Raw genomic sequence first — 144,179 nt, 5'->3', positions numbered from 1 at the left:
AACCGATAGTGGAATCTTTAATTGCATATTGGTTGGTAATAGGCAGAGATGGTGGGCTGTCTCTCTACCTCAAAAAGTGAACATCTGACTTTGCCGGGGTTCTTACTTGAGACAGATTGTTTGGTCTGTGCCCTTTCATATTTGATTTGCACCAGTTTTTGAAGTAATGTGATTGGAGTGATTTATAAATACCATAGAGCAACCCATAAATAATTTGAAACATGTTTGAATTTAGAGATTTTCTGAGCCATTCCACATTTCTATTAATATATGTAACCAAGAAGGACACAGTTGGTAAATGCTACTATTTATCCTAATTTTTAATGTTTTCTGCAATATTTGGTTATATAGTTAAGTAATAGTACCATTTGAGGGACTGAAGATTAGCTCAGTGTTTAAAGAGGACTCTTTTTCTCTTTCAGAAGATCTGAGGTTGTTTCCCAGCACTCAAGATAGTTTGTAACAACCAACAACTCTAGTTCCAGGTTGTCTGACATCCTCACAGGAGCCAGACACAAATATGGTCCATATCCATATACGTAGGCAAAACAGATATACATATAAAATAAATAAATCTAAAAAAAATTAAAAATAGTATTGTTCCGGAAGAAAAAATTACTTAACGTTTTGAATTAAAAGTTCAAATTTCTTAGACTGTAATTGTATTTTTCATGGATTCAGTTTTAACTCCAAAGAAATGAAAATATGTTATCCAGCTCAAGCACCTAAAGAGAATTGGGAAAAAAGAAAAGCATACACAAAATGTAAGTAGAGGGAAACTTTATAGTTGAATGTCACAAAGCAGTAGAATTCTGAGCTTAATCCAGCTCCTATCCCTATCTGTACTCCACATTGGCTGTCAAGTGTTAAAAATAGTTGTTATTTGTGTTTACCAGCAATGTATTCATGAAGCCTGTTTCAAAGAAATGTCCTTGAGCTTCACCTTCAGTGAGCTTATTCTGATATGCAATAAATTGTACTAACTTGAGATAAAATTATATTCATTGGTGGAATTGTCCTGTGTACACTCATGTAGAAGAAGATTTGAAATAGTCCTAAAATTTAATGAATAAATTGTCTCTAAAAAGAAAACAGTTAATGCCTCCCTAAGTGTGTTGGTAACTCCTTGCTTTTTACTAATGTGCCAACTTTAAAATCTAAACTTTGACATGTGAAATTAAATCGTAAAGAACAGCCTTAAAACTTCCATTTCACATTTGTAGCAGAAGACCATGGACAAATATATTCACTTTGGGAAGGAGAAGTCACATGAATTCCTGATCAAAACATTAAAATGTACCACTTATTGAATGTGGTAGTTAAATTTTTAATACATATGATATTTACATATTTAGTATCTTCTTAATCCATTTTTTAAAACATTGAGATGCTGTGGGAAAATATCAAACAGAGGACCAAGTAATGAAAATGGAGTTGTATACCTGGTCAGAATTTATACTTTCTAAAATGTACTTATTGTCACCTTATTCCAGGGTGAAACTTTTATAAAAAAAAAAAAAAGTTTATTTAATTTATATCCTGGCCGCAGTTTCCTCTCCCTCCTCTCCTCCCAGTCCCTCTTCTCCATGTTCCTACCCTCAAATCCACTTCCACTCTGCTTCTGCTTAGGGAAGGGCAGGACTCCCATGAGTATCAACAAAACATGGTGTATCAAGTTGCAGTAAGACTAAGTACTTCCTGATGTATTAAGGCTGGGCAAGGGTCCCATCAGAGACAGCCTCTGTTCCCACTGTTAAAAGTCCCTCAAGAGGAACTGACTACACAACTGTAACATATATGCAGAGGGCCTAGGTCAGTCCCATGCAGGCTTCTTGATTGTTGGTTCAGTCTCTGTGAGCCCCTGTGAGACCAGGTTATTTGACCCTGTGAGTTATCTTGTGATGTCCTTGACCCCTCTGGCTCCTTCAGTCCTCTCTTCCCCTCTTCTACAGCCAAGACTCTTAAAATAATGAGTACATAACCTGAACTGTCCATCTCCTGTGGCCAGATTGGTGCCTAACTCAATTGTTATAGTTAAGCTTGAGAATCTTGAGAATCACCATGGAAACAGATTTCTGGGCATGTCTGTGAAGGAGATTCTTCTACACTGTGTTGTTTGAGGTGGGAAGATCTCTGGCTAGTCCTATCTGCAAGGCTGGGGTCTTGGACTGAATAAAACAGAAAGGGAGCTGAGTGTCAACACTCATCATTCTGATTTCTGGCGGCAAGATGCACTGTAATGAGCTGCCTCTCCCTCCTGCAACTTTGTCTCCCAACTGTGACAGACTATACCTTCCAACTGGGCCAGATAATCCCATCATCTCACAAAATATCTGTTTGTATTGGATATTTTATCACAGTACCAAGAAGAGTAACCAATCCATGCAGCCATTTTTTTTTAAAATGCCAAATATTTCACAGAGGTGATTTGTTTTATTTTTTCCGAAGAATCATAAAAATTTTATCTGAATTTGCATGAAATGAAAAGGGGCCAGATATGGTCAGGTGGCTTATTACAATTTTCAAACTTAGTCACTGTCAAGGATAGTACTTTGTGCTAGGTGTCTCTGGATGTTAAATTAATGATCTCACCACTTTTGCCATTTTGTATACAAGTTATTATAACGTTAATGTGAAACTAGTTAATTACAAGCTCAGGAAGTATGAGAACACTTTTAATCAATTTCATTATTTTGTTTACGCATTTGTTATTCATAATTCATTAAAAAATTTGATTACTGCAGTTCCTTTGGGCATTGGAAACTTCAAGGAAGACCCAAAACACCCTTGCCTTAATAAAAGTAGATTCTAGTTAGGAAAACTGTTAGTATCCTGACAAAATTAAAAATATAATAGAAATTATTAATAAGTTCTCTAAAATTGTCATATATATGCACACACACACACACTCTCACACACATATGGGTTGTGGGTATGTGTAGTAAAATGTATAGAGATAGGATAAAATTTACAGTGTGGTCAAGAAAGACCACACTTTTTTAGTGGAAGTAACACTGGAGTTTGATAACTGAACAGTTCACCAGCAAGAAGTCTAGAGTTCGCTGGGGAGTTTTGGCACATGCCTTTAATCCCAGCACTTGGGAGGCAGAGCCAGGCAGATCTCTGTAAGTTGAAGGCCAGCCTGGTCTACAGAGGGAGATCCAGGACAGGCACCAAAACTACACAGAGAAACCCTGTCTCAAAAAACAAAAAACAAAATGTCTGGACTTCACTTTTGTTGAAATTCAGTTGGGTTAATTCAAATTCATAATTTCTATTTCCCACAATGTTCCTCAGCTGCAAATGTGTCAATATGCTGCTAGTATTTTTCTTTCTAGTAACAAACATTGCTTTTTGGTAAAAATACTATTTTTGAAGACATAATTAGCTGCCGTAATATGATAACTTCAAATAGAATCATTTTCGCTTGCTTGTTCCTCTCTGACTGTGAGGCCCACGTTTGCATAGTTAGTCCTGAGTCCTGATAAAGAAGTGACACAACAGTGCAAGCAAAATGACCTTATTTAGCTGCAATGGCATATTAATTCTAACATGATGGTTGGTTTCTTTCTTCCTTAGTATGTCCAGCAAAAGAACACCTCTAACAAGACAAGCAATAGGAGTGTAACTAGGATATTTGATAATTATTTAGATATTGTCATGCTTTTCCGCAGTTGAATAATTGTCAGTACTTGTGTAAACCAATTTTTCCTAGTGATGTTTGCATGGAGATAAAGTAAAAAGAATTCAGCATATTTTAAAAAAGATTTCCTTTATTTATGGTCTGTTCACTTTACTAAAGTAAAACCGAATTACACTTTTGTAATGCTTCCTGAGAGCATACAAAAGCATCTAGTAAATACGCTAGGTATAGACTTGTTTAGAAACGTGTCCAATACTGGAAAAATGTATAATAGTCTTCATTTTGAGGACAAGTTATCCAAAGCCTATTCCAACTCAGAGAAATCATTGTGAATTGTAATTATACATTGTTTGAATGTATGCAAGCTATGATTACAATAATATTTATATTCTTCTTAAGCAGAAAGCATAGAACAACTTTTCTTTTGCTTCCTAATTGAAGTGATATAATCTCTACGGGCTGGAATAGAGCCATCTGCTCTCTTTTCTTCCTTTAATTATTTTGTGTCGGGTTTGACAAGGTGTTATTGAAGATTTATTACAAAGTATTTCGCCTTATGAGAATTTAGGCCTGAGCATCTGAACATGGCCAAGCCCTGTGGCTTGTGTACACGGTTTTGAAAGTAATAGAATTTCTCAAGCGAAGCTTAACATCTGTAAAAGAGAGAAAACCTGACAGTGCCTTATGAAGTGTTGGCCTCTTTGCTGAAAGCAAGATTTGGTAATCAGAACTCCTCTTTTGTTATTTTGTCTGAACAATCATTACGCCACACTGAAATTCCTGTCTCCAGCTATCCAGCCCCTTTTTCTCTGATCTTTCTCATGAGGTCTATTGTGGAGACTGTCCAGGAAGTAGATACTTCTTGCTTTCCCCTTGTGTTGTTTCTTTAAAATGGTGGTAAGTAATGATGCCTTTCCCCAGAGAGTGTTCAAAGAATCAAAATGACATCAGTAGCTAGGCATGTAACTTCAGTTAACTTACCACTGTTTTTTTTTGTTGTTGTTCTGGTCATTTATGAGAGATCTTCCCTGCTATCTCCTAAGTATCTCCCTCCACAGCACACTCACAGGTGGGAGTGAGGAAAAAGCCTTTAGGTATCTTGATAACCATGAATCTAAAACATTAACTTCATATTCAAGTTACACCCCCAAGTTTTATATCTCCAGGCCTTTTAAGAAAAAAATTTGTAAAATACATGGTCAAAAGCACTATTGAATCAGACACAATCCATTTCAATTCTGTAGGTGTGTTGTTGTTGCAGTTAAAGTGAAGTACTTTTGCTCTTTTTTTTTTTAAAAAACTACCTTTTTCTTTCAATCATGAAAAGTTATAAATATTCTTAATGTTTAAATCTATTGATATCAATATATTCTAGTAAGTTGAAGATTGCAATATGTTTCAAACATGATTAATAGTCACTGAAATTTCTATTATCCTGTTTGATATAATTATATATAAGTAACCATAGTATTTAAAACATGATCAATACTAGAATCATCCTTCTATAATAAAATATTAAATTATATACGTATGCATATATAGATATATGGGTATCTAGACATTTATAGCTAGATTTAGATATGAGTTTGTTATTACATGAAAGCTACAAGCTTCCTTTTAATTGCTCAATATCTTAATTTATTTGTGCCGCTATAACAAAGTTATGACTAAGTAATTTATAAGCAATATAAATATATGTACTGCAGGTTTGGAGGTTGAATTCCAAGAACAATGTTTTGTCCCACTGAGTATCTAGTAAGGGATGATTTGCTTCCAGGACCACATCTTACTGCATGTTCCTGATGGGACATGAGGTGGCAAATTCATCCCCTCATGTCCTTTTAAGAGATTAAAAACTAGACTGATAGCTCAGTAAGAGTTAATACACACACACACACACACACACAAACACATACACACACTTTGGCTAAAAGATGTAAGTGAATTTGATTAGTATGCTGTTTGAATAATCATTTTAAATGCATTTAAATTTGGATGTTTCAACAGCAAATATAAAGAAATATCAACAAATTGTAATCTTTCTGCATTAATTATAAATACTGGGTGACCTTCATTCAGTGATAAATAACTGAAATGACCTCAATTTTTATATGAATATATCAATCAATAAATTAACTGAGGTTGTACATAAATCATAAGTAAATTAGTTCTCTTGCCCTCATAATAATTGGGTTTTAATATTTTTTTTAAACATGGTTTTTTCTGTGTAGCTCTTGCTGTCCTGAAACTCACTATGAGAACAAGGCTGGCCTGGAATCCAGAGAACTGCCTGCCTCTGCCTCCCAAGTGCTGGGATTAAAGATGTGCACCACTACTGCCCAGTTTGTTTTAATACTTTCAAGATGTGAGTTCATGAATGTAAATATTTTCTAAAAGACAGAGGATAAGGATATAATTTCTAATCACTGATTAGAATTTGTAAAGATTATGCACTTAATCATCAATTAGAATTTACATACTTTTGTATATATCCTAAATGGAAATATAAAACCATCATTAAACTACCAGTGGTAGTATAAGGTGATAAATTAATGTTAGAAAACAATTTGATATAATTACTATTTTTTCTTTACTCACAAAGCATTCATTAGTCTTGTCAAGATTTATAGGCTCATTTAATTCTGTATTTCCTCATGGTAGACATTTACCTGGTGTGTTCATGACCAATGAAAAGACACTGAAACTGAATGAACACTTCCATCCATTGAGAAATGACTTATTATTTTTAGGAATGATGTGCAAAACTAATTATAGTGAAACTGCCTGATGGTATACTATGAATTTTCCATGACAAGGGAAGACAAATGTATCAATGTCCATAATAGAGGTGTGAAAATAGAAAGCATGTATACGCAATAAAGGACATTTCCTCCTTCTGGTACTGTATGTCTAATGTTCAATGTTGATATCATGACTTCTTGCACAGCCTGTGTTGAGCTAAGAATGAAAATTAACTAAGTACAGATCATTAACTGCTGTGAAGCTGATTCTACCTGCTTAAAATTCCACAAAGATTTCCATGATCAAAGAAAATTGTGGACTTGAAAGTGCAACAAAGTCATTGGCTTCCTAACTTCAGAATGATTTAAGTATTAAGTAAAAAGTATTTGCTGAATTTTAAGTATCCACTAAGTAGCGATCATATATATACTGTTTCACAACCATTTGGTTATGATATTTTGTCTTTACAGAGATTACTTATACCTTAGGAACCATGTGTTGTGAATTGACATGGAGAAAGATAAACATTTCATTCTAGTCTATTCTGTCCCATTTCCTAAGAAGGCACAGTTATTAGACAACTTACAAACCTTTGTGATGCAGTATTTGAAAGTATTGTGTGGTGGCAGAAGGAACAGAGAAGCTGTTATGTTATGTTTGAATGCACATCCTAGGATTTCATATGCTGCAAATTTAATCCAAGATGGAGATGTAGCCTATTAGAAGGTTTTCTTTTGTGCTTTCTCTGCATTTGTTAAGGGACTCTAGTAGTAATCACTCAAGTTCAATTCTGCCTTGTGTCCCACAATGTCACAGCAAGGAAACCATAGCCACCTCCCAGCGCCATGATCATAGTTTCCTAGGAAACAAAACTGAGAGCAAATGGATGCTGTTTATTGTGTAGATCCCAATTTTCTGGACGCTTTCATAGCAATACAAAAAGGCACTGTTAGAAGCAACATGAAGTCATAGTTGAAGTGTATTTTCATTGACAAATATTATAAAAATGACTCTCAAAGTATGTTTTTCTTCTTTGACCTCTTCAGATGATATCAAATATATCCATGAGCCCTAAAAATTAGTCTTATATTCTTTGGATTCATTAGCTGGATTATATTTTCTTTGTATTCAAGGCAAAGAATGTTTCCTATAAATGTAGAAATGTGTCTCTCTCAAGATTATCTACAAACACCGTGAGATCCACAGCCTATTTTGCTGATTTAGATTCCTGTACTCCATAAAAGGACACGACTAAGATGTGAGAAAAGTCAGGTGAATGTCCTGAATGGAATTGAATTAAAATTAATTTCACACCCCATATGAAACTAAGTTGAAGTGCGAAAATGGTAGAAAAATAGCCCATAGTGTTATTATTGCCTTATGGGATTTTAGAATTCTCAAAGTTGATTCTCACAGCAAACTGCCTCCATGATTTTAGCAAGGCTCTGAATATAGATGCAGATGTAGACCATTGTTATTTCATTTTTATATAATGATATGGAATGGGAAATGTTCAACGTGCAAGGGAACAACTTATAAAGTGAGAGAGCTTAAATAGATGGATGTTATGAGCAGATTGCTAATATAACACTATTGGGTTTTTCTATAATCATTTTCTCTAGTCACAACTTTTTTTCTGGTGATATCAAGAAGATTATACTATGCACACATGGGTCTTCTCTCAAGTGAAATTTTGAATCAGCCATTCACATTTATGTAAAACATGGTAGCATGTGTTGCTTGACTTGGAGTATGATGTTTCTATTCCACTTGCTTAGATTTGAGTAGAGAGCTGTGTCAGCTGCACACATATGGACGATTAAGGTCCTTGAATGCTCCACATCACCAAACAAAACAATGAATAGTGCTCATGATCCCAACAGCATTCAGTATTGCATTTCTCTCATTTAGTCATACATCTATTCAAAAGAATTTATTATTTCCAAAGTTGTTTTTGTTTTCCTTTTGTTTTTACATGTGTATATGTAAATAAGTACATATAATTCATATGTATATATGACATGATCGAGAATAGATCTCATATATATATATACATACATACATATATGTAATTATGCTTTATTTAAACTGATTATATTCCAAAGATTACGAGTGTTTGTATCTGAATGAAAAGAAATGAAAATTTTAAAATAAGGTTACTTACCAATAATTATCCACAAATGTTGCAAAGATTGTTATTACTATGGGTAATATTTGGGAGATGGTGTCAGGCTATTTATTATTAGGCTACCAACATATTCTGTATTAAAGGCATATATTTAGAATAATTCAGAGGTGCACAGAATCAGTGACTCTTAGGAATAATTAGGAAATTGATCATAGCTAAACAACCAACCTTTTCTATCAGAGGTATTTTGGTACCAATCTGAAGAGCATAATGGCATCACATTATTGGTTTTGATTTTTGTTTTTTTGTTTTTTTGTTTTTTCCTTTTTTTGGTTTTTTGAGACAAGGTTTCTCTGTAGCTTTGGAGCCTGTCCTGGAACTCACTTTGGAGACTACGCTGGCCTTGAACTCACAGAGATCCGCCTAGCTCTGCCTCCCGAGTGCTGGGATTAAAGGCGTGTGCCACCGCTGCCCACCTCATTATTGTTTTAATATGCAATTCCTTGATTACTATTGTAGGTAAATCTTTATTTTATGTATTTATTGGCTATTTGTAATTCATTGTCTGTTAGAAATCTGTTTGTATTCCTTTTCTTATCCTGTAAGAGAAACTGTGGGCAAACTAAAGAATTGTATAAAATGCATCAAGCATTGCACTTTTGAGTTAAGAATATGATTTTTCTTAGATTACTTTCATATTAAAGATTTCTATACTTACCACTCTATGGATTTTTAATTTTATTTCATTATTTATTTCTTTGTTTATTTGTTTGTTAGTGTGTGTGTGTGTGTGTGTGTGTGTGTGTGTTCTGTAGGTGTTCAGATACTTGTGAAAGCACAAAGAGGGTGCTGGATTTGATGTAGCTGGAGTTCCAGGCTGTGGAGAGTTAGTCATTGTCAGTTCAGGGAACCAAAGGAGCTAAATGCACTAAAGTACTGTGTGGTAGGTATATAATATGTAAAGTTTATTCTTGTTATTGAACAATCACATTAAAATTATAATGAAATGTGTAATATTAAAAATGAAGTATAATTCAAAACATGAATAATTGCATGTCTCCACTAACTTTTTTTATATGTGCTAGAGAGTTAGCATATAATACCACATTAAATATGGCAGCAAATACCCAACTGAAATATTTCACAAGTAGGTGCCCTTCCAAAGTATATCGGTGTAATTTCAGGCAAAGTCTATAGATTCGCCAATGTAATTTGTCTATAAAAAGATTGTTTGTGGTTCTGATAATCTTAAAAGCTCCCCTATTTAGTACATGGAAGCTGTGCTTTGATCAAATTTTAAAAAAAGCTATTTTTTTAACCTCAAGTTCTTCAAGGTATAGCTCAAACCACAGCATGGAGGGTAAAGGGGAGGTAGAGGAAGGGAAACATGGCTTAGATAATAAAGATTCTGAAGTAATTCCTTTTAATAGCATGGAGTCATGCTTTAGGGCACAGCCCTTGACATCAAGATGATCTGTTTTCCAGACAAATTCCTAGTATTTATTAGTTATATTAGCTTGACAATGCAAATGACTTGATATTATTCCATATTCCAAGACATTTTTCTGAACAATGAGATAATGTATGTGAAGTAGCTGACCTAGGGCTTAGCATAAAGCATCCTTTAGTGCTCTGTAGGGTCCATACCAGTCCCTCTTCCTGTCTCTAACAGAAGCCTAAGTTTTACACAAGCTGGGCCAATTACCCTCCCTCTCGCAAGTCAATTTTTAAGATACAGAGAAATAAAATGAAAGAAATTTGAAAGAATCACATAAAAGTCAGGGTATAGATCTGATTATGTGGTTTTAGGAGGTGGGCATGTTTCTTTTCCACTTAGTTGTTCAAGTGTGTATGTCCAGAAGTTGTGTGAAGAAATGACTAGTGTTTTTTTCTAGGAAAGTTAGCTTGAGTAAGCTGTAATGGAAATTAAAAAAAAAAAAAACCCCAAAACAAAAAACAAACAAACAAACAAACAACAGTAGAAGACAAGCAGTATTCCAGTTGTTGTATGAAAGTTCAACAACCTCTTCATTTTTACAAGTTACACAGGAAAGAACATTTTCATAAATATGTCATAGTCTTTCTCTCTCTCCATATATATACACACACATACTTGTGTGTGCGTGCATATGTGTGTGTGTGTGAGTGTGTGTGTGTGTGTGTGTGTGTGTGTGTGTGTGTGTGAATCTGAGTGCTGAGAAGTGAATGAGTTCTTATACTGTAGTGAAATACTTTTATCAATGCCCTACCAGTACCAAGGAAAATCTCAGAAGAAGAGAAGGGAAGAATGGAAGAGCTGAAGAATGGGGTGGGGGGGGGATGCTGTGAAATTCTGTCTTCTGGACATACTATAGCTGTTAAACTCATAGATTCATGCCAACTATGGTTACCCAAACAACACCTACACAAAATCAAGCCAGCCAAAATTCCTCCGTAGTTGGGAGATATGATCTCTGAGCCCTAAACTCCTTAACATGGAGTTACTGGCAGTTGATAACTTCTGGAGAAGATAATATCATTCTGTATTGAAAATATGGCCGATAGTAGGTTTCCCATGCTCCAGCAAATGGCCCCACATACACACACAAATAGTACTGGTGCCTCCCTTATTAGTTACCTAGTACCTAGTAGTCAGTCCTGAAATTTTATGAAACATACAAGTAATATTGTAGGAAATAAGAACATGTTATTTATATATTTAGGTGTGTGTAAGTGTGTGTGTATGAGAAGAGAGAGAGAGAGAGAGAGAGAGAGAGAGAGAGAGAGATATTAATAAAAAAAAGAGTCTATGAATTTGAAAGAAACCAAACCCTTCAAAGGTAAGGGAGAAATGATGTAATCCTTTTTTTTTTTTTTCTTCTTTGGAGCTGAGGACCAAACCCAGGGCCTTGCACTTGCTAGGCAAGCACTCTACCACTGAGCTAAATCCCAATCCAGTAATCCTATTTTTTTATATTAAAATATTTTAAAAGTTAAAAAGAAGAAAACATGACCTTAAGAGAGGAATGTTGGGAAGATGCTTACAAAATTAATGTGGGGAAATGAGGGATGCTCAGGAATTGATCTCATTGCTTACATGTATGTAAATTTAAATAATAAAATAATATATGAAAAAATAAAAATGAAAAATATAGATTATATCGTTTAACATATTGAGCACTATACATACTGCAATATAAAACTATTGAATGAGGGGGTAGAGGGAGAGAGAGAGACAGAGACAGAGACAGAGAGAGACAGAGAGAGAGAAAGCCCCCAAATCCTAATACCATCACACTGTGGGTTCGGGTTTCAGTAGATTTATTTCAAGGGGACATAAGAATTTGGGCTGTAACATTCCATCCCTTGCCTGCTAAGAGCCATGTCTATCTCATTTGTAAAATATATGCATTGCATACCAATAATCTCAGAAGGCTTGCCTCATCTAGCATCAATTCTAAAATCCCTTGATAGGGGGTGACTTAAATTAGACACCATCTGACACAGGTACACAGGTATGATTCACACTTGTAAAAGGTCCCCTCCAGATAGAAACTTGTGAAAGCAAGTAACTTATGAGCTTCCAAAATCCTAGGGGCATGCACTATGATTTATCTCTAAAACCAACACCATGAACAGAGAAAACAGTATCCTTGAATTGGCTAGAACCACAAGAAATTAAAGAATGTTGTTTTGAGTATAGCCTGGAGCTATTGCAGAACCTTTCCTTATTCTGAGCCACAGCTCAAGAAGAGTACAGTCTTGGATCTCTCAACAAACATAGCAGATTAAGACACCAAAAGCAAATACATTGCCTGTTACACCAAAAGACCTCATGAATGAAAGAGGGGCCAGAAGCAGCAATTTATCCTCCATCTTCCAGAGGATCTTCACATTCAGTATTTCACCAGACCTCTTGAAATGTCACTGGTCTTATGATAACTGGGGGAGGTGGCGCTCAAATTACTCAAGGTCAGAGAGTCTGAGCTAGCTTTACCCAACAAGGCTGCATAATGGGATGAATTGGCCACAGGCGTGGTTACCAGGTATTTTCAAAGGTTTACACTTGGCGATACATTGTGCTTTGATCTTTTGCCTCTCCCTTTGACATCTTTTAGTCCTTTGTAATAAACCTCAGGGTGATTGGGTATTGACCCAGGGCACTCCAGAAGCCATCCTGTATCTCTGTCTCTCTTATTGTCTCTTTCTATCATTTCGTAATTTTTCTCTCCTCCTCTGCAAAAACCCTTGGATAGGTCAGAGCAGGACTCTAGCAGACTTCCACAGAGAACCCTAAAATTCTGTCTTATTTATCCCCACTTTCTGGCATGCTGCCACCTGACAAATTTGTAGAATAGTTGTAACTGTCTGGTAACTAGATCCAGTAAGTGTAACCTTTTCCATATAATGAACATCATAGCAACCTGGAGAGAGAGGAGATGAACTAAGTTACAACATGAGGCTGGGGTCGGGGATGTTGATGTACCTTTAAGGGCTATAATTATCCCTGTCTCAAAATGGGTCTGTGCATATGATTTCTAAAAATCTCAAACCTGAGAATACAGGAGATGATTTTCTCCTTCAGGACACACAGAGAAATGCTCATGTTATTTATCTAGCACCGAATCTGGGAATTCAAACCCCTGAGCTCATCCCCTTCACCACTTTAATGATGACAGTGGGAACATGGAGCCTATTTCCTTACCATTTTTACTTTTTCCCATATTTTCAGTATCCTAGAGAGTCACTTTACTACTTCCCTATAACAAGTGACCAGTTAAGTATAACTGTCTGTACTTATTAATATTAAATTATGACTTTCAGGTTCTTTTGGTCCAATGTTCCCAGTTATGTGATAATGATTGCTTCTATAGATGAGGTCAGGGAGAGCTATACTGAAGTATTTTTCATAATTAACAATGTATTTACCTCCAGTCATATGTAATCAAATGAACTGAGAGAATGAAGGAGGTCTATTCAGTTCCTGATATAGTCAAGCCTTAAAAAAACAAAACATAAGACTTCAAAAAAAGTAGATGCAATCACTATACTTGAGTACTTTACATGTAAGACAGGAAGATGACAACTTCCATTGATATATTAACTATGTCTTACAAATATTTAAGCATATTTAAGTTTCTCATATCTGCATTTATATGGACACATACGTAGAATCATACAAATATACATTTCTTTTATCAGAGAAAAGATTTTTTTAGTAGTTAAAAACTTTTAAAATTTTTTGATATTACTTTCTTTTTAAATAAACATAATTTCTTTATTGAATCTTTGGGAATTTCATATCATGAACCCTAATTCTGCTCACCTCCCACTCTGTCCATATCATTCCCTTTCCCCTGCTGTGGCATCAGAAATTAAAAAAAAAAAAATCAAACCAAACCAAACCCAAACAAGCAAACACAAAGAGAAAAACAAATAAAAAACCAAAAGAAAAACAAAACAAAACAAAACAAAACAACAACAAAACCCTCTTCACTCCTCCATCTTTCACACCTCTCCAACACCTCTTCTCCCATCCTGGTAGCATTGGGAGCCATGATGTGTCACACAGTATACACTTTTGTCCAACCAGCTTTACTTGCAAATGTTCTGTTTCAAGGTCTCTGGTTTCTTTTGGTTCACTATCATTACTGGATCCTTGCCAAAACTCCTCTTGGACATCCTGCAGCTGCTCCAAGTCATGAAAATCCAGCAGACCAGACCCTTCACAAACTCCAGCAGTTCCTAGATGGGGTAGAAGTTAGAGTGGGTCAATCCCCCACCAGGCTGCAGGCCTGGCTGGTAGTTGAGCTGGGCAGTCCAGGCCACTGGGGCCACCCGCCCCCACCCTCAGGCGAGGGGTGGAGCCAACTCCCCTATGCCCATGCCAATATGGTCAGCTCTCCCCAACCTGTGGTGAGGGGTGGGGTACAGCTTTCCTATGACGGTCAGGGCCAGCTCTCTTGCTATAGCGTCCTACAAGAGGTAGGACCAGCTATTCCAGGGTCAGTGAAGGGCAGGGCTGGCTCAGCATGGCCTTCGGATTCCATCATGAATCGTTTCCATGGCCCTATGAGGTAACCCCGGCCACAGACATCAACACAGACCCCAGTTGCAGCAAGACCATGGATCTAGACATGCCTCTCGGCAGAGGCTGGATCCCAGACAACATCCAGGCTCTGGGTAGAAGCACAGGCCACTCAGATCAGGATGGCTCAGGTGGTGGTATGGCTTAGGGACATGAACAAAGCCACAAGTTTCAACCTTGACCTTCAGTGTAACCTTTGTTGGCAACAGAAACTAGTGCTGTGGTGGGACTAGGTTGATACTACTTAAAGGTTGTATAGACTGAATGTTTTTAGTCCAGATGAAAAGTCATTTGCTCCAGGGTTCTCTAAATGTTTACTTTTTCCCTACAGTTGGATACGAGTGGGGTATGGGGGTGGGGGGCAGACAGATACATACAGGAAATTCAATTTTATCTGCCAGGCATTGAAGGAGTCCCACTATAGGAAAATTTTAACTTATATGGAGAACTTGGCCTCATTCTACACGTGGAGCATAAGATTATGGAAGATTGAGGATAGCTGTTAGCTCCTAACATGTTTAATGTGTGGTCTCCTATAGCATGAATCTTAAAAGGTTCGTATTAATAAAATCAAACCTGATGCCAGGTGTTGGAGTGAAAGCTGAAAGATCAGAAAAGCAGAACAAGCCACAGCCACCTCACCTCACCAGTTCCTCAGCTGATCCTGTTTCCTCAGACTGGAAGCCTCTCAGTCCTCATCCATAATGAATCTCAGCTGAACTGTTGCTCAAAAGCCTAAAAGCTTAACCATGTTCTAGTTCCTGGTCCTCATGCCTTAAATACCTTTCTGCCTCCTGCCATTACTTCCTAGGATTAAAGGCGAGAGTCACCTTGCTTGGCTGTTTCCTGTGTGGCCTTGAACTCACAAAGATCAAGGCAGATCTCTGCCTCTGAATGCTAGGATTAAAGGTGTGTGCTATCACTGCCTAATTTCTATGTTTAATTTTGTGGCTGTTCTCTTCTCTGACCCCAGATAAGTTTATTAGAGTGCACAATATTTCAGAAAACACAATACCACCACAGTCTCCTGCAAGTAATTCACTATTTCCAGATTTCAAAATTGTTTCTTAATACATTGAAGTTATGGAAGAGAATTTTCTGTTACCAGAATGGTAATTCATTTAAATATGGTGATATATATTTAATAATTTATATTATTAAATTATGGTAAAATGGTTCTGAAATTGGCGTGTCAGGTAAATTATAGGAGTGCTTGTACTGTCCTTGACAATGTCAAAATTTGTGTCAGCTTTTCATGTACATTTGGAATCTGTGAGAGTAAAATTAAAGTAACCCTAATAATGTTAAAGGTATTTAGGCTTACTGGCCATTTGTAAAGACAGTAGATGTAGGGGGGTGTTACTACCTACTGGTTGTATTTTACAATTCTGAATTGCCACCAAAACAGGAGCTAAGAATCCATTATATATTATAACAATTCTTTGATGTTTACACACACACACACACACACACACACACACACACACACATATATATGTGTGTGTGTGTGTGTGTGTGTGTGTGTATGAATATATACACATATATATATGTATATACAGATATGTATGTATTTTCTTTTTAGAGCTCTGCATATAATTTATATATTCTGCAACTACAAAAATCAAATTAAAAGTTTTAAAGGGTATATGTTTACAACAAGATTCAAATGTGTAATATAAACATGTATACACAATAAACTAATTACACAAGATCTATGTAAATATGTTATTAGAACAATACAACTAGGAGTCCTTACTGCTTTCTAAGGGCTAGTTATGTACTCCACATGTTTAAAGTATTATTTCCCTACCCCCTCTTCCCTTCCAAAGTGAAGACTTGATCAGATAGTTCCCAAAGTCAATTTTGGATGTAAAATTATATTCAACATTTTTTCAATGAATTCTCAACTATACATTGATTGAAATTTATGAAGGTATAAAAATTCTTAAAGTACCAAATTCCATGGGCAAACTCTAGAAATTTCAAAAAGTGGTACTTGTCATTATAATCAATATTAAAATCTCATAATCATTCATAAAAATTTATTAAGGTCAAGAAATATTTCACCTTAAATCTTAAAATGTGTACAAAGAAATTTGATAACTAAACAGTATAATAATAAACATGGTCAGGCTATGAGAGGAAAACTATAGTTTATACATAACTGTGCTTCCCAGCATCTAGTTGGTGGTGTGATGTGGCAGGAATCTTAAAAGATCTTATTAATAAAATCAAACCCTGAGGCCAGTTATTGGGGTGGATGCTGGAAGATCAGAGAACCAGAATAAGCCACAGCTATCTCACCTTGCTAGTTCCTCAGCTGATCCTGTTTCCTCAGGCTGGAAGCTTCTGAGTCCTCATCCCAATGGCTCTCAGCTGAACTGCTGCTCCAGAGCCTGAATGCTAACCAACCAAATGCTTAACTAACTACATGCTTTTCTCACTACATGCTTGCTTTTCTCCTCTCAGCTGAACTGTGTTACTCCAAAGCCTGAATGCTTAACCAGCCAAATGCTTAACTAACTAAATGTTTAACTCCAATTGCTCTAGTTTCTGGTCCTCACGCCTTACATACCTTTCTCTTTCTGCTGTCACTGCCTGGGATTAAAGGCTGGATTTCTGGGATTAAAGGCGTGGGTTACCATGCTTAGCTTTTTCTAAAGTGGCTTTGAACTCAGAGACCCACCTGGCTCTGCCTCCCAAGTGCTGGGATTAAAGGCGTGCACCACCATCACCCAACTTCTGTTATGGCTTACTCTTCTCAATTTCTAGCCACCATTTTTGGCTTTGTTCTAGTGGCTGTCTGTTCTCTGATCCCAGATATGTTTATTTTGGGGAACACACAATATTTCAGGGAACACAATACCCACCACAGTGTGACACTGTGTTGTTCACTGGATGAATCAATAAATGAATGATTTGGTAAAATGAGTTAATAGTATATTGTGACATGTAACTATCTGGAGAATTAAATTCTAAAATAATTTTTTGAGTTTACTTGAGCACAAAAGGGTCAACTTCATCACTTGGTGAAGTTTGATAATACTATAAATCTAAGCACTAACCTCAAATGAATATTTATGATAGTAATTGCCCTTGGTTTTTTAAATGAAACTTTGGACCCAAATATGATACACGAGGTCACTTGGATTTCATGTGTTCCTGTGATGGCTAATGTTCATTGTCAGTTTGACTAAGATTGGGATCTTATCTTCTAGGGGACACATTTTTATATATGAGGGATTTTGCAAGGAGATTTTACTAAGAATTGAAGCCTCACCCTGAGTATGGGTGGCACAGTGTGGACTGGAGCCTCAGAGTAAGGGGAAAGAGGAAGAAGGAATTGAACCGGCCATCAGTTTCCATCTTAACTGTGGATTCATTGCAACTAGCCATCGCATTTTCCCATCACCCTGCATTCTCTACCATGATGGACTGCATTCCTCTGAACTTTGAGCTAAAATAAATGCTTCCTGGGCCCCAAGATATTATTCAGTAGTTAAGAATACATGCTGTCATTACAGAGGACCTAAATTTGTTTCCTGCACCCACAAGGTGCCTAAAATCATCTGTAACTACAGTCCCAGGGGAAGGGACTTCTTCTAGACCCCACCAACACATGCACACACAAGGTGCCTTTAAATCCATGTTGGCACTCATACATACACATAAAATGAAAACCAAACAAACCAAAACCAAAGCCTACCACTTCCCTCTTCAGTCTATTTTCGTCAGTATTTCATTAGAGAGATAAGTAAAGAGGACAGTCATCTTATGTAACAACACATAAATTACATAATATTTTGCATTGTCATTTCAGCCTAACCCACGGGAAGATTCTTTAGTGTGCAAGTACTATATGAAACCCAAGGAATGGGGCATAAAATAAATAGTAGGATTTGTATGTAAAATGCTCAGTCAGGTAACTTTTACACCATGTTCCAAATAGTGCTAGTCAAAATTTCTTCCATCATGAAATGTGTGACCAAGTGGGGGCAGGGAGACAAAACACAAGCAATTGTGCAACTATGCAAACAAAATCATTTTTGTTTCAAATAATAGAAATTTTAAGATGGAACTGGAAATGTAGCTTCAGTGGTAGAACACTTTCTAAACAAAGTCTAGCTCTGAGCTTACTTATGAACCTAAGAAACCATATTTCTTTTCCTTTTCTCCCTTTATTTTATAATTTAATTTTACATTTCAGCCATGGATTCCCCTGTCCTCCCCCCTCTCCCCTGCCTTCCCCCAGCCCTCCCTCCCATTCCCATCTCCTCCAGGGCAAAGACTCCCCTGGGGATTCAGCTCAACCTGGTAGGTTCAGTCCAGGCAGGTCCAGTCCCCTCCTCCCAGGATGAGCAAAGTGTCCCTGCATAGGCCCCAGTTTCCAAACAGCCAGCTCATGCACTAAGGACAGGTCCAGGTCCCACTGCCTGGATGCCTCCCAAATAGTTTAAGCTAATCAACTGTCTCACTTATCCAGAGGGCCTGATCCAGTTGGGGGCTCCTCAGCTATTGGTTCATTGTTCATGTGTTTCCACTAGTTTGGCTATTTGTCCCTGTGATTTTTCCAATCACGGTCTCAACAATTCTCACTCATACAATCCCTCCTCTTTCTCGACAATTGGACTCCTGGAGCTCCACCTGGGGCCTGGCCATATTTCTTAATGTGGAGACTTAACTAAATTCATTAGTCAGGGAAGCAAATGTGTTTAAGATGGCATCTGCAAAGTAAGTAGGAAATAAATAGCGAGGAGAAGAACATTATTATGCAGAGACAACAACATGTGTAAAAGCTCAAGGGCTGGGAAATAAAAATGTGCTCTGCATTCTGTGAAGCACCAGTGTGCTTTGAGTACAGACAGCACTTCTGAAAGTAGCCACGGAGGAGGTTAGACTATACCCTGCTTGCTTAGGTTAGACCACACCTTGCTTGCTTAAGTTCCCAGACCTCACAGTATTATCACATGCACTTAAACAAACCCTTTCCCTGCCTCTAACCTACAAATGGGAACATGCACAGCCTGGAGCTTCTGTGTTTTGAATTAATTAATTAATTTGTATGCTTCGATCATTATTTTGAGGCTTTTCATCTTCTAAGTACTTATTGCTATAAATTTTCCTCTAAAATCTATTTTAACTTTGCAACATGAATATTGATATGCTTTGTTTACATTTCATTTTATGTGAAATGCCTCTGACTTTAAACTCTGCACCATGATATTTGGAAGGACTTTGCTCGGTATTCAAATATTTTGGATTTTTTTTTTTTATTGAGGGTAGATTACTCAGTGAATTCTGATATAGTAATCTTATGCGTTTTTGAAATTTACTGATTCTTATTTTATGAATCGCTTAAAGGAATGCATGGTTTGCACTCTATTCTTCAGTTACAGAGTGTAATCTAGAAAAGTCAATGTGTGTGTGTGTCTGTATGTACGTATGTCTGTCTGTTTCCGTATTACTATGCCTTCCTCTCCATCAGACTTGTGCCACTCACTTTGAAGCCTGACACATTTCCTCCCACAAAGTCACACTTATTTCAAAAAGGTCACAAGTCCTAATTCTCTTGATCCAGTCTCTCTCCTTGGTGACTAAGCATTCAAATACACGAGCCTATGGGGGCCTTTCTCACTCACGTACCCCACTGTGATGCTCCTAATATTCATAGGTACTTTCATGCATCATTTAGCTACTATGTATGTTTGTTGCATTATAGTCCTCTTATATTCAGTATTTTCTTTTTAAATACCTTTATTTTTCATATATGAATCATCTGCTTCCATGTATGTCTGTGGACCACATGGCAGCCTGGTGCCCATAGAGACCAGAGAAGTGTGTGAATTGCACTGAAACTAGAGTTACAGATAGTTGTGAGCCACCATGTGGGCACTGGGAATCTCAGGAGGAACAATGGTGCTCTTAGCCACTGAGGCACCTGTTAAGCACTGTATTCAGTATTTTCTGGTTGTTTTGCCTTTATTCAATTATTTTTAGATTAGATTTTAATTTAATGACATTTAGACATATCTTTCTTATATCTTTTGTTGTAGTGTTTAAGGAGGAGAATTTTCATCTCTGTCTTGTCAAAGTCTATTTACAGACATGCTGTTATCTCTTCAAAGGATATGCAGGAAATGTGTCACACTATAATTTTATTTAACTCAATGTCTGAGCTTCTTTGTGATGCAGTTGCTTGCATGTATTTTATGTGCAGATCTGTTATAAACTACAATATACACTGCAATGTTTTTGTTTGTATTGCAGGGTTGGAATATTTTTTATTGTAAAAACATAGTAAACTGAGTTTTAGGGAAATTCTGATAAAATACGTTTTCTGTTATGTTTTGTGTTTCTAGAATTACTCTTTATGGATCTGTGTTTTTATCTGGCAGTTCTCTCAGCATGAGGTCTTTGTTTGTTTCTTTGTTTTGTTTTGTTTTTGTCTTTTGAGACAGGGTTTCTCTGTGTAGCTTTGCGCCTTTCCTGGATCTCTCTTTGGAGACCAGGCTGGCCTCAAACTCACAGAGATCCGCCTGCCTCTGCCTCCTGAGTGCTGGGATTAAAAGTGTGTGCCACCACTGCCCAGCTCAGCATGAGGTCTTTAGCATTAGTTTTAGTTCAGCTATACTGGCGATAAGGTCTCCCAGTTTTCACTTCTCTAAAAAAAAAAAAAGTTCTTATCTTTCTTTAATTTATGAGCGGTTTCACCAAATTTTATTTGTGTATCCCATTTTAGTCATTTAAGCATGTCATTGCTGTCTCTTGGCACAATTAAAAAAATCCTTTATTTTTTTGGGGAATGTCATACATCTATGTATACAATGGAATATAATCATATCTACTTCTATTTCCACATTCCAAATCCCCTTATGGCCCTCTCAAAGCCTCCCCCAATTCACATCTTTTTATGTTGTGGTGATGCATGTAGTCTAGTTAGTTCCACACTTTGTGCTCAACATCCCTTCCTGAAGTACTATGGACACTGCATAGTTGCCGGGGGAGGAAGATCATTCTTTTTTGAGTTTGTAGTTACTGGTAGGTTTGCAAGACTCCAGTGGGGAGCTGCAGTCATTTTGATATGTCACTCATCATCATATCAGACCTGTAATGTCATGGTTAGCATTCCATATTTTATATGTGTGACTACGAAGAATTTTTCATTATGTTTCCACTGTTTTCATGATTTTTCCACTGCTTGGAACCGCTGTGTTTTGTGAATCCATATGTTAATATTTCTGGCTAGTTTGGGGGAATTTGCAGCCACTATTGCCTTCAATATGTGTCTACCTAATTTCCTCTGCTCCATCCACAGTACTTCATAGGAAGCTTGCTATTCACTCACCATTCCTGGAACACTTACACTCTTATTTGTAGCATTTTTTCTAGTGTTTCTATAAAGTACATTTCCCAGTGATCTTGTTTCATCCTCTTTAGTGTTTCTCAATCACTTCCTCTGTTATCCCTGACCCCCATTGTCTATCTGCTGCTATATATATTTCTCTTTCCACGCACTGGAAAGTTTAGTTACAGATATTCTCTTTTATCCTCTTCAAACAATTTCCCCTTTCTGCTGGGATTCTATGCCATTCATTCATTTGTCCATATAAACATTATGACCATCATTTTTATTAAGTCTTTGAATTACTTTTTATGGTTGAGTGGAGGTTATTATCTGCTAATTGCACAATTTAAGGCATCTCACATTTATCTACTTCTACAAACACAAATTGCAATTGCTGTGTCTTAATGTTCTGTACTGTGTACAGCTTATGATTTTACCATGTATCAGATGTCTTACATAACGTGTGAAAAAGATTCTGGTATGTAGTGTTTCTCTGAAGAATGATGGTTTTTGATGTAATAAGTGTTAAATTATTGACCAGTCACCATAAGCTAGTGGAGAATACACTCTGCACCATTTTCAAGTGGGTCGGTGTCAGTTTTTTTATTACCCTCATGACAAATCAGTACTTCATTAGAACACAGAAAGGCCATGGGCCTGGAATTTGAGTGAACTGTGAGGTGCTCATGGAGAACCTTCATTTGACGGGGTTCAGTTGCCAGACTGCATGTCAGAAAATGGTAGCTGGTATGGATGCTACTTCTTCAGTCTTTCAGTTTGCATTCTCTGGGCTCTTTAACGCCCTTAACTTCTCACACAGAAGCAAACATTGAGGGGAAGTTTCCCTTGGCATGTGAAATATTATCTTTCTGTTGTTACATTCTGATTTCCTTGTCAATGTGTGCTTTTGTGTGAGTCCTCTGAGACCTATCAACGAGATTCTACTGTATCTAGCCATCCTGAACTTCTGGGGCTGAGGAGTTTTCTTCAATATGGGACTACAAATAAGGAAATCCTAGGAAAATAGAGAACAGGTGATAATTTTTTTAAGTTTGCAGGAGAAAAGCCACAATCTTAGGCCTAATTCAATTCTGTTTGCATTCTGCTTGAATTCTGCCTTAATTTCTTTATATATATATTTTGTGGAGCTGAGGACTGAACCCAGGGCCTTGCGCTTGCTAGACAAGTGCTCTGCCACTGAGCTAAATCCCCAACCAATTTCTTTATATTTTCATACCATTTTAGACCGTTTCTAATATTTCCCAAATAGTTACAAATATTTTCCAAATAAGGATCATCTGCTGAGTTACTGCCAGAACTAAAATCTACATTTTCATTTCTCATGAGATACTATACAATCCAACTTTTAATTTTGAAATTTCTGTACTTATTTAATTATTCTCTCTTTCTCCTCCCCCCCTCTCTCTCTGGTGTGTGTGTGTGTGTGTGTGTGTGTGTGTGTGTGTGTGTGTGTTCACATGCACATGTATGTGCCATAGTACACTTGTGGTAGTCAAAAGACAGCTAGCTTTTGGGAAAGTATAACTTTCAATACTCAGTTATTTTCATCCCCCTCATCAGGTCACCTTTCTGGAGGTTCCTGCCATTACACAGCTTGCTCCAGGCTCTCTGTCCCCACAAGTTCCTGGGCAATTCTTTTGCATTTGTCTTATTTCCTCTTATAAATGCCTGGACTACAGAAGGGCACCACTGCATCTGGCTTTTGAAGTTGGGCTCCAGGGAGCAGCCTCAGATCATCAGGCTTGTACCACGAGTACCTTTTCCTACAGATGGATTCCACTGACTCACAATATTGAATCTCATAACTTGCTTATGGAGATAGTAGTGACCACAACAGTAAAACTATTACCACTGCTTCAAATTAAGAATAAAATTGAGCAGGTTGGTGGTGCCACACACCTTTGATCCCAGCACTTAGGAGGCAGAGGCAGGCAAATCTCTATGAGTTTGAAGCCAACCTGGTCTACAAAGTGTGTTCCAGGATAGCCAGGGCTACACAGAGAAACCCTGTCTTGAAAAAATAAAACAAACAACAAACAAAATTAATAAAATTTGACTAATGACAGCAGCCATAATCAATAAATACTCTAATTTAGTTGCAATTCTTTATGGGTAAGAGGATGTGAGTGGTAATTTTCTTTATTCTTCTTTCTATAATTTTCAAAGTTTAATATAATTTTATCTGCATGTATGTATATACATATACTTATGATTTACAATAAAATAAGCTTCATTTTATTAATATAAATAGGTAAGATGATTACCAAATAATTTATTAAATAATGTATTTTATAAGTATAGAGAATAAAATATGTGTTGTGGAATATTACTCTAACTATGTAAAGGTGTGTTACATTTGTTTCACCTTGTCTGTCTAAGGCACCTGATTGGTGTAATAAAGAACTGAATGGTCAATAGCTAGGCAGTAGAGGGAGAGGCAGGGCTGGCATGCAGAGAGAGTAAGTAGGAGAAGGAATCTAGTCTTGAGAGAGAAAAAGAGAATGAGGGAAAAAGGGAGACACCTGGGGACAGACAGCCAGGCAGCTGCAAGACAGACAGACATGGAAGAAGCAGGAGAAGTTAGAACATACACAATGAAAGGAAGGTAAAATGCCCCGAGGCAAAACATAGATGAAGAGAAAAAGGTTAAATTAAGTTATAAGATCTAGTGGGTCAAGTGGACCAAGAAAGCCTGCTACAAATGTGAAAATATTAGAAAACATATCAAAATATTTAATTCGGGGACTACTCACCAAATAAGAAAATCCATAGAGGCCTACTAATCATAAATAGCACAATACAAATTGTACTTGGACACTAAAAATAACTAAATTTCCCATGTGGATTCTCTTTACATGGGAAAAAGGATCGTTATTGAAGTAGGTTATAGTTTGTGGAGATTATTATAATTGTGCTGAAGGAATTGTGTATGAAAATTTGTGAATGATAACAATCATTTCTGTGGCTTTCATTATGTGAGTGACTAATTGAATTTACCTGAGAAAGTACTTTGGAAGTGTGGCATAGGAGAGAAGACAGATTCTTCCCACACAGACCTTAACATCATCTAGAAAAAAATTGCTGGTTAGTGGGCTAACACTAAACATTTGGTTTGGCCACTTAGAATATTCCACAAATTTGTCTTACTTCAATTTCTTCTAGCAATTCTGACTTGAATTAAGTGACAGGTGTATTTCTATAGTCACTCCAGTGGGAATGGTTTCTAATATCTTAGTGATCCATAACCAGTTTGTCTATTTCATTTATGTCCTTTGCTTATTTTTTGGGGTAGGCATTTAAAAATATGTTTGTAGGCTCTATTCTATAAAACTATGGTCAGATTAGGTATAGTTACTAACAACATGTAATTATAGACTGCCTAGGCTCTTTTAAATTAAAATTGTGGCTTTGAGGAGGAACCCTTGGCTTCCTGCGATAGTTAGAAGTGGGGACCATTTTAGCAAAAAGGTACTTAAACTTGCCCTGTCTTCATTGAAATCACAGTGGAAAGAAATCTATTGACCTCATGTGAATGCTGTTATTGTTTTAACTGGATTTTGTCCACATGCCATGAAATAATTATGCTTAAGGGTAGTATCATGCAGGTTTCATGGAAGTATCTGCCAGATGGCATCTCTTGGACCTATGTCATTGGCAGAAGCCAACATTATTTTTTTTTTCTGCTTTTCTAAGGTGTAATTTTGAGGGTAATGATGGAACTGGGATCCTGTTATCTTATGTTCAATTTCCATCCCCTGAACTTCCTGCTCAAATGTCATTTGTATAGGATGATCTTTATCGAATAGGATTTGGTTTAGAGATGGTGCACTGGCACTTTCCTTGAAGAATTATGGCAATTATCTTACCTGTACTTTTTAGTCAGCATTTTCCATATGAGATGCTAACTCTACAGGAAATGTGAAACACTTGACACTTTTCTTTTCCAGGATATGAGGGTAGGGACTTCCTGTGTGGATTAACTAAGTTGGAATAAGAGAGTTCCAGTGTCCTCACAGTTCATTTGGTCAAGAAAGAAACACTAGTTAATACAAGATTATTCCAAAACACCTTAAAATAAAATGAAGGAAACAAAGGTCAGAGAACACAGAAGAAATGGAGTGTCTCAGAACTACTAAATCGCCCACTGTTTTTGCTCACTGGTACATATAGGCATAAGCAAATCAGGGAGGTATTTTGTGATCTCTACTCAAGCAGCTGTCTCCAGGCAGCTGTGTTGGTCAGCATTCCAACAGATAGATGGCAGACAAGGGAGGACTAAGGTCCTGAGAAAAACGGGACTTTCCCCATGCCTTGTTCTATCAGTGTTTTCTGCTTTCATTCAATTTAAATCCACCAAACCTTTCTCCCAGGATAGTTCACTGGGCACAGCTACTCCTTTCTTACTGCCTGTTGCCCCTCCCCCAATGATGCCATCACGGTTTAAAATTACATGATTTTAAGATAAGATTTGTTCTCAAATCTGGCAAAAACAAACCCTCTGTCTAGTAATTCTGTTTCTGGACATACTGATGCATTTCTTTTTTAACTCCCCATGAATGGAAATCCTAGCATGTTGGTACAGGAAAGGGTTAAAAACTGCTGGCAAGAAATCACGCATGTGCTAATTCTTGCTGCAGCCTCAGATCTCTTCCACTTTGACCTCAGAGTTACACTGCAGGAGTTAATCACCAAGAGCCTCTAGTGATTTTTTTTTCCTATTTCTTTTAAATAACCACACAACAGAACCACACAAACAGAGCACAGCCCCATTTAAAAAGAAAGAAAGAAATGAAAAGAGAGCAAATACATAAACAAAACTAAAAGGAAAGACCCCTGGCAGTTCATGTGAGTGCTCAGGGCATGAATGTAAGCGCCTTTCTGTGTCTCTCCTTTGCCTCCGTATGCATCTCTGGGTGTACCATCCCCCCCCCCCCCCCCGCCTCAATTATATTATCCTCCCAGACTTGGAAGCTGCTGCCTGAGCTAACGCTTTGATGGGATCTGCAAGCGTTTGTACTGATCTTTATTTCGGCCCCCTGAATATTAATTTTCGAAGCTGGTAGCAATACATCTCCTGAGTGACGGGACCTACTAGAGGCAGGTGGGGGGAGCCAGCATCAAATCATCAGCATAATAATAATACAAAGGGGAGGGATTCTTCTGCAACCCAGAGGCGAGAGGGAAAAAAAAAAAAAGCGATGAGTTCGCCAAATACATGGAGCATTGGAAGCCTAGTCTACTCTCCGGTATTTTCACAGAAAATGACGCTGTGGATTCTGCTCCTGCTATCGCTCTACCCGGGGTAAGATGGGTCGTTTTCAGCGTCCTTTGGCTCTAGAGAGAGGTGGGGGAGAGATAGGGTTGTGGAAGAAGGGAGACCACCCAGATCTGAGACACTCTTTTGGGATTTCGGCTTTATAATTTAGGGAAGAGTGAATATATGGGGTGGGAGAAAGATGGATGAGAGAGGAAGGACATATTGGCTTATTTGTTAATGAACTGGGTTTTATTTGTTTATGTTTTGTTTCAGAGCGCTAAAGCTCACCTTATAGACTCTGTGTTCTGGGAATAGCATTTGAATTTGCTGCAATCTGATATGAAGTGGGCTGTGCTCGCACACGCCGGCATTTGAGGCCATATTGAAGACATTTGGGTGGGGGTCTGGAGGAGAAAATTACAAATGGGGTCCTGACAAACACCAGCGTGGTCTGTGTGAAGGAGTATTGGGGGCGGGGGCCGCGCTGTTTCTATTATACACTATAGTCTTTGGTCCTGTACCTGAGCATTCAGTCAGCCAGGTTTTCTATCCAGCCCCATTGACCCGGCAGCTGAATCCCAGATGGGCAAAAGCGATTCAGCACCAAGGACAGCGGTCCAGCTGAGGGCCCTGTGGAAAGAGGCTTGTCAAACCTCTTCCAGTTATCTCTAAATCTACAAAGGACAGGCATGTAGTCAGAAGGCCAGTGGGCCAAGGGAAAGCACAGAAGGAGCCTGGGGACCTCACACTGGTTATTGCTACTCCCACCATCAGATGGGAGAGGGGATACTGCACATAAGGTAGTGAATATAGTTCAATGAATGTTTAGGGAGTACATCTGGAACAGAATTGCCCTGGCTGCAGTCTTGAAAACATGCTCAACCAAGTGAATGCAATGCCAAAATCGTGAAGCATGCACTAGTGCTTTACAGTCTTCCTGCACAAATAAAGGGGAGGGAGGACCTGTAAAATTCCTGAGCATGACTGCTCCCTGAAATGTGTTTCATCCAGATTATTCAGAACTTCTTTGAACTAAGCCTGTGAGAGTAGAATCCCTCCACCAAGCACAGTGTCCCATGCTTCTATCCATGGAAGTAGTTCTCACCACATTATGGTTTCCAACCAGAACCAACGGCAGGCAAGAAGTCCACTCTTGTCATAACAGGTTCGTCTTTGTTTCCAATTTGAAACAAAACATTGTAAGAATTACATCTGTCCCCCACCTCCAATAAAGACATAAATCTATGGAAGATATCAAGACACTACTCCAAAGTTTTCTTGGAAGTTGATGTAGTAGTTGTAATAGAGTTAAACTGAAGGGTTTGACAGTTTAACTACAATAAACATTGAATAAATATAGTTTCATTAAAAACCACAAGCTGAAGAAGTGTCCCAGAAGAGGAGAGGAACACTTGCTGGAAAGAGTATCATATGTCACATATCATAGAATAGAACCATTAGAGTATTTTTCTATTAAAAATCATCACACACTTTCCTATTACACATTTTATGTAAGTTTGTGAAATTTGTTTTTGGGAATCAGAGTACTTATAAATAGGGCATTTCTTCCTTGTATTTCTACAAACCATGAAACCTGTGGAATAAATCTAGACCAGACATGGGGGAAATATATCTTTCCTTCTTATTCCCATTCATTTTACTAAAGAATTTTCAAATAACTGCTTGAGTATATTCTTATGTATCTAGCCTCAAAATCACTGTATGTTACTTCAAAATATTATTTTATTTTTGTTTATGATATGGTAGTATTTAAGATTTATGTATTGTGAAAATGCTCTAATAGATATTTTTGTGCGTGTGTCTTCACAGTAATGATATAGTGAGTAGCCATTGCAGTTTGGTGCAGTGGATGTGATCAGAGTTTCATTTGCTGCAGTTCAGTAGATGATCTATCTAAATGGCTGAGTATGGGTGGAGGAAAAGAGAAGATTTGATCTCTAAAGCTGGTGTGAAAGTGGGGGGTACAATAAGTCTCTTGAAAAAATGGAATCCTAAGATTTTATGTTGTAAGCAATAATAGAAAGAGAAATGTACTGAACATTGTAAGATTTTAATGGACTTTTTTTTAATCTGTTAAACTCCAAATAAGCTTTTCTTCCTATTAAATGACTAAACTCACCCAATTATCTCCACATAAAAGCAAAGTAAATAATAAAACAAGACACTAGAGTAAGCCTGTTGAAAGCTTATAGCTCTCCTTTGAGTAAGAATTTCACAAACTTGGAATTTGCTTCACTCCCATGTATCTTGTTGACAACTTGTGAGAATCACTTGGGGTCTTACTAAAATGGAAATTCCTAAACCACACTCTGGATGACTCTGAGTCATGAGGCCTGAGTGAAGTCTGAGAATGTTGATTTTAACAAGTTCTCAGAGTTCCTTTAAGAAAAATAGGCCTGTTGTCTGTCTATTTAAAAAGGTTTATTTATCACCCCAGTTAATAGTCATAAATATTTTGCTTCTTACAATTTTATTCACCTTAGCACAGAAAATCAATTCCTTATCCATAAGCTTTCTTACTATATATCAATCAAGTATGCCTATAAATCAAAATTGAAAACTGTAAATGATGTTACTATATTTATAACATGTGTAAAAGTTCTTGAAATATTTTAATATATGTATCTGCATAGATATCTGTTTACATATTCTATCTACCACAACTATGCATATTGGCAAGTGTGTTTTAAAACAAATTTTAAAATTTGTTTTAAATTCATTCTGTTACAGAGTTTGAAAAGTAGTAAAATTTTAATGCACAGGAGAAATAATTGGATATAGCAGAAAATTGCTGTACAAAAAGAGACATTTTATTTTGATTAGAATAAGTTATCTAATACTATATTAGACTGACAGATAATTATTTTCAAAGTATTAGACTGAGTAGAAACATATTAGATTGAATTTTTGATAATCAATTTCATTTTTTCATTAAAATAACAGTTTTAATATTTTTACTTTATATATTTTAGAGATTATAATTTAATTAAATATTTCTCACTTCTCACCATTCCTTCTAAACCATCCCATATACTCCTCCTTGCTCTATGTCAAATTTATGGCCTCTTTTTCAATTAATTATTGTTAAATATATATATATATATATATATATATATATATATATGTGTGTGTGTGTGTGTGTGTGTGTGTGTGTGTGTGTATACAAATATTTATTGAGTACCATTTTAATGCTTACATTTATTTTCTCTTCTTAGCTATTGATGGATAAAAAATGTTTCAGATAAAATATTAAGAGCTTTGAAAAATGTTTAATGCCATAATTATATTTTATGCTGTCTTTTACTTTTGTGGACCACAACCATAACCATAAAAGAAATACTCTGATTTTTCAATATAACTGACTTGTTGACAGAGTTAATCTCCATGGGCAAGCTTGTTTCTCTATATCTTTACAAATGCTTTACCTTGTTTTCTCTGGAAGACTAGTTTGTTTTTCATAAGCACACACACAATTGCTTTGGTTGTCAATATAGGATTCCAGTTAGTCTGCCTTGAATACCTACCTGAATAGGTAAAATAAGAGGCTATAAATATGATTCAGAATTTCCAAGAATCCTTTTCCTACCACACTGTAAACCAAACACCTGGACAGCAGGCTAGGATTTCAAAGCCGTTTCCTGTTTTGTTGTTAATGTTTTACTTTGTGTCACTCAGGCTGGGCTACAGGTAAAGCTGTAGGCTGTGCTCCATGCCAATTTAAAAATTAAGTTTTTGTTTAAATAATTAACTACACAAATGCCTTTCTGATATCCTAGATTCATTTTGAATTTAATCTAAAATAATTAATTCACAAAAATTTGATTTACTGGTAAAACTTATTTAGATATTTTATAATTTCCACTCAAATTGGAAGGAAGTCAAGACTGATGTCCCCATCATTCCTGTGGTTCATATTGTGCTACCAATCCCATGGTTTCTTGTTGATGATAGCATCTTACTCAGTTTGTCAAGCATGGATGTTTAGAGTTTTAAGTACAATGTAAGTATCTCACAAGTAATCTTGTCAACATACCATACTTACAAGAACAGAGGATAAGTAAGTTGGAACCAATAATGCCACAGGTAATTAGTGATTGATTTAAAATAAAATCAGCTATGTTATGTGTGCACACATGCTTATGCACTTACTATGTACATGCTATATGTTTACTTAACATTAAGCATACATATCTTGCTATATGCATCCACAAAGATTCTCATATTGTTACTTTTTTTTTTTTTGGTCTTTCGAGACAGAGTTTCTCTGTGTAGCTTTGCGCTTTTCCTGGAACTCACTTGGTAGACATGGCTGGCCTTGAACTCACAGAAATCCACCTGGCTCTGCCTCCTGAGTGCTGGGATTAAAGGTATGTGCCACCACTGCCTGGCCCTAAAATATGTGTAGCCCAGGCTGGCCTTGAACTCGTGATCCTCCTGCCTCTGCCTCCTTCAGCAAATCCTACTGGCGTGTGCCACCACAACCAGCCATATTGTTACTTTTTATCTGTTGTCCTTGGGTAAAGCACTTAGTCTGCCTGTAATTTTATTTCTAGTCTGTTAACCCTGGGTGATAATGACTGTTTCACCAACCCACAGAAGATTAGATATAGTTGGCACACATATATGTAGTTCACTCTATCTACATATATGACAGCAGTAGATTTGAAAGTATGTGTATTTATTTCTATTTTTGAAGATGTTTTATTTTCCTCCAATTCTTCACAAAATGCATCATACTGGGGGGTTGTCTCTAGAACATGGACATGCTAAGCACTCACATCCCAGTCAGATGGTTCCTTTTCTTGATATCAACCTGAAATAAACAAACAATAACAACAAAATCATGGAATACCCATCCAAATTGAAATCCTGACTGTTCTGACACCTATACTGGTTGAATTTTCAGACTGTTTAATTAAGAACTTTTAATCAGTCTTCTGTGATCAATTTGGTAAAATTGTTTTTGAAAAATCACAAGCACATGCCATTTCAATAAAGCCCAATTGTACTATATCAGGTATGACATAGTCTGGAAAAGATTAGCTCCAAATGCCTCTTGGATAAATTATAGTATTTAATCTAAATTTTTCTGAGGATTCCTTGAGATCTTAGTATTTACCAATTATTTCACCATTAAAAGCTATCACATTGTACTCTCTGGACAGATGTGCTTAGACACATCTTGTTATTCACTGGTTTTATACATTTAAGGACATACAAATGCAATGGTTTAAACCCCAAGTTAGAGATGTATTGGGAAAAATACATTTTCCTTATGGTCATGTACGTCCAAGAAAGGGATAGCTTACTTTGCAATTCTTTGACTACACAGGAACTACTACTATGGCACATCACCAGTGTTTAAAAAGTCTTTGTCCTCCATCAAGCAAATTCAGAAAAATTTGCTCAGTACTATTTTTTGGTTTTCTCATAAAATTCTTAGAAAAGTGGATGATGAAAGATGATATTGAATTAATAACACTGAATATTAAAGCAGAAATAACCTCATTTCATCAATATCTAGAAACTTAAATATTCAAATGTGTAGATATTAAAGGATGATTTTTTAAAATCACTCCTGTCATACTAAAGCTTACTTGAGAAGCTATGCGATCTCCTAAAATCAAAGCGCTGGTGTTTTTATTTCTGGAGGAAAAATAAGTTTCCATTTCTAGGAATTGATTATAGTTTTTAGTTTTTACTATCATGCTTATATTGGTGTTCTTATACCCTTGATATGCTTGTTAGTTATATGACAAAGATATCACTTTTTCTTTCAAAGAACTTTCATAACTGAGAAACAAGGAGATTAAGGGATATATCTAGGAATTCTTAAATATCAGCTTCAGGGAAGACCCATATTCCTTCTGTTTCATTCCTAGTATACACAACACACTGTATAAGTATAGCCATGTAAAAACAATTCTTAGTGTTGGAAAACACACAGGTTGTTTTGAAATGCAAGAGGCCTCTTCACATTGCATTCCTGGAGGGTTGTTCCTTGTTCATTTTCACCATGTACTGGAGATTGAATGTCCTTTAAAAGAAAATGAAAAAGCCTCTTTTAAGTTTCATATTAGTGGCATAGGGTAAAAATAAAACTTAATTCCAAATCATATTAATCCTTGTAGCATTATATTACAAGAGCATAAATATGGTAATAATTCTATATTATTATAAGATCACTGTACAGCTGTGCACAGATAAAGTACCATGTAAATGGTAAATATGTAGCACTGACATTACACTCTCCACCCATTCATAAAGAAAACTGTAAGAACAGAAAATAACCTAGCAGTTGGCAAAACAAGGGATGTTTTTTAAAAGCAAAGATCCTTTATAGTAATTGAAACCCTGCTATGAATACAAGTTCAGCTACAGAAACAAGTCCATGCAGTAGGGCATATAGAAAGTAAATTCTGTAATTTAGTCAGGCAATTTTATGATAAAATGTCTCAAATAAACTAAATATACTATGTCAAATTTCAATGTATATATTTGTTGTAGGAAAAATTAATGATTGATGGTCTTTTTGTACTGTTGGTAGTTATCAGTCTTTTTCATAAGTTGACTTGGGAAATGTACTTAAAATGCATAGTGAACACTCTTCACACAAAATTTAGTATAAATGAGTCAGGACTAGTGGTGCATGCCTTTAATCCCAGCATTCAGAGGGCAGAAGCAGGAGGAACTCCTAGAGTTCTAGGCCAGCCTGGTCTACATAGTGAATTTCAGGACAGCCCAGGCTAAACAGAGAGACACTATCTCAAAAACAAAAGCAAAAAGAATTATAAATAAGTAAAACATTTTCTTAATTTAAAAAGGACAGTATTTGAGTTAGATTTGCTGTAGTGTCGGAGTATGCAATTACAAAGCAGCAGAGGCCACCAGTTTTGTTCTCATAGAGTTCTCAATATAACACATGTGGAGACAGGTTATGAACAGAAAGGTATACAAATAATTATTAAACTTTACCCAGATAAATGTTGTACATGAGAGCCACATGATGCTGCAAGAGAGCAGGGCGGAGTTCTAGTGGTGTGAAAGCACAGGACAGAGAACCCGAGATTCACAAACATCTGAAATTCCTCTATGAATATCTAGTGGCGCAGTTTTAGTATTTGATGTTATTTTCTTTTTTTGTTCTTCACAGTTTTAAGTCTAATTCTGTGGGGATGTTTCATATGTATAAACAAATTATAAGTTAATGATATTTATTTTTGAAGAAGTATACATTTTTGGGAATGTCCCAATCCTATTTTTCTCTCAGTATTTAGAAAATAACTATTTAAAAGACACACACACACAAAATACAAAGGACAGTGATAAAAGCCACACACTGTGCTCTATGGCATTGACTTTGCAAACACTAAATTTGCAGAATTTTATCCTACTAATGTGTTTTTGCTCCCACAACTTTCTACATTATATATATATGTATGTATTTGGTGAGCACTCTCCAAACAAAATTTGGTATAAATGAGTCAGGCAGGTGTAGTACTGTTAATATATTATACTAATTATATATGTATATAATTATATATGTACAACATAATATAATATACTGTAATATAAAACAAGGTCCTATGATTCATACTTGGCAGTGGATATATTTTTTTCTTTCTTAAATTTTTTATTCATTTTACATACCAAGCACAGATATTCCTTCATACCTCATCCCAATCACCCCTCTGTCTTCCCCCCTCCGCAGCCCACCCCTCATCACCCCCTCCTAAAGGAGTTAAGTTTTCCTATGGGGGACAGCTAAGGCTGGTATATTCAGTTGATGCAGGACCACGACCCTCCCAGGGTGAGCAAGGTGTCCGACCCTAGGTAATGGGATCCTGAATGCCAGCTCATGCACCAGTTTTAGATCCTGTTCACACTGCCAGGGGTCTGTCAAACAGACCCAACTACACATCTCTGTCCTGTATTCAGGGGTTCTAGTCTGGTACCATAGCCGTTGTTCTAATGTTTCTGAGTTCCTATGAGCTTGGTTCCGTTATCTCTGTATTTTTCCCCATCATGATCTTGACCTCCCCACACCCTTGCTCATATAATCCCTCTTTCCTCTCTTCCACTGGACTCTCAGAGCTCTGCCTAGGGCTTGGTTGTGGATCTGCTTCCATCAGATATTGTATGAAGGCTCTATGATGACAGTTAAGGTATTCACCAATCTGCTTACCAGGGTAGGCCAGTTCAGGCACCCTCACCTCCATTGTTAGTAGTCTTGTGGGGTCACCCTTGTAGATTCCTCGGAATTTCCCTAGCACCAAGTTTCTCCCTTACCCCATAATGTCTCCCTCTATCAAGTTATCTCTTTCCTTGCACTCTCCTAGCTCGACCATCCCATTCCCTCATGTTCTCACCCCCATCTCTTCCCTTCTATTGCCCAGCCCCCACCCCCAGTTTAATATTAAACAAGATCTTATGGTTATACACTTGGTAGTGGATATATTTTTAACTATGATCTCCTCTTGATACATCTTTGAGCACTTGTTAATTCAATATAAATGGTCAAATACAGTCATAAAAGATGCCATGGACATCTGTATTCTACAAATAACTCTAGAAATATTGAAGCAAGATCATTTGGATACATCAGAACCAAAACTACATGGATGGAGGCATTCAGATTTTAAATGTAAAAGAAAGTGTGTCATATAACAGTACACATAAGGAGCTTTTAGTTCTTCTGTAGGTTTTTATTTTATTTTATTTTAGCATTTTAAAATATTTTGGTAAAAGTGATGCTAGTAGTTATATTAATAAATTAACTGCCTTATAACTCATTTTCTTTAACTTTCCCTCTCTAACAATTAAGAAAATAATTGCTATACTACAAGGGTGGACTAATTTATAGTGGGCAGACATATCCACAAAAATGCAAATTTAAGATTTTGTCTCTTTATTTGACAAATGATATGGAAAAGCTTTAAAAATTATTCCTTTTGACTTTCTATCTATCTCAGGAAAGATATTTCTAATCAAGCTATCTCCCCCGAGTATATGCCCAATAACAATTTATTTAATTACATAATGGAAGGAAAAATATTTTGAGCTTTCCCATAGTCTCTTCCTCTAAACTTTGAAATTCATCAATGTGGCTACAAACCAAGAGAAAACTAGCAACAACAAAACAACACTTAAGCAATACATCCTAGGGTATGGTGTTGTCTTTAAGAGGACCAGCTACTCTATATTAGGCCAGAGACTCATTTATATCCTGTCATTTACTTACATAACGAGCCTCAGTCACCTTATACAACTTCTCTTTGCCACATTCACTTTTATGTAATAAGGAAGTTTCTCATTCCTCATATGTTTACTTTGAGCAGTGAATGGTAAATACACGTGTGCCTGTTACTTCTCCTACTAGTGCCTGGTCACTGTCAATTTCCTGGTCTATGCTCTTTCATAAGTGGGCAGTTCCTATACCAACATAATATCCTGTCTTCCCCTGTTAAACTCTAAAATTGAGAGCATGAAAAAGATACATTTCTTAATTTTCTAATTGTTTTGTTTTCAAATTTCTCATCCCTCCCCCTCCTCCCCTTCCTTTTACTTGGAATGAGATAAGAAAACTGGGGGAAGACTGTAATTTCTAGAATGCCTGCACTACTGATTTTAAGTATATTGTTTCTGTGAACCAGAGACTATACGTATATGGACAAATATCTAGTAATAATGGATGTCACTTCATGGGACTCCTTCTTAACTATAACATCCCTGAATAAAACTAAACAGATACTTACTTTCCAGTAGATGGTATCAAACTGGCATTCCTTTGCTAAACAATATCGCTGGATTCGTTATTGAAGACAAACTTGCTTTGCTTATCCTGACAGTCAAGTCTCTTTGTGTCAGAACAGATGCATTTAATGGTTGGAGGGTATTGGGAGAGATAAAAATGTAAGCTGATTTTTTTGTTATTTGTGGTCATGACTAATTCTTCCATTATTTCATAGATGTGATCACAGGTGAGAAATCATATCACCTAGGATACAGCATTAGCACCAAAAATACCTTTCTGACACCATGTCTACTCTCCTCCAACTCATTCATGACACAAAAGAAAGAACCCTCAAGTTAGTTCTTCTCAATAACAATCTAGCATAATCAGTAATTTTTAAAAGATTTAATGTATAGCTAGATGAGTTTTTATTGATAGATTCTTCTGATTTATGTGGCCATAGATTATTTTCCTACTAGTGAAACTGGTATTAGTAAAATTAAATGTCTATGTAGATTCTTAGATGCTTATTTTATTGTTCAACATGATGCTTTGAGATACAATGATGTTGCTTTTTATTGCTAAGTTTTAATATATCTAGCTATTTTCATGATGTGTCTGGATTGATGTTGTCATCTGAGTTATTATGTAAGTGATTTTGAGAACATGCTTTCTTTAATTTCTGTTCATGAACATTTTTAGATGTAAAATAGCTGTGGTATGATACTCTAATAAATTAGCAGAAGAGTCTTCTAGTATACAACTATGAAAGTTTCCTCAGATTTCACAGCTTTAGATTTTTTCAGTTTGCAATAGCCACGTGTCTATACAACCAATTATCCCAAAAGTTAGTGGTATAAAGTAGATACGTCTTTCTCACATTTCCTAAGAACCAAAGCTATGGACAGCTTAGCTGAGAAGCTGTAGTTCAGAGTTTCTCATGAGATTACAGTCAAGTTGTGCCACAGGGTTCTACCAATATCCAAATGTACTAACCTTTCTGTTTTCAAACTCTTAAAATTATTCATACCTTAGACTGTCGGTAACCCAGACCAACGCAGACACTGTGGCAGTGTTCAAAGGAAAAGGATTGTCTTAGTTTGTTGGGAATGCTATAAAAAAGTGTCACAGACCGTGGCTAAAATAATATCAATGAAGACTTATTTCTCATAGGCCTGTAGAGCTAAAATTCTGAGAATAGGAGGGTGAACTTCTCGTGAGAGCATTCCCCTGCAGGGCAGAATGTTTTGTATGCCACACTGAATTTAATTAGGTGTCTTTAAACACCAGGTTCATTTTCTATTTTATCTACATTTACTGTATCAGAGTTTATTATCTATTTCCCATTTTCTTTGAACCTTGTTATCTTCCACATGAAATTTTCATGAAAGAGTTACTTCAGATTTTTAGAGTTGTTCACAGACTTCTTTCATATTTCATAGTTTAAAATGGAGGTCTTAAGTAGAATAACATTTAAAAAAACTAACTATAATTTTGAAAACAAGAGGGAATAAAGTGCCAAGTCACACACACACACACACACACACACACACACACACACACACACACACACACACACACACACACACACACCATTCATGTAAATAACAAATAAAACTATCAGTGTCCTAAAACCACAGATATGCAAGCATTCAAATATTCTCCAAAATATCCATTATAGTTTTTGAAAGTTTTTCAGGTGCTTCTATGGCAAGTAGGTCATTTACGGTTTTGCAGGTCCAAGAGAGAAGTCCTTCCTAAAACTCTTTGTTGTTCCCCTTGCAGCACAATTTCTCTGACACACAAGCATCCAAGACACTCTTGCAGATGCACATGGAGTAAGAACACTTCATTCAATTAATTCTCTCTGACTTCTTATTTTAACTAATTTACCAAGCAAACTCTTAAGTCTCAGAGTACATCAAAAAATTTCAAGTGCATTTAAGGTAGAATGTTGGAAATAAAAGGTCCATATTTATTCCAGTGAACCAAAATATGACCTCTTGGTCTTCCATTTACTTTCAAGATGACTTATCTGCCCTGTTCCTAGTACCATGACAGGTGCTAAAGACAGAGCTCACCAAGTTAAGAACTTGTTCTGATAGTATTTATGTTACAGAATAAAAACATACCTTAAATATAGTAGTATATTGCATATAATGACATTATAGGCCTACCTTTATATTTTTCCTCATAACCAATGGTATACCTATGTACCATCCTGTTTCACTTACTTCTCCTGACCCAAGGAAGTTGTATAACTAAGACATATTTTCTCCTCAATAATTTTTTGAACAACTACATCCCAAGGTTCCACTCATGTTCCTCTGGGCTAACATGGCCAAATAGGCATTATGAGTTGATGAACTGAGTATAAACTTCATGAGTTCCGAAGTGCTCTGTTGAATGTGGATCAATCCATTCCACTGTTCAATGTCCTGACTTCTCTGCCTTTAATAAATATTTACTGCACTTCTAGTACTTGCTTGCTCCTATCTTATCCTTGGCATAATACACACACACACACACACACACACACACACACACACACACACACGACAAATACTCCTTCTCCTCACAATAGAAAGCAGACAGGAAACAAACAGCAAAACAACAGGAAAAAAACAACAAAACTTTAACATTATAATAGGTATTAAAAACAAATGGACTAAAGTTTGTGATATGATTGAAAATAAAATAATGGAAATTTACATTTTGTACGATGGTGAGGAGATACCATTCTGGGCAATAAATAACAAGTTACAGTGATTTTTTTTTTAAAATTAAGAACAGTTGAAACAATTAAGGATTTGAGAAAACACCATACTTACGATAACAATGGTTTAGAATAATAGGAAATACTAAGACCTTATGGGAAGAGGACTTTGACATAATTTGAGCACTGAACTAAATCCAGATGTAAGACACTGTGGCCAAGGGTAAAAAGAGCTAGAAGAAAGGATTTGGGAAGCTAGAAGCTGTTTCTTAGTGCACAGTCTTACAGCCACAATATGAATTCAAACTGTAGCACTGGTAAAGGTTCCAGAACATCAGTCTTATTCTTAAAGAAGACACATGCATATCCTCTAGAGAATGATGAATTTTGTAGTTCACACACCAATATTTTTTTTTTTTGAGCTGAGGATCGAACCCAGGGCCTTGCACTTGCTTAGGCAAGCACTCTACCACTGAGCTAAATCCCCAACCCACCAATATTCATTAATAGAAATTAACATTAACTGTTGGACTTCCAACTACAGTTAGCTTCTTTCTTGCTCAGAAATCTCTTTTCTTATTTTCAAATAAGGCCAAGAATCACTTGTTAATTCTCATGGTAGTCCAGTTATTTCAAACACAATTGTATATAGCAGTTTTAAAACTATCTCTATATATTTAACTGATTTGTTTATACACATTTAGTTTTGTGATGCTAAAATTATAGCATTGAAAAATGGCAAATATTTCCTTTTGCTTACAGAAATTAAAATTTTTTATTAGTTGATTGATTTAAATGTTCTAGAGAATGGTCATGGAGAAGATTAGCAAGTATGTTTTAATTTCTTAGCCTTAAAGTTTACTGGTGTGAATTAAAGTTAACAGAAGTAAGATCTAGCTATGTTTAAGATTGACTGATTAAGACTTTGTGATTTGGAGAGTTGCAGTTTTTGCAAATCGAGATTCAAAGTTTTCTTAGGTTCCTTTAGGCCTTACTAGTCATTCATGGCCTGCTGCCGCTTGCCTGTGAAGGTAAAACTTTCAGTGTGGGTTTTCATATTTTTTTAAATTTAATTTAATTTTATGCATCAGCCATGGGTTCCCCTGTCCTCCCTCATCCCGCCCCCATCCCCGCCTTTCCCCAGTTTCCCCTTCCCATCTCCTCCAGGGCCAAGACTCCCCCGGGGATTCAGCTCAGCCTGGTAAATTCAGTCCAGGAAGTTCCAGTCCCCTCCTTCCAGGCTGAGCAAAGTGTCCCTGCATAAGCCCCACGTTCCAAACAGCCAGCTCATGCACTAAGGACAGGTCCGGGTCCCACTGCCTGGGTGCCTCCCAAACAGTTCAAGCTAATCAACTGCCTCACTTATCCAGAGGGCCTGATCCAGCTGGGGGCTCCACAGCTTTTGGTTCACAGCTCATGTGTTTCCATTAGTTTGGCTATTTGTTTCGGTGTATTTTGATTCAACAGGCCACTAGCTTTCACATACCTTAAAGCTAAAGGTGACAGCAAATGGAAGCTAAAGTCTCCAGCAGAAATTCTCCTGCTTTGCTACCACCAGCTCATGTGATGATCTCACCAAAGTATTTTCAGATGCATGATTTATGGCTTTCTTTTGTTTTGTAACTATTCAACACCAGTAATTCAAGAGGACTCAATGTCTCTAATCTTATTACATAGGAAAGTTATTAATTTTTTAATCTATGGACTGTAGAAACTGTCTTTTCTTATGATACAAACTTGTATTTTCCAATGAAATCAACACAGTGACTTAAGATATGTTGAAACTTAAACTCCATGCAACCATGTCCACATTAGAATAGGCTATTTGGGGAAACTGTGTGCTCAGGATGTCACTCATATTTAGCTCATACATGTTCTCTCTTGTCCTTGTAGAGTTCTTGGGTTCTGTGTTAACATTTCAGAAATTGTCCTGCGCACAGAAGTGCTAGAGAATGTAATGTCCTATCTAAACTCCAAAAATAAATACTTAAACTGTTCAATAAATTCACAAGAAGCCAAGTACTATTTCAGTAACAAAATATTCATCATTGTAACCTCAGAAACTGTTATAAAATTTAAGGGCAAATATAATTCTTGGAAAGTCATCTAAATTTGTGAAATATCAATCACATAAAAATTTAACACTCTGGGTAGCACAGACACTCAGAGAAATAATCAATCAATGACACCTGTTGAAACTGAGAAGCTTTTGTAGAGCAAAGGACACGGTCAACAAGACAAAGCGACAGCCTACAGAATGGGAAAAGGTCTTCACCAACCCCACATCTGACAGAGGGCTGATAATCCAGAATATATAAAGAACTCAAGAAATTAGACATCAAAATGCCCAACAGTCCAATTAAGAAAGGGGCTATAGAACTAAACAGAGAATTCTCAACAGAGGAAGTTCAAATGGCTGAAAGACATTTAAGGAATTGCTCAACATCCCTAATTATCCGGGAAATGCAAATCAAAACAATTCTGAGATAGCACCTTACACGTGTCAGAATGGTTAAGATAAAAAACACAGAAGACAGCTTATGCTGGAGAGGATGTGGAGCAAGGGGAACTTTCCTCCACTGCTGGTGGGAATGCAAGCTTGTACAGCCACTTTGGAAATCAATATGGCACTTCCTTAGAATATTGGGAGTCCATCACCCCTAAGACCCAACTGTAGCACTCTTGAGCATATATCCAAGGAATGCTCAATCATACCACAAGGGCATTTGCTCAGCTATGTTCGTATGAGCATTGTTTGTAATAGCCAGAACTTGGAAACAACCTAGATGCCCTTCAACTGAAGAATGGATAAAGAAAATATGGTACATATACAGAGAAAAACAATGACATCATGAGGTTTGCAGGCAAATGGATGGATCTAGAAAAAATCATCCTGAGTGAGGTAAACCAGATTCAGAAGGACGAACATGGTATGTACTCATTCGTGGTAGGATACTAGATGTAAAACAAAGAAGACTAGACTGCTATACAATTCCAGGGAGGCTACCTAGAAAACGGGACCATAGGAAAGACACAGGGATCCCCCAATGACAGACAAATGGATGAGATCTACATGAACAACCTGGATGACAGTGGGAGTAATGAAAGGCAAGGTTTGAGGGAAAGAAAGCTTAGGGGAGCAGGAGATCCCAGCTGGATCAAGAACAGAAAGGGAGAACAAGGAATTACAGACCATGATAAATGAAGACCACATGAGGACAGGAATAGGCAGAGTGCTGGAGAGGTCCCCAGTTATCCACAATGATATATCCTCTGTAGACTGCTGGCAATGGTCGAGAGAAAGCCCATACTGACCTAGTCTGGTGATCAGATGGCCAAACACCCTAAGGGTCATGCTGGAACTCTCATCCAGTAACTGATGGAAGTGGATACAGAGATCCTCAGCCAGGCCCCAGGTGGAGCTCCAGGGGTCCAATTGTCGAGAAAGGGGTGGGGGACTGTAGGAGCATGAATTGTTTAGCCCAAGATTGGAAAAGCACAAGGACAAATAGCCAAACTAATGGAAGCACATGAATTGTGAACCAGGGGCTGTGGATCCCCCAGCTGGATCAGGCCCTCTGGATAAGTGAGACAGTTGAATGGCTTGAACTGTTTGGGAGGCACCCAGGCTGTGGGACCAGGACCTGTCCTTAGTGCATGAGCTGGCTGTTGGAACCTTGGGCTTACACAGGGACACTTTGCTCAGCCTGGAAGGAGGGGACTGGACCTGCCTGTACTGAATCCACCAGGTTGAATTGAATCCCCAGGGGAGTCTTGGCCCTGGAGGAGATAGGAATTGAGGTGAGGGGCTGGGGGGAAGGTGGGGGCGGGGACAGAATGGGGAGGACAGGGGAACCCATGGCTGGTGTGTAAAATTAAAAGACAAATATAATAAATAAAAAAAGGAGAAAAAATTTAACACTCTGAGCTAGTAGTCATTGGATAAATGCACATTTCAACCACAGCAGACTAACACTACAAAGTTTTTAGATGGGGGACATCAAAGTAATCAGACAGCATATGAAATAACATGCTGACCATCATTTTCATACACCTACTTTCAGTGACCTTCAGAGTTTTGCTAAACCTAGGATAGTTTTGGTTTTCACTCACTGACTGCCTGGGAGAACACAGAGATCATCCTGTCTATCTATGGGTCTGTTGTAAACACATGAAATTTGTACCTGTGTATATGAACAATTTCATTTTCATTTTATTTTTGGTAGAAAAAGAAACAAATTTTTTTAGCAGATTCTTAAAATGTGTGTCCTGGAAGAAACTGCTCATTTTCCCACCAAAACCTGAGATTTTAAAAGTGAAGAGAGAAACACTTCAGTGGATTTAACCTTCTTGTCAATTTGGATGCCCTGGGAGACAGATTAGTCATGTTCTAGCTCAGAGAACACTTTAGGGCTGTCTTTCATATTAAGTGTTGCCTTTCTCTACTTGTTCAAGAATTTCTCTCCACAAATAGAAGAGAGGTGTTTGATGCCAGCATTGCACTCAACACTTCCTTCTGCCTAACTACAGCTGTCTTGCGCATGAGTTTTAAGCACAAGCTGATTAACTGAAGGATTAGAAGATCTAAACTTATAAACCATCATTTTCAAAACTCAGCCACTCTCATGGGTTTCATGACTGTCATTTATATATTGCATATGTATTTTGATATTTTAGGTTTATTCTATTTCAATTATAGTGTGTGTTTGTGTGTGTGTGTGTGTGTGTGTGTGTGTATACGCACATACTTACATGTGAGTACAGGTAGCTTGGATGCCAGAAGTTTAGAGTTCCCTGGAGTTATAGGCAGTTGTGAGCTGGTTGATGTGTGTGTTGTAATCTGACCCAGGTCTTCTAGAAGAGTACTATGTCCTCATAACCACTAAACTACATTGCTGCCACATTATTTACTGAATATTTTTTCAAAAAGAAAGCCAAGCACTAGGAATTCAATATACTTTTATAATTTCAGGAAATCTATTTAAAATATTAAAACTATAAAATTAGTATCACTTTTCATAATAAAAGACAGCTACAAAGTAATTGCAATAAAACCAGAACAATACTGCTAAGCTTTTATTACATGGTTTTTGTCTATCAGGCAAGTTGATTTTGTTACTGCTCTTTTACAAAGTAGATTAGCAAACTAAAAACAATGGTAGAATATCAATTACAGACAGTTTTACCAAATATGATTAGATATGCTGAAAGTAAATTAAAAACAGTAAACTTTCTAAATATGTGTTTTAATTACTTTTAATACTGTGTCTATGTGATATTTCAAGTTGTTCTCTCAGAATGACTTCAAGGATTTAGGCCAAGTAGGAGCTGTCTTAATAGGACACACATATTTAAGGCAATTCTTTAAATTGTCAATATACTTGGAGTTGCATAACAAAATTCTCAAATGATTATTTACTCCAAAAATGAAAGTAAATAAAAGATGTGTAAAATGATTATAAAAGACTATCCATGTAGTCATGTCTTATTTCTTTCTATAGTTCTTAATTTTCCCCACACCTCAAAATCACTTGAAAGCCCATGTTTTGATTTCATCTTTGATCAGTTAAGCCAGTATCTAAAAAGATTGTCCTTCAGCATTTTTATTTTATAAAGAACTCCAAATGATTTTATTATGCAGGATTAAAAATGAATTGTCTAGTTCCTGTTTGAACATTTAATGTGGAGCAAGTGGCATTATGCAGTCTTAAGTACCATAGATAGTATGTATAAAAAAATACAAATTATTTCTCTTTGGAGTAATTCTTGGTGGTGTGTATAAACACCCCTCTCTGACATTAACTTTTATATCTTGTATATCTCCTGCTCTTAAAATTTACCTTTGATTTTCATAGCCTGAAGAGAGAAAGTAATGCAGAATCTGAGGGTGGAATATAGCTGAACTGGTAGAGTGCTTGCTTAGCTTGCAGACCTCCCTGGGTTTGATCACCAGAAAAATTATCAAAAAATAGCATTTTTTATCAGTTTTCTAAATAATGACATTGAAGTTTTCTTATCAACAAATGATTAAGTAAAACCATGCCTCATTAGTAATTATCCACTTGTATTTCTTCCTAACTGTATCTAATACTAACACTTTTCTTTCCATTTTATGAGATAACTACAATGATTGAGATGACTTTAGAATTTGCTTGTTGTAGTCTTAAGCTTGTGTTGTTGGTATCTAAAACCTATTTGTAGTGTATGTCATGTACATCATTTGCACATTCACACAAATTAATGGTTGATATTTAATGAAGAAATCAGTGGCCGACAGACTATAGAGTGTAACAGAGACCATTCATCTACAAATTAGCCTTAATTGTTCATAAATATACTAAGAGGAAATTAACTTATGAGTATGAGGTTTTTTGCTAATTTTACAAACAGTACATGCTCTTATTGACCAGTCAATGTTTTAAAACAATGTTAATTGGACATCTTGGCAAATGCCAGGCACTTGGATGATTTTGGAAAATGCTTCTAAGGTCAGCAACAGCTCATGGAGTCTAATTTTCCTATCTCTAACTTTTGTGGTGAAATTTGGTTATATTAAGCTTTGTTTAGTGAAATAAAATGTAAATAAGAACATAACGTACAAGTAGAGATAGATGGAGCATTACACAATGAAATTAAAATATGTCTATATCAACCATCTCTGGAAAGGAAATATTGTCCAAAATCTAGGAAATATCTTCATCTATTTACCCATCTCTGTCTTCTCTAACTTCTCTCAATTAACTTCCATCCTCACTTTAACACCACAGTGACTTTATCCTGACATTAAATTTTATATCACCTTCTCATGTCTGTGTTTGTATGTACCATATGTTTTGTTTAGATTTTTTTTCGAATTTATTTTGTTGCATGTAACTATAATTTGTTAACTTCTTTGGTATCTAGCACTTCATTGAATGGAGATACCATGTTTTATCTACCAATTCTATCGTCAGTTTGAGTTATACTCATTTCTGTTTATCAACACAGTAATAGGTCTATGAATGTCCTTATGTATATCTTTTAGAAGATATGAGCATGCATATTTTTCTTGAATAAGATTACAAATAGAATGGCTGTATTATAGAATATACAAATACCCATCACAGATAGATAATCGCAAAAATATTTTCTTTCTAAAGGTATGTGAAAGTGTCATTTCATGTCATCCCACAAGTTTTGAGAAGCATTAAAGCAAAAATAACAACAAATCATGACAAGAATGTTGTCCCAGAGTAAATGGACATGGTAGTAATCGTAGAACACAAGCTGATTGTTTTTTGTTTTTTGTTTTTTTTTTTGCCTAAAGAAACTATTTTGTTTTTGCAATTATTTGTGGTTGCCTTCATGCTTTACTTCATAACCTCATGCATTCCAAACTTCCTTTGCTGTTGGCGATACACAGACCTTGTGGGAAGCTAATTCTGATTTTCATTTTAGTGAGGGATAAATAATTTAATTAAAATCAGGCATAATTCACCCTCTAGTTGGAGATAATGGCTTTCTGTACATAATCCTCTTTGATACACACAGTGAGACTTTTTGTGAGCTTTGGAAAAGAAGTAGCCTCTCCTTGTAAAGCAAACTTTTAAAAAATGTTTATCTCTCTGTTGAATTTAAACAAGGAAGCAGGAAGAGGAAGAGATGTAAGCAACTTGTGACCCTATAATCAAAGCAAGTGTTTGTTTTGACAGTATGCAAGGCAATAGGAAAAGACAAACAGAAAGGGTCTGGGTTTGTGTGTTATTGTTTTGTTTTTAATTTTTGAGACAAGTTTTCATTATATAACTCACATAGTCTAGAATTCTTACAAAGCCTGGACTTGCTTCATACAGCAATCTTTCTTGCATGGATTTTGAGTGCTGGGAATATAGGCATGAGCAATCATGCTCAGTGTGAACCAGGTATTTTTTTTTGTTGTTGTTGTTTGTTTTTTAATTCATAATTTAAAAATTGTATCAGCTCATATTGAAGTCTACTCTACCTCTGTCATTATTACTTGTAATCCTGTTTTTCAGTTTGGAGATTCTGACAGTTGTAGTCAAGATTCAACTAGTAAAACATTATTTGTGATGGATTGTTAATAAATATTTTGCATTTTATGCACTGTAATATGTGTCTGATATTTGATTCAGTCAAAGTAAAACACTTATTAACAGATACAAACCTATTACAAAGAACTGAGCTATGAGTGAGCTAAGAAAGTCATCCCAGCTGGGCAATCTACTCTCAGAATGATCTGGACGCATGCGTGATAAATACCCATTCATTGAACTCCTCAGCAGTTACTCTGTAAGTCAGTTGCACATCCTTTCAGGAGAGAGAACCATGCACAAGCCACTGAAGGCTTTATAACTTGTCTCAAATCCACTGTTCAGAAAAGCCAAGATAACCTTCAAGAGCACTTAATATAGAAAACAGAATATTTCGCCTGCACCCTCAAAGGGTCTACATGTATTTAATCTACCTGCTCATGAATCTTCTACAAATCCTCCCTTTTCATATACATCCTTTGGAAGGAACTTGATCACAGAGCTTGTCTTGTTTCTCTGAGTGTGTTGCTTTCCAAACGCAACTCCAGCTCCAAATTGGCAGCTAATCACACACATTACCTTAAATTGCAAGCTTTGGTGTTATTTCTCAGTATGGGCAGATTAAATCATTGTTGTCTACAATGTCAAGCTTATGAAATTTGAATGTTATTAACCTTGTGGTGAAGGTGCCATATTATTCGCTGGGCTCAGTTATAAACTCATTTATCCTCCTAAGGGAAAATGAGCCAGAACCATCATTTATTGTACATACTCTTCTTGTTGTCTTTTTGATGACTACACATAGAACAGCAGTTCTCATCCTGTGGTTCACGACTTCTTTGGGGGCTAAAAGACCCTTACACAGGGGTTACCTAAGATCATCAGAAAGCACAGATATTTACAATTCATAACAGAAGTAAAATTACAAAAATGAAGTAGCAATGAAAATAATTTTATGGTTAGGGGTCACCACACCACAACATCAGGGTCACAGCATTAAGAAGATTGAGGACCACTGATATAAAGGATTCTTTGGTCCCAATTCTTTTGCCTTGCAGCATAAAGCTTACATGTTGTGGTTTTGCCATTCCAAAGTGCCTGCTGATAATTTTAAATCTGTATATTTATTTCTTAAAGATGGCAATTATAGGAGAGACACATTGAAGTTCTTAAAGTTTTTTTTTTCCTATAACACAATGAATATGTAATAGTATCTATATTTGCTATTGTTACTTCTAGAGGAAAACCAAGTGTGTACCCCCCACCACCACAAACCTGAGCTAATGAGATGGCTCAGAGGATCAGTTAATTACCTTAATTCAGATCTCAAGAGAGCCTGTGTAAAGTCAGATGTGGTGGCACATGGCTGAGGTAGTTCTCCATTCCAGAAGATAAAATTAAGAGAGCAAAACTTCCAATGTACAAGAATTTTTGAGAAGAAATGATTCAAATGTATCACTTCTCTGATATATAAGACCTGAGGGAGATATAATGACATGTAAAGCATTGTTCATGTGAATCATTGTGTCTGTAAAATAACCCTGCAACCAGTACCAACATAACCATAATGCAACTGATTTTTAAAACACTCTAGCAGTTTAAACTCATTTCAAACATAAAAATAAATAATATTCTCTTTATTCTTTTATTCAACTACTTTACCTATTTTAGAGAAAGAAAAATATAAAGTGTATTTATGAGGAAGCGGGTATCATTGGATTTACAGACAACTCAATGAAGCAACAAATCTTTATTAATTCTTGTCCGACTGTTTGCTTTTTTATGTTGAGAGTGTATAATAAAGAACTCCCCTATTTAATCTGGAGCTTAGTAGATTGATTAGACTATGACCTAGATGAAAATATAACATTCTATAAAATAACTAATTAGTTTTTCACAGAAAACACCCAAAATATATACCAAAATCAATTGTTTAGAATCTTTTATGTAACTGTACTATTTTTTTTCTTATAAGCCCTGCCTTTTTCTAAATAACTCATTTATTAGTTTTAAGAAGAGTTAATGCTTATAGTTATGGCTTAGTTCAAAGCACATATAAATGTGTAAAGACAAAAATAAAATGAATATGGTGATTTACAATGCAAAGATATAGATTCAAATGACTAAGGCAAACCAGGAACATGACTTTATTAAAGAAATCCCAATGCTTACTGAGTTTGTTAAACAGCCTGACATGACTATAGATGAATCTTAGAGTTCAGCATTTCTAGAAAATCCCCTGAGAATCTTTAGATTACTAGTCCAAACTCTTGGCCAGATAGCTTGTGGCAACTTCTGTAAGCTTTTAGAAACAAGAAGACGGAGGGTTTGTGGACACTGCTCCTTGGATATTTTCATTCAAGTGGAGCTTTTTAAGTTATGATCAATTAACTTAAAATAATTTTGATTGCATTCTACTTCCTCTGTGAGGAAGTATTTTTGAACTAAAAAGTACTACAAAAATAATAACTCTAAATACTCCCCAGGGAACTCTAACTGGTTCCTGAACTCTGATTTTCAAGTTTGTTTACTTGTAAACCACACAGCAGTAAAATGGATTTTCTTAAATCATTATCAGTCTTTTTGTACCCAGGCAAGCTCACAGTTCCACTGGATGCCTCATTTATTGGTCAAACATTATCATCCTTACATAGTCCTCTGTAAATACAGAAGCCCCACCTCCAAAGACCAGAAGAAACAGCCTACCATGAATGAGGGAATTATTTTCTAGCTTTTTTTTTTTTAGACAAATCTGGAAATGATCCCAGATTATGCATCATCCCCTTTAATTTAGATCTCAGCTAGGAGAGCTGTGGAGGAGCTAAACTTCATTTATTTATAATGTAGGGGCTCATTATTTTTCTTCCTGGAAAACATCTGTTTTTGGTTCTTCTTAAGTAATGTTAGGTAAATGCATCTACCAATACAGGCTTTTAGTTACATGTTTGGAGCTGTTATGTTAGTCCTAGCAATGGTCACCTCATCATAATAATTATGATGGACTTAGACACTAAATAAGTACCTTATTCTTATACGGTGTAATATGAGCATGCTTAAAGATAAAATCTTGTGGTTTTCTGAGTAAATTTTCCCAGGTGATAAAGTGAGAATGAATATAAACAGATTTACCTGTCTCCTGAATATATGATCTTCACTTTTTTTGTTGTATTTTAACTTTTCTCAATGTCTGTTTAGGCATTCTCAAGTGTGGAGAGAAAACTACCACTGGTGTATTTATTTTTAATAGTCAATTAGATTTTTGTTTCATAAATTGGTGGGAAAGTAATGACATTGAGAAAATCTTTAGTTAATTTCAGGAAAGAATCTTTCTTTCTAAGCTAGTCTATTTTATTTCTACATTAATTGAATTTTTGATTCTAGTTAGCAGACAGTAAAAATAATAGCAGTGTGGTACCACTGTGCTTGGAATATACATTTTTCGGCATGAGAAGTTTCCATAAGTAAATTAGGTCACCTAATCAGCATCTTCTTATATTTAAGAAAATAGAATCCATATGTCTGAGAGGGAAGAAAGGAGAGGAGAGGAGAGGAGAGGAGAGAGAGAGAGAGAGAGAGAGAGAGAGAGAGAGAGATTTAAAAGACACCCTTTTGCATGAATGATTAAGGTAATAAAATACTTTCATGATTACATTTGGACTAACCATATTCTTTCTTCATGAACTAAATAACTTGAACATTTTCTGCTAGAACCCCACCCCCTCACTCTAGTAAGATCTGGGTCATAGGATTAGAACTCCATTAGACAGTACTCAGCACAGCTTTGGTGAAATGAAGAATTAAGCCCCAGGGGCAGTTTCCTAGCAGAAAGCTAGCCCAGGCTGCAGTGAGGCCTTTTTCTGGATAGGTGGTTGAAACATTGCCAGCCCACCCTATCCATTAGGTGCTCTGGAAGGGATGCATATATGGAGCTTCTATGTTCATTAAAATACAAGATGTAAAATGGTGTCTTTGGTAGATGCTTTGTCTATGTACTTTATTTCATTTTTATAAATTTCTGTTTAAGAATTTTGTACATGAATATATTCTAGTTATATCCTTCCTTTCTATACTTTCAAAAATTTATTGCTTAAGAATTTTACATATGTATGCTATAATATGTGATAATACCCACCCAACATTCCCACCTTTTTCTCATCCTGGAACTCCCCACATACATATATTCCCCTACCAACTTCATGTTCTGTTCTTTTCTAAAAGAACTGCCTTCTAAGTCTAATTTGTTCTACCTGTACACCCATGAGTGTGAGGGCAACCACTGGAACACAGACAAGCTACCAGTGATATAAACAAACAATAAGGATTCTTCCTCAGCAGTTATCGATTGTCAATAGCACCACAGTTAGAAGTGAGGCTTTACGAGACCCTCCCCTGTCTATGCTAGCATTTTGGCTTCTCAATCTTCTGTAGACAACCACAGCTGCTGGGAGCTCAGGGTAGCTGTAGCCACGTAATTTCCAGAAGACATTTTACAGCTTCCCATCTTCCAGTTTTCACCTTTGTTTCACCTCCTCTTTTTATCTCCTCTTCTGTGACACTATACCTTGGCAGGAGAATGGTATCTGTTGGGAAGGTTGTTGACAAATATTTTGTGCTCAGAGCCACACACTCATAACCACTTCCTCCATTTTTTTGACCTGTTGCGAGTCTTGGCACTAACCACTGCTACTTGGAAAAGAAACTTCTCTGTCCAAAATTGAGAGCAGCTTAGTTCTGAGGGTGTAAATATAATCTTTAAGAAACAGTTGGACAATTTATGAAAATAACAATAACAGGTTCCACTCTAGAGCCTGTAACTTCCCTAGCAATGGGCCTTGGGCCAGGATTATGGTGCCAAGCATAAACTCCCCCCTGGAGGAAGAGACCACAAATCCATCAGAAGGCATGCAGTTTCCCAGTAAGAGTAACTAATCAACACAGGTGCAATATATATTGCTCCTGTAGTCATAACTTGCATGGCATATCAGCATTGCAGTATGCAGTATTTAGTGACAGGTAAGCCCCTTGATATTTTTTCCTCTTTAATAGACTAGATAGCCCCTTCTGACACTTTAAAAGTAAGCCAGCAGGAAGGAATTTTCCAAGTTGGTTTAAGATTGATTTCTCTATATCTTACAGGAAAAATATGTGGTATCTTTAGCCATACAAGTCTTTATCATGTGGTTATGGTGAGTAACCAAGATAGTTTTTGTTGTTTTTGGAGACCTCTGAGGTCTCCCTGACCAGTAACTTGTAAGGAAGTATCCCACAGCTTATATTATGATTTTCATTTAATAACTTGTGTCTTCTGTGAGAATCATTCTCTACTCCATCAAGTACATCATGTGAACCACACACACACACACACACACACACATTAGTTTACTAACTATTACATTCTTATAAAGCTTTTTATACATACTTAATTTTAGATATTATTTCCTAAAGCTATACAAATAGCAAAATAACTGTTCTTGCTTTCTAAGTTAATCTAACTAGTTAGTGTTTACTCTTAAAACATTACCTTATATCTTCTTTGCTTCCAACATGAACAACTCAGTCACCATTCTCCTACAATTTTGGACATTTACATATTGATCATCTATTTTCTGTCCATTGGTTTATGTGTCTATACACTTCTGTATGTATGTATGTATGTATGTATGTATGTATGTATTTATTTATTTATTTATTTATTTATTTATTTATTATGTATACAGCATATATGACTGCAGGCCAGAAGGGGATACCAGATCTCATTATAAATGGTTGTGAGCCATCATGTGGGTGCTGGGAATTGAACTCAGGACCTCTGGGAGAGCAGACTTCTGTAATTATACATACTATGTACAAATATGCATACATATATATTGAAACTACATATATATTTACTGTTTCCACATTGTATATTTCAGTAATTGATAAGATTGAGGAAAGGTGAAATTTAGCATGAGGAAAAAATACATGTCTCAGCAGGTACAAACTTCTGCCACCCAGCCTCATGACCCAAGCTTGACCCCTGGGAACCACATGGTAGAAGGTGAGGACAGAGTACCATGCATTGTTTTCTGATCTTCTCATAACCACTGGCCTCCACTGGTGTGTCATGGCACTCTTTCTGTCTCTGAAGTAAATAACTCCAAATAAATAAATGTAATAGTAATTCCTAAAAACTATATATATATACATTCAGGGTAAAGTGGCAATCTGCTATCCAATAATACCCATTCTGCAACATAATTAGGAAAATAAAACTAAAGCTAAGGAGGAGGTATGAACCTTTATTTGGTAATGTTTCACAATCCTCAGATTTCATCCTAACTACAGATTTCTGGAGTCCTGATGAAAGTGAAAGTGGGAGGTTTGACAAGAACTTACATTTTTATAGACCTGGAAAAATATAGTATTTTTGCATGTGATGGGGAGGGGCTAGAACTTGGAGAAAGGGAAAATATAAATCACAGAGTTCAATTCATTTTCTAAATCAATTTCTCACTTCTACACCAATTGCTAGGGAACCCAACTGGTTCACTATATAATACTGACTGACAGAATATCCTGAGTCTATTTGATGAGTCTAAGCAATTAATTTCATTCCTATGACTACAGTACACCCAGCATAGTTAATATTGCTGTGACAAAGGGTGAATTAAAGTCAGTAACTATGTTGTTCTTCATAGTACCAGTTTCTTAACAACCAAAGATAAATGAACAACTCTAACCTTCAGTGCAAGAAAGTGGAGAAAATACACATCATGTAGCCTAGGGGAAGAGAAAGCAGCAAGCCTAAACTCTCCTTAAGGGCTCAGTTGGGGGGAGGAGGGGCCTGTCTGAGGGCTGTGGTAGTGACTCCAATTATCATTTTCTTACCTTCATTAATAGGTTGGTGTAAGTTAACTTCTCAAAGGAGCAAGGAGACATTATGGCTGAATTATAAGGCTACCGTACAATAGTTAAAAAATATCACGTTCACAATTTTTTTAAAATGTCCTTTATGAGGCTGGGCAGGTAAGTGAAAAGAACATCAAATATGGAAAGGCAAAAATAAAAGATAACACATGGCTTATTTATAGATGGAAGGGCAAAGCTCTCTGGAAAACTGGAGGAAACATTTTAATACATTTAAATCTCCATCTGCACAGTATAATTGGTTCAATTAACCATTAGCTAAACTTTTTCCTACATTCCCACAATCCTGCTTTATCCCTCCTTTGCTCTGATTGGTTTGTGGTAGAAGTCAACTCAGGTGTAATCTATGTGTTTAGTGACCAATATTTTTCTTTCCTAGCTTCACTAGCCAAAAATCAGATGATGACTATGAAGACTATACTTCAAATAAAACATGGGTGTTGACTCCAAAAGTTCCCGAGGGTGACGTCACTGTCATCTTAAACAACCTACTGGAAGGGTATGACAACAAACTTCGTCCTGATATAGGAGGTATGAGGAAGCTTTGGATTCTGTGCTGAAGAGGGGATACACCAGCCCTAGTTACTTAATTAGAATGACCTATCATTATATTTCAAGAGCCAGGAAGATTTAAATTATAATCCTATAATTTTAAATATAAAGAAAGGGTATATAAATAGCATTCAAGCCAGAGGGTAGCAATGGTGAAGTTAAAAACTTGCTAGATATTTTCCTGGATATTTCAAAGATTTTATTTCTTTTGTCACTTTATTTCTTTTATCACTTTTATCTAGATAGTATGTGTCCAAGTAAGATTCACCAACCCCAAAGTCAAGAGACAACAAAGTAACCTCCCTCTCAGGAAGGAAAGGGTGTGGATGTCAGTGCTGATGAAGAATTCCATCTGCCACAGAACGTTTGGGCATGGTACTTTCAAAGAAAATGAATAAAGATGAAACAAGCATGCTTGAATTAAAACCCAGAAAGGTCTCATGTATCTTCTGCTCATTAAATGTTACATTCAAATAGATCACATTCATTGGATCTTGACTGTTACACCACCTATTTTTAATATTAGTTCTGTTTGACAGATGGGTGTGTAATGGGCTTCTTGATGGTTTTCTTTTTACTATCCGCATATTTACAGCATCCAGTAGGTCATTAATGAAGATTTTGATTTGATGTTGGTTGGAGATGCTTGAGGGCAAAAAGTGGTGATAAAAGAATCAGCAAGAGCAATGTTGCATTCTCGTTGTTTATGTCTACTGTGAACTTCTAATGCATAGTTCATCAATCGCTCATTAATCATGTTTCTATACACATTAATCAAGTGAGGTCAGCAGGCACACACAGATTATAGATCTTGGAGGGAAAAATGATAAAATTCAGGATATCTGAGAGAACGCTATAGAAATGCAAACTGAAAGAACGTGGTTTTTATTTATTTATTTATTTTTATTTCTTCACTTTTGTATACTCTCACAAGGAAAAGCCAAAAACTATCACACTTGCTTTTTGAAATAACATGTTTAAAAAAGAGATATGTCTTTGAAAAAAATTATGAAACTCTAAAGTATCGACTAGTAGTAAATTAGTCCTGAGCAAACCATTTCTAATGCAGCTAAAGGAGCTAAGAAAAAATTTAATTTTGTTCCTGGCTAAAACAAACAAACAAACAAACAAAAACCAAACAAAGACCTATTCCTATAATTTTCTTTGCAGTGAAACCAACATTAATTCACACAGATATGTATGTGAACAGTATTGGCCCAGTGAATGCTATCAATATGGTAAGTTTCATAATTTAATTTTTACTTTTATCTTAGAAATAATGAGTATATTTTTTAAAGGGAGCCAAAGGTTTGCAAAGGAAAGGAAACTTAAAGACCTATTTTTTTAATGTAACTTGAAGCTGTTAAAAATTTAAGGATTTTTTTTTTGTCATAAAAATCAAACATGGTTAGAAATGAAATTAATGAGGATAATTGTAATATATTGATCCAACAATTACTCTATACCTGTTAAGTACTACCTACAACAAAATATGAAACTTTTTTGAAGATTAATGCTATAGGAACAATACTTGGTTTCAAATTAGAAATATTTTTCAGAGAAATATTCATATTATAATATTTTCAGTCTAAATTTGATTTGAAAAACTTCATTTAGTTTATGATACCACAATATAAGGAAATAAACTTATAGTATATTTTAATATAAATAATATGGTAAAATAAAATAAACATAAATACCGTTAAAATACATAGCAGAAAAATACTATTTCCATAAAAACAAAAATATAGTATAGCAATATGATAAATAATGGTGATATTCTGATTGATAATTGGTATTTGCTGTGCTAGAATAAATTTATTCTATGCATATATATATATATATATATATATATAAACAGAATGATATAAAACTTCAATGATGTAAATCTTAGATAATCATAAAAATAATTACCAGTTGTTACATTCTTAGCATTCTGACACAAACTCTTAGTATTTAATGACCATGTGAGTAACAATTTACTTTGTCTTTGCTGTCATGTATTCAAGTTGGAGCTTAGCTTTCTATCAGAATGATGGTCTCTAGGAACAGTCCCTTTGGTAACATGCTGTTTCTACACCTTTGCATTTTCATTTTTATTTTGTTTGGTACTAAAGTATGTCCACATTTATTGTGTAATTTTATGACACATTATTTATGACACAGCTCAGCATTAATTAGATAAAATATAGTTCATAAAATTATTTGTCCTCTCACTTAAAAAAAAAAAAGCTTCAAGCAGAGAGCTAAACTGTGTAAAAGGTGGCAGGGCATAAACAGTGGACAAAGAGAGTCCAGAACACTGTGGAAACAGCTAGAGAAGTATATCCTGATGGTGTGTGTAGTCCTGAACAAACAATGCTGTCTCCTGCTTTTCAACATAAAATGAAGGATAGGGTGCTGGAGAAGGGAGGGGCCTTTCTGAGTGAATCTTCCATAGTCTAAGAACTCTACATTGATTCTATTAATTCTGCTTTTCCTATTTTGAACCAATCTGATTGAAATCAAGATATAAAGTAATACGTGGATCAGGGATGGTTATTTGGAACCATGAGGATACTACATAAGTTAAGATATTATTTATTGTTATAAGACTTGATTCTTTGGTGTATTGACATAAAGAGGTTTATAAATCATTTGACAAGTGAAAAGCATTTAGTCAGAGGACTGACCCAGAGTAAAAAACTGCTGAAGAGTCTCTCTCTCTCTCTCTCTCTCTCTCTCTCTCTCACACACACACACACACACACACACACACACACACACACACACGAGAGAGAGAGACATACAGGTATACACACATAAATACACACACACTCATACACACAGTGGCAGCAGGATTTTTCTTTATCATTCACTGTCATACTGATGACAAAGTCAAAATGCAAAAAATCCAAGTATTTTAGACCTTGAAGGCATAGCCATGCTTTAGGAGTAGTTTTTCATTTTTAAAATGAGGATAACAAAGCTCAAATAATAAATAAGTATTTTTTTTCTCAAGACTACCTGTGAATGTGGTAGCCATACTAGGTCAGTATTCTGACTCCAGGCCTGCAGGTCTGAATTTCTACAGTAGCTGCTTACCTTTGGCTGAAGTCACCTACCCACCCACCCTCTATAGTTGATAGGCTCTTGAGGTGAATCAATGCATTTATTTGTTGTTATTACATTTAATAACATATTTCATGTGAGAGATTAATTCAGCATATCAATCATTACTAGTATTTTAATAAAATTACTTTATTCTAATTAACTCACAAATAAAAGCATTGCATAGCTAATTAAGTAAGATATTTATTTTTATCTCCTTTAGAGAAAATGAAATAAGTAACCATAAATTCTAGGAAGTTGTCTTTCATGTTTGCTACGTGTCAGGGGCAAAGCATTTTGCATATCTTGTATTTTTACAAAAGTAACCGTTTGAGATCTTTAGAACCCTTCTTTTATTATGAAGCAGCTGGATCTGCAAATCTCCATTGAAGTGCCACTTGAATGCTCAGGACTTTGGTTTACTCTTCAATAGCAAATCTGGAACCCTTAGTCTCTTAGGAGACATTTAGAGATACCTGGTAAGGGTTTAGGTGGGACAGAAGGTTTGCTACTGGTATCCTGGACACAGAAGCAGAGATAATGATGGTCGTCCTACAATGGCCAGGGCATTACCTTTGCCCATCACCAGCAAATAATGAGCTGCCTCTCTGCTTTACATGTGTGTGAAGGAAGGCATTTATCAGGGATTGGGTATCTGGCCAGAAATCAAAACCATATGCAACTGTGTCTAAGACAGATATGGTAGTGACCTCATCAGCAAAGCTGCTTCTTCCTTTTGGACTATTCAAAACTCAACACTGTCATCTATCTCATCCTGGCAATCATGGGACTGAGCAGCACAAACACTAAATCCTCTGTTCTTTTTAAAACAGGAATATACAATTGATATTTTTTTTGCCCAAACCTGGTATGACAGACGTTTGAAATTTAACAGTACCATTAAAGTTCTCCGGTTGAATAGCAATATGGTGGGGAAAATCTGGATTCCAGACACTTTCTTCAGGAACTCCAAAAAGGCTGACGCTCACTGGATCACCACTCCCAACAGGATGCTGAGAATTTGGAATGATGGTCGAGTTCTCTACACCTTAAGGTATTATTTGGGGGAAAGGAGTGCTTGGTGGAAATAAAAGAATGCAATGAACCCTATGCTTTTAGAAAGGAAGGAAGGAAGGAAGCATGGGTGGAAAGGGAAGCATGTGGCTCTTTGTTTTCTAGCTTGCTGTCACATGAACTAGGGCAACTGTAAAATTCCTATGTACAGAACTTATTGGATGGTGTATGAGAAAGGACTTGGTCCTAAAATTCATATTAATGTTCTTTTCTATGTAACAAGCATGATGTTTCCCTTGTTATATTTTCTATTTGGGTGAATTAAGGGAGCACAGATGTAAATTATTAGGAAAGATGGAGCCACTACTTCCTGGGCTATGTATACTTCTCCCTACCTCCCACTAACTTATCTCCCATTCTTTAATGTTTTTGAACTATAGCTAGTAATTCTTAGCTATCAGGTCAGAATTTTACTCCTCATGTTTGTTAGAAGTGAAAAGAGTGATGGGTAAAATACTAATCAGAGGGCATGATATGGAAGTATGCCAGTTGTAAAATTTGCTTGTATATTAGCAAAAATTTAAATAATATGCCTCTAGATTTTAGCATGTAATAGGTACCAGTAAATATATATTTATGCTTTATAATTCTTAATACTACATATATAAACCATAATATTTTACAATGTCCCAAACCTTTACCAGAGTTAGGTCAGATATTGTGAAAAATGGCTCCAACTGCAAAAGTAACCCATTGTGTTGATTTTAAAGTCATTGGGAATTTATTAAATTACTGATAAGATAATGACTAGAATAAGAAATGTGAAAATCAAAGTCTGTATCAGAGCTCATTCTGGATTTTGAAATATGCAATCATTCAGCCTACCTCAGGTTTTGTTATCATTTTATAATGTTGAAGTCATTTTTGAGTTTTATTAATTTGAGGAAGCACTACGGTGTTTAATTATGGAAACATCCTAAAAGTGCCCAATTATTATCTGCTTAAGGTTTGAGATAATGTATGAATATAGAGAAAGTAAGATGATTTTAGCTTACTTGCTTATCTGAACTATAAGTGTCTATATATGTATGTGCATGTGTCTATAGAGCCATATATTTCTGAGATTATATTTATATCTGCAATCTATCTGTATTGTCTTTTTTAATAATATCACTTTAATTTTGAGAGACAATTCTAATAAAAATCAAATTTAATTAAAAATGCATTTGTGAATAAAGCCAAGCTTTTCTTTGAAGAAAAATCATAAAGAGACAATGATTAAATCCTGCTGCTGTTAGGAGTGATAAGCCTAAGTACAAGTCCTGTGACTTGTCAATGGTCATGTGACCTTGAATAAGTTCAAATACAACAGAGCCCTACCAGCACTTCCTTAGTAAGGAAGTAGTTCACTTAATCCAAGCTTTATAGGCAATTAAGGATGCACAGAGAAATCATTAATTGCTTTATTATTCTACAATAAGTTTAAATGTCCCCAATTAAAAGTTATGCTAATTGGAAAGTCTTTTAAATTAAATTTTTATAAAACAACAGTTTTATCACTTAAGCAATGATATTGCAGGTTGTAAGAAATACAGCTCACAGACATGAACACTCTGAAAACTACTAATCATCACCATTACAGTGTGACCTTTTTCCATGCATCTTCAAAAGTGGTCAGAGCATTTGGACTCCTTTAGATTTAGACTCCTGTAGTCTCAGTCCAGGGCTTGAAACTCTGCATCTTGAGGCTTTAATTGTGTACAAACTGAGACTCACTAGTTAAGGCTTTCCCAATTTCACAGTGTATATGCATTTAGCATCTCTTTTTTGTGTGTGTTTAGATAGCCCACTCCTCTACAATGTCCTATTTGATGGCTTCATAGTGTTCTGTTATAAAAGTGAACACAATTCCTTTGCATGCCAGAGGTATTTTAAAACCCACCTATGGCAATTTAAAAACAGCTAATTCTTGCCAACAGAAGGCTTCGTGTTAATTAGCTGATAAGATCAGAGAACTGTCAGCATTCATTCCGATGCAAACATTAAATGTGCTTAAGTTCCTAAAACAATTTGTTCTCTTAAATAAGTTAAATATATTCACTGAGAAATCTCCAGCATGTGCAATTAATTTGTAAAAATAAATAAGATAAGATACAAAACAAGGAATTACATATTTTGAATAAAGAGAGTTGAGGTGCATTATATGGTTCTACCTGCTATGTGAAAATATTTGCTTAGAAATAATTTTTACCTGGAACTTAGAAATTTTTTTTTCACTGAGGATCATGCTGAATTACCAATCAGAATGTCAGATCGTTCTAGAAAGGATGCCAGTGTAGATTGTAGAGATGGTGTGAGTGGCTTTCTCTGTATGTTTATTGTTGTTCTAATTAGGCTGACAATTGACGCTGAGTGCCAGTTACAGTTACACAACTTCCCAATGGATGAACACTCCTGCCCCCTGGAGTTCTCCAGCTGTAAGTAACAGTCTCTCTGTAGTGTGCCCTGTTACCTGTAGTCATTCTGATTGTCTCATCAACTAAGGGAATGAATCATAGACACTGCATAGTGGCATCAGGCTATGTTACTGATTTTGAAATCTTTTTCATTGTAATTACAAATTGTGGCAATTAAGACAATCTCCTCAGAAGAATTCATTGAGTGGGAAACTTTGAGAAAATAGACAATGGATGCTCAGAGTCACTGCTGAGAGAGGACTTTAAGATCAGGCCTGGACTCAACAGAAATGGCACAATGGTTGATTCTATATCTCCAATTCCCTGGTCCAGTGGACTCCAAAGAGTGTGATAACACAATCTTAAGCAAAGTGTACCCCACATTAACCTTGCTCTAAATATTAGCATAATATTTGTAGAAATGCATGGCATACCAGCACAATAAAAGCATGACTTATTGGTATTTTTCATCAGATAATATAACACACCAAGAGGATACTTGACAATTCTACCACCAATTAAACATGAACACTTCTGCAGATATTTGAAACCAAACAGGCATTAGTTTTTTTTTTTTTTTAATGTTTTCGTCTTTGTTAATCACCCATATTAGATTATCCATCTCTGCTTTATTTTTCATATGACATTTGGACATATTTGAGTGCATGAAAAATCAATTATGGATTTTAAACATACATTTTCATCAACATAATTTCTCTGCTAGGGAGTCAGGGAAACTCCTAAGATCAATAAAGTCATATCCATTGTTAATTTAAAAGACCAATGATAAAAGAAGCAATCATCAGTTCATCACATCATCAATTCCAGGGATATGAATGTACATAATACATATTTAGAAAACATTCCATTATATATTTAATTTCATGCTTATCTATTTGAGTAAAATGTGTTCAGTTATAAAGTTGATACTTCCTTCACTTTTAGGGAGAATAGCCTTTCTGTCTGTTACTAACCAGAGCTGTTATTCTTTTGAGTTGGTTAAAACTCAGAAACAGGAAACAACTGTGCCACAAGCTTGCAACTGACAATTTTCCTCTGAACACACATACTATGTAATGCCACTTACGCCACAAGAAAATCAGTCACCACTACACACCTCAGAGTGCACCCCATGACACCATGCTTTTCCCGTTCTCAGTCTTACTACACATGCTCTCAGCTTTTCTGTAGAGTTGTCTATTGGCTCTTACAAAAGTAAATAAAGATTCAACCTAAAGTAAAACAAAAGTATAAAGCAAAGACTATTGTATTCAAGTGGAAAAATCATACTTCATAGTCAAGGATTATCTTCATTTAATGTTATTAATATACAAATAGTTGAAGTAATGTTTATTTCTTACTTCTTCATCCATATGTCCATTCGTTGGGGCCATATGAGAGAAGGAAACCAGGACCTTGTTCCATGTTAGACAAACATCCTGCCATTGAGCTTTATTGCAGGCCTTGGTTTTAATTATATTCATATTTTGCTGAGAAAAGGACAGTCCACAGTTAATTCATAATAATATTGTCCACTCAGGAAATATTCATTGCCAATCAGTTCTATGATATAGGAATTGTAGTAACCACTACTAAGTATTATTTTACAAAACAGTTTAAAAAAATTCCTATGATCGCTTTGGAAACCATACTCAAAGTCACTACTTTGCCCTGATTTTCAATGCAGTACTGTTTTTGGTGAAGATCTTCTATTCCTCTATGCTCTTTCGTGTGTTCCCGTTGGCATTTCTACATACTAATTTTAATTTTAAATTTCTACGTATCTTAAAGCTGAGTTGAAACTGCATCCTAATACCATCCAATATTGCCTCATCTCCTTGTTCTCTGCCACACATTAGCCCTGCAATCCTAGTAACCAGATAGGTGCAGATGAGAGATTCAAGGCCAACATGAGATACTTATTTAGCAGTCCTTATTCCCAAAAGCCAGATCAAAAGTGGTGGGGAGGGAGCATACTGAACAGTTTGATGTCTGTTAGTGTAAGTGGTCATGATATTAGGGACTGGAAAAATATCTTTATTGCATCTTTCTCATTGTTTCCTATGTCTACATGATTCTCATAATTTTGAACTATTGGCAACCCTTCACTATGAAATACAACCTTACATTTCTAATCTTCATTTTATACTAGATACTTTTGTATTATCTCAGGTGATATAAAGTACAGATACAACATTTAGAACATCATTTATTGTTTACATTCCACACAATTAAAAGTGATTTTTTTAAAAGCAGTTTTGACTTTGTTGCTTTCAGTATTTTCTAGGAAAGTGTGATAATAATTCTTTTAATTTTTTGCAAAGCAGTACCTTCAAGTCCAGGTACTTATATGATTTACAATGCTGCCTCTCTTAGCATCTATAACCTGTTCAAAGACAGTAGTCTGTGGTCATCCACCATTGCATTTAATGCAAGTGTTCTCATCTCATGATAGATGGTTATCCACGTGAAGAAATTGTTTATCAATGGAAGCGCAGTTCTGTTGAAGTGGGCGACACAAGATCATGGAGGCTATATCAGTTTTCATTTGTTGGATTGAGGAATACCACTGAAGTAGTGAAGACAACTTCTGGTGAGATGCTCTTGAAAAGAATTTTAAGTGATTCATGCAGTTTGCAAAGCTTTTTGATGCACATCTATAAATGATATTCAGAAAGACCATGAAGCATGTTAATTTCTTAGACAAAATGATACTTGGAATTCTAGTAGCATGGGTGAATATACATGTATGCTAACAATTTAAAGCAAATTGGATTTAAAACAGTTTAGTATTTTATTTACTAATTTCTTAAAATGATTTTCAACTTTTATAAAAAGCAAATGTTTATTAGATAGAAATTAATTTATTCCTTTTAGGTCATATGCTTCTTAGTATATTGAAATTGAAACATTTTCAATAAACACAAAAATAAATGAATTAGATGAGGACTCATTTACTTCCTAGTAATTCAATATTTTAAAAATACTTTGGTTAAGTCTTTGAGACCTTCATGCAATGTATTTTTAACATACTTACCCTCTTCAGATTCCAACCTTACAACACTTGCATCTCTTCCCACCCAACTTGGTGACTACTATTTTCTTCCCTTTTCATCCAGTTTCTGTGCACAACTAGTGTTGCAATTGTGTCTGTTCTGTATAAAGATGATGTCTATCAAAGGTCCCATCATAAAGCAAACAAACAAAAAACAATACCTGAATCCTCCTCTACCAGAGGCTATCAAATGCTAATAGCTCTTCAGCTAAAGGATTAACTACTTACCTTCTTCTAGCTAGAGTTTGCATAGTCCTTATGAATGCTGTTACTGTCAGAATGGCTGTGAGGTTATATGTGAATCTGGATTGCTGTGTCTGGAAATCACTGTTCAATTTCATAATTTTATATTGGCTCCAAAACGGGATAAGATAATGTGCTTTGCATTGCATAACGTAACCTGTCTCAAGTCACAACTGCATCTGTCATCGGCTATAGATATTATGACATTACCTAAAATTCTGATAGGTCCAACTTTCCCAATTGTTTTATATATATTAAAAGAACTACTCACTGAGAGTCTGTGTATATGCTATACACATATATTTATACATATTATATATAAAATGATACTGGTATTAGGAGAACTGCCAAACGTTGAATGCTGCTAAAACTGCATTTGTTAAGTACACATAACCAGGACATTAATTAGTAAGAGAAGCTGAAGGTCATTATTTTTATATGAAGTATCACGACTTTTAATGGTAGTGTGGTCTGAATGAGAATGGCTACCATAGACTCATGTTTGAATATTTGGTCCCCAGTTGATTGACGTGTTTAAGAAGGGTTGAGATTTAAAAAGGTGAACTTGTTGGAGGAAGTAAGTGCTGGCTAGTTCTATGTCAATGTGACACAAGCTAAAGTCATTTGTGGGGAGGGAATCTTAATGGAGAAAATGCTTCAATAAGATTGGGCTGTAAGTAAGACTGTAGGGAATTTTCTTAATAAGTGATAGATTTGGAAGGGCCCAGCCCAATATGACTGGTACCATTCTTAGGCTGGTTGTCCTGTGTGCTATACAAAAGCATGCTAAACAAGTCATGGGGAGTAGGCCAGTAAGCAGCACTTCTCCACAGCCTGTCCCCATCTGCCTCCAGATTCCAGCCTGGTTTGATTTCTTGTCTCTGCTTCCCTCAAGGGACTACGATTCAGGATATGTGAGCTACGTAAACCCTTCCCTCCTCAACTTGGTTTTGGTCGTGGTGTTTTGTCACATCAATAGTAACTCTAACTAATGTGAGCTGTGTCATTGTGGTCGGCTTTCAGATTTCAAAAGCCTACAGCATTCCCAGTTAGCTCTACCTCATGGTTGTGTTTCAAACTCTCAGTTACTGTTTGAGCACACTGCCTGTGTGCTTGCTCCCACACCCCCCATGATAGTCATGGACTCACCCTCTAAACCTATAAGCCCTCAATAAACTCTTCTCTAAGACGTGTTGCTCATAGTGTCTTAGCACACTAATATAAAAGTAACTGATATAGATGGTATGATGTATTGTTTCAAAACTCTTTGTGGGAGAAAATTAGACATATTTTGAGATGAGGAATATTTCATATATGTAGCCAGTTTGAACTCTGAAAAGCTGAATGTGTGTTCTGTGCAGAGAATTCTAACAACTCAATGTTATGATACCAACACAAATCTGTCCCAATTTTAGACGTAAACATTAGGCTTTTATTTTATTGTCTATTACTATTAAGGCAGACCATTGAAATATATAACTGTCAGTCAGATTTCCAATGGTTCTTTTTTGTAAAATTCATAGGACATAATTTTTTTAATTTTCTCTTTTTATTTAATTTTTTTTAATTCATTTTACATACAAATCACAGCTCTCCCTTTCATCCCTCCTCTTGCTCCTCCCCAGGTTCCCTCTCCCCTGGCCCATGCCCCCATCCACTCCTCCAAAAGGGTAAGGCCTCCCCTGGGAACTCAGCAAAGCCCGGTACATTCAGTTAGGGCAGGACTGAGTCCCTCCCTGCTGCAACAAGTGTGAGCAAAGTGTCCAGCCATAGGTCATGGACTCCAGAAAGCCAGCTCATGTACAAGGATAGGTTCCTATCCCACTGCCAGGAGCTCCTCAAATAGACCAAGCTACACAACTATCTCCCATATGCAGAGGGATTTGGTGGAGGATGTGGAGCAAGGGGAACACTTCTCCACTGTTGGCAGGAGTGCAAACTTGTACAGCCACTTTGGAAATCAATATGGCAGTTTCTCCGAAAATTGGGAATCAGTCTACCTCAAGTCCCAGTGACACCACTCTTGTGCATATGTCCAAAGGATGTTCAATTATATCACAAGGATACTTGCTCAGCTATGTCCATAGCAGCAATATTCATAATAGCCAGAACCTGAAAACAACCTAGATGCCCCTAAACCAAAGAATGGTTAAAGAAAATGTGGTACATACATATAATGAAGTATTACTCAGCTGTAAAAAACAATGACATCATGAAATTTGCAGGCAAATGGATGGAACTAGAAAATATCATCCTGAGTGAGGTAACCTGAACTCAGAAAGACAAACATGGAACATACTCACTCATAAGTGGATACTATATATATGTAAAGCAAAGGATAATTTTTGTATTGAGTTATTTGGAAAGTAGTGCATTTGTTGCTCAGAGATGAGAAGAACCAGGAACTGAGTGAAACTGAAATCACAAAATCAGCCTTCAGCACACCATTCTCCAAACCTCAGAAGCATCCTATCCTTGCACCTCTTTTATTACTCACAGTTTCTTCAAAAGATTCCTTTGTTTTGAAAAAAAAATGATGAGGTTGAAGCAGTGCTTGAATGCATAGAGAAAGGTATCCTTTTGTTCCTTCATTCACAGGGATCCTGATCTTCATGTACTAGAACATTTTTTTTTTTCCATTTGGTTCAAGTGGGGTAAAAAAAAAAAAAATCTCAAAATTACCTTGGCACTAAAGCCTCCCATATATAAAAGTAATATAAAAATAATCTCCAGTGGCTATCTCTTCCAGAAAGAGAAACTGGAATCAAGTTCTGCTGTACATTCATTTTTCTATATTTGTACTAGCATCCTAAAACAGCATCCACAAATTCATGACTAGCACACTTTTTGTTTATTCATTTTGCTCCAGCAAGATGTTCAGTGCAAATGACAGCAGAGGAAGGCTGATGCTGTCTCATAAGTCCCTAGCATAACTGTCCATCCCTGCCTGAGCCACTTGGAGACTGCCTGCGGGCATTTGTTAAGACAAGTGTACAGAAGAGAATGATCCAATGACTATAAACATGGCAAGAATTACTAAAGTCCCATGATAATATTATTCTCTAAGGAAATCACAGTGAAGCTCTAAAGGAGAAAGCTAGATTTAATACAATAACTTCTCTTAATGAAACTCAACTTCATTATAATTTTAGTGTGGTGGCTAGATTTAACATTTACCATTTCTTTCTATTTCTCTCTCTCTCTCTCTCTCTCTCTCTCTCTCTCTCTCTCTCTCTCTCTCTCTCTCTCTCTTAAATGTGTGTTTCCCGGGCATTTCTATTTTAATGGTCTCATTGAAAATAAAGTCTGAATTGAAAACTAACATCAATACCAACAGAGCAGCTTGATACTTGTGACAATTTGATTCCTTAAAATTCTAGAAAATCCATGGAAGAACTGGTAGAAGGTACTATGAGACTGAAGAGAGCTGTAAACAGATGACAGATGTAGAACAATGTAGAATGGAATGCAATATTCACTTGATGATTTCATAGCATGGTCAAAAGCAGCTGTAAGACCAGTGGGTTCTCTGTCATTTTGATTAGAGGAGGAGGTTTATTGAGTAATTAAGAGAAAATTGGCATATCAAAGCTAGAATGTTCCTCATTGATGTCAAGCTAACATCAAAAATGTCCAGAGCATTCCCAGAGCTGATGACACCACCCTTTTGGAGATGAGCTTTGTGTATGACTAATGATGCTGTTCATTTATAGAATGTTGGGAAACTGTGGCAAGACAGAGCAGAGTGGTACCTGACTCAACATGGCTGAAGCTGGAGCCCTTTTCACAGTGCTATTTGTCTTTAAATAAGCTTACTGTATTTTTAGCTAAATGGACAATATTTTTAATTAGCAAAACTAGCCAGTCAGCATCACTTAGTATGCATAGAAGTTACTATAAAATATAATAAACTAAATTAATATTATATGCATGTAGGTATGTATTTTTGTGCCCTCAAAACTGAGCATATTGAAAGAGAGGAAGAAAAGGCAGATTGTACAACAACTAGCACCAAAGCTTGTACCCCTCCTTTCTGTAAACAAGATGAAGAACTTTGTGCAGGAAAGAATTCCTCACTAGTGGAGTCACTGCTTCTTCATAGCTCTCACATTTACTTTCCCACGTCATCTTATTTACTCTCAGGACCTCCGTGCCATCCCTTGAAGAAAATATTTTCCAGGTGGTAAATTAGTGTAGCACTCAGTGGGTATCTGTAGCCGCGTTACTTGATCATCACGAATCCTGATGGAACAGTCCTCCTCCCAAACCCCATCTCTTCTTGATGGTTCATTATCTGGCAGCAGCACCCCCATGGCCCCTGTGAGCCAGGCATGAACACTCAGAGTCATGTCTCTGCCTCCCACACCTAATGAATCATGAAGGCTCCTGTGCCTCTGAAGTGTCTTGTGTAACTGCCCTCCTTTCTGTTGCTGCTGCCGCCACCGTCCTCGTTCACAAATGTGTCTGTTCTTATCTGGACTGTGTCGGCAGCTTATTAAGGCATGTCCCTGCTGTCAGCCTCTCTCCTCCTCTAAGGTGTGTGCCTTCTACATTGAACAAAAAGCTGCAGAACATCTTGAACACCACCAACACACACCAGAATTCCTTCTCTGTGCAAGCAGCTTATAGCAATTTACCAAATCACACTACCAATTACCATTACCAACAATGCTGATATCACAGTCAGTGATTTGAGGGTTTTAATTATTTGTGAAGATTGAGTGCATGTGTAGGGCATAAATTTAATGGTTCTTCTCCCTGACACATGCTTTTTCTTACTTATTACACTATTTAGTGCCCCTGATGGTGCTGTGAGCCCCACTGTACAAGGCCCAGCATACATCAAGAATGAAGAAAATTCAATCAAACTCACACTATTGTCTCTAATATTTAAGACACCAGCCCCATGCCACTTACAGCATTGTTTTCTGTGGTGTCTCAGTTTGTCACAAAACTCACCTGTTAATATATGCTTGAAATGACCTTGCATATTCTATATTCATATTCAATCTCAGCTTTCTTTCTCTCCAACTGAACTTTTAAATTCATAAACAGTATTTCAAAAAACACATTTCATTTATCCACTTAGTGTGTGTGCATGTGCCACAGTGTGAATGTTGCAATCAATCCAAGCCATGGGAGTTGGTTCTCTCTTTTTCACCATGTAGGTCCTGAGGGTTAAATTCTCACAGTACTGAGCATCATCTTACAGGCCTCATCCTCAACATCTTATTTCCATGACTCTAAATTTTAAACAAATGCCCGATTTTCCTTAATGCTTTTACTGATGTCTACACCAGAACAACCTGGAACCTTCACTGTGTGCACTCTTAGGTCCTGACCATTCATAACCTAAAGCAGCTTCACTGGTTAGTATTCATGTGGTTTTCTTAGAAATCATTCAACATATCTGAACACTGTCATGGGATTACTGTAGATGTCAAGTTGGATTTCTACTTAACATTAAAAAAAAAACAAGAAACAAAAATAAAACAAAATGAAAAACTGGGGCACTGGGGAGATGAATCAGTTGGTAAGAATGCTTTTTTTTTGTGAGCACAGGGACATGAATTTGAATTCCCAGAACTCACATGAAAAAAAAAAAAAAAAGCCAAGTAAAAAATGCTTAAAGTGTTCCAGCTTATGGGAAGCCCTTGTTAAATGGAAAAAAATTCCATCACTGTTAGTATGATCACCATAACTAATTATTAAAATCCCATCAGGAACTCTATTATCCTGTGAGAACCTAACTTCTGTCTTCTTTTACTTAGGGACTTTTATTATCAACCCCTAACCCCTCAGGTCACCAAATGTGACAACTACTTGGATAAAACTATACCTGTTTCATCAGTTAAAATAAATAATGTAGAATTCAATTATGTATTTCCCCTGTGTTCAGTGTTTAAACCAGCAATTGTTTCTTTGTGATCATATTAGTTTTACTCATAGAGTTTGGTCATCAAATTCTCTCCATATTGTGTGTGTGTGTGTGTGTGTGTGTGTGTGTGTGTGTGTGTGTGTGTGTGTAGAAAGCAAAAGTTTTTTCTCCTATATTCACACTCTGAGATGGAAACATGAGCAAAGGGTTTTATAGAGAACATTATTCTTGGGACCTAAATGTTTTCATAGTGAACCAAAAAGATAATCATTTTATCCCTCCTATCCAATGACCCTTCCACACTGCTGTTCTTAATGCATTTAAAACACCTGTATTCATGAAGCACCTTCATGACTTTTTGTCAAAATTTTCAAATTAGTGCTTATTAATTATTTCCTTCTTTTGCTGTCCTTCACCTACATTTTGAGCTCAGACTTAGAGTTATCCACAGTGAGAAGGCCAAGATTTGAGTGGTATCATCCTCTGGCCTAGGGTCCTGAACTGAATAATAATAAAAACAACAACAGTAATCATGATGATGATGATGATGATGATGATGATGATGATGATGCAACTCAGCTGAGCACCTGCATTCATCACACTCTGCTTCCTGACAGTGGATGAATGTGTCAGATGCCTAAAGCTTGTGCAACCAATCCTTCCCCACCATTTTCTGCCCCCAAATAAATCCTTTCCTAATTAATTTGATTTTCACTGGCATTTTATCAAATTAACTAGAAAAACAACTAGCATATAAATATAATTATTTCTTTTTTTAATTTATTATATTTGTGTCTTAATTTTACACATCAGCCATGGGTTCCCCCTGTCCTCCTCCCTCCCGCCCCCACACCCACCTTCCCCCCAGCCCCTCCCCTCCATTCCCATCTCCTCCATGTCCAAGACTCCCCAGGGGATTCATTTAAACTGGTGGATTCAGAACAGGCAGGTCCAGTCCCCTCCTTCCAGGCTGAGCAAAGTGTCCCTGTGTAAGCCCAAGGATCCAAACAGCCAGCTCATGCACTAAGGATAGGTCCTGGTCCCACTGCCTGGGTGCCTCCCAAACAGTTCAAGCTATTCAACTGTCTCACTTATCCAGAGGGCCTGCTCCAGCTGGAGGCTCCACAGCCTTTGGTTCATAATTCATGTGCTTCCATTTGTTTGGCTATTTGTCCCTGTTCTTTTCCAATCTTAGTCTCAACAATTCATACTCTTACAGTCCCTCCTCTTTCTCCACAATTGGGCTCCTGGAGCTCCACCTGGGGCCTGGCTGAGGATCTCTGTATCCACTTCCATCAGTTATTGGATGAGAGTTCCAGCACGACCCTTAGGGTGTTTAGCCATCTGATCACCAGACTAGGTCAGATCAGGCTTTCTCTCGACCATTGCCAGCAGACTACAGAGGATGTATCATTGTGGATTTCTGGGGACTTCTCCAGCACTCTGCCTATTCCTGTTCTCATTTCATCATTTATCATAGCCTGTTATTCCTTGTTCTCCCTTTCTGTTCTTGATCCAGCTGGGATCTCCTGCTCCCCTAAGCTTTCCCTCAAATCTTGCCCTTCATTACTCCCACTGTCGTCCAGGTTGTTCATGTAGACCTCATCCATTTCTCTGTCATTGGGCGATCCCTGTGTCTTTCCTAGGGTCCTGTTTTCTAGATAGCCTCCCAGGAGTTGTGTAGCACTCTAGTCTTCTTTGTTTTACATCTAGTATCCTACTATGAGTGAGCACATACCATGTTCGTCCTTCTGAGTCTGGGTTAACTCACTAAGGATGATTTTTTTCTAGATCCATCCATTTGCTGCAAACCTCATGATGTCATTGTTTTTCTCTGCTGAGTAGTACTCCATTGTGTATATGTACCATATTTTCTTTATCCTTTCTTCAGTTGAAGGGCATCTAGGTTGTTTCCAGGTTCTGGTTATTACAAACAATGCTGATATGAACATAGCTGAGCAAATGCCCTTGTGGTATGATTGAGCATTCCTTGGGTATATGCCCAAGAGTGCTACAGCTGGGTCTTGGGGGAGATGGATTCCCAGTTTTCTAAGGAAATGCCATATTGATTTCCAAAGTGGCTGTACAAGCTTGCATTCCCACCAGCAGTCACAGACACTGAGAGAAACAATCAGTCAATGGGACCTGTTGAAACTGAGAAGCTTTTGTAGAGCAAAAGACATGGTCAACAAGACAAAGCGACAGCCTACAGAATGGGAAAAGGTCTTCACCAACCCCACATCTGACAGAGGGCTGATATTCAGAATATATAAAGAACTCAAGAAATTAAACATCAAAATGCCTAACAGTCCAATTAAGAAATGGGGTATAGAACTAAACAGAGAATTCTCAACCGAGGAAGTTCAAATGGCTGAAAGACATTAAGGAATTGCTCAACATCCCTAATTATCCGGGAAATGCAAATCAAAACGACTCTGAGATACCACCTTACACCTGTCAGAATGGCTAAGATCAAAAACACAGAAGACAGCTTATGCTGGAGAGGATGTGGAGCAAGGGGAACTTTCCTCCACTGCTGGTGGGAATATAATTATTTCTTAATTTCTATTGCAATAAATACATACAAACAAAAATTTTAAAAAATTGATACCATTAAATGTGTCATCATTTTTGCCAGTTATAATAATACATAGATCCCAATTTAGAAGTCAGGGTTTTGGATAAAGTTCGTATTCATTGCTTGTTATCTAGAATTATCTGCTATTTGTTCTTAGTCCTCAGACTTTGTCCATCACCCTCCACCATACATTACTGTTCTCTATGAGCTGGTGCATATGTTGACCTACTTTGCTATCTCTGCTTATGTCATCTTCATTACTTGATATGACGTTCAAATGCAATCTTTTATACATATATTCATTTAAATAAATAGCTGAAAAAACCTCTGAATACAAATCCACGTTCCGAACTTAAGGCTAATTTAGATTGCTAAGGAAACTAAAGAGATCAAAGGATCATTGAAGTGAACTAAATATAGAGTGGAGAAGCAAGAAATAAAATGCAAAGACAAAAGTCAGTAAGATACTATTTTATTAATTAAGTTAAAAGAGGAGAGAAAACTGAATGGAAAATTAGCTTTAGTAACATTGGTCCTGGAGTCTTTGTACTTTTGAGATTTTTTGTGAGTCATGCATCTATTTTAATCAATACTAAAATTTCCAAAGTACTTGAAGTAGTAACATGCTATCTTAAAATAAATTGCTGTAACCAAGGATACTCCCCAGATGTGTAAATGTAGCAGTTATTTTCTTCATGGGTGGAATTTTCAAAAGAATGTTTCTCTTTTTCAGAGTTTTCTGTATGACTTTGAAAGCAAAACAAATGCAAACAGACTTATAGATACGCAGGTGTTGAGTTTAATGTAAATAGCAGCCCCCCCCCCCTTTTTCAAAGTTGGTAACAAAATGATAATTAATTTTGTATTAGATATAATTCTGGACTATTCATGTTACATTTAAACACTATGTGTTTGAGTTTTAAATTCCAATGTTGTTCTGATATTATTTGGAAATGGATTTCCAGCGGTGAAGGAAAAGTGCATCTAGAAGTCTTATGAAATTCAAAGACAATTGTTTGGTTTCAAGGTGTCATGTGTGATTTCTGCCTGTACTCCCTTGGCAAAAAGGAGTTGCATGCTCCCAGGAAGACAAAACATGACCAGAAACTATCATTTGCATGTTGACTAGGAAGGGACAGCAAGTCTTATGATGGTCTAACTACTGAAAATTATGCACTTTACACTTTTATTTCCATGAGTCTCTGAGGATGATAATCACTTTTTTCTATTTGATCAATATAGATGGAAACTTACAGGCTTATGTATTCTGCTCAAGGATATTCAATGTAGTTATTTACCAGACCCATAGCTTTTCATCATGCCACTCATTAGTATATTCCATAAAAAGATAGATTGGTTTTTAAAAAAAGTTCATTGCTCAGTTTACAATGTCTAACATTACATGGCTAAGAATGGCTAACATTACAGGTATGTACATGAGTGACAGAAATACTTCCTATGACCACTTACGGTCATTAGTAACATGTTAAGCTGTCACCTTCTACTCCAGGGTAGTAACTGTGTTTAGAAAAAGGAGGTATTTTCATACATTTAATTTAATGATTTTCTATCATTTCTGGAAATGTATTTACAGCTAATGTTACATATTATTTACTAGATAAAGAAATCTATGTATTATTTATTAGCTAAGGAAATCTTATCCACCATAAGAAATCCTGGAATCTAATATATTTATACAGATTTGTTCCTTGAAAAAAAATATAGTTTTAGTAAATATGATAAACATTTTTCATGATTATTATTTAAAGTACATATAAGAATTGATCTCTTGTTTTGACCATAGGTGGAAACCAACCAGATTGGGGTATAAAAATTATTCACATTGTTTTCTAAGTCAGCTGAAATCTTAAGGACACCTTATTATAAGTATATAAAATTAGTAGGTGTTTCCTGGACATCTGTTGCTGTGAAATAAATATAAACCTCAAATATTTTTTTAAATTAAAAACATAAATGAAAAAAAATGGAGTCTGGGTGTACACAGTCAGTACTTTACCCACAACTGACTCTATTTCTTTTTATTTTATTTTCTAGGAAGGATGATTCCTTTGTCTTATGTCTGTATTTATAGAATTTGCTGTTCAATACTGTTCATCTAAAATTTTAAGCATATAATATACCAAAAAGAACAAATACTTGATGAAAACAGTATTTCTCATTTTTCATTAAAAGGAGATTACTATGAAGGTCAGAACATTTTGCCTTTCATAAGAGCTTGGAAAAAAATTTTTTGTCGTGTGTGTGTGTGTGTGTGTGTGTGTGTGTGCGCGCGCGCGCACGCGCGCACGCGTGTGCCTGTGCGTGTGCATGTGCGTGTGTATGAGACATGGTTCTGCATTTGCTTCCCATTGCTATGACTTCAGAAGATCAACTTAAAAGAAAAAAATTTCATTTTCACTCGCTTTTAGACTCTTCAATCCATGACCACTTACTTTTGTTGTCTTGAGTGTATATTTAGGGAGAATGTCATAGTGGGAGCACAGGCTGGAATACAGTACACTCTTCTCATGGCATCTGGGAAGAAGAGAAGTGGCCAGGTTCAAATGTCCCTTCAAGGGCACACCCACGTGACCCAGTTTCCTTACAGTAGGTGTCATCTCTTTAAGGTCCTATCACTCACCAATAGTACCACAGCCTGAGCTTTGGGGAGAAACTATGATGCAATTACACTAAATAGACAGCAATTCCAATAAGCATAGACATTCAACATAGATGTGCATTACTTTTCATCTTCCAATTCATCCTCCATCCACTCCAAATTTACCTGCTGATTGAATTACATTCCCAGAATGATACAAGGATACACTAGGATGTACCATCTCCTAAAAATTCACTTTTTAGCACATGTTCAACATACAAACTTTTGCCCATTAATATTTACCAAAAGATTTAAGAAGTGACACTTGCATTTATGAATGACAGAATGTAAGAAAAAGTGACATTTCCAATAAGATATGACAATTTCAAATTATACATCTGAGTTTGTAGCTTCCAAACACCATTTCTAATCTGCCCACGCTCATGTGACTAGCAGAGTCAAATGCTTTCGCTTTCTTCAATTACATCTCTTGCTCACTGCTGAATGGTGAGGAGCTCTGAAACATGAAAGATGATGTGTAACTCATGAGCTGTGTAATAGAGCCTTGTTAAAAAGATAGCAGACAAGGTGAAACAATTGTAATGCTGAACAATCACAGTTCCATGGATGGTTTTCCCAGCTAGCATATTCGTGACTAAGAATTAAATTAGGTTACTATAAAACATAACATTTTAAGGATCAGTAGCAATTGTAGTTTCACTCACAAAGAAATTTATACCAAGATATAAAGTCAGAGAGGTTGAGAAGTGGCAACCAATTAGCAAACACCTATCTAGAACAGTGTGGGTCTGAATGGAGCACCATTTTGTTTATTTCAGTGAACACAGGGAAAGGAGAAAAATGTGTAGGAAAGTTAAACATTCCTACGTCTTAGATATCTGAGCCCCATGGACACACTGTTGGTTAGAGTGGAGTCATCAACTGCCTCAACATGAAGAGCATAAAACATCCATTTTACCCAATTCCACAGCATGCCTTACCCTTGTCTCTCAAGGGTATTGACTTTCTTTCTGATCTAATGCTCCCTGATTTTGGAAAACAATATCAACCCATACTATTATTTAAAGCAGGGGAAATTAAACATAACAAATCCCCAAGTGACAGCACATACATTTTGAAAGAGGTATGATTGTTTGTTAAAAGACAAAGAGAATTATTTTATAGAATAACACTATAGGAAATAAATGTGAAAACCACGCAAACATGATTTGCCTGAGAATAGGCATTGAAAGGGATTGCAAGGAAATGCTGGAGCATATTCATGCTATGTATCATGTCATTTTCACCTTCTTGCTTGGAATTACTAATCATAAGCATCTAACATCAACAACTAAATTGATTTTAATGTCAGTAGACTTACTTTTGCTATCCACTTTCATGGGAGATGGAGGTTAGATAAAAATAGAGCCAGGCAGTTCTATGCACAGCCATCTGTGCCCACAGGCATTGTGTTGTCTTCCCAGCTTCCATGTAAGCAGCTCAAAGCTTTGTTGCTGTTTTTCTGCATATTACTGATCAGCAGCCTTGCATACCCAATTAACAAGGTCTTCTTGTAGTGTTTGGAAGATCTACAGCATCTGCAACAAAATCCTATTATTTATTTTCTACAATGCAGTGCGACAGCTGGTATAGGGCAAAACAATATAATTTCTATTTAAGGCTTGTTGTTTTAATCATACCACCATATGGTTGAACGACCTTGAACAAGTCATTTTCTGTTTAAGGTGAAGAAATTGTTGAACTTCTGTTTGCAGAAAGATGTGTCTATTTCTTTACCTGTCTTGTAATTTGTTTTCTTGTTATTATTCTGGCATATTTCTATATCTATTTATAAATCTGTCTCTGTAAGTCTCCTGGTCTTATTCTCTCTCTCTCTCTCTCTCTCTCTCTCTCTCTCTCTCTCTCTCTCTCTTTCTTTCTCTGAATGATAATATGATAAAATCAGTCTGCAATGCTAAGCCTAAACCAGATTAGATCATAAATAGAAAAATAATACTCAAAATTTTTGTAACTTAAAGACAAAACGTACAATGTTAATTTTTCTTTATCATTCTATGACATGGAATTTTTATTGCCAGAGAGGAATATTATGAAATAAAGTAAGTGTGAAAGGTTCTACTTAGAAAGGTATAAGACAGTTTGGCTGATAGTCTGTTGGCTAAAGAGGAGCTCCATGGCAAAACGGATATGCATGAGATGAGATGTGTATGCTGTATACATAAAGGACCACTAGGCAGACTATTCTGGGATGGACTTTGAGAAATGGGCATCAGATATTTTGAGTTACAGAAATAAAATCAAACATTACAGTGATAAAACTTAGAGCTATAAATGGCCCCTGCACAGGCCATGTATGTAGGTCCAGGCCATCAGAAATTTCATTCATCCCTTCTCCTGAAGTCCTCATTAGGAGAATGAGTCTGTTCAGTAGATACTGCAGCTTTTCTGAAGATTCCTTCTACTCAGAATGGACTAGAGGAATCCTCATAATATGTTAGAGGAATCAAATCATTTGCGGGTAATTTATTTTCAGTTTCTGTTTGAGTTCAAATCTTAAGGTCACGTGTCAGTATCAAGTATCTTTGAGAAAAGGAAATTATAAGTTTACTATGAGAGAAAATAGCGTACATGACTAAAAATGTCTCTTAGAGTCATCCCCTTGCAAAGAGATAACTTGGGGTCAAGAAATTTCACTTGGTTGAGGACTTCTTATTTATATAAAAACGGCTTCAGACAGAGCAAGTAGAAATATATGATGCTAACATGAACATCATCATATAGTGGTGAGAATGGTCACGTGTTATGAATATAGGTAGGCAATCCATGCTGAACTGTAAAGACAGTTTTATTAATTACAACAAAAATCCAGTTTGTATCATACTGTGATGAGTTCAATTTTACAGTTATTAAGCAGTGGTAACATATGAAAACATAAACTAGAATTATCTTCATGTCAGTAGGAGGGAGTAATTGAATGCAATCTTTTATTTAATAGTCAAAAACAATGAAAAGGTCAGGTTATCTTTGTGGTTTGTTTTTACTTAATTTTTGTATAAAAATACTTAAGGTCTAGTAAGACTTGTATAAAATAAAACACTTAATTGCAGTACAACTTATTAGTGAAATGTATGTTAAGCTTTTGTTCCTCCAAGGAATATTATTTTATTTTTATTATAAAACATTTAGGTTATTTTATGTATATGTGTGTTTTGTCTGCATGTATGTAACATGTACACGTGTACCATGTATGTGTGTCTAGTGCCCAAAAATTCAGAAGGAAGCATTGGATGCCTTGATGTGGAGTTACAGATGATTATAAGCTATTGTGGATGCTGGGAACTGAACCCTTGTCCTCTGCAAGGACAGCAAGTGCTTGAACCCTCACCTCACTTTGTGTTTGTATTGGTGTGTATGTGTGCATGTGTACGCATAAAACAATGAATACTTTTCCAATGTACATCACACGTAACAAACTATTAATCAAGTTGATGGCAGTATTTGGAGTACTAAAACTGAATCTAAACTGGCAAATCCTTGTTGTGGCATATCACAAATAAAGATAGTTAAAACACTTCCCATGATTATATATATATATGTATATAAAATCTATATTTGAGACAAGGTTTCTGTGTATCCCTGGCTGTCCTGTAAACTGCTCTGTGGACCAGGCTGACCTCAAACTCAGAGATTCGTCTGACATTGGCTCCCCAATGCTGGGATTAAATGTGAGTGCCACAAACATCCAGCATGATTAGAAATATTTTAACTATGACTCAAGGGAACACTCTGGATATAATCACAGGGGTACAAAATTAGCAATACATCACTTTCAGTAAGAAGTTTAAATTAAGAATACTGGGCTGACATGAAAACCTGGGCTTATGTTCCAGCTAAACTTTTTAAGATTAGTGTATATTTGGGCAAGTCACAAAAATCATCTGAAATCTCACTTTGCTTACTCTGTAGATAAAAATTTTAATTGAGTTGCTAAGTGATGTAACTGTAGAAACCAAAATGCATAGAATATTGTAAATATCCTGAAGACAGATAATCATATGATCAGAATTATATTTTTTTCACCATTTATTTCTTAAATTTGTTTTTGTGTGAAAATTCCTGAAAATTGTCTGGCATATTTAATGGCTCCAAGAAAAGAAAAATGATTCATAATTTATTGAGAATGTATAGGGGCTAGTAATCAATGCAGTGGTCTAACGCTGCTTGCTTGGTGAGTCTTCCCTGAGACAGCAGACAGAAAGATTGTGCTGGGGATGCTCCTTTAATAGCTGTCCCATAAGGAAGCTTTGAGAGTGGTGGTTGAGAAACTGTCAGAATGAATGGAAGTGTTGGGTTTTGTGTTTGTTTGCTTGATTTTATTTTGTTTATTTTTCTTTTTTAGAAAGGTTCTTGTGTATCCCTGTCTATCCTGTAGACCAGGCTGGACTTGAACTTGCAGAGATCCTGTCTCTGTTTCCTGAGTACTGGGATTAAAGATGTGCACTACCATGTCCAGCTTAAGTTGATTTTTTATTGGCTCTGACTACCTTTGGGTGTCTAATACACCCGATTTAATATGTGATTTTATTTTATGTTTCACGTGATTAATGTGAACTATGAACTGGTCATATAATACAAATAAAAATGTGCAAATCAGTAGGAGCCTTGATTTTGCTATCTGAATTCCTTTATTTACTATAATTAAAAATTTATTTTTAATTTATTTTTATGATGATGGTTACTGTGTGTATGGCATGTGTGTATAGGAAGGCGGGCACTCCCAGGGGACACTCCCAGAAGTTAGAGGATACATTTGTGACACCAGTTCTCCCCTTCCATCTTTGTTTTTCTGTTACTATCATGACCAAAAACAACTAGGGAGGTAAGGTATTTGGCTTACATTTCTACCTAAAATCCACCACTGAGGGAAGCTGGGAAAGGAACTGAATTAAAATGGAACCTGGAGGCAAAAACTGAGACAGAGACCACAGAGCAATAATGTTTACTGGCTTACTTCCTCTGACTCGCTCAGCTATATTTGCTACATAGCCTATGCTTACATGCCCATGGGTAGCATATCACAGTGAACTGGACCTCCTCTATCTCAACTAGAGATCAAGAAAATACTCAGACCTACCCATAGGCCAATCAGACAGAGGCAATTCCTCAAATTCTCCTTCCCAGGTGACTATACTTTGGTCTTCAACAAAAACTAACTATAGCAATGGGCTCCTAGATAAAATTCTTGGCACCAGACTTGTAGGAGATTCACCTTTACCCAAAGAGTCATCTTTGCTACAATTTTAGAGATGAAGTGTGGATAAATACATTTATTTGCAAATGGCCTTCCTAGCTGCTTGTTGAAAAGGTAGCATACAAAAATCAATCCCCAGATTCTAGTCCAATAAATCTCCTTCTACCCTCCCTGCCAAGTTCTTGAACTGAAGGGTTCCCTTTGTTAGGTCTCTGTTTTGTGAGAAAGTGAGACAAATCATAACAATGAACAATAAAATTTAAGAGTGCAAAACAATGACAAACACAGCCTAGTAATTGCATTGATTGGAAGGTCTGGGTATTGATTGCTTTCTGGAGGATATTACAAGTAGTTTAGGCTTCTGGGCAGTGTTTGTAATTATTAATTATTCATGTAGTATTGACAGAAAAAAAAAAAAAACTAGTATAAAAGGTGTTAACCCTAGCTTCTAGACCAAGGATGCCTGCAACTCCAGTCAACTGTAGCAAATCTCTTTATCTCTTTTTGTATTGGATTTTCAAATGCCAGATATGGTTTCATTGATAGCATTCCTTCCTCCGGTGAAGTAATGATGGAAGAACTTTATGTAGCATAGTTGGAGTGCTCTGCAGATGGAAAGCAACACCACGGTTTTTGCTCCCATCATTATCTGTAAGATCTGACTGTTTGATGTTCTGAACTGGTACTTTGTAGTTAAGATCCCAAAAGTGCATATACTTTGGTCCAGTGAGAACTTGTGGTATGAAAATAACAAGGACAACAGCAAAACACACAAGCAAACATAAAAATAATGAATCGTTGTTGAAACTCCAGGGCAAGGAGGCTGAGAATGACTGATGTGGCAAGTGGTGTTTCTTACCCCTGGAGTCCTGCAAAACAGATTTTGTCGTCAGGACTTCAGGGCAATGATAAGCAAAAACAGCCCATTTGTTATCAAAGTCACTCAAAAGGCACAGTTCAGGCCTTGCCTCACACATTGGGATTTGTTGCCGTTAAGTGATAAAGACTAAATGTGGTTAGGAAAAAGAGAGGAGTTACATTCAAAGAAACCTATTGGAAAGCCCTGGGGTTACTGCATTTTTACCTAAAACCAATAAAGGATCTGTCACCTTACCCAGTTTTGAAGTCTCCAGCGGTATGACAAAGAGTTATCTATGCCTCTTTAAAAGCAATCTTAGACCTCTTTTGGGAATCAAAATTAAAATTTCAGTGAAGAATGTAGGATGGAAGGAAATGAGAAATTAGCCTCTTCAGAGAGATGTCGAAACAGATTTAAAGCATTATCCTTTTATCTCAAAACAACCATGGCAGGATCTAGCCTCTAAGTGTTGTGCAAGGAAAATCACAAAAATTGGCATGGGTGCTCATCCACATTCTGTCTGCAACTGAGAGAGACGATGCCTATTTCATTTGAAAAAATGAAAACCTCATTGTATACTTCTCTATGGATAATTGCTATTTATTTTCAAACATCATAGTTAGCCATTGTAGTAATAATTAATATTATAGTTCATTTCTGGAATGAATAATAAGTACAGCGAACTGCCACGGCAATTTCCTGGAGGAGGCTCCCTTGATTCACACAAAAACCTGAAAGTAGATATTAGTACTGTCCACCTTTCATAGATAAGGATACTGTGACTCAAGAAAATTTGTTAACTGGTCCAACCCCTTCACAACAATCAGGAGAAATAAAAAACTTGAATGAAGAGAAAAAGGAGGCATACAGAATTCTCCAAGAAACTATTTGCTGTAGAAATATTGTATGTTCACACAGTCATTTCTGGGAGGTGCTTGCTTGTCAAGCTTTCAATGACTTGCTACAGACTGCCCAGCAGGCAATTTCACACCCATAATTCTCCCCAGGTGTTAGCTGAAGAAAAGAAAAAAAAAATTAAAGGTCAGCTAACAGATATTTCCATGCACCCGCTTTCTTATTCCCTAAAGTCTTGTTGACAATAGAATTTCACTAATGTGAGGAATAGTCAGAAATTTTATATATGTGAAGAATTTCTGGGAATTAGTGGGTGAGCACATGCAAATCATCTCATATAGAGAGACTGATTCTCTACTCTTTTAGCTTCCTTGCATCTGAAGCAAATTAGCAAAATTTTGAATTAGTACTAGTTCTTTGGGAAAAAAATTTAAAAAATACAAAAGAAATATCCCCTCTTACTATTTAAATAGTAGAATCACAGTGTTGATTATAACTGTCTGCAATTATGCCATGCCTGGGGCTGTCATACAATGCCCTTCTGTAGATGGAAAGCATGGGGCTAACACTCAAAAAGGTAACTGGTCCAAGTAACATAACTGATGGAGAAAAGATAATAATTCTAGATCCTTCAAAGCCTGCCTGTATACACGTGGAGGATGCTGCAAGGTGCCCTTGACAGTGGCCCAAGGCTCAAATCAGCTCAGCTCAGCGCAACTTGGTTACCTAGCAAGGGCCTTCTATGTTCATAATATCACAAATAAGCTCATGAGGATAAATTTCCCTAGAGTAGACCATTGTTCAGTGGAATAAATATGAGGCAGATCTAGATCGAATGGAATTTTACATAGTTTTTATATGGGTCTGTTATATGATATATTTGCAAAGCACTGACCATACATATCTGTATACTTTTCTGACAGTAGAGCACTTCAGGTCAAATCTGCTTCCATCTTCACTTTTATGTTTCTGAATGAAAGAATCATTATCCTAAAAATACCATAAATTCTTATAATACCTCAGTATATATTTGAAATATAATTTGAAGGTATCAGAATAGTCATTATCTTTTTTAAGAGCTATTGTAGTTAATTATGACTACAGGGCTCATTTTAGGAAGTTGCCTACCTCCGCCTACCTCTCTTCCCAGCAGTTGGGAGATTCACGTCCTTGCTTACAATGACTAATATCTCCCAGGTTCAGCTGGAACATTATCTGAGGGGTACAGTTGCCACCCCAGAACTCCAGTAATAGGTGTTCCCTTGAAGGGGCTTTGCTTACCCAGCGAATAACGACTAAGGCTGGTTTTCCATCTAATTTAACGCTAAGTTAGATGCTCTGGGCTTTCTGTTTGCCTTTTCCCTGCCTTTGCCTTACAATTTCTGACCTATTGGAGTCCCAGAAAAGGAGAAAAATTTGATCTGTTTATAGCTGTAGAGATAATACTCATTTGATGTTTTATCCAGCATTCCTCTCTTTCTAAGCCAGGGAATACAGAACTAGTTAAGGTATAATGGTACAATTGAGTAAAAACTTGTTTTTGATTCTTATCTTCTTGTAGGGAGGAGTTCAACCAAGAGACACAGTTAGTTTAAGAACAAGTTTCTATAGCAAAGAAAGATTGAAATGGCCTACCAAAAAGGGAGGAGAGAGAGAGAGAGAGAGAGAGAGAGAGAGAGAGAGAGAGAGAGACAGAGAGACAGAGAGAGAGAGACAGAGAGAATCAACTTAATGGGATCTGTTATGGATTTATTTTTATATTAATATAGTTACATCATTTCTCCCCTCTCTTTCCTCCCTCTAAATTTTCCAATATTCACTTCCTTGCTCTCTTTCTAATCCATGGCCTTTTTTTCACTGATGGTTATTACATGTATATGTGTTTACATATATATTACTACATAAAACTTGCTCACTCTGTACAATGTTAATTGTAAGAATGTTTTCATAGAAGGGACGTATGGGAGGGTATAGATGGAGGAAAGGAAATGTGATAATGATATAATTTTTTATAGTCTCAAAAAATAAAAGAAATAAAAAAGAAAAATATTAAAATTAATAATCCTCTCAATTAGTATTCAAAGTTATCCTATAAACATCAGTATGTATATAAAGGTCTGCCTCTGCTGCTTCTGCTCATCTGCTCAGAATTCTTCTTCTTAGCCTACACTATCTCTGGACACATGTGAACTTCCTTATACAGACACTTGGCAGTGTGTTCCAGACTCCCTAGCATGAGTAGCTCCCTGAATTGAGGAGAGGAAATTGAGAAAGTCAGAAGAGCAATGTAGGAAGAGTTCACACAGCAGAAGTTTAGAAGGGAGGAAATGCACAGAAAAAGAATTGGACAGCTGTCCAGAGGTTCCAAGTGACCATTTAGTAGAATAGCATTGTATGCCGCAAAAATTTAAGTCACAAGGAATCAATTAATAATTGACACACATATTACAATTTTCAGAGATGGTTATTAAAACACTTGTACCTATGTGGCTTGTATCTTAAACTTTAAAGAACAAATCGAACTTCTCCACATTAAAATTATATGAAACTGGGTAGTGGTGGCACATGCTTTTAATCGCAGCACTCGGGAGGCAGAGGCAGGTGGATTTCTGTGAGTTCAAGGCCAGTCTGGGCTACAGAGTGAGTGCCAGGACAGGCACAAAAACTACACAGAGAAACCCCATCTCAAAATAAATAAAATAAGGCAACAACAAACAACAACAAAAAACCCAAAGATCAAATAAAGTTATATGAAAAAAATTGTGGTATAATTAATTAATTGAGGATTAGACACTGTAGAAGAAAAGATTAGTGAATCTAAGCAATAATAACAGAAATGTTTCAAAATAAAACACAGAGAAAAGAGCATGAGATGAATGAAGGAAGTGTACAGAGCTATTGAACAAATGTTGACTGCCAGTTACAATGGGGCCCAGCCCATTTTGAAGCCTCCGCAAAGACAGAAGAAACAAGCAGGAGGCTTCAAAAATAGGAAGAAATAATCTAATAACATAAATTAAGAGAAAAACATTAACCCAAGAACTCAATCTCATCAATTCTGGTCAGAGGAAAGAGAACAAAAACTGTATAAATTACATAATTTTAAAATTAGTGATGAAATTATCTTTTAAAAACCAGTTAAGGCCTGAAGAGATAGCACACTCAAAAGCAATTGCTACCCTCATCGAGGATCTAGTTAATGTGTGTTTCCCAGGACTGACATAATTGTTCAGAATTACCTGCCCTAATTCTGGGGGCTCCAAAACCCTATCTGGTTTCTGTGGTTACATGCACATATGTGCTCCATGGACATACAATAGACAATCAAGCATACATAAAAATGAAATAAAATAAAGTGAGTCTTTAAACAAGTCTTATGTGTGGATATCAGAACCAATATTTAGAGTATAGTTAGGGATTGTAATGGTTTCATTAGAGATTGTGATGGTTTAGTAGGTTCTCCCCCAAGATCTATGCCTTCAGTAGCTCTGGGGAGTGGGCTAGTTTTCCAGTACCAAAGATGACTGCCCCTTTAGGTCTTAGGCCCAATTACAGAACTGTTCATTTCCACCAAGGAATGGATGCACCCATTGCACACTTGGGGTTATCATATCATGCTGGTCCTTGTTGTGATTTACAAGTGTTTAAGCTGAGTAGTGTGTGTATGTATATATGTATATACATATGTATATATAAACAATTAATGAAAAAAGAGGCCATGAATCTGCAAGAGAACAGGTATGGGTATATGGAAGTGTTTGGAAACAGGAAAAAGAAGAGGGGATAATGACACAATTCTATTACAATCTCAAAAAATGAAATAAATATTTTAAAAGTGAAAGAAAAGACATATCAGTATGACTTTCTAATAATGTTTAAACATATTCAGTCTAGATAATAGATATAAATAAAAAACTCCATGCCATAAAATATATAACAGAGAAATAAACTTCTTTTCTCTTATTTACTGCATCCATAAAAAATAACAAATTATATTTATTTAAAGTAAAATTCCTTTATTTTAAAATACGAGATGGAAAAAGAAATCTGCACCCACTTTGCAAAATATTTGCAAAATTTGTTAAGCAAAGGGCTCTTTTGTAGAATACACAAGGCTTTCAAAATCCATTCATCATAAAACACAACTTAATGAACCTAGTAGAAGATTCAAGCTTGCTTCCCCAAAAATACAAGTAGCTGGGGACTAGGGATATAGCCAGAGATACAGTATTTGTCCTGGGATGCTCATGCCCTGGGTTTGATCCCTCATACCACAGAGAAAAATGTGATGACTAGCAAACTAGTACCTGAAAAAAAGACAAACAAAAACTCAACATAATTAGCAATTAGAGAACTGAAATGTAAAGCTACCCTATGATTCTTCATTGCATTTATCAGAATGACTAAAATGAAAACAGCTAGGAACAAAATGTAGATACCAAACTAAATGAATTGCATGTTTTACATCTATATAGCCTATTTTACTTTAATCATGACTCAATATAGATGTTTGAAAGACAAATGTGGTCACTTAACTTTCTCTCTTCAAAAAGGTGCTACACAAGCATGCCTGTAGGCAGGTGCCCATGGAATGCTAACTTAATTCAATTGCTGAAGACTTTTGATGGAGTGTACATGCTGAGCTCTTCTGCTTCATTTAGTACATTGTGCTGTAAATTTCTGCTCAGAAATTAGAAGACTCACCTGCAGAGGAAGCATGTTGTTTTTCTCTCTTTATCCAGAGTTCTTTACAATTCTCCCTGTACTCCATTTCCCAGCTTTGCAGAGACAGCAAAGTCAAGAGCGCACAGTTGATTTTAACTCCTGTAAGAATGAAAAATAAAATAAAACAAACATAAAAACAAACAAACAAATCGATTTTGCCTAGGATGCCTTACAGTGCCCAGTATTTTCTTGATCTTTGCTACATTTCAATACTAAAAAGATAGCTGTAAAGTGTGTGTGACATGATGGGAAGAATCTTTCCTTTACTGCTATAGCAATAAGCAAATTGAATGCTAAGAGTTGAGTAAAATTAGGAGCATTTATTTTTCAAATCAAATTATATGACTTTTCATTTATATCCAAGGAAAATTTGGAAGAATAAAAGGCCATAAACTGCGGAGAAACCAACAAACAAACAATAACCTGGATTGCTATAAAATCCAAATGGGGCTGGAAAAGTTAAGACAATTTAAAGACATTATTATTAAAATTTTTATTTTTCATTTAATATTAACCCCAGGGGTTGGCAATAATGAAGACACTGATCTCAAGAAGAGGTCTATGCATTTTTTTTTTTTAACCAGAGAAATGGCCCAATGTGAGAAACAGTATTATTCTTACAAAGCATGATTAAATAATGCCTACTTTATTAAATTTAATGATTTAATAAAATCTAATAATATAAATGCAAATTAATAAAAGTCTGGAAAACCACAGATGTTGGCAACTGTTGGTGGTGACTGGTAATGTAGTGTGAGGGTGGTTTCCAACCAGAGTGCAGAAAGAAGGAAACTGGGAGTATTTATCCATTCTACTAAGGATTAGACAAGTCAATAAGTGTCAGTAGACTATATCCAGGATCAATGAGATGGGATTTTAAAGTTTTGTTAATGTTGCTGTGGAAGCATTTTTTTCTTTAGTTGTAAATAATAAGATTCCTGAGCAAGGTGATATGTTATTGTGTAAAGAATACAATGACTAAAGTTAGATCTGCTATGAGCATGTATTGGTTCTGTAACCTGCTGCAGTGTCTTTTAACAAATACTTCAATTTCATGAGCTTCAGTTCCTTCACCTTTCTAAAACTGATATTTGCAGCATGAATCTTTTTGTTTGTTTGTTTGTTTTGTTTTTGTTTTTGTTTTTCAAGACAGGGTTTCTCTGTGTAGCTTTGCACCTTTTCCTGGAACTCACTTGGTAGCCCAGGCTGGCCTCGAACTCAGAGAGATCTGCCTGCCTTTGCCTCCCAAGTGCTAGGATTAAAGGCATGCACCACCACTGCCCCGCTGTAGCATGAATCTTAAAGGTACTTATTAATAAAATCAAGCCTGGAGCCAGGTATTGGGTTAAAGCTGGAAGATCAGAGAAGCAGAACAAGCCACAGCTTTGTCACCTCGCCAATTCTTCAGCTGATCCTGTTTCCTCGGACTGGAAGCCTCATAGATCTCGGCTGAACTGCTGCTCAAAAGCCTAAAAGTTTAACCAGCCTAGTTCCTGGTTTTCAAGCCTCCTATACCTTTCTGCTTCCTGCCATCACTTCCTGGGATTAAAGGCGTGTCACCATGCCTGGCTGTTTCCAGTGTGGCCTTGAACTCATAGAGATCCAGATAGATTTCTGCCTCTGGAATGTTAGGATTAAAGGCGTGAGTGCCACCATTTTCTAGCCTCTGTATCTAGTGAGTGGCTGTTCTGTTTTCTGACCCCAGATAAGTTTATTAGGGCGCACACTATTTTGGGGAACACACTACCACCACAGATATTTTCGCAGGAAAATGACTGGGTAGGAGAAGACTAGAATTTGATTATTAACCTTGTCACAGATAGCAAAAGGGGAATTACTATAGAGCAGGACTAAAGCTTTTTCTTTTTTATTTATTTATCTTTATTTTTATCCTAGTGTGACTGGATACTGGACAGCCTGGGAATTGAATCTGGGTCCTCTGGACCATCAGTCAATTCCCTAAAGGGCTGAGCCATCTCTCTTCTCTTCTAGAGCAGGACTAATCCTAAGGCTTTGCAGGATTATAGAATTTGGGGCATTGTTAGTATTGTGGAGTTCAACCATCACTGACATGGTCTACCAATGTAAACAATTGTGATAGCTAAGTGTGCCTCAGAATGAATCCTGTTAGGTTGTGGTTGTAGAGGCTCTGAATATGCTTCTATCTGTAACATGAATAGCTAAATGGTCTTATTAATTAAAAAAAAAAAAAAAACAAAAAAAAACAGAGCCAGATAATGGGGTAAAAGCTCAGGCATTGTTCAGGTAAACAGGCTATCTGTGAAGCTGGATAGGAGATATGCGGGAAATCAGTGTTTTAAGGAACAGATGTCATCAAGAAAGAAAAAAAAATTATTGGGGAAATGGGAAAAATGACATATAATTTTGGCTCCTGTCATGGTTTACTAAATTGCGAATTAACTAGAAATGGGAAAGCCCACTTTTCTTTAAGTATTAGTCCAATTGCCTGAATATCCTTGGCTGACCAGAGAACACAGAACCTGGCCATAAGCCCAGCCAAGCATCTCCTCTGATTAGCTGGCTCATGCCTGTTCTTTGGTGGAGATCCAGAGAGAGAGTGTATTGATTTCATCTCGGATTCTCATCTGGGCCATTCGGCCCACATTCAGCAAGTGCAGTTCTTTCACTCTAAGTGGCAGCGACTGAAAGATACTGTCAGTCTCTCCCATGAGGAGGCCTAAGTGTGGTGACACTGTTTGCTGGTGTCTCTTTGCTTGTCTGGGTTTGTTTTACATAATCACATACCGCAACTCTTCAGGGAGCAATGCTAGAAGCTGCCGTGGCTTCCCTTCTCCTTACATCAGGGAGAGAAACATGAGCAATTGCAAAATGATCCTTGCCCAAGCTCCTTTCTCAGCAGGTACATAATCACCATCTCCCAATGCCAAACTGCAATGGCTCCTCTGTCTTCTCTCTCTTCCAGTTATACACTGTGTGCTCAGAAACAGTGGCACTTGCATTTCTAATTCTCCAGGACCCAGGCTAGACAGAAAGAAGGAGTTTTCTTCATTTACACTTTGAAAGAATTAAATGACTTTGTAGGAAAATCCCAGCTTCTAGAATCATAGGTGCTGTGTGTTACTTGAATTGCATGGTCAAGTACTGGTGAAATTATTAAGGCCACTCCATGTAGTTAAAAGGGAGGTTTATTTTGTGGGGTAACTTACAAGTGAAGGGGTAGGTTGCAGGGTCTGGAAAAGGTATAGCGCAGTCCGGCGGTGTTCTCTGGAGAACTCTGCTCGGTCTACCTCCAGTGTCCAGGGTCTGGGAACCAAGAGAGACCTCCTCTTGATCCTCTGTCTTCTGCTCCCTCCTTTGCCCCGCCTTGTGGGCGTGATCATTACCGAAGCCTCAATGTGGGTTGGAACTTCTAGGCCAATGCTGGGATGGCTATCCACTACAGTCAAGTAAATTGCCCCTACAAAATGTACAGTGCCTTTAATGGAATCTCATAATGAAAATATTAATTTCAGAAGCACCAAGTGAAATTCAGTGGTACAGATCTAAGACTAATTACTTTAGTGACTCTAGGTATACCCTTTAAACTCTGCTTTTTTTTGTTGCTGTTGTTTATTTCTTGTTTGGAGACAGTGTCTTACTATGCAAGGATGGCCTTTTGGCTTGGAGCTCAAAATACTCCTGCTTTAGTTTAGCTCCATTTTAGTATTTAGCTCAAAATACTCTGGAATGCTGGGATTACCCAATGTACCGCCAAGTTTGGCTTATCTCAACTCTCTACTTTTTCAATTATAGCTACATTATATTTTCATGGTGTGTGTGTGTGTGTGTGTGTGTGTGTGTGTGTGTGTGTGTGTATACAGAACTCAGACCTTGAACTTGCTGCTAATTAGACACCCTTCCACAGCCCCAGGCTCCCTAATGAGAATTTCTTTTCCTTTAATAAAAGATGAATCCTGCAAAGCTGGTGAGTTTGAATATGACAGTGAAGCAGGTTAAAAATACAAATTGTCCACAGAAGCTGATACATGGCAAACATGAGAAGAAAGGGCTTTTGCTTTGGTCAGGATCTAAGTATTGGACAGTATTGTCTGTATCTCACCTATTAGAGGAAAATATTCTACAGTAAAATATAATTGTTGGCAGATATTTTCCTTTCTGTGGTGTCTCATAGCAAGCTTACAGATTTTCACCAATATCCTGTGATTAACTTCTTGCAACTGAATTTTATATGCTGTTAAGAAATAGGTTGGTAAAAGGAGCTTCATTAGCACATATAAACCTTACAGCATGTGCATATCCTGGAAAAGAGATGGATTTTTCCTTTTCTATGGGAAAGGCTGCAGAAAGGAAGAAGAAGAAGAAAAAAAAAACCTAAATTCTTCCATTACTGAAAAACCAAATTTCAAGTAGGCTGCAAATTCAATAACCTGGGCCTCAAATTTTTCTAGAGTGATCTCTCCCGATCAGCAAACTGTTGTCACTGTGCTGAACATCAATACATCAAAGCTAATGCAGTTCTTTCAAATTTAGAAGCTGTCCATTGCCTTATTACTTGCAACTCATATAAGTAGTTATTCCACATCAATGATTCATTGACTCTGAAATTAATTCAGCAACTTAGACAGAGGAAAGGCAAGATAAGATCTATTAAAATTTTAATGCATGAACCTTAGTTCAACTTTATAGTCCAAATATTACTTACTTAAATGATAACATTAGGAAAAGTAAACATTTTGGATGAAATGAAACACCTGGTTTTAGATGTAAAGTCTGTAGTGTAATCAATGAATCCTAGCAGATCTCTGTCTCCTTAAGGGCTTCACTTTCTAACCTGTCAAATGAAGGGAATATTCTCATCTTTACATTTCCTTTGCACTTGACATTGCTATAGGATGAAGTCTAAACTCTAATATCATCAAAGAAAGCATGGATGATTTTCACCATAATGAGGCCAGATAAGTTTTCATGTAGATGAGCAGAACATTATCCCTTTGTTCTTGATGGTAAGGTGACATAGAATGGCATCTGTCTAAAAACAAACACAAATACCAACTCCACAGAAATGTATGTATGTATGGCCTCTGATGATCCTCTATGTGAATCCTGTGACAGTAGAAACAAGATGTGGGGTAGATGCCTACACATCAAGATTCACAGGAACCTTCTCTTGAGAAGTTGTACTTAGAATGAATTCTGCTTAGAACAAAACAAAACAAACAACAAAAAAAAAAAACTGTTATCCAAATCTCCTCTGGAGAAAAGTGCTTGATAATAGCTCTTTTCCAGATCTGCTCTTTTGATAATGACAGACACATAACACCCATGAGACAAACAGATTGACACTATAATTTAATCTTTGACATGTGAATTGAGAACACAAACAACATGGTGTTCTGAAAATCAAATGTGATCTGAAAATGTATGAGGCTTGAGGCTACATATTTTTCTCAGTATCTGCATTATTTCATTTAATTTCAAGAAAAATTGAAATTCCTTAAAATCAAGTGCAGCAAAGATATTCAGTGGGCAGAAGGAAATGATTGTGTCTAACGGAGTGACTATGATTTATTTTTGTGATATTTCCTGTCTGAATACGTAAAAATGCAAAGATGTTTGTCCCACATGTATGTCTAAAGAAGAAGACATCATTCACAACTTCATTTTAAGATAATAAGTACCTTTAAGGTTGTAGGTAAACATAAGTAAAGGGAAACCTTAGATGGTAACATTCAGTTTCATTCATTAACACTGCTCTACCTCAGCAACTTCTGCCATTACATGGAAACTGGTATCTGTAATGTTTGCCACAACTCTATGTGGTAAGGGTGGCTACTATTCCTGTTTTCCATAGGAGAACTCTCCAATATCAAACTTAAAAATGTAAATTAAAAATTAATTAATCAAAAGCTGGTTTATATCCTTTTCTGCCAAGTGGTTTATTTATGTCTGCATTTAAAAAATAAACATTTTTAGAGGTTTCATTGGTGAAATTTGACCTGTTTTCCAAAGGCACAGACCTAAATGTCAAAATGACACAAAAGTACTAAGGTTATAATGAATATTTATGCAGTATTTTCACCAAATCTATCATCTGACTGAGTTTGTGATATTTCATAGAGAATAGATAAAGAGAACAAAAGGGGAGAAGACATTTACCCAGGAACACATAGTAAGTTGGAATTAGATTCTAGTACTTCTGATATTGAGTGATGTATTTTCTTCAATAAAATGATTTCCTTAAAGAGAGAAGTTAAGCTTTATGGAACCTAAAATATGGCATAATTAATACAGCACAGTGTATGTGTGAAATTAATTTTTCTAATTTATTTGAATGTAATTACAAATTTTCTCCCTTCCCTTCCCTCCCTCCAACCATCCCATATACCCCTTCTTGCTCTCTTTTAAATCCATGCCCTCGTTTTTCAATAATTGCTATTATGCTCATGTGAGTGCACATGCACATGTGCACACACACACACACACACACACACACACACACACAACAAACAAACAAAAAAAAACCTGCTTGGCGTATATAATGTTAGTTGTATGCATGTTTTCAGGGCAAACCATTTGGTATTAGATAACAAACTGGTGTGTTCTTCCCTGGGGAAAACTATGTCTTTAACAGCTGTCTTATATATATCCTGAATAACAAGCCAAAAAAATATCTGGAGTGAAAGAATTCCACTGAGTTGGAGAGAATTTCAAAATTAAATGTTGAGAAGTAAAGGCCAAGTGAGGCCAAGTTTTTAAGCCTATAATTTTGCTGAACATCCTGAAAAATAATTTGACATCTTGGGGTCCAAGTTGTTATTTGACCTTTTGCAGGATTTGAACACTCATGCCTTTTTTTTTCCTAGCTGCTTTCTAAGTCATTTTAGAAAGGTTGGTATTTTGCTAACATTGGGTTCTTCAAGCTCAGCAGTCTTTTCTTTAGGAAAATAGCAATTCCTGGGTTACACCAATCAGTCCAGCTTCAAATCAAAAGTTCTAAGAGACTTAGTGAAAGAGAGACAGAAAAAACAAAAACAAAAACAAAAACAAAAAACAATAAAGCATTTCTACTAACATGCTTAGTTCTCTAGGAAACAGTTTTTGGTCACAGGGATATAATCATTAAGACTATTTCTCTCTTGTGACTGAGTTCAGGTATCATCTCACTGCTGATTCCATTGCTTTATAAAATTAGCCAAATAAAGATGGGCTGCTTCATAAGTCTCTTCCAAGCCTCCTCTTTGTTCTTAACTGACTCAAGAAAGAAGCAGACAAGATGAACATGTTCACTAAGAGTGACTATCTGATATCTCGGACAGAATAGATTCTGACCATAAGAGAACTCTCTTCACATTATTCTGTGGTTCACACACAGTCTCTGTAATGGTGGCAAACACCAGAACAACTGGATCCATGTAGTAGGGAAGACCTAAATAGCTCTTGACCAATAAGATAGAATACGGGAAAATGGAAGAGATCGAGACTCATTCCATTTACTGAAAATAATCCTCTAACATCATAAAATGGTCCCTAATTTAGGTCAAGAACACAGTTCTTAATGTAGATTTTCTTGGTTTTACAAAGTAATGGACAATAAATTGCTTCATTGAAGATGCAGCCTGTATCCTAAGAGGATGGATGGGTCAAGTGGCTGCCCATGGCTGCAGATGTTCTCCAGCATGGGCCTGTGGGGTGTGTTCTTTCGCACTCATTTTCTCCATCATGTGCCATCTGTTATTCCTATGTCAGCATGACTCCATGTGATGTGCTCAGCCCTTCGTTGGGTTTCTTGGCTAACAACTAACAAATGAATCATGATGTCTAATTTAACAGTGCATAGAGCCCTCCTTGGTTAGTATTTGTTTAACAAGATGTTAATGACCGCATGCTTCTCAGATCTCCACCAATACCTCATTAGATCCTCCTTTCTCTATTAACATCTAGTTTTCTTTAAGAAGTCAACTGTACTATTTTATTAACTATTTAAAACAATTCCCTCATACTGTTAGATTTAATAGCAGACTAAGACTTTACAATTCAAAACTACTCTTCTGTTAGAGTAAATTAGGAGGTTAATTTGTGCCACACTTTATGCAAAACAATGAATAACTATACATTAAAGATTATTTTATGATCTGTCATTAGTCTGCCATTTAAAATCCAAACTGAACGAACAAACATTTTACTAGTTCAAATCCTCCAGTTATATTAAGGTGGGAATGTATTTAATGGTGTTCACGGATTTTTTTTTACAGTGCTATAAACAAGAACAACAGGAGAGATTACTATTTTATTATTCCTGAGAATTACATCCTGTGTTTTAACAATGGCTGAAAGTCTTGCTATCATCAAGAAGAGTAACTACTAATATCATAAAAGTTATTTCTCCAAATATTTATCCTAAGGGAGCTGCACCTTATTTGGACAATGATTTGAAAGATTCCAAAATCCTTCCCTTTCATCAGCAAATACGATCTACACAATACTCTCAATAGCAGCCTATGTCTCATTATTTTGCTGTGGGTATTTCCATGATTTAGTCAAGTTTAGGTCCCTTTTTATCCTTATCTCTTGCTACCTTTGTTCCTTGTACTTGGCTCCTGAAACTAGATTTGTTACTGAGAACTTCTCCATACTTATGTAAAACATGTTTTAATGTCTAGTCAGATATTTGTAGGAGTTGGGCTTAATTAGCTGGTAAATTGTCTCCCCTTCTGGTAGATAATAGTGACAAACATATTCATTTGAAGTGACAACTTCATTCATAAGAGCCAGAGTTTTTATTTAAATAGATCCCAGGATGAATTTTCTTTGGCTGCATTTCTGGAATTTGATGGCAGACTTCAAATAATGAATTTTGCTACAAAGCTCTACATTGGACTAGGCAACTGTGGAGGACTTTCACAACATGAGAAATAAGCTATTGTGTTAATGAGAAATTTTTTTAAGTAAAGGAATACAGAGAATCAATACTAGCAAATCTCTAATGGTGTGACCCTCTGGAAAACTATTGTGCTGAAGATTTTTTCAACATTGAGTTCTTTGCATCTAAATTTTTTTTTCTAAGTGGAAAACTACACAGTTATTGACTCAGACTACCTTCTTAACATATAATGTACATTACAGAAGTCTCAACAGTAAATGAAGACAACTGTTCTTGGCAGTCAGGAGCTCCAGTGACCCAAGTTAGCTTTATAAATTAACTGCACGTTTAGCTAATATGCAGCTTTTTCTCCTCTGTGTCTCTACATTACTAACCACTGGTGGAAAAATGAAGAGACTGTTTTATTTCTGCAGTAAGCATTAGGATTTAGGAAATAAGGGTATTGGGTTTGCCAATGGTAACTTCTGTCTTTCTTCATACATAAGATTTAACAAGTTGAGTCTTCCATGGTGGTAGAGACACCTCCTGAGGTGCCTATTATAGCTTGGAATGGTGTTTAATAATGTTAAAAACGATACCCTACTTCAAAATATTTAGCTTAATGAACCTTCCATTATGTGTTTGAAAGTTGTCAAGAACTATATATGTATGAGCTCTTTTTGTGTTCTCACTAACCCAATTATTATTCTCATTTTATAGATAAGGATGTTGAGTTTTGTGGAATTAAAGAAGCTGTCTGAAGTTGCATACCAGTTAATGACATGACTAAAATTTTCACCCTAGCTGACCTGATGGGTCCCTTGTAGTAGCCATCACTGATGTCACTGCTGGCTTTTCAATTTCCTTGGTTTCAAGGATCCAGCTACCAGATGCTTAATGGTTTACTATTAATAGCTCAAAATTGCCCCTTTCTCTGGCCAAAACAACTCTCACATCTGGAGAGTAAGACTACCCTACATTATTGTACCAGAAATAGCCTTTTTCCAGTTGAGGACAAAGCTGTAGCAAATTTTGTTCTTGAACCTCCAGGGTCTTTCTGTGAGCTGAAGAAAATCCATACTTGCCTTTTTTCTCTATTCTTTCTGGTTTTCCTCATTCCCATGCTCTGAGAGTCAAGCTCCAACAAATCACTTTAAAGAGTCATGGACTCGGCTCTTTTGGAAAGCCTGGATTTAAGCAGGCCTGCTTCCACTATCACTCTATACTGTCTTCATGCAAGACTCAGATAGAGTCTTGAAAGGATGGGCTTAACCCTGAAAACTTACATTAATTATATTTACATTTTCAATTTTTCTTCTGTAGTTTCTTTTTGTTCTTTTGCTTCAATATTAGAAACTAACTAGAAGATAAATAAGACCAGTCTACCAGATACACACACACACAGACACAAACACACACACACACACACACACACACACACACACACACACACACACACAAATAAACAAACTGGAAAACCTAAAACACACCTATTAGACTTACTGTGGAACACTGGTAGTTTCAGCAACCAAGTTTGGTTGCTATCTTCCCCACCAAATAGATCCAGCCAACAAGCTGAATAGTGCAGTCTTTACATATAGTCTATGTCCCTGCCCTTCTTTTATTCTTGGCAAGCAGATAACATTACTTAAGCTCACTGTGACCTTGTTTCTACATCATAGGTGATTAAATCTAGCGACCTATACTGAAAATGCATTTATTGTACTTTTTTTCAAATTAAAATTTAGAAAGACTTTGTAAACTAAAGCATTTATGTATTAACAAATAATATTGTCTTCCTTCTATAAAAAAAAAAAAAAAAAAAAAAAAAAATTGTTGATTTCGTAGAAGACTAAATTGTCCTGAGCAGTTTGTAGTCCAAAACCGATCTTTAGGTGGTGTTTGTCATCTTAGTGATATTATCATCGTCCTGATAGAATCATCATTGTGGGGGCCATCCTTTTTTTTTGAGACTTCAAAGTTGCTGTTTGGTGTGGTCATAGTTCCCTGACAAAAACTTTCAGTGCCTACTCTGTGTGTTGGAGCAATATCAGTTGTATCTGTGGCAGAATTGTGTCTCACAGCCAGTCCCAAGTTTGCAATACAGTAGGTTCTGTTCTTCTTCATCAAGATAGTCTTTGAATTCAAATCTCTGTGTACAATAGCTGGTTTTCCTTGGGTACCAACAATCCTTATGAGAAGATAGGCAAGTCTGCTTGCAGTGGACCCAGCCAGTTTAATCATCCCTTCCACTGTAACAATGTATCTATTCAAGTAATCAAAAAAAGATCCAGGCTCATGGTAATCCAGCACCAGCCACAGCTGAGTCCTTGTGCAATAGTCTTTGTTGTCTGCTGCTAAAAGTCCTAGGATGTTTTCATGGTATAACATCACAGTCTGATAAATCTCTGCCTCTCAGAACCATGAACATTCACCCCTGATGGGTAATATCGCTCTGTATGCTGTGATATGTGTTGCTTTGACTGGTTGATAAATAAAGCTGTATTGGCCAATGGCAAGGCAGTGTAGAGGCAGGCAGGAAATACAAACAGATAGACAGGAAGAAGAAAGAGAGAAGAGTTAAGAAGGTGCTGCTAATCACTGCCATGAAAAGCAAGATGTAAAGTACCAGTAAGCTACAAGCCATGTGGCAAAGAATAGATTTATAGAAATGGGTTAATTTAAGATGTAAGAGGTAGCTAGCAAGAAGCCTAGACCATTAGGCCATATAGCTTATAATTAATATAAGCCTCTGTGTGTTCATTTGGGTTTGAGTGGCTGCTGACTGGGTGGGACACAGGAAAAATTCTGGCTACACTTCCATAGAAGAGAATATCTTCACAGCAACTTCTTCTCCCCACCACTTGCTTTGCCAAAATTCTCCAAACCAACCTTTGCCAATGCTTTCTTGAAACATGATGGCCCTGGCAATTGTTCTCTGGAGAACCAGCAGTAAACCTTTTGTCCCTGGTAGCAGCATAGCTGTCACCATCAACACTATAAGAAGCAGCTGACAACTTGAAGCAGCAGCCACCACCTCCATGGTCCCTCTGCCACCATTTGTGGCCCAGCCCCCACTGCCACTTCTCCTTAGCAAGGCTCCCAGGCTGGCCTTGAACTTGGGATTCTCCTTCCTACAACTCCTTCAGCAGATCCTTCTGGTGTGTACCACCACAACTGCTGTGTGCAGCTCAGGCCTCGGCTGGGGACTGCAAAGCCACAGGCAAGTGGCTTTTTCAAGAATTTGTGGCACCAACATTAGGTGCCAGATGTAACATGAATTGCTAAACAGTCTTATTAATAAAAAAAACAAAAAAAAAAAACAAAAAAAAAAACTGGGAGCTGGAGAGATGGCTCAGAGGTCAAGAGCACTGACTGCTCTTCCAGAGGTCCTGAGTTCAATTCCTAGCTACCACATAGTGGCTCACAATCATCTGTAATGAGATCTGGTGCTCTCTTCTGTATACATAATAAATGAACAAATCTTTAAAAAAAACAAAGAAACAAACAAACAAAGAACCTGGAGCCAGATTTTAGAGTGAAAGCTGAGAGGCCAGAGAAACAGAACAAACCACAGGCAACCTCACTTTCCCTACTCCTCAGCCAACTGGAAGCCTCTGAGTCCTCACTCATGAGAGTCTCAGTTGAACTGCTGCTTTGTTCCTGTCACCTCATGCCTTATATACCATTCTCCACCCAGCCACATCACTTCCTGATTAAAAGGTGTGTGTGCTTTCCAAGCAAAGGCATGAGATTTCAAGTGCTGGGATTAAAAGTGTGTGCCTCCACTGCCTGAATTCTATGTCTAATTTAGTGGCTTGCTTTGTCCTCTGATCCTCAGGCAAGTTTGTTAGGGTATACAACATATCACCACAGTACAATATATAACAAACTGTAACAATGGGTAGAAAAGTATCCCCTTGGGGAAGTATAAAGTACATTTAGCTAGCTGATCATAAAATGGGAGAGTATAAATGGTATGAGACAGGTTGTACTGGGTCAAGATGAACTAGAACTTACTACAGTAAAGAAACTATTCTACAAGCTTCACAGTGCAGAGCATTCCCCGATTGCTAGCCATTTGCAGGATGGAGCTTTTGAACTGTGCTTTAGATAAGAGAATAGATAAATAATCTTTTCATTTAACTCAATTTTAAGTTATAATTATTATGGCCACCATTCTAAAAAGCCCAGGTCTAAACCTGGTATGGAGACTGTGTGTGTGTGTGTGTGTGTGTGTGTGTGTGTGTGTGTGTGTGTGTGTGTGAGAGAGAGAGAGAGAGAGAGAGAGAGAGAGAGAGAGAGAGAAATAGAGAGACAGAGACAGAGAGAGAGAGGGTAGTGGTGGTTTGTGCATGATCAGAAGGTTGAAATTAGTAAAGTTATAAGAGGGGATTACTTAGGTATCTAGAAGAGAGATGATGGAAAGGTAGAGAAATTACTTACGAAAGCATGAAATAAAAATATTTAGCTTTATTTTGCTGGGGTTTGGAGAACACAAAAGGGATTATTAAAGATAAGTACATAGCTTAAAATCAAGTTATATATTTGAGAAAAATAGAGATCTAAGAAAAATTTCTTTCCTCAATGACTATTGGGGATTCTGTACATGTTAAAGATATTACTCTTGATATCTTATTTATTTAGAAAATAGTCTATTCAAGGGTGGCAATTTACATTTCACAAAAACTATAGAATTCATTGTAATTAGAAGTTCTAAGTTTTGAAGAGTACAGTTGTTTCTATTTCTTTATGTCCTCTATATTTCATGCTGCATCCTAAGTCTTTCCTAGATTAGGTTACAAAGGTAGTCTATCTATTTTGTCTGTGCATTATGAAGGCAGTCTATTTGTTTCGTTTCATCTAGATTCACTCATGGATTTACATATGTAGTGTGTATGGGATTTGTTGTAAGGGTCAATGACAGATTTAATTTCAAAAAATAATTTTGTCTAACACAAATTTATCAATCTACTCATGATAAGTATCTCTCTTTCCATGGAGTTGTGCCTTGGATCTCAGTGTTGAAGGAGGTGATTAAGGCAGGTTGAGTCTCATCACACCTTTCACTGGCTTTTAGAAAGGTATTGTCTTTACTTTAATCTAATCTATTTAACATAGGACCACGTGTGAGGTCACACATGTCTTTATTTTCTGAATAACTAACTGAGGGCTCTTTGAGGAACATCAATGGAAAATAGTTGTTGGCAAGGAAGGCACACGTAAAAGGATAGCAGAGTAAAATATCATTTGCCAGTACTGTGAACCTAGAAGAATATGATCAGTTCCATTACATGTAAACATATTAAATACTATGAGTGAAGGATAAAGGTATATTTGAAGTTCTTTGTTTTGTTTTTATTTTTTTCATACAAAGTGTTTAGGATATTTTAATTAAACACATGCTAACCATTTAAAGCAGTGCTTGCATGAAGCAAAACCTCTCACTACCAGCAACTTGAAAGTAACTTCTCTTATTACATCAGAGCTTCCAAAGTGGTAAATTCTCTCCATGAAATCACTAAGAATTTCAGAGTAGACATATTGTAGTTTCATCTATAAAAGGACAGGCAAAACATCTACTAACTACTGAATTATAATACTTTTATTTAACTGTTGATTACCACAGGTAAACAGTAAAAAGAGCATCACTTTTCACTGACATTAAGGATTTGTCTCCTTAAATCAGTCCTTATTTCTAAGAAATAAGAAAATGGATTAATGCTTGTATCTATTAATTCAAATTATATGTTTCATTCCTTTAATTATAGTCTGTGTCTTTCCATGATAAGTATAAGCAGGGTTGTGACTAATTTACCAAATGTTATGACTTTAGACATCTTGTGTTGGGACTTATCGAGGGAACAGTTTGGTGTCAAGTGTCTGAAGTCCCCATCTTTGACTTGCTTAGTATTTGGGGGCTTGGGGAGTCACTGGTGCAGCACTTTAAGAGGATTAGATTTTTTGGCTCCTCAGCATAAGAGTTTTTAAGCATATAAAAAGTGATGTGGTCTTGGTGATAAGACATGCAGGGAGCTGTCTGTGTGATACTTTCAAATGGCTTGTTCTGGAGGTTGAATCCATAATCCATTGGTGGAAAAGCTTTAGCATTTGCAGGCACGGAATGAAGGCATTCAGAAGCCATCACCTTATAATAGAGGCTAGTAGATAAGTGGACTACCAGAGGTTAGACCCTGGCTTAAAGGGAAATGGAGAATAAAATCAAGATATCAGTCTTGTCAATGCTACATAAAATTCAAATTCACTTATGAGGAGTCAGACCATTAATGGAAAAGCATAAGCTCTCCTTTGCTTATACAGTATGAAAAAAAGCTAATAAACTTTTGTGAAGATCTATCTAAAATCTTACAATTTCTAAATTTTAATTAAAATATGTTTAAATGTAGGGAAAACTCGTGGGAGAAAAGCTATCTTCAAATATTATTTTTATTTAATTTCTCTTTCAGCTTTCCATATGAAATAAAGGAGCTTACATTTGTTTTGTTATGATTATAAAAATGAGAAAGAAAAAGAAAGACCTCTTTGTTTATTATACTAAGGACAAAAACAGAGAATGAATTAATTTATGAGATGTTATTTCAAATAGCTTTATATTCAGATATATCAACACAGAACTATAATGTCAGAAAATTATGTAAAAGCTAGTATCAGAATTGAAAAGTTTTCTACCTCTGGAGCTTTGTGCATTATTCACAGCCCTGAGTAAAGAAAAACAGACACAAAGCCAAACTACCTGGCTACCACATATGATCACAATTTAACTGTGTACACGTGTTAGAACAAAATATAATATAGTAAAGTGAAAACAGATATTTGAAAATAGGACCCATATATTAATCTCACATTTGAATAAAGATATAGTGTTTAAAAATCTCTACTATGGAAGGTATAAATGTGTCATAGGTGAGAGATGAACCATGGTACAATTTGTAATTTTGAAAAGTATAATGGTTTGTTTTATAGGCATGGAACAAGCTGGTGACAAGAGGTTTTACAAACAATTAATGCATAATCACTTCTCAAATTCAATGACTTTAGATAACCTTATGTATATTATTCACATGAATATCTATATGGCTATTCTTTGATTCCTTAGAGACTTTTAATATGTTACTTGCATTTTTTATACAAATTCTTGGGAGGGGGTTAGTTTTTCTGTTTTATTTTTGTTTTTGGTTTTGTTTCCATCTTTGAGATATGGTATCACTATATAGCACAAGCTGGCTGGGAACTCATTATGTAGCACTGGCTGTTAGGCAGGCTTTAAACTAGGCAAATTGTTCTATCTCATGCTGGGATTATAGACAAGTTCCAGAATACATTAAAAATAATAAATTCATTTAAAAAGATAAAATTGGTTTATTGCAAGTAACTCACAAATATGAATACCATACACTTAGAGTAAGGTAACTAACCACTCAAACACATACTCAGACAGTTTCAAAATCTACATGTCCCAGTGAACTCTTCCATTAGAATGGCCATTCAGAATCAATGGGGCTTTACTTCAAGTTTTACATTTTCACTGTCAATTGCATTTGTATTCACTTCACTTAGTACAAGAAATGAAAAAAAGGTTCTATAACAGTAGAAACCAGAAAACAAACAAAAAACAAACAAACAAACAACGATAACGGTGTATGCTTTTTCAGGCTTCATGTGACATTCTGCCTACATTCCATTCTTCTTCATCTGATATTACCCCCTTCTTAGTCTAAATGTCATGTTACACCCACTCTAATGTTTAAAATCTGATTGTCTCATAATATGCTTCTAAAGCACTGATTTTAATTTGTGAACATATCCATCAGGTATTAGTAACTGCCCGTTTCCACTCATGTGGTATGCTAGAAACTGATGGCGAGAGAGTGGAGGGAAGAGGTGAGGGTCAGGGATTCGCACAGGTAAAACTTAATGACAGCACTTGTACTATCTGCACCCAAATGAAAGAACAATTGTGGATGAAAGCAATTGTTGTGAAACTACCATACGATTCAGTGGAAGCACGAGGAAATATCTCATTGTGGGAAAGGAACTATCATTTTGAGCAAAATAAAATTTTATGAGTGTCAATCACTTAGATATTTCCCAACGGTCTGTATATACAGAAGTAATAAGGGGAAATTGTTAAAGAGTGTGCAGTACATGATAATCAAGCAAGGCTTTGTTCATAAAGGATATCCCCACACCCCCACTCACATCAAAGAAGACCTTATCCATTGTTGCTACAAATGGAAAGCAAGATTATGAGTCATCTGAAAGAAGAAATACTTTTAAGACTCAAAAACACTACTTTCTCACTGGTAGTATCATTTCTGCTAGGAGGGCTAGACTCTAGTTCTGGCTGGGTTGTGTTTTATAATTTTGTTATTGTGTTTTGTCCAAGTGGCTAGAAAAGAGCTTTCAAAGTAGCGCCAAGTCAATTCTGAAATGAAGTATGTAAACAAGAGAGTTGGCTATGTGTTTGATGAGCTTTCCCACAGCTCTGTCTTTCTGTTCCAGGTGACTATGTGGTCATGTCTGTGTACTTTGATCTGAGCAGAAGAATGGGGTATTTTACTATCCAGACCTACATCCCTTGCACACTCATCGTGGTCCTATCCTGGGTGTCCTTCTGGATCAATAAGGATGCTGTTCCTGCAAGAACATCTTTAGGTGAGATGTACTTCTAGGTGCTCTGTTATCCCATGATAAGTGCCTGAGAAAATCATTCCTTATTTCTCATTTACAATGGGTTCACTTGGAATTCAAAAGCTAAATGAAAATCTATTTTTTATTATTTTAAAGAAACTTAATATGGTTATTTATCTATTTGTTATATTTAAGGTTTACTAATTCTATCCTTGTCACAGGATTACTTTAGTACAATTAAATAATAAATTTAGCTAAATATAAATATGCAACAAAAAATTAATTTCAAGAGAATTTTGTCTCCCTCCCCCACTCTTTAGCTTCTCCACACGTATTCATGAGAGCTGACCACATTTATTCTTTCTCAATCATTTTCTTAGTGATGTCATAGCAGAATTGAAATCTGCCAAGGTGGAAGTTGAAGTTTCAGTATCTTGGGAAAGGGAAGCACAGTAAACAGGGCACTGTTGTTTTCCAGAATCAACTGTTACCCTTTTCCCATCACACCACTCTTGGTTAATTCCAAAATGAATAATTATGGTGATGATATTTAACTAAGTTGATTCTTTCCAGAAGAGCCATCTAAATGATTAAAAAGTGGGAAACACTTATTTACAAATCTGGGGAACACAATTATTGTATGATCATTTGCAATTTAGTCAAATTTTTTGATATGGTGACACCTGTCTTTGATTTTCATCTTTTGCTTATAGATGAAAAAAGACTTCCACAAACCATACCAAAGCTTACTGACTCACAGGAACATTACAGTCTCTCTCCATAGAATGAATGATAATTCTATGCAAAACTCATTCATTAGTTATGTGCAACCTGGTACTACAAGCCTTTGCTAACCCCGATGGGGAAGCACTAGCAGAAGTTTTTGAAGTTCAGTGATTTTAATTTCCAGCCATACATCCAATAGGGTTGTGCAATAAACTTCATTCTTTCTGACCCTTGGTTTCATCACATGCAAAATAGATAACATTCCTGCTTTCTAACTTGGAGTGTTTTATTGGGCTAAAGCGACATATTCTGTGCAAAGCACATTGAGCAGAGAAAAGCCTTAAAAATGATAGTGACTCTCCTCATTTCTGATAAAATGATCTGTACCAGGTTATTAAACTGAGGGCAGAAGCGATTACTGAGAAAAAGACAACATTTGCATATCTGCCCTCTTCCAAACCCAATTTAGTTTTCCATCTGTTTCAAAATGAAGTTCTTTTGATTTTTTTCTGATATATGCAGTACTTTGTGTTACAAATCCTATTCAACAATTCAAACATTCTGTCTGATGCCACATTGTGAAGCAAACTCCAAATATGTTAAGCCTAACACTGCAGGGTGTTACTTGTGAGTGTGTCACCATCTCTCAGGAGAAACCATAGATATGTTGCTTATCTCTGGCAGAGAGCTTCCAGCATGCTACTGCCTCAGTAACTATTCAGTTAATTTATATGTTTATGATTAGATGTAACACATGCTATGATATATACTAATATACCATCTTACCAAAATTATTTTAAAGAAAACATTTCAATCAGTCTTTTCCTTTGAAGGCTGGATTCTTTTGACCAATATGTTTTTATGACCACATGATCAATTCATTTCAACCACTCAGTAACAAGGGTTCTCTAGCAGAAAACCATTTGATAAGAAAGAGATGAAGTGGGGTTGAGTAAAAGGCCTTGATGAGACCAAAAGCAGTTTATCCATTGATCATTTATAGGCCAGTGATGCTCTATGTTTCTGGTGCTGTTACTATGTTTTGCAACCATGACAGAAAGAAGTTATGATAAATTATCATATTTTAGAGCTAAGCATGCAAATGTGCTAAAAGTTAAGTAATATCCACAAAGTCATACAGTCAGTTGCTAACAGACCTAAACCTTGGACAATTGGACATGGGTTTGTCCTAGCTGTGAAGACTTGTTGAATTCTACTTGTCTTCCAAGAAGAGAAGCCAAGCTGAGAATATATTTATTTTAACTTTGTTCTCAGTTCTCTAGATCAGTGCTTCTTAAATGTAACAATACCTTTCTATCACTAAAAATATTTTGGAAGTACGAGAACCTTATTCCCACCCTGTAGATGGATTTTTCTTTGGGCTGCCAGCTCATAAAAAATGACAGGGAGACTTATTATTCATTATGAAAACTTGGCATGTAGCTTAGGCTTGTTCCACAAGCTCTTATAACTTAAATTAATCCATTTCTATTCATCTACATGTTGCCACGTGATTTCTCTGCATATCTTGCTTTCTGTCTGTGCGTCTGTCTGGTGACCTGCCTTTCTTCTTCCCAGAGCTCTCTCTGTCCAGAGTCCCCCCTATACCTACTGCTCCGCTATTGGTCATTTAGCTTTTTTATTAAACCAATCACAGTGACACTTCTTCAAGCAGCATAAAGGAATATTCCACAACACCACCCCGTGGTGTGCATATTTCATTTACCTCAAGCCTAGTCCATATTTGGGCCTTTGTTTTTTAATTCAAAGTGAATCAAGTGTTCAGTCACTTTCCAGAACATGCCTGTACATTTGTGGAGTCCCATGATCTTTTCAGGCATTTATAGTTAAGATGTAAATTACCTTGAGCACCTACAGATTTTGAAATTCTTGTCATGGAACAGACAGCTGACTTTTATGATGGCAGAGTCACTGACAACACTTGGACATATTGGGAGATATTGGCTGCTTTCTGAGGACATATTTCTGGATCTTGTAACACATGAATTTGGTTTGGTACAAAGTTGGTAGCTGGTGAAATTTAATCATGCTATAGTGAGAGTGGGTGCACAGCAAGATGAAAACACATGTTGGTATTTTCACTCAAATATTCTGAGGTGAAAAGGCATCCCTGAGAAGTTCACTTCATGCCAGGACTAGAGTAATTAGCAAATACTGTGTATCCTATTTCTTCTGCCAAGGCAAGAGAAATTTAATCTCTTCAGTTAGTAAAACTAGGTGTCTAGAGGACATCAAGTTACCTTGTTAATGAATCAGGGCAAACCAAGAATTCCCTATTTCTTAACATCATAGTTTTTTTCTTTTCTGTGACCCCAGGAAGCACCCTGGAAATATGATAGGCAGTTCCTCAAGATACACATTGCATAGCTATGATGAACTTACTTGTGTCCTGAATAACGTCTTTCACTTTTGCAAGAGCAGTATTTAAGTAATGTGTCAGAATTTGTTTTGATTTAAGTGTCACATGCCAGGTCTTTTAAAATGAACTCATCTGTGGTATCTACCAAAATTAGTTATGTTTTCACATTTTCAAAGTTCAAGTATAGCTTCAGGCCTGATTGTGAAAATGAGGGCCTGGTTTCCAATTCAGTATTTTACATTCTCTACAAAAATATAAGATGCAATTAGGTACAATCAAGAAGTTCACTTTGAATTAATGTGTACCCAACCTAATTATTTTCTTTTAGCTTAGGAAGTAGATCGTCTCCAAAATAAACAACACAAATATCTAACATGCTTGAGACTTTATTTGATGTCAATTCCCTGTGTTAGTCAGTTTTCCATTGGTGTCTCAAGCATGTAAAATAAGACAATATGAGTGGAACAGAGATTTATTTTGGTTCAAAGTTTCAAAGTTTCAGAATGTGGTTACTTGCCCTTCTTCTTCTGAGCCATGGAACAGCATGGTTGAAGTTCATTAAGGAAGAAGCTTCTTATGTCATATAGATAAGAATGAGGGAGAGGGAAATATGCCTTCATATGTGCACCTCCAGTGTTCTAACTTCCTTCCCTGTCAAATGTTGCACCATGTTCCAAAAATGTCAAGCTGAAGACTGCTAACACATGAATCTTGAATGACATTCCAAATCCTCCAATGAGTGACATCTACATACATTAGTACATTATTCAATGTTCATGAAGACTTAAGATTCACCACTATTTTCCATGCTAAACTCTAACCCTAACACTATCAAAAGCAATGGGATCCTAAGAAGGACCCCCCCCCCCCGCACGCGCACACTAAAAACCAGTGGTGGAGACTCCCAGAACTGCATCACTTCCCTAATCAGGATAATTCAATAGCTCCCAGCTTCCTGAGCTTTCGTTCTATGTATTTTCCTGTATTTCCAAATATATATATATAGAAATTAAAAATGTAGTACATAGTAAATCAGTTGATATCAGGCTATCCCCATTTTATTTTCATCTGTACCCTATACTAGCCTGGACAGAATATCATTCCTTTGTGCTCTTGGTGTTTTGATAAATTCTGAGGTAGTTATTTTCTTTGTGCAAACCTTAATTAGATGATGTCACTTTCAAATTCACCCATTTCTCCTGTTCAGTAATTTTGCATGATTTCTCCTTGTTTAAGAAAAACTATGTCCTATACTACCTGTTTACTGTATAATTAATGCAGCTTCTATTTCACCAATATGCCCTTGATCTCCTTGCTTCTTCATAGATGGCAGGCACTCTAAATTTTTATAAATAGACATGAATGTTTTTGCTCAAACCTTGCCCATTAATTTATCAATAGCCCAAAAGATGATTTCACTTTACCTTTGAAGCCTCAGTTTAAGTGTGGATGCCTCTAAGTTTCTCCTATGTGAACTCCATCTAAGGAGGTTTTCTCTATCCCTGCTGTTTCCATGGTATATACCAGAAATTGATATCAGGATTTTCTTTCCTAACTTCATTCATACTGTTTCCTCTCATTAAAACACACAGCAAAGAACTGCATCTATTATATTTACCATTATGTACTCAGTGCCAATCAACATAATTGATACATGAAAGTCAGAGTATTTTAAACAGAGTGCATTAACTCCTGTTTTCCAGTTATTCCTCCCTTCCAGAGGCTGTTGAATAGAAGTGATATTACCAGTATGGGGCTTCAGACACTTGCCTTTCTGATGACATCATGTTATTTCTTTTATTGTACTTCTCTGTAGGTATCACTACTGTCCTGACCATGACTACTCTCAGCACCATAGCCCGGAAATCTCTGCCCAAGGTCTCCTATGTCACAGCAATGGATCTCTTTGTATCTGTTTGCTTCATCTTTGTGTTTTCTGCTTTGGTGGAGTATGGCACCCTGCACTATTTTGTCAGCAATCGGAAACCAAGCAAGGACAAAGACAAAAAGAAGAAAAACCCTGTATGTATCATTTCCTGTTAGGAAAAATGAACTCTTTATGAGGAAGGATCATTGGGTTTGGTGTGGGTTTGGATTGGTGAACCTACCTGCACAGTGAGGCTCAGCACTTTGTATTCCATGATGAAAAGAGAATAAGCGAGCTTTTATCCAGAACATACAGGTTTATTTATGATCATTAGTTAGGTCACAGTTCCAAGAATCTCTAAGTCAGACTCTTTATGCAAATACAGTTGTACATTATCTTCAATATGGGAGGTTAAAGCAATGTTCAGGGATACATTCATGTTTGAGTTATTATCCTACATGTCATTGACTTTCATCTTTCTGCTCAGCTTTCTATAACATTTTTAAATTACTATGTTTTTAATTAAAATGCACACCAGAGGTATTCCAAACATTAGTTTCTTTTATTAGTTTACCAGTCATATCAATTTGTAAATAACTTAGTGTGTAGATGCACATGAGTAAAGGGGTGTGTGTGTGTGTGTGTGTGTGTGTGTGTGTGTGTGTCTATAAACACATGCATTTTTCAACTAGAAGACTTCTACTCATTGTATACATATGTGTATCTTTTATTTTTTTAAACTAATGGCTTAATATTCAGTGGGCAAGTTACTTAGCCTTCCTATCTTTGATTTCTGTTATAAAATAAGATAGATATATTTTAAAAATGCCAAATGAGGTTGGCGTGAAAAATAAGTATTACAGTGAAGATCAATAAACCAACAAAATATAAAAAAAATTACAAAAAAGTCATATGAGGGTTCTTAATCTTGAGAAATTGTAATGAAAGTTGATACTGATTGTACAGTTTACAACATGAATTTTTATTTTTGGTGACTGCTTTATTTGGAAACAGGTAAGACGGCTTTTGCTTGTGCTAAATGGTGAAAGGAGAGAATGAGGCATAAATATAAATAAGTAAAGCCATTACCTTTTTTCATGAGTATTGAGGACAGCATATAGGTTCCCACTTACCCACTTGAGCATAGTGTTTGGGTCACAGAAGCACCACCTGAAACTGAAAGTTCATTTCCTTTTGGGATGATGACCAAGTTAATGGCCCTACCCTCCTGGATTGACACCCTTTCCTAGTTTTCTGCTCTGAGAGGTATGAGCAACATCACAGTGGCTACCTATGTGGCCATGAACTGTGGAGTGACTAGAGAACTCTAGCTAGATCTGATTCCTATCCTGATGCACCTCCAGAAATACTGAAGATATTTTATAAATGACACATGCTTGTTTGAAAGTAAGATTTTGTGGAAGATAAATAAAATAGCATCATTGTTACTGGTTAATGAAAACAGGAAATTTGCTTTCTTTTATTGTCCCAAATATTTATTGTACTGTGTATGGTCCTTCCTTTCCCTGTCTGTTCTTATGTCTCTACCTCTCCACTTCCTATTCTTGTTTGATTTTTCTTGCTTTAAATTTTGTTTTTTCTACTTAATCCCCGACCTTCATTTCCTAATCCATTTTCCGTCGAAAAAGATGGCTGTACTGATACTCATCTGTGATGAGAATGGGAGGCAGGCTTTTAGGCAAAGTCAGAAGTCCTTTACAAAAGTCCTCTGACTTTCCTTATCACTTCAATGTGGAAATTGCTACAGAGACAGAAATAGTTGGATTCCTCAACTCAGGTTCATGGAATAGAAGAAGAAAAACTGAAGGCAGATAGGAAAAGAGACCAGAGAAAGCAAGAAAACATAATTCCTGGACAATCTTATGCAATTTCTCCTTTGGAGCCAATTTGTTTATTTATCAAAACTACTAGCAGTCTAGATGGTGAAGGTCTAAGAAGCTGAAAGTTTATTTCTTTATTTAATGTGCCCTTCACTCCTCCTTGTCAGAACTCATGTATGAGCTCCTTTTTAATGACAATTACATAATTCATGTTATTTTTCTACAGGCAAAGTATTCATTAGGATGTATCCTTGCAAATGATCAACATTGGCCTTTGTGGTCATGTACTTGGGGGTTAATTTGTTAAGGATTTGATCGCCAATCACAAAATGTCATTTTCTAACTTTAGAAATTATGCCAATCTCAGAGCCCACCTTCTATGTTTATGCTTTCAGTTCGTTTTACTTACTGCGTTTTCAAAATGTATTTTTAATTTGTCTTATTTTGTTTCTCTTTCTCTTTTTTTCCTTTTCCTTCTTTTTATTAAAAAAATGCAATTCTCTTTTCTGTCTACAAATCCAAAGCTTCTTCGGATGTTTTCCTTCAAGGTATAATGTTTTGGAATGGAAATTTCACTGCATGCAACTGCTGAAGTAACTATTAATGCTTTCCATGGTGCTTTATTTTTTTTATGAGTAAACATTTAAGTAGTCTAAATGGTGATGCACTCAAGGTGGAGAAAATTCTATAGACCTCTAGACTTGTTTCATCAACTAGACACTATTTACACAGGTTTCAGCTAAAAACAAGGCCAATAGTAATTACAGTTAAGAAGGCTTCTATAATGCCAAAGCACAAATGGGCTCTGTTTCCTCAGATGTAAATGATATACATTTTACCATCTATAATTTACATATATACTACATATATATATATATATATGTATATACCTTTAAAGCTAAAATTTAACTCTGTAAACACTAATTAAAATAAGGTTTTAAAACATGTTTTATGAGCTTAATCTCTATGTACTTGAGAATTTTATAATAATAAAACTGTCTTTACCAGACTTCAAGTTAAAAATTTCCTTCCTTTCCTGCCAGTGTGATCACTAGGCCTACTGGCTCTGTGAAATACAAAATGAGATTTTTATTCTCTCCAATAAACTAATTTATAAGCAATTTAGAAACTTTAGTTTATATTTATACATCTCCAAAGCTAAAAATAAGCCTTGAGTTTTGCTTTAATTGTATTATTGGTCAAACATTAAACATTAGATTACTATGTCATTAATTGCAGTTCATCTTGCTAAAAAACTTGACAAGTAATGACATTCTTTTTTAATTCTCAATCTCATTTGATGTATGTAAACACTGATGACAGTTTTAAGCTTGAAGTTGGTGAGTGTTAGACAAACTACATTGTCTTAATACATAAATTAAATCTGTGGTATAAAATCAATGAACTTCTGTATTTCTCCATGCGTATTAGCATTTGCTATTAAAATCATTTAGTATATTTATTAAATATGATGGATTCCTATCTGCCTATAAGTTAGCATGACATGCAATTTGATTTGAAAATCAATGCATTTTTATTTCTCTATTTTACTCACTTGCAGTACCATTAACCAGCTTCATGTAACCAGCTTCACATCTAATAATTAATAGAATGAGATTCCATGTAGTTTGATTTAAATACTTATACTTTGAGTTCTTTTGGTGTTCAATATTCTTGCTGTAGCTATTAGCTTGATGATATTATTTCCAGCTGCACCGCTTAAGCTCAAAATCTGAAACCTGCAACCGTGCTATCTTTCTGAGTTCAATTTTCCCATTATAGATCACGATGTCATAAGCAATTCCCTGAGTACTCATTTTCAGATTCATCATCTCATTGGTGACATTGTGGAGAAACTGTATAGTATACCTCCAGTGTAACTAACTTGAATCTCTCTCCTTACCTACTTTGTCTCAGGCCCCAACCATTGATATCCGTCCCAGATCAGCAACCATCCAAATGAACAATGCCACACACCTTCAAGAAAGGGATGAAGAATATGGCTATGAGTGTCTGGATGGCAAGGACTGTGCCAGTTTCTTCTGTTGTTTTGAAGATTGCCGAACAGGAGCCTGGAGACATGGGAGGATACACATTCGCATTGCCAAAATGGACTCCTATGCTCGGATCTTCTTCCCCACCGCCTTCTGTTTGTTCAATCTGGTTTACTGGGTCTCATATCTTTATCTCTGAAGAGGTATGGGTTTCATTGATAGGGGTCTTATTCACTGAATCTCATGGAAAGAAAATGTCCTTTCTAAGTCCAATGAAATAATCCCCTATGTAGTCATCGAATTTGTTTCTCTGTCCCAACCTAGTAATACATATAATGTCATGTTATCTGTGCCCAACTCTCCTTTGGTTATTGTAATTTGAACTTTGGTGTGCACTGTTTTTCAAACCTGCAAGGCAAAGTAAAGTTAGAACAAGGACTGTTGCACCAAGCATGATATCTTGGAGAAACAGCAATGGAAACAATGAAAGTGGTGAGTGTTCAAATTGGTGGAATCAGTCTTTGATTCCTATATGGTTTAGTACAAAGGAGGCAAAGCTATGTGCTCTGTTCACTTGGGGTCAAGTTGTGGTAAAATGGAACAAATTAGAACATCTTCATCATTTGTGAAGAATCACAATAGAAAAGCCTAGAGTAGAATTCTATTATACCGTTATTCCAAGGTAGGAAAAAAATTTCCTGCATATCCTATGTACAATGATGTAAATATTTCAGTAATGTAGAATGCTTCAAGTTTAATGCATGCATCTCTTTAGAGCCAAAATAAATGAGCTAAATGATCATCATATAGTATTGTCTTTTATTTTGTGTCTTTGGGCTATAAAAGAATATATTACTATAATTACAAGGATTGGGGCTTGAAATTGGAGGGGGTTCACTGTCTTCTCCCTCATGCATGAAAATTCAGGCTGTAAAATTTTATTAGTCTTGTATGACATTAAAACTTTGAGTAAAATTTAGGCTGATTGACATTTGACAGCTCTAAATATGCCCAATTTCATCACTAGCATATAAAGTAAATGTATGTGCTTACTGTTGTTTTGCCTTTCTTTGAGGATATGGGTTCTTAACAGAACTCTCTCTCCATCTCAGTATCTGCTTCTAGAGATGGCTAATGCCTTGTGGGCAGAGTCCTTATCATTTCTTCTTTGGGTTCTCAACATCTTACATTGTGCCTGGCACATAGTCAATGCTCATTAAATATGGCTGAAAGCAACACACCCTCCTGTAGTCTGGTGAATATCATTTTCTGACCCAGAACAAGTGACTCATCCTTTCACATTACTTTCAGCAAGTGATGCTTTATCTGTAAAAATAACCAGAGAATCTCAAGGACTGCAGCTCTTAAGCCCATCTTCAAGAATTTGTTTTAGGCAAAGTCTGTATTTGTTTTAAAATGATATATACTTTCTACACCTATGTATGCAATTGATGACTTGAGCATAAGAGTTTCTTGATTATTTATCCTGTTTTTTTTTTTTTTAAAGAATCTATTTAATCTTTAAAAAATTTTCTGCTTGTGCACCTCTGAAAGTATGAGCAAAATTCATACCTGACTGGTATACAGTATATAGTGCTCTGTGCTTGGAAACAATGTACTGAAGGCTAAATTAAAAACTGAAAAACACCGAGTGACTTACATGGAGGATATTGAGCCTCTGACTGTAGGCTCATTTTGCTCCATAACAATTAAATGGAGTGATTGCCTGACTTCATACATGAGTTAGATTTTAATGTGATCATCCTGAATCCTCATTTTTTTAAAAAATTGAACCATATAATCAGTTTTTCTTTTAAGGAAAAACACTGATTTAAATCCAAGTTAAATCATAGTAAGTGTAACTTTATGATTTATGATGAAAAGACAATTAAAGAGAGTGTCTTTGTTAATATGAAACCACATGAAGTCATTATAATTAATCTGGATGAATCTTGAAAATACTCAGCTGCTGGTTTTGCAAACCTGTAATATACCAGTGCTTTAGTATTTAACCTCAAACAGATGTAAATAGATGGTTATTTTCTTGTTTTAAATTGTCAAAATAGTCAATGTTGACTCTTTGGGAGAGTTGTTGGCAAATTTCAATTGTGAGGAATCACGATATTATTGTCAACTTGAAATGTGTTCTGCAGTAGAGATACTGAGAAAAAAAATAAAGCTAACTTTCCAATGTGTGTATAATATTGGCAATATGGATATATATTATACATCATCCAATTCTTAATCATCAGCTGCTCCCTGTCTATGTATTTGCAAACCTTTTCACAAGAAAATTGCCTAACATATGGACTTTTCCAATAAAAATGCTGCATTCTAATCTATGGTGGCATCTCAGTTGTCTGCTTGGACTGTTTTGTTGTTTCTCTCTAGAGTTATCTTCTCTTTCCAATTTCATTTCCATATATACAATTTCAATGAGCTTTATTTGTGAACTCTGTTTTCAGGATTCAGCAAGTGATTCTCTTCACTGAAAAAAAAAATGGAGATAAGCATTTCTGGATAGAGTGAAGCAGATAGACAGAGATGTTAATGAAGTTGGTAAAGCTCATCTTCTCCACAGCAGGACTTTGATGTAAAAAACTGTCCTCCAAGTTGGGATTAAAGAGTCATTGGCTTTATAAGGCAGCCTTTAGAAGCCTCTGTTTTATACATTATAAATTAGACGTAATAATGTCACCCCAATTAATGATACCTAATGGGGGAATCAAACATTTACTCTCAGTTCCAGTGTACCCATGTAGTCCAGTTCTTCCTGCTCCAATCATATCAGCCCTCTTCCAAAAGATAGAGATATCCTATTTGCTTTAAGGTGATACTGTGTAGTGTGGTTCTTTTTAAGGGGGGCTTGATATATAATTCTTTTTATTAAACTATACATTGGGGACTAGGAAGAAGGCTAAGCATGGAAAGCATCTGCCATGAGCACCTGCATTCATAGCCTGAGAATCCATGTAAATATGGATGCAGTAGCTTGCATGTCTCTTATCCCAGTGCTCCTATAGTGAGACAGAAGGTAGAGACAGAATACCTGGAAAGTTATGTACCAGTTATTCTGGCATTTGCAGTGGTTGTGGAAAGAGATTCTGTCTCAAACAAAGTTGAATGTTGGCACTGGATTGAGAGTGTGAGCTCTGGCTTCTGCATGTGCACCTTGGCACATGTGTCCCTCCCCCTACACACAGGAATACACACATAGGAGTGTGCATGCACATACACACACACACACACACACACACACACACACACACACACACACACAGAGAGAGAGAGAGAGAGAGAGAGAGAGAGAGAGAGATGAAATATGCGTTGAAAATTCAAGTTTGTCAGAAAAAAACAAAACAAACAAAAATCAATCATAAGCCAAAAAGTCTCAGATAACCCCCAAAGAATAAAAGTTCCAAATTTTAAAACATAGCTCCCTGATGATCTGTGAATCAGTGATTGATAGTGTCCTATTTTCTCAGAGGTCTTTGAAATTCTCCTGAGAATGAAGTAATGGAAGCAGTCACTCAAAAATCCCTGCCAACTTCCTCTGCACATCATTGCCCTGCCCCGCTGTGTCTTCCTGAATCTGATTTAAACATCTGTTTCTCATGTTTGAGTCAGGTCAGTTTTCATGGAGGTCTTCTCTGCTGTTTACTCAATGCCTTATCTTCAGCAAAGGGCATATTCTTTTGCAAAGCCTGCATTTCTCTTTTGTCTCAATGTTATCCTAACCAGCAGTATACTTTGTGATAAAGGTCAAATTAAATTAACCATGTCATGTGGTCTGTGGGGATTACATAAAAAAATAAATAAATAAATGAAGGAATGAATGAATGAAAGAAAGGAGAGAGAGAGAGAGAGAGAGAGAGAGAGAGAGAGAGAGAAAGAGAGAAAGGAGCGCTGCCTCTATGCTCAGTCACTGTGGATTTTTGTCAAGGGTGTAGAGGGTAGGATAATGACCTATACCATTGCCACCTCAGTGTTTTCAGTGAACTACTGAAGGTCACATGGCTTGCTCTTTCCACTGTCTCTTGGTGTTTCTGAATTTGAGAGTAAAATTCTAGTGTAAATTCTTTCTGTAAATCCCTTAGGATCTGTCATGCTTGAATCTTCCATTTATAAACCTTTCTTTGGCTCTATTTATTACAAAAATAGCAAATTTTTAGAATATTTAGTAACTGACATTTTACATTTTGTTTATTCTCCACCATATATGATACTATTGACCACTGAATATTTCTTATACTGCTTTCAGAATTCTCTTTCAAAGAGGGAGGAACTTGAAATCATCTAAAAAAAAATTCAGATCTATAGCCAGCTTTTCCCCTAAGGCATGGGGCAAGGAATGCCTGGCTAAGAGTTCTCATAGCGATTCTCTGCAGAATCTTCTGCCATTACTGTAATGCAGCTGTGCTGTGTGTTATAGACAGCAGTGTCTGGCCCTTATGATTCTTTCAACAACTACAGAGTATAAGGAAGGCAATTACATAATCAATTAAAATTTCTTTTGTAATACTTTGGTTTATAAAAATGGAGAGTCAGAGCCTTTTGTTTCGTATTTCATGTGTACAAAGCTTAGCCCTGATATTACATCTTATAACAGTTTATTTTTAATATGGTTTCTTTATGTAGCCCAGGGTGGCCTTGAACTCTTGGTCCTTCAGTCTCGGGTCTCAAGTGCTAGGATTATAGATATGTGACTCCCCACCTGCTCAGTGCTGTGAAATTCTTATGCCTCAGTTTCCTCATCTCAAAACATAGAGACAACATTGGCATATATCATATACCTTCATTATAAATAATAACCGAGCCAATGCTATAAAATGAACCAATGTTAGCTTTCCTCAGCATAGAAATGAAATTTCAAAGGAATAGGTGTTAGAACCATGTCTATATTGTTTATGATTAACAGTTATCATCTGTAAGAATATTATTTGATCATTAAAATGAGAAAGAAACAAATCATTGGTCCACTAATAGTAGAATTTGTCTAAAGCACTCCTTTAATGATAAGATTAGTTTTGCATAGTTAAATGAGGGGGTTTGAGTCCTCCTCTTTCCAACAGGCTTTTATTCTACATTCCCTGCATTTACTGGGAGCTGGTGTTACTGGTTTAAATTGAACATTCTGAGTCTATCAAACAATATAATTTCCATGTAGCTACACTGGCCTATCTGTTATTTTGCATCCTGTGTCCTCTCAAAAGACTTCTCAAGAGACTTTCCCACTTCTGAATATACTACTGGATCTAGAACACTCTTATGGGTTTACTAACATATAGTAAGGTATTTTCTTTTACTTCTTCCACTATTTGGTATGATTTAGAATGACCTAATCCTAATGTTTACTTCATCAAAGTACTGAACACTCATCCAGCCCTCCTAGTAAACAAAATTTAAATGCAGAATGCTGTAACAAGAATATGGCATGCATAATTTAGTCTTCATTTGCATTCTAAATCAGGGTGCTTATCTTTATACCTCCCTGTTATATAAATTTGCCTCATATTTTTTTCTGAACCTTGTGTGTATTGTGGCTCTGAGATGAACTCTTTTATTAATAAAATCTTGATTAAGCATCTTTAAAGTGAATTCACCAGAAAGCTTTTACTAAATTCATTACCACAAGCTTCATGCCAGGCATTGTGAGGTCAGGAAGAGAACAATTTCAGGCCTGCCTTGCCTTGAAACATCAAGAATATGACAGAGGGAAATCAGTGAAATCATAGATACAGATATGGATATCTATAAATATTGAGGTGGATAAGATGTATGTCTATATTTTTATACTATTTTATGTATATTGGAGGATTTATTAAGGCAACTCCACATCATTAAAAGGGAGGTTTATTTTGGGGTAACTTACAACAAGTAAAGGGATAGGTTACAGGATCTGGGAGAGGTGAAATTCAGTCGAGCTGGGTTCTCTGGAGAACTCTGCTCTGTTTACAAGGAACATTCAGGATCACCAGGAACCAAGAGAGTTGGCACTTTCAGATCTCGGGTCTTAAGGGCTCCAGTCTCGCCCAGCCTCAGTGACAGGCCTTAGGTAGCCATGACAGTTACCAGAAGCCTGAATGGAGGGTAGTACTTTCGGGTCAAAGCTGAACAACTACCCACGCTGTTACATTCATGCATATAAGAGTTTATGTAAGAGATAGTTTCTGGATTTCTGTTGTTATTTTTTTCAGTTCTACCATGGGAAATTTGGCATTTATTTGTTGCTATGATTGAATAATGCTACATGAAACACATTTGTCACATATTATATGTGCCTCCCATAGATTCTGTTTCACAGAATGCACTTATGAATATGAGTTTTGTTGAATAAAATGTATGATCATTTCTTAATTACAGAACTGACAGAAAATAGACAATATGCTCCAATGGATATTAAGAAAATTAATGAAGAGATAAGTTACTAAGCTAAAGCCTACCAATAAAGAGATGGTATGTTATTATGAGTCCAATTGTGGAATGCCATTTTTACCTACACTGATTGCCTAAAACTGTTGTTTCAAATTACCTAAACTTAGTGACTTAGCCCAATTCATATTTGATGGTTAGCAGTCTCATTGGCTAATGTGGAGATGTGTGCACAGGGATGCATTTCTTCTGGAAGCTCTTCTTTCTCTAAGACCTACACTTCTTTCTGAAGTCAGAGAAAAATCACATCACACAAATACTACCTTTGTTTTGTCCCTTGACCTGGCATCATGGCTCCCACTTGGAAGAATCCTTCTAATTACATAAGCCCATGCTGAGAATCCAGAATAATTTCCTCTTTCCCAAATTCTTACTTATGCTTAAAGACAGGAATTTTAGCAGACATAGTATCATATCTACCATTTTCAGAGATTGGAATGTCTACACTGGTTAGGGGGCCACTCTTCTGCCATCATAGCACCCTAGTGATGAAAGATCAGGAGGAAGGAATACATACATGTGCTTGTGAGATGACTCAGTGAGTAAAGTCTCCCACTTTACCCAAACTTCACAAGTTGAGTTCAGACCCCAGAATCCAGCTGATGGAAGGAGAAAACTAAATTGTGTAAGTTTTCCTATGACATCTACATATTTTTCCTGGTATACATAAACATACACACAAATTAATAATAATGAATAAATGTTAAAAACTTATATAAAAAAGAAAGGAGTCCTAGATGGCATTAAAAAAGAGCAGAAGCCATGCACCAGGTACATTAGCTCTAGATCAAGGCAGCCATTTCAAAGCAGGAAAACAATTCCCAGAGGGGTCAGACTCAACCTCCTTACTGCTACATGGTGAGGATTGGTGTGAGGTGGATCCAAAGAAGTAAACAGAAATTACTCTGCAAACCTCTCCAAAACTTATCTCTGTAATATAAAAAAGAGATCATTTTTGTTTGCACTATCTGGCCATTTTTGAATATTTGAAGAAAATAAGATATTTGGCCTTTTCAATTTTACTGTTATTATGTCAAAATATGGCCCTTAAAAAGTATTTCATGATTACACTCTCTTCAAAACTCCACAATGAAATAAAAAAGGGGATTGCCAAGGATCTCAGTGTAATAACACTTTAAAAGTTTGATACAGATAGGCAGGCAAAGGTGGGCCCTCCATGTTGCACAAGAAATTTCTAAAGTTTAAAAAACAACAACAACAAAAAAAATGCTGGAGTTCAGTAGTTAAGAGTACTGGCTGCTCTTCCAGACCCCGCTGTGGGTTAGATTTCCAGCACTCCTATGGCAGCTCAGAACCATCTGTATCCAGTTCCAGGGTATCTGACTCCCTCTTCTGGCCTTGCTGGGCTCCAAGCACCCGATGCATGGACACATATGCACACAAAATGCCATACTCATAAAATAAAAATAAAGAAATCTTTAAGAAAAAGCATTGTATTAGAGGTCCATATGAGTTATCTGTTCAACATGAAAAAGCTTCCAATTGGCGGCATAAAGGTCAAGTAAATGTCTTTAATGTGGGTTAATAGCCACAGTGCTCTGGCTAGTCCCACAGCAAGGCAGCCAAGCCAGTCAGAGGTTTGAAGGCCAAAACAGCCTTAAGCTGTATTATCCAAGCGTGGACCTTTTGAGCCGACTTGTCTCATCTGTTATCACAAGGCTTAAGAACGACAGAACTTCTGAGTCATTGCAAGCCCAGGAGCACAATTCTATAGGAGTTCAAGGCTAAAAATAACAAAGGCAAATTTCTCTTTTCACAAATGCAATGATTACAAAGACAATTAAATTTTAATTGGCACAAGTTAACTTAAAGTGACAACAGCTGAATCGTTTGAAGTGAACAGCTTTTTCTGTGTCTTCAATATTTTCAGATTAAAGCTGACAGGATAGATGTAAACCACATGCAACATATACAATATGTATAGGAACTGAGACTTTCTTACAAGGCTATAAGCTTCTTAGAGGTAAGGCTGCAGAGTCTACCTGTCAATCTTTATTTCCTACAGCAGTACTTGATATTCTAATATATTATCATATATATTTATCACCGAAACCTTCCAAGGCACATGTTCACAATCTTTTCTCAAAAAAATGTATTAAAGTTTATTAAAAGAACCAAAATCATGCTATGTTAAGAACATCATCAAAGACAGTATCTGCTGAAAACCATAATGAAATTTCAGAAGATGTATTAAATTTTTATTCATCGATTACCTATCAGTGGCAGTCAACTGACTCAAATTAGTTTTGGAATACACACACACAAACAAATACATTTCCTTAAATGAGATACTTCAAGGCAGAATTAGTCCAAGAGGGTCAAAGGTAAAAATACTATTTTTTGATAAGACAGCCAATATTTATAATTCTTAATTGATTTCTTTCAAATGTCACAAAAAACAATTCTGAAAAGTTTTTGTTAATTCTCTATTTTGTGTCCTTATACCAATCAGAATCAAATAAAGGGATGATAAAGTTATTGATGTTTGTGTGTTATATGCATATTTCTGAATACAAAAGCATAACATGGCACAGTACATTGGAAAAATTTTAAGAAGGTAACTCAAGATAAATTTTATGTACTCAGCATGTTTCAGTCCTTTAAAAGGATAAATATGACCACAAAAATAGTTACAAGGGACAGTGAATTTCTTTTTTAATAATCCAAATCTTAAGCCACTTTCAAATGCTTACTATTTTGCATAAAGGATTTTAAAATATTTAACACTGGTGCATACCGTAATACTTCATTGTGTAAATGTACCAAATTTTCTTTTTTCATTCTTTGGTTGATGGGCATTTAGGTTTTTTCCAGTTTCTGGCTACTACAAATAAAGCTGCTATGAATATAGATTAGCAAGTGTCCTTATGGTATGGTAAAGTATTCTTTGGTATATGCCCAGGAGTGGTAGAACTGGTCTTGAAGTAGATTGATCCCCAATTTACTGAGAAATGTCCATATTGATTTCCAAAGTAACTGTATAAGTTTGCACTTTCACCAGCAATGAAGAAGTGTTCCCCTTGCTCCACATTCTCTCCAGCATGAGCTGTCACTTGTGGGTTTTTTTTTTTTTTTTTATCTTAGCCATTCTGACAAGTGTAAAGGAATCTCAGAGTCATTTTGATTTGCATATCCCTGATAGAAGAGAAAATGGGAAATAACCTTGAACATATTGACCTAAGAGACAACTTCCTGAACAGAACATCAATTGCACAAGCACTAAGATGAACAATTAATAAATGGGACCTCATGAAACTGAAAAGAATCTAGAAGGCAAAAGTCACCATCCAAAGGACAAAACTGTTGTAGAATATTATTTTAAGGTGTGTTACTTTTGTTTGTGTTGCATTTGTTTAACTCTGTGCAGCTGTGTTACTGTGCCTGTCTAAAACACCCGATGGTCTAATAAAGATCTGAACAGCCAATAGCAAGGCAGGAGAAAGAATAGGTGGAGCTCTCAGGTAGAGAGGATATATAGAAGATGAAATCTGGGTTGGGGAGGAGGGAAGAAGTAGCCAGAGAAGGAGGAGAACTCCAGGGGTCAGACACCCAGCTACACAGCAAGCAATGGGATAAGAGTAAGATTTATAGAACAGGAAAGCCCAAAGGCAAAAGACAGATGGGATAAGTTAAGTTAAGGAAACCTGGCAAGAAACAAGCATTCATAATTAAGAATAAATGCCCTTGTATGATTGACTTGATATGACTGGCTGGTATTCATGGAAGGCCTGTACTTTTCTGAAGAGAAAGGAGGAGTGAATGGGGGTGGGATTGGGAAATGAGAGGTTGGGAACAGGGATTGGGGGAAGAGAAAGGAAGGAGGGGAAACTGTGATTGGGCTGCGAAAATTAGTTAATATAAAATTATCCAATGAGATCTGAGGCACCAGATCAAAAAGAGAAACAAACAAACACACACACACACACACACACACACACACACACACACACACACAGAGAGAGAGAGAGAGAGAGACAGACAGACAGACAGACAGACAGAGATGAGAGATAGAAAGAGAAAGTTCTATTTTATTTGGGTGTGATTCATACCTTTAATCCCAGCACTTAGGAGGAAGAAGCAGGATAGCCTCTGTAAGGAACTGTCTATTCTGGTCTACACTGTAAATTCCAGACCAGCAAGGCTATATACTGGGACTTTTTCTCAGGAAAAAAGTAATCTTTCTGAATTTTAAAAATTCTTTACTTAGGTATACTTCAAATAAAAATTTTAAGAATAATATTATTTGAGACTGCATCCTCCCTTAGGCTGCATCTAACCAGGCTGAGTGAGCCTTGAATGCATTGAAGTTTACAGATATGTATTAGTATGATTAATATAAATTAATTTTATATTGATAAAAAAGGTTTGAAACCAGGTTAGAAATTCCTAAGATAGAAAAATATTTAAAAATACATTATACGTTTAGTCTATAGCCCATTTTATAATTGGACTGTTGGGCATTTTGATGTCTAATTTCTTGAGTTCTTTATATATTCTAGATATCAGCTCTCTGTCAGATGTGGGGTTGGTGAAGACTTTTTCCCATTCTGTAGGCTGACCATGTCTTTTGCTCTACAAAAGCTTCTCAGTTTCAACAGGTCCCATTGATTGCTTGTTTCTCTCAGTGTCTGTGCTACTGGTGTTATATTTAGAAAGTGATCTCCATCTCCAGTGCCAATGTGTTCAAGACTACTTCCTACTTTCTCTTTTATCAGGTTCAGAGTAACTGGATTTATGTTGAGGTCTTTGATCCACTTGGACTTAAGTTTTGTGCACAGTGACAGATATGGATCTATTTGCAGCCTTCTACACATTGACATCCAGTTATGCCAGCACCATTTGTTGAACATGCTTTCTTTTTTTCCATTGTACATTTTTTACTTCTTTGTCAAAAATTATATGCTCACAGGTGTGCGGGTAAACAGAGAATTCTCAATAGAGGAAGTTCAAATGGCTGAAAGACCTTTAAGGAATTGCTCAACATCCCCAATTATCCGGGAAATACAAATCAAAACGACTCTGAGATATCACCTTATACATGTCAGAATGGCTAAGACCAAAAACATAGAAGACAGCTTATGCTGGAGAGGATGTGGAGCAAGGGGAACTCTCCTCCACTGCTGGTGGGAATGCAAGCTTGTACAGCCAGTTTGGAAATCAATATGGCACTTCCTTAGAAAATTGGGAATCTATCACCCCCAAGACCCAGCTGTAGCACTCTTGGGCATATACCCAAGGAATGCTCAATCATACCACAAGGGCATTTGCTCAGCTATGTTTGTATCAGCTTTGTTTGGAATAGCCAGAACCTGGAAACAACCTAGATGCCCTTCAACTGAAGAATGGATAAAGAAGATATGGTACATATACCCAATGGAGTACTACTCAGCAGAGAAAAACAATGGCATCACAAGGTTTGCAGGCAAACGGATGGATGGAGAAAAAAAATCATCCTGAGTGAGGTAACTCAGACTCAGAAGGACAAATATGGTTTGTACTCACTCATAGGAGGATACTAGATGTAAAACAAAGATGACTAGACTGCTACACAACTCCAGGGAGGCTACCTAGAAAACAGGACTCTAGGAAAGACACAGGGATCACCCAATGACAGAGAAATGGATGAGATCCACATGAACATGGATGACAGTGGGAGTAATGAAGGGCAAGATTTGAGGGAAAGACAGCTTAGGGGAGCAGGAGATCCCAGCTGGATCAAGAACAGAAAGGGAGAACGGGGAATAACAGGCCATGATAAATGAAGACCACATGAGACCAGGAATAGGCAGAGTGCTCAAGAGGTCCCCAGGATTCCACAATGATACATCCTCTGCAGACTGCTGGCAATGGTCCAGAGAAAACCTGATCTGACTTAGTCTGGTGATCAGATGGCTAAACACCCTAACGGTTGTGCTGGAACTCTGATCCAATAACTGATGGAAGTGGATGCAGAGATCCTCAGCCAGGCCCCAGGTGGAGCTTCAGGAGCCCAATTGTGGAGAAAGAGGAGGGAATGTAAGAGCGTGAATTGATGAATCCAAGACTGGAAAAAGCACAGGGACAAATAGCCAAATGAATGGAAGCACATGAATTATGAACCAAAGGCTGTGGAGCCCCCAGATGGATCAGGTCCTCTGGATAAGTGAGACAATTGAATAGCTTGAACTGCTTGGGAGGCATCCAGGCTGTGGGACCTGGATCTGTCCTTAGTGCATAAGCTGGCTGTTTGGAATCTTGGGCTTACACAGGGACACTTTGCTCAGCCTGGAAGGAGGGGACTGGACCTGCCTGTACTGAATCCACCAGGTTTCAATGAATCCCCAAGGGAGTCTTGGCCCTGGAGGAGATGGGAATGGAGGGGAGGGGCTAAGGGGAAGGTGGGGGCAGGAGGGGGAGGACAGGGGAACCCATGGCTGATGTGTAAAATTAAAACACAAATATAATAATAATAAAAAAATAATATTAAATAGAAAATACATTATATAAATGGTCAATATAGAAATAAATTTTAGAGAAATGGAAATTCTACCAAAAGAATCTGGACTAAAAAATTAGACCTCATATAAATTCACCAAAGTAAGACAATCAAACCCAACCCTTATATTTTCATTCTGAAAAAACCAAGCTGAAAGAAAGTCAAGTTATCTATCTTTGAAAGGTTATAAACTGTGGTAATGAAATCAGTCAAGAAAGCTTCCAGTGAATTCCATGATCATGGAAATTCCCAGGTTCTCTTGAACAAAAGAAGGGGAACTTCATGGGGGAGAAGACCACAGAAGGAACTTAACTTCCTCTGAGCCAAATTGTGAAAGGTGAGATGAAGTATGGGAAGCAAAAAAAAAAATTGCTAGGCAAGAGAAAATTACCTGTTCCCCCTCTCTACTAGTCTCAGTCCACTCTTCATTTCTGCTCTTCCCAAGATCCACTGCTCCTCTATTTCCCTTCGGAAAAGAGAACGATCCCAAAGGATACCAACCTAAAACAGCATAGCAGGATGCACTAAGACTAGGCACAAACCATCATATCAAGGTTGGACAAGGAAACTAATAGGAGGGAAAGATCCCAAGAGCCTAGAACAAAGTCAGAAACATTTCCACTCCCACTGTTAGGGTCACACAAAAAGCCCGACCCAAGCAAGCACAACGTAGTTGCAGAGCAACACTTTACTCATTAGCACAGACTCAGGTAGGCTCCCTGATTGCCACTTCAGTCTTTGCGAGTCCCTCTGAGCCCTGCTTAGTTGATTCTGTGGGTTGTGTGCTCCTGGCATTCCTGACTTCACTGGCTCCTACTATCCTTTCTTCCCTTCTTCTGTTGGGTTCTCCAAGTTCTGCCTTATGTTTGGCTGCTTCCATCAGTTGTCAGAGGAAACCTCTCTGTTGATGATTGGGCTAGGCATTGATGTAGGAGTATAGTAGAATAACATAATGAATCATTTCATTGATTTTCTTTCTCTCTCTCCCTCTCTCTTTTGCAAGTTGTATTTGGTTCTACCTTAACTAAGTAAGGGCTGCCCTACTTTTGGTTCCTTGCCATCCATACAGTGTTGGACATGAGCATCCTCTCTTGTGGTATGAGTCTTAAATTAGAACAGCCATTAGTTGGTCACTCCCACAAGTTCTGTACCATTACCACAGTACATCTTATAGGCAGGGCAGGTTGTAGGTTGAAGGTTTTAGAACTGAGTTGATATCCCAGTCCCATCATTAGACATCTTTCCTGGTTATAAAAGATGGCTGGTTCAGGCTCCATAAACAACCTCTGAAGGCATCACGATCCCCAACCTCAAGCTCTACTATAGAGCTACCTTAATAAAAACAGCTTGGTACTGGCATAAAAACTGACATGTGGACCAATGGAATCGAATTGAAGACCCTGACATTAACCCGCACACCTATGAACTTATAATTTTTGACAAAGAAGCAAAAAATATAAAATGGAAAAAAGAAAGCATCTTCAACAAATGGTGCTGGCATATCTGGATGTCAATGTGTAGAAGGCTGCAAATAGATCCATATCTGTCACCATGCACAAAACTTAAGTCTAAGTGGATCAAAGATCTCAACATAAATCCAGTTACTCTGAACCTGATAGAAGAAAAAGTAGGAAGTACTCTTGAACACATTGGCACCAGAGATCACTTTCTAAATATAACACCAGTAGCACAGACTCTGAGAGAAACAATCAATCAATGGGACCTGTTGAAACTGAGAAGCTTTTGTAGAGCAAAGGACATGGTCCACAAGACAAAGTGACAGTCTACAAAACGGGAAAAGGTCTTCACCAACCCCACATCTGACAGAGGGACGTGCATGGGGGTAATGAAGGGCAAGATTGGAGGGAAAGAAAGCTTAGGGGAGCAGGAGATCCCAGCTGGATCAAGAACAGAAAGGGAGAACAAGGAATAACAGACCATGATAAATGAAGACCACATGAGAACAGGAATAGGCAGAGTGCTGGAGAGGTCCCCAGAAATCCACAATGATACATCCTTTGTAGACTGCTGGCAATCGTCAAGAGAAAGCCTGATCTGACCTAGTCTGGTGATCAGATGGCCAAACACCCTAAGGGGCGTGCTTGAACTCTGATCCAATAACTGATGGAAGTGGATGCAGAGATCCTCAGCCAGGCCCCAGGTGGAGCTCCAGGAGTCCAATTGTGGAGAAAGGGGAGGGCCTGTAAGAGCATGAATTGTTGAGACCAAGATTAGAAAAAGCACAGGGACAAATAGCCAATCGAATGGAAGCACATGAATTGTGAACCAGGGTCTGTGGAACCCCCAGCTGGATCAGGCCCTCTGGATAAGTGAGACAATTGAATAGCTTGAACTGTTTGGGAGGCTCCCAGGCTGTGGGACCGGGACCTGTCCTTAGTGCATGAGCTGGCTGTTTGGAACCTTGGGCTTACACAGGGACACTTTGCTCAGCCTGGAAGGAGGGGACTGGACCTGCCTGTAGTGAATACATCAGGTTTAAATGAATCCCCAGGGGAGTCTTGGCCTTGGAGGAGATGGGAATGGAGGGGAGGGGCTAGGGGGAAGGTGAGGGGAGGGGCAGGATGGGGGAGGACAGGGGAACCCATGGCTGATGTGTAAAATTAAAACACAAATATAATAAATAACAAAAAAAAAAAAAGAAAAGAAAAAAAGGTGGCTGGGCTCAGGCTCCATATTACTTATTACTAAAGTTCTAGCTAGGCTCACCCTGGTAGATTCCAGGGAGTTTCAACTGCACTAGGTTTCCATATTGCACTCCAAGTGCCCCCCAATACTAGTAGGTTCTCCCAGTACTACAACCTTCTGTCCCCCCAATCCTTCTTGGTCCAGTCCCTCTATCCACCCCCAGTGCACTTATATGTACTCTCTGATAAGTAGATATTAACTGATAAGTGAAGAATAATCATGCTATAATTTACAGACCCCAAGAAGCTAAGAAACAAGAGGACTCAAAGCAGGGGGAGGGGAATACATGTATCTCCCTAGGAAGGAGATAGCAATGCAATACAATAGAAAATTAACTTCTGTAAAAAAAATCTTTTTAAAAACCTGAAATAAAATGCAACATGATTAGGGACCTCAAGCATCCTGTCTTTGGAGCTTAGAATGAAGTAAAATACTTTTGATAGAAGCAGCCAGGAATTTAAGTAGATTTTCTGTCATGAGTGACCTTGCATGCCCTCCTAAGGAGTAGGACTTTATCCTCAAGGCAGCAGAATGATATTGGCAGGTTTTAAACAAGCCAAAAAATGACATGATCAGATTTGACTTCTGAAATTCACTGAGACTGAATTGTGAAAACTGGATTGGAAAAGCCATGACCTGAAACAGGAACACCAGTTCAGAAAAATGCTACAGGCAATCAAAGGAGAGCCACTGCTAAGAACTTTAGAGAGGGGAAGAAATAATTTTATTCTGTGGATATTAAAAGGCAGAAGGAACAAGAGCTGTGATTGATTGTAGAGAGTTGGAAAAAGAAAATTCCCAAGGTTTTAAGTGAGTATCGTTCCAGAACTAGACGATCATCTAGTAGCAAATCAGAAGAGAGATTTCAGTTAAACACTTTTTATTTCAGCTTTTGTAGTGAAGATTCTGTTCGCTTATTAGTTGTGGCTATAATGTATGGTAGGTGGCTGACTACATGGAACTGGGCTTTAGCCATTTGGGTTCTAATAGGATGTATCAAATGATTTACTAAAAGTCTTAAACTTCAGTTTACTTACCATTTTTTAGATATTGTATTTTTAACTATGTGCATGGATGTGAAAAGAAAAACAAAATTGACAAAACCTTGATTAAATTATCCAAAAGACAGAGAAAACTCAGACTGATAAAACTAGAGATGAAAAGAGAGACATTACAACAGACACTGTGGAAATTCATAATCATAAGGACATTCCTTAAAATTTAATATTCCACTAAGTTGGTACATCTGAAAAAAATTGAATTTATATGTAAATACAACTTACCAAAGTTAAGTCAAGATGAAGTGGATATTTTAAACACACCTATAACAAACAATAAGATAGAAGTAGTAATAAAAACTTCCCCAACTAAAAAGCTTGTTGCCAGATGGAGTCAGCACAAAATTAATTCTCTTAGATCTTCAGAGAAGAAATGACACTCAAATCCTAGAAAGGCTAGGCTAGAAGGACGTACCTCTATATATGAGGAATTACCTAATTTAATAAAGCTATCTCTGACAAACCAGTACCCATCATGATGTTAAATGGAGAAAAGAAAAATAAACCCAATGCATTCACACTAAGATGGGAATGTCCACTCTCACCACTCATTTTCAATTATAGTGGCTGAGGTTTTATCTAGAGCAATAAGACAGGAAAATAAAAGAAATACAAACAGGAAAGAGAAAAAGCAAAGCATCTCTATTTACTGATAACGTGTGGAGGCTTGAATTGGTATGACCCCCATAGACCCATGTGTTTGAATGCTTGGTCTATAGAGAGTGGCACTATTAGGAGATATGGCCTTGTTGGAGTAGGAGTGGCCTTGTTGGAAGAGGTGTGTCACTAGGGGTTGAGTTTAGAGGTCTCATATATGCTCAAGCTATGCCCAGTGTTAGTTCACTCGCTATGACTTACAGAAGATGACATGGAACTCTGAGCTCCTTCTCTAGCATGGTGCCTGCCTGCAGACCACCATGTTTCCTACCATGATGATAATGGATTAAACCTCCAAAACTGTAAACCAGTGCCAATTAAATTTTTTTCGTGAATAAGAGTTGCCATAGTCATGGGGTCTCTTCACAGCAATAAAAACCCTAAGATAACATGATTCCACACATGAAATAACCTTCAAAGTCTCTACCAAGAAACATCTAGAACTGATAAACACTCTCTCAGCAAAGTGGCAGGTCACAAAATTAACATACCAAATCAATACACCGAAACCAAATAGACCCAGAAAAAAAGTAAAAGAAAAAGTTTCACTCACAATAGCCTCAAAGTCAAACAAAAACTGTGGAATAAACGTACCCACGGGAGTAAAAGAACTATACAATGAAATTCCTGGTACTGAAAGTGGGCCAAGAACCTAGAGGTACAGAACTCAGAGGCCCTAGGTGTAAGTCTACTACCATTTTTTTTGCTAAATGGACATAGTATCGTACAGCTGTCTGAATTTGTGTATTTATACCCATAGATTAGTTCAGCTCAAAAACCTCACTGGAGAAGTTTCTTTGTGCAGTAGACTGTGGGTAATGTTAGGACTTAGGAGTGGTCAAAGTGTGTCATACTTAGCCACAAAGGAGACATCTGTATCACCCCTCTTCTCAAAGATTCTCAAGGTCCCTTGAATAAGGGGGCTCAGTCTGAAAGAGCCAGAGGTCCAGGAAGACTAGATTGAAAAAAATCTATTCTAGACATACTATTACTGCTGCAGACAAGAACTCAGTAGCTGGGGTTGCCTGAACAAGATGAAGATAGTTAATATTCACACATGAAAGGGGTAGCATTCTCAAGTCCTGAATTCTTACTAAAGCTGTTGACATTGGTGGCTTTTGGGAGTGAGAGAGTCCGATTTCTTTAAGGGTATAGCCACAAGGATGGTCAACCTCTACCATGCTTTGGTGGATGGCCCTGTAACTATGACCTAGGAGTAGACAGGCAGCATAAGCAAAATTTGATGAGTTATTAAAAAAAATTAAAAGAGGAGGTGATGGGTGGATCTGGAAGGAGGAAGCAGGAGGAGATGAGGTGAACATTGTCAAAATACTTTGTATGGCTGGGCATGGTGGCACATGCCTTTAATCCCAGCACTTGGAGGCAGAGGTAGGCAGATCTCTGTGAGTTCAAAGCCATCCTGGTCTACAGAGTGATTTCCAGGATATGCTCCAAAGCTACACAGTTCTATACCCTGTCTCAAAAAAACATAAAAATACTTTGTATGAAATTATTAAGGAATTAATAGTAAAATTACATTTAACAGAGAGAATTGAGATATTAAAAGGCTCAAGTTATGCTGTTCAATGAATGCTCTACAAAAATATTGATAGCTGATATTCATTATAAGACTTTGGGTTAAGAGAAAAATTATGTGAAAGATTCTTAATTATTTTGCAAATGAGCACCAGGACTATATGCAGAAGTCATCAAGGAATGGAGGCAAATTTAAGCAGTGAAATTCTTGTTTCTCAAATAAATGTGAATTAACAATACCATTTTAGTTGTTCCCACACACTATATTTCTGACTCCTCACAGGATCTTCTAATTAACTTCCCCCAAAGCAGTGTTCTGAATTTTTAAGCATAGGTAAGTGTCATCTACTCTAGACTGTCCTCCCAAATGGAAACATGAATTTTTTTTTTTTAATTTCCTTTTACGAGGTAAATACAGCTCAGATTTGACTGTATTGTTATATACATTTCCCTTTACATTTCTGAATAAAATGCTCAAATATAAACAAAATTATGTTTATTTATCCATGCAGCTATGATGGCTATCTAAACTTTTTTTTTCTATTTTAAGACATTCAAATCTGTGAGTATTGAGTTTTGTGTCATTTTGGGGCATATCATTTCAAGTATCTTGGATAGATAGCTAATGATGGAACTTTAGGTCATAAAATAGAGGCATGTTTAGTTTTATAGTGAACACTAGAACTTAGCTTATTACACTATAGAATTTTACAGCCCAAACAGGAAAGTGTAATCACTCCAGTTGCTACATATCCACAAAACAGTTTCCATTCTCACTTCTGTTTATTTTAGTCACTTAGATGAATTCCACTGTGCTTGGTTTCAATTATTTTTCTTTTAAAAATGCCTAAATGGAATTGAAAGTCGTATGAGAATATAGTATGACTACCTGGTTTTTTGTTTGTGTGTGTGTTTTTTTTAGTTGGTAGAGTCTGCATGAACCACCTACTTAGGAGAACTATTTCTTTTATTGAGACTGTTGCACCAAAGGCTATCTGCTGGATGATGACTTTTTTTTTTTTCTAATACAAATAATGCATTATCACATGGTCTAAGCCATCAAACTGTCGATTAAATTTAATTCCACTGAGTAAAGCCATTTCAGAGAAGAGTTCAGGAGTGAAATTATACTTTATCTGCTTTCACCACAGTTAATGCTATTGGTTTTAATTAAATCATAATACATATCTTTATCTCTTATTAATAAACCTGGGTATATTAACAATTTTAGATAAATAAGTTTAAGAATGTTTCTGCTTACTAGTCTGCTTTTTCATTTTTTACACTATATCGAATGAGTTATTTTAGCTGGAATTATAACTCATGCAATAACATTATTCAGTGGCCTAAGAATTCCTAAATTACACCTTTTAAAATTGTAACACACATGTTGCCCAATTTTGAATAAATTATTAAGTGTACCTCCACTTTTTCAAGGATTTCCTGCCTGTGCCATTACTAAATGCTTTCCAATGGTGTACCTGCTTAAGAAATAAAGACATGCACATATACACAAATATTTCTAAATATATAAATATAAGCTGCTCATTATGTACCTTACTTGTATATCAATTATTTCAGAACTGACTGACTACTTAGCAAAAATTAAATAATGGAAATTATAAGTTTGAGAGAGAGTAAAAGGGAGTAAACGTGGAAATGTTGAATGGAGAAAAAGGAAGGGGAAATTGTGTAAATTACATGTTGATTTAAAAGTTTAGCAATGAATACATAAGCAGGGAAGGGTGGTGCATGCCTTCAATTTCAGCATTTAGGAAGCAGATGCAAGCAGATCTCTGTGCATTCACTTCAGCCTGGTCTGTATATAGAATTCTAGGCCAGTTGTGGTTATATAGTGAGACCCTATGTAGCAATTTATAATTTCTGTGTATATAATAATTTGCTGAATATTGTTTTTAAAAACCGTCCATAAGGATATAAGCATAAGCATAAGGATATAACACTTTTCTTTCTAAAGAGTGTTTTCATGTAGAGTCTCAATGAAAAGAAAAATACTGCAATAAATAGTTTTCAAATAACAAAACCTAAGATTAACTGGAGTTTTAAAGAGTAGTTCTATGTCAAGAGCTCCTGTAATGATGAATATGTGGGCACATTATGAAATCTTTCTGCTATTTTAGCTTCACCTCTTTCTGCCAGTCTTAATCATGGTATCATTTCTGGGCTCTTTGCCATGAGACGTAGAAGGTCAATGTTTGTATCTGCTGTATCACTGCCTATCACTTTAAAGGAAAAGCAAGACTACACTACTGTTAGGTCCTATTATTTGCTCATCAGGATTTCTAAAGATTTAGGACATTTTTTAAAAATAATTTATTTCTACATGAACATCACCTGGAATTATGGGAAACCAAAGGATGCCCATGTATCTTCTCAGTGAAAAATGTGGTATTTAACTAATGCACCAACCATTTCCAAATTCTTAATTTACATCTTAGCAAACTTTTCAAAATCATATTATTACTTGTATTTTAAGTGTCTTGGGGTAGATTCCTTACCCACAATAAATAAGAGTGAAAATATCACAGAAAATTGCATTTTCATGAATGTTATCTAAGGATATGGGTACTCAGTGTGCATGCGTCATCTCCTTCTAGGTCTTCATTCTAGACTCCAAAAGTTCAAAGTAGACACACTTAAGAAGAATGCAAAATTTTATGCAGCAAATCCTATATCTACAACAAGATGCCAATGTTGATATTAATTCTGATCATGACACCATTGTAATACTTTATTTTAGTATGACTCAGGTGTTGCCAAAGGCTTCGTAGAATTTCATCTTTTTGGTATATTTACATGAAGAAATATGTGGTTTTAGAAACACTGTCACCACTCTAATCAATCCAAAACTGAAATTTCCAATAACTGTCATGGATTTAATATGCATAGTACCTGTTACTTTATTAAGCATGTGGTCACAAATACACTACAACATACCCACTCCCCCAACACACATACACACACAATCAGACACACCATGATCAAATTTTGGTTCAATATATTACTAGAATTTTATTTATAATTATATAGGACATCATTATGAAAGAAAGCTGAAACTTTAACTAACTCATTCATTTAACAAATGAGATGAAAGAAGCTGCATGTTACCCAAACCAGCAAGTTCCAGACAACAGGGGAACAGAACACCAACACTGTACAGAAACACAGACAGCATTACTGTGAATCACATGTGGTGGCAACACTGTCAGAGGACAACACCATCTGGTTAGGTTGATCCACTGAGAGGCTTATGAGCTCGTATTTAAAGCAATGAGAAGTTTTTCACAAATTCTAAGTCACCCTGCTTCATAGTCGTGATGCTGGAGTTGAAAATTATAAATGGCGTTGCCGTGTTTGCTGTCTGAAATCCAGTGAACACACAGGTTGCCACTACCAATCAAATCCTGTTGATCACGCCTATCATTCTAACACTGTTAGTATTATATGTTCATATCTGATACAACATAAAGACAGTTTTTCTTTTTACTAGCTTCATATATACAGGTACACCACCTATAAAATGAAAATCTGAAGGACATCCTGAGATACATCAAGAATCTTTTTTCACATCACACACCACATGCTTAAAACTTTGGAGGAAGAGGTGCTGGAGAGGATGGGTAAGGAGTTGGTAGTGAGGAATAAGGGTGGATAAGATTTTTATATATGTAATTCTCAAGAATAAAGAAAGAATATTTTTGTAACAGAACCCATGTTTTTCTGTGTCATCTTTCTAACACTCTTAATATTGGTGACATTTCTGGGCCCTTTGACGTAGGATACTGATTAATATTTTATATCTGAGAGATCACCATTTTAAAAAAAATCGAAGGTCCTTAACCTCTGCACTACCAATATTTTGAACTGAATAATCTTGCGGAGTGGCTGCCTGCATTGATGTTTGCTCACAATAGAAGTCCCCTTAGCTGTTTCCCCTGTTATGAAACCTGAAACAGCTCTAGACATTGACAAATGGCCTATGATTGGGGAGGGTATGTGTGGGCCAGTAGCTAAGAACCACTGTTTCTGTGGAAAACAAGAGAATTATCTCTATTTCTAGTTGTTCAGCATGAGTCATGTCTATTGCTTTAGGGTCAGCAGTGGATCTCATACACATGAAAAGAAGCAAGATGCCCACTGATCACTTAAGTACTGGGATGACAAACAGAAGACCACTGTAATAAGAAAACAATATGCTGTCTTACACCTATACTAGAGTAATTAATGTTTGATCCTAAACTCTAAATTCTGTATCTCTCCTTCTTCTCCTTCTCCTGAAGTCTCTTATGGGCAGTGGGCCTTTTTCCATGTCTTGCAGTTTTGCCAGTCAGAACGTGGATGGAGAGAGCAAACATTCTATTTGCCTTTGAACTTTTCGTTTTGAGCCAATTTCAAACTTATAGAAGAGCTGAAAAAATTCATAGAGCTCCCCTTTTATTCTTTAGCAGCTTTGTACCCTCAGAATTATGTAGAAGTTACAGTGGCATGGTATTATCAATTAGAGTATAGGATGTATTAGAAAAAGACCAATTTGGTCAATGATGCACTTTGCTGTAATTCCCTTGGATGGAAGTTAATACATCTCCTCCATCTCAGAATCATAAAGAAGAATAGAAGGTAAGATGAGATCATGAATATGTGTAGAGAATAAATGACATCTACCAATACGTTTTTAGATAGTTGTAATAAAATTAATTTCTTCAGGGTGTTCATGTATTTATATTTTATGAACCTGTGTAACGTAGGTGTAGGATTCCCTACACTTGGGTGATGGTCATTTCATCTTTCTTTATACACTGAGAATGCATCTCATTGAGACTTTGTGAGATGATGCTCATTTACATTATTTCTCTGGTTATTATTCTTCACCATAATGAAGCACATTGCTTTGCTTCCATAACCCAAATGCATGTGTTCATAACTACCTGCTTGTCTTTTTTTAAACTTTCATTTATTTTTTATTTTTTATTCATTTTTTGTTATTAAGAAATTTTCTACTGATGCCACATACCATCCACAGATACTCCCTTCTCCCTTCTCCTACTCCCCAGACCTTTTTCCCAAGCCACCACACATCCTCACATCCCCCAAATTGAGGTCTCCCATGGGGAGTCAGCAGAGCCCAGCACACTGAGTCTAGGCAGGTCCAAGCTCCTTTCCACTGCACCAAGGCTGAGCAAGGTAACACAACACAGACACTGGATTCCCAGAAGTCTGCCCATAGACCTGGGACATATCCGGATCCCCCTGCCTGGGTGCACCCAAAACAGTTCGAGCCAAGCAACCATCTTCCATATCCAGAGGGCCTAGTCCAGTCCCATGGGGGCTCCACAGCCACCAGTCCACAGTTCATGGGCTTCCACTAGTGTGGCTGGTCATCTCTACACATCCTCCCATCATGATCTCGATGTACCTTGCATGTAGAATCTCTTCTCTCTCTCATTAATTGGATTCCCAAAGCTCAGCCTGGTGCGTGGCCGTGGATCTCTGCATCTGCCTCCATCAGTCACTGGACAAAGGCTCTATGATGACAGCTAGGTTATTTGCTGGGCCTGTCACCAGAGTAGACCAGTCCAGGCACCTGCTGGACCACTGCCAGCAGACCAAGGTGGGGTCAACCTTGTGGATTCCTGAGAGCCTCCCCAGCACCCTGCCTCTTCCTATTCCCATGATTTCCTCATCTATCATGGATTCTTCCTCCCTGTCCTCCCACTCTGTCCCTGTTCCAGCTTGACCCTCCCATTTCCCTATGTTCTCATCCCCCCACTCCTTGCCCTCTGCCAACTCCCCACACCCAGTCCACTCATGTAGATCTCATCTACTTCTCCTTCACAGGATCATCCATGTGTCCCTCCTAGAGTCTTTCCCTGTTAGCTAGCCTCTTTGGAGTTGTGGGTTGCAGTCTGGCCATCCCTTCCTCACATCTAGTATCCACTTATGAGTGAGTACATACTATGTTTCTATGTTTGCCCTTCTGAGTCTGGGTTACCTCACTGAAGATGATATTTTCTAGTTCCATCCATTTTCCTACAAATTTCAGGATATTGGTGTTTTTTACTGATGAGTAGTACTCCATTGTGTATATGTACCACATTTTATTTATCCATTCTTCAGTTGAGGGGTATCTAGGTTGTTTCCAGATTCTTGCTCTTATGAATAATGCTGATATGAACATAGCTGAGCATGTGTCCTTGTGGTAAGATTGAGCAAGCATTACTTGGGTATATGCCTGAGAGTGATATAACTGGGTCTTGAGGAAGACTTATCCCCAATTTTCTGATAAACCACCATACTGATTTCCAGAGTGGCTGTACACGTTTTCATTTCCACCAACAGTGGAGGAGTGTTCCCCTTGCTCCATATCCTCTCCAACATAAGCTGTCTTCAGTGTTTTGGATCTTAGCCATTCTGACAGGTGTAAGATGGTATCTCAGAGTTGTTTTGATTTGCATTTCCCTGATGACTAAGGATGTTGAACAATTCCTTAAATGCCTTTCAGCCATTTGAGATTCTTCTGTTGAGAATTCCCTGTTAATCTCTGTAGCCCTTTTTTTTTTTTTTTAAAATTGGATTGTTCAATATTTTGAAGTCTAGCTTTTTAAGTTCTTTATATATTTTGGAGATCAGCCCTCAGACTGATGTGAGGTTGGTGAAGATCTTTTCCCATTGTGTAGGCTGCTGTTTTGTCTTGTTGACTGTGTCCTTTGCTCTACAAAAGTTTCTCAGTTTCAGGAGGTCCCATTGATTAATTGTCACTCTCAGTGTCTATGCTATTACTACCTGCTTGTCTTATAAATAACTAGCTTCCTGAGACCAATTTATTTAATATAAATTTGAATGAGATGTTTTCTTTGAGACATGTTCTGCACTTCTGAGAAGCAGAGTTAACATCTTATATGTTGAGTATGTTATATGTAGTAATGAATATAAAATCAGTCAAATCTTTGAGCCACATACACATTGTAATGAGTGAGAAATGTTGACTGGATTAGTAAAGCAGTATTGCCTTGAATCACAAATGATAGTCATTAGTTATAAATGGTGATCATGTTAGATTAGGTGAAGAGATCCAATTTGCACATCATCAGCTACATAACATTTGATTTGCATTGTGGTGTGGTGTGTAAATGTGGACAAAACTGAGTGAATACTACTTATTTCTTCGACAATATTCTATACTTTGAATACAATAGCATTCAAAGAGAAAAATAAGTCATTCAGACTTCAGTTCTCTGAGATTATGTGTCACTTTGTGTTACTTTATGTTGACATTTTTTCCTTCCCAGCAACAAATTATACTTGTTTCTATAATATGTTTTCTCACACACTCCTCAGAGAATTCAAAAACTGTGATATTTTTAATATACACTTTTTAGTTCTCTAGAAATTGGGCTAAAAGAAGGTGTGAATCAAAGTTGGCAAAGGAGAAAATCCTGCTGATAAGTGACCTCTCTGAGCATGTGTAGTGGACACATGCCTGAGATATTCTAAAACTGTCAAATCAGACATAAGCACGATTAGAATACATCTTTTCTGTGTCAAAGCCTTTCTTAAATAAAAGTGACAAGTTCTGACTGACGTTCTGCTGGGTACAGATGAGTGACTGAGCAAGTAGATGATCTCTGAAATAACTTCTTGGCAAGTAAACACTGGGGAGCCAAAGTTTTTCTGTTGTATGTCACCTGTAGACATCATTGAAATTAAACACACCACATAGTCTCAGAAGACACACATATGTGGCTCCAAAGGTCTGAAATTCCTCTCCCTGTTTTCCCAGTATGCTTCTTGTAAGAGGTTGCTATGCTTTGTAATGCTGCCAGTGAAATCGAGGCAACAGTGTAGTTCCATTCCTGTCCCCAGAGTCTGTTTGCTCTAGGAGAGCATTTCCCTGGAAACAACTGTATCTTCTCAAAGGCAACATGTTCCTTCTCATAGAAGTGGTAAAGGGATTATAGTGGTTCTTGTTGTCGTGTCTATTAAAAACCAAGGATAGTACGATATTTTCTTTCTTTTTGAATTATGTTACTCTGCATGTATAAAGAATCTTGTTTTCTACTTGTTTCAGAGCCATTTTGTGTACTGAGTTAGTTGTCAGGCAATTGTGGAAACTGCAAAAGTCCATCTCTATGAGAGTGCTGCATTCAGTGAATCTGTTGATATATGACTATGATGGAATGACTTCTGATTGCTTACTTTATTGTGACTTTAACATAGACAACAATATACTGATGACAGGATCTTTTTAAAGATCTCTGTTTCTACATAAATATTTTCCCCAAAACCTAGTCATTTAATTCAGGAAGCTTAAAAATCCCACAAGCTTCTGAGCACTAGCAGTCTAGAGTTAGCTTATAGAAATGGCTCTTGTTCATGGTTGCTCTCTACACTGGGCTGGGGCTGCACTCATCTTGTGCACACAGTCTTGTTCTCTTTTTATCCTGGAAGCTTTAGTGCTTTACCATGTGACTCTTACAAGCTTGATTATATCCTGGAGACTTATTTTCCTCAGAGTACGTGAAAGAGAGGGGTATGTAGGAGGAGAAAGAAGAGGGAAGGAAGGAGGAGAGAGGAAGAAAGAGAGAACAGTCACAGTGCATTAATGGAACACATGAGAGTCACATCCTATTAACTCCATTATGTCCTATTTATTAGAAGTAAAGCAATCTCTATACTGTCTATTCAAGCTCCAATAAGGACTGTCAGAGAAATAGAAAATGGGCCTTTTGCATCATCACAAATGACATCACAAAAGTGGACTCAACTGTCATCTAGCTGTAAAAGCCATTTGCCTGCTCCTATCACCAAGTCCAAGATAACTCCATTCTGGCTCACTGATAGTACCCAACTATCTCCATGATGCCTCTGTGAAGCCCCTGCTGAATGCAGAGTTAGTCTACGGGCCTGTAAAGATGAGTTTCTATTTTATGGATGGTTTCAATAGCATCCATGAAATTTATAAATATGATGAGGTTATCCTCAAGCCTTCTATTTGTCCATTCTTGCATTCTCCAACTAAGTGTTTTAAATGCCCCTGAGAAAAACCAACACATACAAGAAGATACATTTTCACACTAAATACTTGTCAAAGTTTTAGCATTTGCTCTCATAGCCAGAGGGAAATCTAAATATGTTGGGTAAGAAAAAAAAAATGCCTAGGTTTTGTTTGTTATTCTTTTGAACATGCTATTTCCTCATTCTCTCCTTTGCTAGTATGTGAAAATAATCACAGTAAAAGTATTATTTAACAAGGTTGGTTTATCAAAATGACATGTGAACTAATCAAGTACAAACTGTGCTTCCTGGATGCTAAAACAGTCTAAGTTAGAATGATGCTTTTGCTCTTCGGTCTTGTGAATGCACGTCATAGTTTATAAATAACTGCACTTATGATTTCATTTGATCTTCATAAAGAAACTCCAGAAGAAGTAAAATTGGCAGTAATCTCTTCATTGTAGATATGAATGGAAACACATAGAGGTTTTGTAATGCTACTGGAGTCATATAATTATACATGTGAAATAAGTTTTAGAGGAGAGAAAGGAAAAGGAAGGGAGAAAGCAAGAGAAACTCAGAATAAAGGGCCAGGACTCAAAGCACATACCATCACATCACACAGCATGTACCTCTAGAAACCAGACTTGTGAGGACACACAGCTGACTCTCAATGTTAATAACAACATGAAGAAATCAGGAAGACATTTCAAGTTTGGTGAGTCACAGAGCTGTGGGAAAAAAAATCGAACATTAAAACTCTCATTTCATCCTGTGTTTGCTGTGAAGCCAGCCATTCTTTATCACAGGAGAAAAAAGCATTGCAAAAGCAAGTCAAAGGCAGGAAGAGGGGCAAGGAATACAGTGACCAGCAATGTCTCCAAGTTTAGTGCAAGAATTTTGTCAGTGATTCTCAAGTTAGGAAAGCTTCAACTGACCTGAAGCTTCCTTAAATACAAAATGTGAACCCTCTTCTTTTCCAGACTTTGGGACTGAATGACTTGTATAACAAGCTCTCAATTGGTGCTGATGCTGTTACTCTCAGGGAAAGATGCTGCTCTGAGAAGTAGACCCCAGGCCTGTCAGTCTCTACTTTTTGTATCTACTGGCCTTGGTCTCTCACCTGCTGGGTTATATTTAATACCTCTTTATGGTTTCAATACTGACTTTACTTAGAATAAATAGTCTTTAACTTTATCACCTAGTTTGACTAGGTCACTTTGAGAGTGATCAAATATCTAATGATTTCATACAACCTTCTCCATCACTAATGACAATGTAAATATGTGTATTGAGTTTGATATGTGGAGACATGAATTTTCCTGGATAATTTATTTAATTTGTGTTAGCCGTGATTACTTCATTGACACAATTGGAATTAGTTTCCCTATTTTCTGGGAAAAGTTAAATATAAGGTGTAAAATCTGGCTCTTATCTCATTTTGGTGGAGTCTCTGAGGAGAATCCCTTAAAAATGAAAAGATGGCTATTCCATAATCTGTTAACTGAAGTGTTATCTATCAGCCCTCTTGGAAGATTACCATAGCTCAGGCAGGCAGCTTCAAAAAAATCATGATCCCTCAAAGAGGATCACTTTTACCAGTGAATGATGAACATAGAATTTTTTTACTCCAATGTAGGGTAACTCCAAGCCATACCCCCTCCAACTTTAGGAAAGTTCATGAACTGGCTGTGTCACAGCTCAAGATCTCCTCTACTCTAACTTGCTTTTCTCAACTCAAAAGCATCAATCTCAAAAGAGGCCTCATGTGTTAACCTTTTTGTCAATGTTGATGCTTCTATGGACCATGCTCCTAACATACTTTAAGACTCACAAGACAAGTTACTGTTACAAATATTGGTTTTATTTATTTATTTATTTTTGCTTGTTCAAAGCAGGGTTTCTCCATGTAGTTTTGTTGCTGGTCCTGGATCTTGCTCTGTAGACCAGGCTGGCCTCAAACTCACAGACATCCGCCTGCCTCATACCTCCCAGATTAAAGGAGTGTGCCACTGCCACCTGGCACGTTACAAATATTGTAATAGCTACAATTACTGTTGTCCCCTGTTTTCCATCCCAGAGATTCCCTGGCTTATTGTTAACATCCCACTTCCAATTGATCTATAGCAACACCTAAAATTCCTACTATAAACCCAAAATTAATTACTAGTTTTTACAGAGTTTGTATAATAATC

The 144,179-nt window shown here is 36.6% G+C and overlaps 1 protein-coding gene and 1 pseudogene across 2 annotated transcripts; one reads left to right on the top strand and one right to left on the bottom strand.

Annotated features, from left to right (window-relative positions):
- Positions 1-26,603: 26,603 nt before the first annotated feature.
- On the top strand, positions 26,604-116,429 carry Gabrg2 (gamma-aminobutyric acid type A receptor subunit gamma2). Of its 2 annotated transcripts, XM_036196104.1 has the most exons (10): positions 26,604-27,248; positions 54,989-55,140; positions 56,332-56,399; positions 59,085-59,305; positions 61,660-61,742; positions 64,177-64,314; positions 105,151-105,303; positions 110,202-110,407; positions 112,618-112,641; positions 114,011-116,429. In XM_036196104.1, exons 1-10 carry the CDS (start codon positions 27,145-27,147, stop codon positions 114,284-114,286), a joined length of 1,425 nt encoding a protein of 474 aa, XP_036051997.1. In that variant the 5' UTR covers positions 26,604-27,144; the 3' UTR covers positions 114,287-116,429. The 2 variants fall into 2 exon arrangements, with proteins under 2 accessions (XP_036051997.1, XP_036051998.1); XM_036196105.1 differs by lacking the exon at positions 112,618-112,641.
- On the bottom strand, positions 87,327-99,670 carry LOC118590134 (annotated as a pseudogene).
- Positions 116,430-144,179: the final 27,750 nt, after the last annotated feature.

Source organism: Onychomys torridus, chromosome 8 (assembly GCF_903995425.1).
Source record: "Onychomys torridus chromosome 8, mOncTor1.1, whole genome shotgun sequence".
Lineage (NCBI taxonomy): Eukaryota > Metazoa > Chordata > Mammalia > Rodentia > Cricetidae > Onychomys > Onychomys torridus.
Note: the sequence above shows the minus strand (reverse complement) of the source record. Positions and strands in the feature narration are given on the sequence as shown.

What these genes read in the sequence shown, in the direction of transcription:
- Gabrg2 (XM_036196104.1), top strand. Translation starts at nt 27,145, where the DNA reads ATGAGTTCGCCAAATACATGGAGCATTGGAAGCCTAGTCTACTCTCCG. An exon ending in ACAAAAAGAAGAAAAACCCT is followed by an intron (nt 110,408 to 112,617) that starts GTATGTATCATT and finishes ACAAATCCAAAG; the next exon opens with CTTCTTCGGATGTTTTCCTT. An exon ending in TTCGGATGTTTTCCTTCAAG is followed by an intron (nt 112,642 to 114,010) that starts GTATAATGTTTT and finishes ACTTTGTCTCAG; the next exon opens with GCCCCAACCATTGATATCCG.